The 128638-nt window shown below is 37.2% G+C and overlaps 2 protein-coding genes across 3 annotated transcripts; both read left to right on the top strand.

Moving 5' to 3' along the window:
• The first annotated feature begins 18413 nt into the window (after window positions 1-18413).
• On the top strand, window positions 18414-31318 carry NDUFA5 (NADH:ubiquinone oxidoreductase subunit A5). Of its 2 annotated transcripts, XM_036246855.1 has the most exons (5): window positions 18414-18510; window positions 18787-18831; window positions 22748-22864; window positions 25935-26000; window positions 30406-31318. In XM_036246855.1, the coding sequence occupies exons 1-5, from the start codon at window positions 18490-18492 to the stop codon at window positions 30505-30507; spliced, it is 351 nt and encodes a 116-aa protein (XP_036102748.1). In that variant the 5' UTR covers window positions 18414-18489; the 3' UTR covers window positions 30508-31318. The 2 variants fall into 2 exon arrangements, with proteins under 2 accessions (XP_036102748.1, XP_036102749.1); XM_036246856.1 differs by lacking the exon at window positions 22748-22864.
• Window positions 31319-32945: 1627 nt separating this feature from the next.
• On the top strand, window positions 32946-127276 carry IQUB (IQ motif and ubiquitin domain containing). The gene is made up of 13 exons (XM_036246909.1): window positions 32946-33155; window positions 46843-47219; window positions 49677-49808; window positions 53267-53428; window positions 53513-53685; window positions 53890-54045; window positions 81678-81888; window positions 88561-88736; window positions 99910-100080; window positions 112133-112309; window positions 121402-121650; window positions 122555-122740; window positions 126771-127276. Exons 2-13 carry the CDS (start codon window positions 46847-46849, stop codon window positions 126951-126953), a joined length of 2349 nt encoding a protein of 782 aa, XP_036102802.1. The 5' UTR covers window positions 32946-33155; window positions 46843-46846; the 3' UTR covers window positions 126954-127276.
• The last annotated feature ends 1362 nt before the right edge of the window (window positions 127277-128638 follow it).

The raw sequence follows: 128638 nt of genomic DNA, 5'->3' as shown, positions 1-128638 counted from the left end.
CTTAGCGCTGCTCACTTTCCCATGATATCTCCTCCTATGACCTAAGATTAACAGAAAGAGCTGAGAAACAGTCTCTTGCCTCTTTGAATCTTCTGTTTCTCTGCTGAAATATTGAAATTAGGCCTGGAATTAGATGAGCTCTGATTTACCTTGCAATTTTAAGGATCTATAATGCTATCATTTTGTTTTATGACTTAAACATTTCTTACTTTTAAAGTTTCAGATTCTGCTAAAATATTTGTTTCTAATGCTCTTTACCTTAGATTTTAAAAGAGGCTACTAGATTAATTCTTAAATAAGATTCACATTAATTTTTTTTTTTACAGTGCTAAGTTATTTCTGATGAACCTAAATTAGGTGTACTCCCCTTTGAATAGAACTGTATTCATTTATTGGCCAAGCCTGAATTTATTAGCTGCTGTGTTCCAGGTACAATGATAATATTAAACAAGGTAGTTCTTATTTTTGATGGAGGACATAAAGAGATGACCAAAAGGAGGTGATATTTAGCTTCCAGAGAGTGTGACAAAAAGTGTGCCACAGAGAAGATAAAGCCATGAGCAGAGGAGGATGAGCAGGACTTAAAAAAAAAAAATCTAAAAAGGGACAGGCATTCCAGGCAGAGAAAATGCACACAGCTATGAGGGAAAACAGCATACGTGGGGGGAGTTATGAACACTTACTATAGCTGGTGACAGAATGCACAGGGGAGCCTGCAGGAAATGAACAGGAGAGGTAGGCAGGAGTCAGAATATGGAGGACATTACACACTGAACTAGGAAATTCAGGGTTTTATTTAATTTCTTCCTTTAGGGCAGTGGAGGAGAGAAATAGTTTTATCCCTGGGGTGACCTAGGGTCAGTGGTATCTCTACCTTCAGAATCTCTAAAGGTTATATGGAGAATCTGAACTTTTGAATACATGCTCCCTTGGTAGTTTAATGTAAGCCCACCTCTCACACTCACACATCCTTCCACAAAGATACACTTTTCAAAGACTGTGGAATGAGTCTTGTCCTGCAAGGGTTCTACGTCTGAGACCCCCTGCAGGAGGCAAGAGGAGCCACGAGAGCATTTCAGCAGGAGACATCATGATCCAGTGTCACAATTCCTCCTCTCTCTTCTCCTTTTCCAACTGTTTTAACCTTAAAACTGAGATGTAGGTTTTGTTGCAAATGAATAGAAAGTGTTCTGTCTACAAATGGACGTGGAACAGCAGCATAATTTCTGCCCCAGCACTGCCCAGAATGCATGGCCAGGGAAGTCAAAAGCCTCTTTACAGTGTGTTAATCAGCCCATTTGCTTTACTGAAAAGGTCATTTATATTGTTTTAAATGGTTTGCAGAAATCTTTTGAAAAATTATCCTCGAGATCTCATATTTTCTCCTCAAAGAGTGACACAAAGGGAGAAAATTTGCAAACATATATGGTATATGCACAACTGGACTTAAATAGCAATAAAAGAAATTTTCCATTTTACAAGGAAATTTATTATATAATTTCCTAAATAGCAAGTAATCCTCATGATTTGACGTATACAAGTTTAATTAAAAAGACTTCTCAGAAACCTATCCTTTGTGTAGCAAAGTTCACAAACTCTTTAGAACCAGATAAATACATTTTTAAAAAGATAGAAACAATGAAAATAGAGCCTTAGGACTTAAGATGGACAGAACCCTCTTCCTTTGGCATGAAAACGAAGTATCTGGAAAATAACTTCTTAGAACTACACAGTGGAAATATAATGTCCTGCCTCCACTCTCAGACAGTAACAATGCCCAAAGTGGTCAAACAGTAAAATGATGCTGTTATTTGGTAAATTAATGGTTGATGATATTGTGGCTTTGAATTCCAAGTGTCAGGATGTTTATGGAGTTTCTAGTGAGAATCATTCTTGGAGCAGTGTTTAAGTATACTGTGCAACACTCAGGCTCTGAGAAGGAAGTAGCACCTCCCTCCTCTCCCACGGAGGGCTGAAGGAAGCCTCTAGGTTACAGAAACTACCTGGCTATTGATTGAGTTATTAGTAAATAAAATCCATTTCTAAATGGAGGTCAGTTCTACCAAAACAAGCTGAGGCTGTGCCTACATGAAAGAGCATCACTTAGTGGGAGGAGAGTCACACAGAAATGGACTCCCGTTGGATTTTTTTTTTTTTCCAATTCTGTATTTCAAACTCTGTTCTAAGACTTAGGTGTGCATTGTGAATCCATTGTTCTCTCTTCATAACAAACATAACCAGATATCTCTGACTAAGCCTCAACACTATGTTTTGGAGTGGTTAGCTGCCTAATAATTATAATGATGGCCAATATTTATTGAGTTCTTGTTATAATCACGCATTATGTTAAGCTCTTTCTTCCAGGCTTCTGTGTACAGTTATGCAGATTGAGCCCTGAACAAGGATGCTTGGGTGAAGGGGCCAAGGGACTGAAATTTATTTTCATCTCTGCTCACTGACATGAGTGCCCTGGTGATGAGTTGAACGACCTGGAGAGGGCCAAAATTCTCTACAGTGCACAAAGATGCTGCATAATGCAGTCCTGGTCATGTATATGAATTAATTCACATTTAATCCTCACAACATTTCTGCAAAGTAGATGAGATGTTATCATGGCCTTTTTTTCTGGGAGGAAGTAAGGCTTACAGGGTTAAGTAAATTGCCCAAGGTAAAAAATCTAGTGAGAGACAGAGCTAGAATTTTAACCCAGGCAGTCTTCGCCATATGTTTCAGGCCTCCCAAGTGTGTGTGTGTGTGTGTTTATATGTAGAATCACTGCCCTCTCCATTTCCATGCTGATGTGAGACATGCTGTGCAGTGTCTTTCCACTACAGAGTAGCCCCTGTTCAAATGGCCCAAAGCGGAAGCAAGCCCGGAGCTGCCCTGTGCCTGGTAAATTTGATTGTGATGTCTGCTCTGCTCAATGATTCAGCAACTCAACCAGAAGCCAAACCAAAAACATATCAAGCACTGCATTAGAGAATCAGGGATTGGGCTGCACCTCAAGAGTTCACTTGCTACTGTAACCATGATTTAACTTTAATTTAATAGTACCAATCTAGTAATCAAAGTTATGGATTCTGTGTTTTCTCAAAGTATATAATCAACCCCATGTTTTCTTAAGGTATATAAACCAATTCTGTGCTTTCATCTCTGACCAAGTTCTTGTTACAGTTGAGCAGCCTATTCTGGGTGTAAGGAACCCTGATTCTGGCAGTAAAATGCAGGTGCTCACAGTAAAACCACAGATGGCATTTGACGCAAATTGAGAGACAACATCAGAATGAAGGGCGTGAGCTTGAGTGGGAGCTGCGGTGACTCTCCTTCAGCTCCCTTTCCTTACTCCCATTTCCTTTTCTCAAGAAAAACTGCATGTTCTCACTTCCCATGGGAAGCTTGCCCCTCCCAAATTCTCCCCAACCCTCTATAAGAATCACTGGCTTGACCAGAAATGTTAAAATGGGTTTTTGAGGACAGGAGTCCCCACATCTTCTAGAGACACTAGCATTTAACAAACTACTTTCCTTCTGACAAGCACCCGTCTCATGAGTTTGACTTTCATTGTGGCAGGCAGTAGAACTTGGGGTTTGGTTTCACTACCTTAGCTTAACTTGTTTGCTTTCTGAACAGGCTGTGTACATTCTTCCCTCTGTTCTTGTTCATCGGTCTCCTGTCTAAAATGCCTTCCTTGCCACGCCCAATTCTGCCTGTCAAAGTCCTTCTGCTCCTTTCATACCCTACTAAACCTTCCATCTCCATCTCTGTGAAGTTTTTCTAATCCTGTCAGAGCCCATCTCTTTTTTGCCTTTATTTTCCAAGTACATATTTTCTGTTTGCTTTGTATTACAATTATTCACATACATTTCTAACATCAATTTTTATTTGTCATTTCTGAGGACATGGGGTGTAACCTGTGGGGTGTGCACAATGTGGGCATTCATTAAAAGTGAATTGAAGTGAAGGTCTGGGTACCTAAACAGAGAAACTTGCTGCTTCACTATATGTTTAATGTTCTCACCTAAACTAAATGTCTAAATAGGAATTTCATAACACAAAGAAAATCAAGCTAGGAGTCTAAAGGCAGATTCCAAGTGCATTCTATAACATAATAGATTTGTTTTTAATAAAGGCCTCGAGAATAATTTAATTAGTGTGATTTGCCATAATTAACTCCCAAGAGTTTAACAAGAGAATTATAGATTTGCAAATCTCTTGGTACCAGGCAGGTTGTAAACTGGTTCTGAGTTCATTTTTAACTTTCATTTGGCAACAATTATCCATTAAGCCCACAGGCTAAAGTCAAACAGAGATTAAATAGAAGGAAAAAAAAAATAGAAAAGCCATTCAGGATACTCCTGAGAATATTATAGAGTTTTATTTTGCATAGAAGTGAATTGGTAATAAAAAATAACTCAGAGAACAAACATAACTAACACAGCCTCTGCTGTGAGTATATAAAATGTAGAAATTTAACACTAGTCATTTAAAAAATAAATCTGTGATCTTTATTCTTCAGTCTTAAAAAGATACTTTTATCTAAGATTGTCCAAATTAAACTTTGAAATTATTAGAGGATAACATGTTGTTACTATGAAATCAATGTATTTAAATATAATTAGGAAAATAAATATAATCCACATTTTTATATATTGAGTAACATTTACTATTAATACTGTTACTTAATTTTACCTTTGCATATAAAATGTCATGAATATAATTGTATCGTAAATTTATATTAATTAAGAAAAACAAAACTGGATATTTCAGACAGAAAATAGAAGATATAAGACCATAAAGTTTACAGATGGCAATGATTCAGTTACCTGAATATCTACAACAGGAGAGGATAGGCCATAGGACGTAAAATTCTAACCATGCACACATAGGTTTCACAGAGAAAGAAGAGACTCAGTAAATGAAATCACTGTGGTTCATACATGATTTCATGAGCTCAGATATTATAAAGACACATACAAGATATCACAAAGGTCCCTATAATACGAATATATAGACTATTGATAACAGTATTAGGAAAGCTAACGCCTCAAATTACCTGAGCTTGCAGAAATGAATGAATAAACAAGTAAATACAAAAGATACAGAGAAAATGTTTTAAAGGTCCAGAAAGAGAAGTAGGAGGAGGAAAGGAGGGTATGTTCACAGTTAGGTGAATTGCAAACAGTGTCTAGGTCAAGGTAAATTAAGGTACTGCCTATTTCTGCCAAGCATTTCTGATCACAGAAATACAGCTGGTAGCATTCGAGCAACCCAGAACGAAGGAAGCTTTGGATGGGTAAAAGATGTCATGCTGTTTTCAGCTGAGCCAAACATAAGCAGGTAGTTTGTGAGCAGGACTGTGAATAACTTTTATCATTTGAACCTTATTTTACTATTCATATATCTTTTATTCATTCATTTTTTTAAAGGTGATTTCCATGTGCAAGGTGCTATGCTTGGTATTTTTTTTTCCATAAGGAACACTAGTGTAGTAAGTAGATACCATGATTTCTACAGTGCCTTCAACAGAAACTGTCCGAGCAATCCTAGGGATGAGATAAAAACAAAACCAAAACCAAACAAACAAAAACATGGGTAAAGAACAGTTCAGGGGTTAAGACTGAATAACTATACTCAAAGAAAATCTTAATAAAGGGCAAATATCCATTTGACTCTGTATTGTTCAAGAAGTTCAACATATTTATTAACATTTTAAATCAAATTGCTATGAGCATCAAATTTTAGGGTTTTCAAAACCTGAGAAGGAAGGAACTATTACAGAAAGAATTAAAATTGATCTATGATGATAAAATAGGGCTAAACACAGATTTAAATGAATCTGAATAAAAAAGTATAGCTAACATTAAAGTAGACAACATTGTGATGGGGCCCCCTATCTTATGATGGGACCCCCCAAATAGGGTCTTGTTTTCTAATAGCTATTAAGAAAAGGGAAACAAGGCCATTTGTAGAAATATTTAATGTAAAACAATGCTTGGTTCTAGGAAAGTGACAGTTCTTCTCAGTATCAAAATAATAATGAAAAAAAGTCCCTTAAATAACAGAACACAAGAGCTAATGTTTTATCAAAATACATAACCATGTCAATATGCTAAAAATTCAACAATGGAATCTATCAAAAATATATTAAAGCCTTACGTTTTTCAATATATCAGTCATATCAATATATAAAGATCTGACATAATAGTTAATAATATGAGACAAACAATGATTTCAATTGTTGAATTACATGAGCTAGTTATGCAATAGCTGGTTTTACAATTACAACTACCACCTTATGAAATACTAATAAAAGAATAGTTATCATGTCAAAATAGATAACAGAAAGCATAGATAACAGAAAGCTTTTTGGTTTGAACATGGATATTTCTTTTTTTAAAAAAATTAATTAATTTATTTATTTTTTATCCTCATTTTTGCATTTATCTTCAGATAGAGGGGGAGGGAGACGGGGAGAAAGGGACAGAGAGAAACATCGATGTGAAAAAGACACATTGAGTGGTTGCCACCCACATGACCCCAACCAGGGCCAGGGACAAACTGCAAATGAGGTACGTGCCCTTAGTGAGACTCTCTTGTCGGCGGGCTGACACTCTACCTGCCAAGCCAAACTGGACAGGGCTGAACATGGGTATTTCAGTTCCTATCTTTCTCTTTCTAGAAAATGTGCAAAAGCAACATGGAGAATGACAAAAAAACAAACAAAAAAACAAACAAACAAAAAACCCACCATAAACTCCATTTTCAGCAAAACTAGACTAATATAAGGTTTAGAATCCTTACAAAATATGTAAAGGCTGCTAAAAGCATAAAGATTAGAAATATTTGTAGGAGGATATAAAAAGTACAGAGTGATGAGAAGGCCTGATGGCAGCAGATTTCTAAACTACTAGCTAATACCCAAGGTGGGGCAAAATGTAGGCTTACAGTTGTGAGTATAAGAAATAGAGTTTTTTCTTATATTATTATTTATTAATCATTGTATTCTTTTCCATATAAACAACTAGAATCCTACTTTTGCCCTACCCTGTACACCTTCTAAAGATGAAGAACTCATGTTTGGAATGAGTTCTATAGCAAAAGCTCTTGCATTTGATTGTAGCAATCTGGGCAGAAACTAAGAAGAGCAGGGGTTGCACAAATCCTCTTGGATCTGGGTTGGGTTAGGAAAACAGGAAGGAAGCCACACAGAATCACATAGATGAGTTGTAACTGTAGGAAGCAAACTCTTATCTTCTGGATATAGTTGGCTCAGAAAAATTCAACTTATTTAAAAATGATTAATGCCCTGGCCAATTTGGCTCAGCAGTTGGAGCATTGACGTATGGACTGAAGGGTAACGGGTTCAATTCCAGTCAAGGGCACATACCTGGCTTGCAGTTTGATCCCCGGTGCCAGTTGTGGTCATGTGGGATGCAACCAATTGATGTGTCTCCCTCACACTGATGTCTCTCTCTCCCCTTCCACTCACTCTAAAAGATCAATGGAAAAATATCCTCAGGTAAGGATTAACAACAACAAAAAGATTAATAAACATGGAATTCATATAGCATAAATATAATAGTAAAATGAAAGAAAAGAACAGCAAACATTTTTTATTTATTTTTTAATTTTTTTAATCCTCACCTGAGGACATTTTTGCATTTATCTTAAGATAGAGCAGGAGGGAGGGCGGGCAGGAGAGAGAGAGAGAAACATCGATGTGAGAGAGGCACATCCACTGGTTGCCACCCACACAACCTCAACCAGGGCTGGTGACAAACTGCAACCCACGTACGTGCCCTTAGTGGGAACCGAACCCAGGACTTTTGGTCCACAGGCCAACACTTTAGCCTCTGAGCCAAACCATCCAGGGCAGAACAGCAAACTTTTTAAACAGATGAATTACAGTCCTCAGAAAAATGCTGCCATTGAGCAGAGGAAAATTATGGTCATGTATTTTTGTCATTAAATTAAACAACAACACAAATTCATCTGTGAAGGAAGACTACAAAGTAGAAATGCAAGCATTTAATGAAAAGATGAAAGTAGAAGATGAAATAAAGGTTTTCAGAATTCAGGAAAGAAGTAGAAGAGAAATAAAAAAGCTGTCACAGAAATGAAGATAAAATTTTAAAGACTTCTCAAGAGAGAATAGATCCTAGAGAGGATACAGTAAAAAAAACACTGGAATAGTCCAGCCAGTGTGGCTCAGCGGTTGAGTGTCAACCCATGCCCCAGGAGGTCACCAGTTCAATTCCTGGTCAGGACACATGCCCAGGTTGTGGGCCTGATCCCCAGTGGGGGCATGCAGGAGACAGCCAATCCATGTTCTCACTCATCAATATTTCTCTCTCTCTGCCTTCCTCTCTCTCTCAAATCAATAAAGAAAAAAAAAATAACAACACTGGGATAAAAATGAGAAAAGCAAACAAAATGGAATGAAAATAAAGCATTGAAAAGGATAGTAGAGTATATACCTATATGTCGGTGTATCTTTATCTGTTTATAAAACAGTCAAATAAGTTCCAAAAAATGCAAAGTTGGAGACCCTAATGAACAAAGCTAAAAAATAGAAGCAATTATTGAAAAACATATATTTTATTTAATTTCTAAAATAAAGGAAGATATAAACCTAAATAGATACAGGACACACTATGTACAAGGAAAAAAATTATGTAAACAGTCAATAGAGAAACATAACCTGGTAACATCAGTGGATTTTAAGTACAGAGAAAGAAAACCATGTGCTGCCAGGGTAAAAATAAAATTAAAAAATAAGGAGAATAAGCAATCTGACATAATATTTCTCCAAAGCAACATCTAGAAGATACTCAAGGACAGAAAACACTAAGAAAGGTAACCTTCTTTTCCTAAAAGTGGGTGGGAAAGGAAATGCAGAGAAAGGGAGGAGGAAGAAGGAACATGACAATTTCAATTTTCCTAGTAGGAAACTAACAGGTACCACATAGAGAAATTGGAAACCAAGAAAGTTATGTAATATTATGAATATACAGTTAACCACTAAATAAAAATAAAAGCATTCCTAAATATCTAAAGAACTACACCAATGGTAAGAACAGACTGTGTAGAAAAAGATGTTTTTAAAACTACAAGAACCTGAACATCTGTTATATCATTAAATATAAATAAGCCTAACTAATTAAGAAAAAGGATCAATTTGATATATTCATGGTGGATTCTTACCTTGCTCTCCATATTTTTCTCCTTTGTGTGTCTTACCAAGAGCCCAAAGGAGCTGAAAATCAATAGAAGTAGAATGTATATCCAATAAAGTCTTCAAAACTGAAATAAAAAATTAAAATAAATAAAAAGAGTACTGTGGAGGAAAATGAGACTACTAGTAGTTTAAGCACATTATGAACTATCCGTTACTGAATAAGAAATGAACCTATTCTTTTTTAAAAGAATTTTTATTGTTGAAAGCATTACAGATTTCCTCCTTTTCCCCCCATTGACATCTTCCTCCCCACTCCTGTCCCCCCTTTCTTCAACACAGGGCTGTCTGTGATCATTGGTTATGCATATATGCATATAAATTCTTTGGTATATATCTCCCGCCCACTCCCCTTTCCTCTGAGGTTTGTCAGTCTGTTGCCTACTTTCATGTCTCTGAATCTATTTTGATTGTTAGCTTATTTTGTTCATTATATTCCACAAATGAGATTATGTGATACCTGTCTTTATCTGAATGGCTTGTTTTGCTTAGCAAAATGTTCTCCAGGTCCCTCCATGCCATCTCAAAGGATAAGAGACCCTTCTTTTTTACAGCTGCATAGTATGCCATTGTGTAAATGTACCAAGCTTTTTTATCCACTCAGCTACTGATGGACACTTGGGTTGTTTCCAGATCTTAACTGTTGTAAATAGTGTTGCTGTGAACATAGGGGTACATATATTCTTTCTGATTGGTGTTTCAGGCTTCTTAGGATATATTTCTAGAAGTGGGATCACTGGGTCAAATGGCAATTCCATTTTTAATTTTTTGAGGAAACACCATATTGTTTTCCATAGTGGCTGCCCAGGTCTGCAATTCCACCAGCAGTGTGCTAGAATCACTTTTCTTCACACCCTCGCCAGCACTTGTTCTTTGATGATTTGTTAATGGTGGCCTTTCTGACAGGTGTGAGGTGATACCTCACAGTCATTGTAATTCGCATCTCTCTGATGATTAGTGACATTGAGCATTTTTTCATGTCTCTTGGCCATTTGTATGTCTTTTTTGGAGAAGTGTCTATTCAGTGCCTCTGTCCACTTTTTAATTGGGTTGTTTGTTTTCCTTTTGTTGAGTTGTGTGAGTACTTTATATATTTTAGATATTAATCCCTTATCTGACATATCATTAGCAAATATGTTGTCCCATACAGTGAGTTCCCTTTTCATTTTGATGCTGATTTCTTTTGCTGTGCAGAAACTTTTTAGTTTTATGTAGTCCCATGTATTAATTTTTTCCTTTGTTTCTCTTGCCTAGGCGATGTTATCTGTGAAAATTCTGCTCACGTGATGTTTGTAGTTTTACCTACATTTCTTCTAGGATTTTTATGGTTTCACAACCTACATTTAAGTCTTTTATCCATTTTGAGTTTATTCCTGTGTATGGTGTAAGTTGGTGATCTAGTTTCACTTTCTTAAAAAAAAATATTGATATAAGATTTTTTTGAATGAAGTACAGGGGGTTAAGGAATTAACTGCATAGCTGTGAGAATGAGTTGCTACAGTATGTAGAGGTTACTTAAAAAATTAAATAGTATAGCATCAGGCCATTTGGTTCAAAGATAAGAATATGCATGTGAAGAATAGAGAATAGCTTATGCACATGCCCGATCTCCTGAATACTTCCTCAGTGCCTTCTTGCATCTTTTCTCTAGTGATTTAAAAAAGTTTTTTTTTCTTTATTGATTTTGGAGAGAGAGGAAGGGAGAGGGAGAGATAGAAACATCGATGTGAGAGAACATTGATTGGCCGCCTCCTGCATGTCCCCCACTAGAGATCAGGCCTACAACCCGGGCGTGTGCCCTGACCGGGAATCGAACTGGCGACCTCTTGGTGCAAGGGTCGGCGCTCAATCACTGAGCCACACTGGCTGTGCTCCTCTTGTGATCTTTAAGTCTGAAACACTGACATTGAAAAAAAAATACTGATGGTAAGAAAAAGTTTTATGGTTCTCAAATCGAAGTTTCTCCCATCACTTACAATTTCTGATTATTCCATCAATGCTTTAACAATCTATTGATTAAGATATATTTGTTAGATACACCGACTTTATGACTAGCTCTGTAAAAGTGCTGTGGGAAAGTACAAGAAGTAAAAATCATGTTTTCTGCTCTCCAAATGAGCAAAGAGGAAGTAGAAATTAAACTATTTCTAGGCTGTGTGGTACTATGTTAGAATACAAAGGAAATCAGAGAAACGAAGAATAGATGAGCTAACGTTAGGAGTGTGCTGGTAATGCTTTCTTTTTGTTGTTGTTGTTTGCTTGTTTTATTGAGATATAATTGACAAAATTGTTTATATTTAAAGTGTACAATGTGATTTGATATATTATAAAATGATTACCACCATCAAATTAATTAACACATTTATTACCCCATCACTTCATATAGTTACCGTTTTTGTTTGCTTTTGGTGAGAAAAGCATATACAAATGTTAAATAAACACATGAAAAGATGTTCAACATCAACACTCTATTGGGGAAATGCAAATTATAACTACAAAAAGACATAGCTACTCACTTGTCTGAACGACTGAAATTAAAAAAAAAAAATTAGTAACACCACCAAATGCTGGCAAGGATGAAAACTCCATCCCTCATGCATTGCTGGTGGGAATGTAAAATGATCCAGCCACTTGTGGAAACAGTGTAATAGTTTCTTAAAAACGTAAACATGAAATTACCATACGACCTAGCAATTGCACTCCTAAGTATTAATACCAGGGAAATGAAAACCTATATTCACTCAAAAATCTGAACATGAATGTTCGTAGTAGCTTTGTTGTCATAGCCAAAAACAACCCAGATGTCCTTCGACAGGTGGCTGGTTAAACAAACTGTGGTATATTCAAACCATGGAATAATACTCAGCAATAAAGAGGAATGAACTACTGATACATCCAACAATCTGCATTACTCTCCAGAAACTTTGCTGAGTGAAAAAAGTGAAACTCAACGGTTACATACTGTATAACTGCATTTATAGAACATTCTTGAAATAGAGAGCAGATTAGTGGTTGCCAGGAGTTAACAGGGAAGTGGATGAAGCTTTCTATGTCCAGCTATGATAAACTGCTTCCAATCTCATTTTACCTCCACTAACCACAGTTCGTATTTATACCTGCTGTGCAGTTGGAGGCCCTTGAATAATTTTTTTAAAAGGGAAATTTAAAATAATTTTTATTTATTACTTAAAAATATAAGTCAAAGCAAATATTATTACAATCTGTATTGACCTGACTGCCCTGGAACACAGTCTTGCACAGTTTGGGGTTCTAGAACCACCTGTCAGGCAATGATCACCTAATCCAATCACAGTGAGCTTTACAGATGGAGATATTGGCCAAAATCCAGAGAATTTGAAGGACCTGCTCAAGCCATAAAGCTGGTAAATTGTGAAGCTATATTTCTGTTGGGAGTTCATAATGATGTTGAAGAAAAGGCCATATAGATGGGTATATGTATTAGAAGAAGGAATATATATATTTCAGTGGGAATGAGAAATATAGGGCCAAAGAAGCAAAGACATATATGCCTACTTGACTCTTCCAAATTAGGAATAGGGAGAGAGAAATTTCTCAGTGTGCTATTTGCAACTAATAACTGTTTATCAAAGGACTGTTTAGGGTCAATCCACTCAAGCCATAATATGTCAAGGTCAGTGGGTTCAAGCCTACGGGAAGAGGTGAGCAGGCATAACTGCTGGAATAAGCAAGGACATTGGAAGCCAATTTTTTACTAAATTTGTCTTTCCTTGCTCATGCCAAGAATATCCCAGAAATGCCCTGGCCGGTTTGGCTCAGCGGTTGGAGCATCAGCCTGCGGAACAGAGAGTCCTGGGTTTGGTTCCCGCTAGGGGCATGTACCAAAAAAAAGAATATCCCAGAAATAAAGAGGCCATTCTAGGAGGCATCACATGACTGTTAACATGAGGACTGTCCCAGCAGCAGCCCCTACAGCCCTCTGTGGAAGGGACAATTGGGGAACGTGAGGGAACTGAGGTGGTCTAAAGAAAAATCCTACAGCCCACCACTTAAGAACTATGGCATTAGTTGTAAGTTTTTAGTATTGTTGACAAGGATTTAATAATACCTCATCATAGTGCAGTTTCCTTAGACAAAAACATAATAATAGCAATAATGATTTGCTTCTAATTTCTAATTGTCTAAGTTATAATAAGGCATTTCCGTCACACTCTAGTTCTTTTCTGCATCTTCTTTCTTTGACTGTACCAGAGAAATGAATTATATTTAGTGTGCTTGCCTCTCAGTTTCCTCAAGAGTCTCCCACCATCCCCCTACAACCATCACAGCTACACTGTGCTGTCAGGATATTATGTGAATTTCATTTAGCTTTCCTATTGCACCCTGTTTGCTGGCCCTGAGCTGGTTCTACTTCTTGTTCAGCTGGATTTTTAACTTTATTCACTTTTCTTCAGCACGCTCCTTTTCCCTGCCTACTCTCCTTCTTCCAGGTGCTGGCACTGACACATTGATTCCCCCACCCACTCCTCCTTTTACCGCCCTTTAAGTAAGCCTAACACATCCTTCAGCTATTAAAAATGCATTCAGTAACATTTTAATGTCATATAAGGCCACATAATCAAGGTCTCCATATGCTGCTATTTACTGTTGTTAGTAATTATTTTTAAAAAATATGTTTTTATTGATTTTTTTAGAGAGAGGGGAAAGAGATAGACAGACACATCAATTTAAGAGAGAAACATCAATCGGCTGCCTCCTGCATGCCCCCTTCTGGGGATTGAGCCCACAACCTGGGCATGTGCCCTGATCAGGAATCCAACCAGGACGTCTCAGTCCATGGGATGATGCTCAATACACTGAGCCACACCAGCCAGGCTAGTAATGATTTTTTAAATGGCAAGTTGGCTCTTTTTGGGTCCTAGCCATTCCTGGACTGGATGTCTTCCCCACATTGTGTACATGTATATGAGACATTCTAGCCCAAACTCCTTTATCTTGTACTATTTATTATGTTTTTACCAAATGAGTTCAGCAGAACATCTAAAAGAAATAAAGTTCTTTATCCCCTCAATAGGATATGGTTGTCAACATTACCATTAACATATGTCTCTTTATCACCACCTCCTGGGGAAACTGGCAAAAGCAGTATTCACCTCCTTTAGATTTTCAGGAATGAGCCCCTCATGCCCTGTAAATTGGAATGCTTTCTCCTTTCCAGTTGTTTGGTCTCATGCTCTCTCAGGTCAAGGCTCCTCAGCATAGCTCCAGAGCCATACAATCCAGGGAAATATTTCAACTACCTAACTTTGGTAAGATCCAGCTATCACAAAAGAGTCTTGTGCCATTAAAAAGCAGTATAAGAGGTCCTAACCCTTCCAGTTACTTCATTTTGGAGAAACAAGCTGTTCTTAATTGGATAGGCTTAGAAATCCTGCAGAGCAAATTGTATAAAAGATGAGATCCAGATTGCAGCTCTGAGTCACCTGGCTTGCTAACTTTATTTACCTAACTTCCCCAAGTCTACCTCCTTCCTGATAACTTAAACATTTACCCCTCTGGGAACTTTCTTCCAACTGAAAATATGGTGCATTTGATGCTCCTACTACTCATATTAAGACATTTCCAAATCCCCTTCCAATATCACAGATGTCAAGGTTGATTTCCATTTGTAGCTAATTCTGCCACCAGCCATAGAACACCACTATCCAGCCCCCCTCATACAAAGCCACACACCTCTGTAAAGGAATTGGCTGAGAAAAACTATACATTTTCCCACCACATATAACTGGTTAGCTATGCAGTACCTTAGCCACGGTCAGCTAGGTCTGTTAGCCATGATGTCTTAAGCAAATATAGTACAGCAAAAGCTTAAACTCAAAATTGTACCAAATGAAAACATCTGCATCTTTTATAATCACATGATTCTACATTCTAGAACACCTCCCACAATGACAAAATTCCTGGAATCTGGAGGGACAGGGAACAAGGATTGTGACCTCATAAACTTGCATTCATCTAAATTTCAGTGACGATTTCAGCATTATCTGGTTTGAAAAATAGAATATATCTTTCCAATCCTAATGTGGTTTCCTGTAACCTAATCTAGTGTGTCCAAATAAGTATGTCATCTTTGTTGGAGAAAATGGTATATCAGATGGTTTGTTCTAATTCCATAGTTTCTGTACACTTATATATGTTATATATATATCCATGCATATATGTATCTTTATTTTTTTTTAAATTTATTTTTTTATCCTCACCTGAGGACATTTTTTTGGGTAGAGTGGGAGGGAGAGAGAGAGAGAGAAACATCGAGTGGCTGCCACCCGCACGACCGACCAGGGCCGGGGACAAACTGCAACCAAGGTACATGCCCTTAGCGGGAACCGAACCCGGGTCTCTCTGGACCGCAGGCTGATGCTCTAACCGCTGAGCCAAACCGGCCAGGGCCATATATGTATCTTTAAAATGCCATTAATACATGCACATTTGTTAATGTACATACCCTCTGTTCTGAATCATCATTGTGGATGATTTAATTACTAGGAATTGGAAATTATGATGAAAGTTATGGTAAAGTCTAATTCTTGGGTAATATGAACTGAAAGATTATATCCCATGGCTCACATTTCTAGGGACAGCTATCCTAAATGGAAGAGAGAAGCATACGTCAAACTAATCTATTACCTAGTGTTAGTTTATAGGGTTGCTGTAACAAAATTGAGTGGCTTAAATAAGATAAAAGTGTTAGTTCACCTGTTGAAGGCTAGAAGTTCAAGATTAAGGTGTCAGTAGGGTTGGTTTCTTCTAAGGGCTGAGAGAATCTGTCCTGTGCCTCTCCCCTAATTGCTAGTGATTTTGTGGGCAATCTTTGGTATCCCTTGGCTTGTAGAAGCATCATCGCATTCTCTGTGTCCATGTATCTGTCCAAATCTTCCCTTTTATAAGGACATCGGTCATATTGGACAGGTCCCACTTTAATGACCTTATCTCAACAAATTATATCTGCAATGACCCTCTTTCCATATAATGTCACAGTCTGAAACAAGTGGGGGTTAGGACTTCAACATATGAATTTGAGGGGGGAACATAATTCAACCCATAACACTCAGTTATTGGTTTTACATATCTTCAACTAACATTTGTAAAATTATTCCCCAAAGTGATTATACCAATTCACTCCCACCAGCAGTGTATGAGTGTTCCTACTGCTCTACATCCTTGCTAACACTTGGTATTGTCAGTCTTTAATTTTTGTCCATAACATGGCAGTAAAATTATAATTAATTTCCACTTAATTATTAGGGAGCTTGAGTCCTTTACATGTTTATCAAGTGTTCCTGTTTCCATTTTTGTCAATTGCCTATTATTTTCTTTTGCCTTTTATTCTATCATTTTCACCAAAAACATATATATTGAGTGCCTATTATGTAGCATGTACTATTTTAGGCACTTGAGATATGATAGGTCATAATTTCCATTCACATATGGTTTATAGTCTAGAAAGAATGATACAAAAAATCATAAGATAATTAGATAGCACATTAAAGGGTGATAAGGGCTGAAGAAAACTGAAACAAAGACCTGGCCCAGTATGGCTCAGCTGATTGAGTGTCATCCCATGCACCAGAAGGTTGCTGGTTCAATTCCTGATCAGTGCATATGCTTGCATTTCAGGCTCAATCCCCAGGGTGGGGCATGCAGGATGCAGTCCACTGATGTTCTGATCTTGCATCTGTGTTTCTCTTTCTCTTTTCCTCTCCCTTCCTATCTAAAAAACAATTTTTAAAGAAAATGAAAAGTGAAGGAGAGAAGAAGGCAAGGAGTAGCTCTGTGGGGACTTGCAATTTGAAATCTCAGGGCCAGGGCAGGCCACAATGAGAAGGTAATATTTTCAGATACTTGAAAGAAGTGAGAGAGCCAGCCATGTGCCCAACTGGTGGACAAGTTTTTCAAGAAAAGGGTTAGAAAACCAGCTTCCCTGAGCAGGGGAAGGGGACTGGAGGTTAGGTCTGAGAGGTGAGGGGCAGAGGGGGCAATCTTATAGGTGGGTGTAAGGACTTTGGCTTTTACACTGCAAGTGAAAAATCATAGGAGAATTTCTAAAATAATTATTCTATCTACTAGGTTGAGAATAACGCCAAAACTAAAAATCATGTGTGTGCTGCTTTGTTCCATGTACTGAGCCAGGCACTTTACATATATTAACTCATTTAATATATTCCAGACAGGAAGGCAGGAATGGAAGAAGGGAGACCTGTTCAGGTTATTAGTTCTTTCTTTACTGATTTATAGAAGTTCCTTATATATTTCAGGTACTGCTTATCTTTTGGTGATTATATGTGGTTGCAAATATTTTCTCTCATTTTGTGGGATGTTTTACTATTTAAATTATGACAACTGCAATTCAGAATATCTATATTTCTTTGTACACGTATTCTCTCTTGTGCATTTTTCTCATTAACTTTTTAGTCAATGCCTTCTTTAACACAAGTCACCCATAATTTTTGGTTAGTTATTTCCTCTTCCCTGTAACCATTACACTTGATATAAACCTCTTTTGGAACACTAGAATTACGTATTAAGGCATGTGTTCATCACTGCTCTGTGAATTCCAGGATGTGAGATCGTGTCTTACAAATCATGTCCCAGTCACTAGCACGTGCTCAATAAATGTTTGTAGAAGTGGGGAAAAGTGATCTGGTATCGCTTCACCTGGGAAAATGAGAAAATGGGAGATGTACTCCAGCGAGTGAAATGGAGAAGAAAGGGGTTGCGATGGGAAACGCAACTGCGTACTGAACAGTGCTTTGGCTGCAAATACCTAGAATACTGGTATAGCTGTACGAATTAACCTTTGCAGTAAAGAGATCACCGAGATGATAGCTCCACGGCCACCCTCATTTTACTAGACTACAGTGTGGGAGGGCGTCAAGGAATTCGCCAAAGGTTAAGCTGAGTGCAGATTCCTAGAACGACTGCTCTGAGATTCTGGTAACTCGGAGTATATCCCTGACCTTTGGGCAATCCGTCGCGGTGTAAATTACAGGACCCGAGAGGCAGACACCTAACACAAAACCCTTTCCCCAGTGCCTGGACCAGACGCTGGTGCACTCACTGCGCGTGCGCCAGTTCCCCTTAGGAATGGGCGGGGCAGCGCCGGACCCGAGGAGCTCCTGAGGGGAGGAGCCAGCTGTCTCCTAAGTGACCGCGCGGCGGCCTCGGTGGTGGATTGAGCGCGTCTGAACGGGCGTCCTCGGCGGCGAGGCGCTGTCATGGCGGGCCTGCTGAAGAAGGTGAGGCGGCCGAGGTCACTGGTGGGATTTAGACTGTGGGGTGGCCCGCCGACAGCCCCCCTCGCCGGTGGCCGGCGCGGGCGCGGGCGCGGCGGCGCTTCGGGGCGCTCGGCCCGCTCTGCCCTCCCGGGCAGGTAAAACCCCGAGCGAGCGGCACCGAGAGCGCGGTCGCTGGTTGGGGCCGGTTTTAGCCTGGGGTTGGTGGTTTTGCTTTTTCTCAGCGTGGTGAACGTGCCGAATTTTAAACACCATGAATCGTGCTTTGTTTTTGAACAGACCACTGGCCTCGTGGGGTTGGCGGTGTGTGAGAGTCCGCACGAGGTAGGTGCCCCTTCCGCGCCGCCGCCGGGGAGGCTGGGCCCGGCCGTGCCCGAGGCGACGGGGCCCGAGGCGGACGGAGCCCGAGGCGACGGGGCGCGGCGCCCCCGCCGGTCACACCTCGTCCGAGCGCGGGCGGCCGGGCTCCCCGCTTTCCTGTGCCCGTGCCTCTTTCTTTCTCTCTGTCAGGACCTCTTCAGCCACTTTTCTTGTTGACCATTGTTTGCGGCACTCGCGCGGCTTCACTCCTACCTTCAGGAGCCCTTTGGCCGTCAGTGTCCTCTTCCAGTAGGTCTTTCCCTTCAGTACTCAGACGTACTTGCGTCTTCCCGCCCCCAAAGCCCCCAAATCTCCCGTGCTCGTCCTCCCTCCAGTTACCACACCCTGTCTCTCCTTCCCTGTATAGGTAACTCCTTATGGTTACGCAACATGTCTCCGAGTTCCTTTTTTATTTTACTTAGAAATTTTATTTTTTAAAATTACAGTTTACTTTTGGTATTGTTTTGTATTAGTTTCAGGTGTACAGCATATACTTTGCGAAGTGTTTGCCCCGATGTTTCCTGTAGCCACCTGGCACCATATCTAGTTATCACAATATATTGAGCATAATTCCTATGCTGACTATTTGGTAACTTGTACCAATCTGCACTTCTTGATGCCTTCACCTTTTCACCCAGTTCCAACCCCCTTCCCCTCTGGCAACCACCCTAAATTTAACCAAGGAAGTAAAAGACCTGAACTTGGAAAATTATAAAACAGTGAAGAATACAAATAAATGGAAGCGTATGTAGTGTTCATAGATGGGAAGAATTAACATTGTTAAAATGTCCACACTGTCCAATTTCTCTTTTTACCCTTTGAACATACTCCAGTCAGACTGCTCTTTTTTTTCAAGGTCACCATGACCTCGGTGCTGCTAAATCCAATGGTTTCTGACATTTCTCATTGTAACTGACCCAGTAGCAGCCCTGGCACGTGTGGCACTGTCTCCCTCAAGCACTTCTTTACTGTGCTTCAGGACACCTGTTTCTTAGCCCTGCTCCTTCTGCCTTCTCTCTTTCTGGTTGTTCGTCATATCCCCCTTCTAAATTTTGGAGTTCTAAGACTTACTTTGGACCTTTACTTACATGTGTTCTCTCTTGGTGTCTGGGACCTAGTCTAGTTGTTTTAAATACCACCCTGTACATTGATAACTCTTAAATTTCCATATCGAGCACTTACCTCTCCCTTTATGAGAGTCTTGTATATTTAATTGCTTAGGGGACATCTCCACTTGGATGTCAGGCAGGCTACCCAAACTTAACATGTCCAAAATTGGGTTCCTGTTCTTAAAATCTGCTCCAAAATTGGGTTCCTGTTCTTAAAATCTGCTCCTCTCTTAGGCTTAGTGAATGGCAGTTCCATTCTTCTAAAAGCCTGGAAATCATCTTTCATTTCTATTTTCTCTCACCCCACATTTGGTGCTTCAGTAAATCTTCTGGGGTTTGCCTTAAAAATATATCCCTGTGTTGACTGCTCACCACCCCCTGTCCTCAGCCACCATTACCACTGCTGAGCATAATTGCATTTGCTTCCTAACTTTGTCACTGCCTCAGTTTGGTTATTTTTAATTTTTTTTTTTTTTAATCCTCACCCGAGGACATTTTTCGATATTTTGTTCAGATAGAGTGGGAGGAAGAGAGAGAGAGAGAGACATCGATGTGAAAGGGACACATCGAGTGGTTGCCATCCACATGACCCAACCAGGGCCGGGGACAAACTGCAACCGAGGTACATGCCCTTAGCGGGAACCGAACCCGGTCTCTCTGGACCACAGGCCGATGCTCTAACTGCTGAACCAAACTGCCCTGGCCAGGGCAGTTTGGTTATTTTTAAATCAAACTAGAGTCAGCCTGTTAAAATATAAGTTAAGTAGTATCAGTCCTTTCCTCAAAAGCCTCCTGTGGCTTTTCACTTTAAGTAAAAGAGTCCTTACTGTGACCCTTCAGATCACTAGTCAACAGACTGTATTCTACGAATTTATTGTTTGTTGTCTGTCTCTAGAATGTAGGTTTTCATGAAGGCAGCAATTTTTAAATTTTGTTCACTGCGAGAACTATGACTAGCATATGGTGTGTGCTTAGTAAATGTTTGTTGAGGAAATGCCATGTACTCATGAGTTCATAATGACTTTAGACTCATTACTGTCATAAACTGAATTCGTGGTTTTCCATTTCTCAGTCTGTTTTTTCCCACTGTGGACTCTATTTTCTTGAGAATTATCAGTTTTTTTACTCCCCAGGTTGGGAATGTGGACATCATAGTTGATACTTCTCTTACTCTTGCACCTTCATGTTCATTCCAGTGATGAGTTCTCTTGATCTTTTTCTCTAACACCCCTCCAGTCTGGTATCTATTTCCTTTCCCTACTGATAGTACCACAGTTTAGTCCCTTGCTCTTGTTTAAAGAATTGCAGCAACCTTGTTACTGGCCTTTCTGCTTGTTTCTCCATCCAACCCAGGTTTATTTTCTTGAAGCACAGATGTAATCATACAATATCCCTAAATCTTTTTATTGCCTACAGAATAGAACCCAAATGCATTAACTTAGCATTCCAAACAACTTATAATCTAACTCACTTTTTCTCTAGCCTTATCTTCTAAGCATTCCCTACGTGTCCTATATTCTATCCATATTCTGTCCAATAAAAATAATGCAAGACATAAATGTAAGCCATGTTTATAATTTTCTAGGAGTCACCTTTTTTAATAAAGAAAAAGGTAAAGTTTCCCCAGCCTGTGTGGCTCGGTTGGGCATTGTCCCGTTCTCTGAAGGGGTCACTGGTTGGATTCCTGGTCAGGACACATGCTCGGGTTGTGGGTTCGATACCCCATGGAGGCTCATGGAGGAGGCAGCTGATTGATGTTTCAGCTGTCACGTTGATTCTCTGTCTCTCCCTCTCAATCCCTTCCTCTCACTCCATTCCTCTCTCTAAAAATTAATAAAACATTTAAAGAAAAAGGTAACATTAATACTTTAATAATATATTTCATTTTATCTAACATATTCAAAATATTTCACTATATAATTAATATAAAATTTGATATTCTATAGTCTTTTTTTTTTCATGCTAAATATTCAAAATCCAGTATGTATTACACTTCTAGCACATCTCTGTTCTGACTAGCCACATTGTAGGTGCCTTTTCCAACATCTTTAATTGTCTAAGCCCTACCGTCCCTCCAGATCTGTCTCCACTGCTACCTTTTCTGTAACCCCTTCTTTGATACCTGCTAAAGTGACTACTCCTTCCTATATAGAATAATAATGTTAACATTTATTGAAACCTAATGTGTGCCAGGTACTGTTGTAAGTTATACAACACCCTATGAAGCATATATTATTAATATCCCCATTTTAAAACTCAAGTCTCTTAAGAGGCCATTCTTATTGTCATACCCTTTCTTTAAATTAAAGAAGAAATGTGGCTAAGAAAACCACACATAATTCATTTTATGTTCTTTGTGACAAGTTCTATAGTAGTATCGTAAAATACCCTCTATTATGGAATATCATGTTCAAATATATAAATAATGTCTAAATTTGCAGACTACTTTTTAAATAAAATGATTCTTAGAGGTCCTCAAGGTTGGTTTGTGTATATGTGTGTATGTGTTTATATGCTTATTGATTTTATACAATTAAAACTAAAACAAATTTCAAATCAAATTAAAGAAATAATAAGGAAAGATTATTTTTCTTAAATTATAAAAGGGATAGATAGGGCATAGACATGAAGAAATTACAGCTAAAGGTAAATCATTTTTCTTAAAGAACAGTTGTGAGTCCTTTTTTTTTAAACCTGTGAGACTTTTTAAAGTATCCCATTTAATCTTTGGTGTGTTTTAAAATGAAAATTTGTATGATTTAATTTTTCAGAGGCTAAGAATATTGTACACAAAAATTCTTGATGTTCTTGAGCAAATCCCTAAAAATGCAGCATATAGAAGATATACAGAACAGATTACAAATGAGAAGCTGGATATGGTTAAAGCAGTAAGTAGCTGACTGAATTTTGTTTTCTTGTGTTTATGATATCCAGTGCAGCGTTTAACAAAAAAATTTCAGTTGCTTATTTTTTGTAAATTCTACACACTTTCCTCTTACTTCTGTTCTTTTTCCTTCCATGCATTTCTTCCATCTTTTCTCTCATTCATCAAATGCCTGTTTACTGAGTGCTTTCTATATACAAGGCCCTATTAAATACTGGAGTAAAAGAATACGATCAAGTACATTCCCTAAGTTAATATTGTAGCTATTTCATTTACCTCTTTTTCCTATCCAGTCCTTTATTGATCTTTTATTTTTTGTCTTTAGATACATCCATCTTCATCCCCTTTTTATAGTTTCAGAGTAGAGAAGAATGAAAACAAAACAAAACCAGTATGTTGTATTTGAAGAAAACTGTCAGAAATAACGTTTTTAAAGTGCTTTGTTGCAGCCCAGCTGGTGTGGCTCAGTGATTGAGCATCGACCCATGCACGAAGAAGTTGCTGGTTCGATTCCTAGTCAGGGCACATGCCCAGGTTGTGGACCCAATCCCCAGTGGGGGCATGCAGGAGGTGGCCAATTGATGTTCTCTCTCATTGATGTTTGTCTCTCTCTCCCTTCCTCTGTCTCTGAAAATCAATAAAGAAAAAAAAAAATGTTTTTAAGTGCTTTGTTGCAAAAAGAAGAGGACCAAATTAGTCACTTAACTACAAATTTTTAATGAGCATTGTTAAGGACTGAATGTTTGTGTCCCCTCAGAATGTATATGTTGAAGCCCTAACCCTTGAACTGGAACTTCTATAGCAGTAATAAGGTTAATGAGGTAATGTGAGTGGTACCCTGATCCAGTAGAATTAGTGTCCTTACAAGAAGAGACATCAGAGAGCTCATGCCCTCTATGCCATGTGAGGACACAGTGAGAAGGTGGCCATCTACAAGCTAGAAAGATAGCTTTCAGCCCTGGTGGGTTTGGCTCAGCGGTTAGAGTGTCGGCCTGCGGTCCTGAGAGACCCGGGTTCGGTTCCCGCTAAGGGCATGTACCTCGGTTGCAGTTTGTCCCCGGCCCTGGTCGGTTGTGCGGGTGGCAGCCACTCGATGTGTTCCTTTCACATCGATGTTTCTCTCTCTCTCTCTCTTCCTCTCTCGCCCTCCCACTCTACCTGAACAAAAAATGGAAAAATGTCCTCGGGTGAGGATAAAAAAAAAAAGAGAGAAAAAAGAAAAAAGAAAGATAGCTTTCACGAGAAACCTACCCTGCCGGACCTTGATCTTGGACTTCCAGTCTCCACAACTGTGAGAAAGTAAATTTCTGTTGCTTAAGCCACTTAGTCATGGTATTTTGTTAGGGAGCCCAAGCAGATTAATATAAGCATGTTACAGCTTCTAAATCAAAGGCTCTAGACAGTAGACTACTCTCGATTCTTTTATAACAAACTATATTGTACTGTTGTCAAATTCCCACACTAACATGCACTTCATGGACTTTTATAATTATCCAGAGTTGTGTTCATAAACTCTAAAATTAATTGATGTGTGCAATAAGTAGCCTAATCTGAAGAATTTTCCTTAGGAATACAACAAAACAATGCAGTTTGATTTGGAACTTTTACTCTTAGCTTGGCAATTCTGGAATTTACAGATTGAAGTCTCTAAAGGGGAAATTAACATTTCTTTAGATTTTCCTTAAGGAAAATGGGCTTATTTTTTCCCCCATTAGAGAGTAAGAAATTTCCCTTTTTTTTTTCATAGGTAAATGTCTCCAACTCTTTTATTCTTTCTCTGCTTTCCTTGATCTAGGTACTATACCAGCATTTCATTTTTTTTTTAAATAACCTTTTATTGGAGGATTAATATACACAAAGAAATGTGCAGAAATCATAAATATAAATGTTGATGAATTTTCACAAGATAATCGCACCCATGTTAACACCAAATCAAAAGAGAGGACATTTCCAGAACACCAAAATTCTCTCTTGTTCCCCCTAAGTTACTATCCTCCTAAAGATAACTATCCTTCTTAACTCTGATAACCACATATTTGTTTTGCCTTGGTTGTGAATGGAACCATCAGTATGTACTCTTTTTCGTCTGGTTTCTTCCACTTAAGAGAGAGAATCATGTATGTTATTGTTTATAGTTATAGTTTGTTCATCCTCATGGCTATATAGTATTATATTTAAACACTAGTTTATTCATTCTATCATATGTGGTTTTTTGGGTTGTTTGTAATTTTGAGGCTCTGATTTGTGCTACTTTGAACATTCTTGAACATGTCATATGGTTTGGTTTATACCTAGGAGTGCAATTCCAGCTCATAGATAGCTATTATTTTTTTAAAATACATTGCATTTAATTGTCTTTTTTTTTTTTTTGTGGTACATGCCCCTAGTGGGAACCAAACCCGGGACTCTCAGGTCTGCAGGCTGACGCTCAGCTGCTGAGCCAAACTGGCCAGGGCAGATAGCTATTATTTTTAATGCTAATGGTGTCAGAGGAAATACAGAAAATACTAAGAAAAAATAAAGTGGTATTTTTAAAATCTATATTTTAGAAAGACTGAATTAGGCATCATTTTTCTTACTCTTTTTTTTTATTTTTATCCTCACCCGAGGACATTTTTCCATTTTTTGTTCAGATAGAGCGGGAGGGAGAGAGAGAGAGAAACATCGACGTGAAGGGACACATCGAGTGGCTGCCACCCGCACGACCAACCAGGGCCGGGGACAAACTGCAACCGAGGTACGTGCCCTTAGTGGGAACCGAACCCGGGTCTCTCTGTCCCGCAGGCCGACGCTCCAACCGCTGAGCCAAACCGGCCAGGGCCATTTTTCTTACTCTTGATAAGTATGTCAATACATGTTTAATACTTTTTAATATTAATATAAAAAAATAATAAAATAGATGAAATGGGTTTCCAAGTAATTGATAAAAATTAGTAAAGGTACAGTGAGAGAAAAAATCATGTTGGTTATAACAAGTGCATATTTTGTATAAGTTTTTAAAATAATAGGATATAAAACTTTCAGATATTGTGTTCCTTTGTTTAAATATTTTCCTTTTGTTCCTTAAATTATAGGAACCAGATGTTAAAAAATTAGAAGACCAGCTTCAAGGTGGCCAAATAGAAGAGGTGATTCTTCAGGTAAAGAAAAAGTTGGATGTAGATGTTTGGCTTCAGAAGTTCAGAGGCATAATGTATACAGGCACAAAGCTGACATTCCAGAAAGAAAGGAAAACTAAATTTCCTAATATCAATTGATCAAATATAAGACTAATCACAAGTACATAATACTTCTAATGTGTACATCAGTTACGTATCATTGATTATAACTTCAATTTATGAGGCTTCTATTAGAAGTTTGGAGTTTGATATTTTCTGAATATAATGGGCACATTCTTGTTAGCCTTACCTTAGTTCATATTAGTAACACAGTATTACTGTTATTTGAATAATTTTATGTTTTTTAGATACAAATACTTTTAAGTTTTAATTGCTTAGTAAGAATGCTACAATTTTTATCCTTGCTGGTGTTGCTCAGTTTTTAGAGTGTTGGCCTGCACACCAAAGGGTTGCAGGTTTGATTCTCAGTCAAGGGCATGTACCTGGGTTGCAGGTTTGATCCCTGGCCCTGGTTGGGGTGCGTACAGGAGACAACAAATTGATGTGTGTCTCTTACATCAATGTTTGTCTCTTTCTCCCACTCTAAAAATCAATGGGAAAATATCCTCAGGTGAGGATTAGGAAAAACAAACAAACAAACAAAAATCCCTTTCACCCCCCCCCCCCATATCCTTCTCTTCAACTCTCTAAAATCAGTGGAAAAAATAACAAAAAAGAATGCTACAAATTTTAATTAAATCGGGGGAAATTATACCTTGTTTTTTTTAGTTGTGCATTTTACCCCCCAATTACTAGTAAGGTTAAACTTTAAAAATATATTCTTATATTTTGTGTTTATATTATGAATTATTAGTATTATAAAAATTTCTTTTATTGATTGATATTTTGAGAGAGAGAGAGAGATTGATTTGTTGTTCCACTTATTTATGCATTTATTGGTTGATTTCTTGTATGTGCCCTGATTGGAGGTTGAACCTGCAACCCTGGCTCATTGGGACAATGCTCCAACCAACTGAGTCACCTAGCCAGCACAATTACTTTTCTTCTATAATTTGTTTTTGGTGTTTTTCTTACATATTTCTTTGAGTTTTTTAAAATAAAAGAGATAACCTTAATCTTTTGCCATATTGCCTAAACACTTTTTTCAGTCTGTTCTTTACTTTTTGACTTCAGTTGAATGTTATCTCCCATATGTAGAGGTTTTTAAAATGGTCATTTGGACAAATCCTCCCTCTGTGTACCCCCATGTCTTCCGCTTATGTGAGTCTGATAAATAATCCAGTGCTGTTTCATTTAATTTTTACATTTTTTTGTATTTAAAAAAGTAATCATGTTTTCTTGTTTTGCATCAAAGGACAAATAAAAGGAAATATTAGAAATAACTAGATTAGGGAGGTATTTCACCAGTAGACAGGATATGATATTCAAAAGCATTGAATTAGATGGCTCTCTCTTTTTTTTTGGTACATGCCCCTAGCAGGAACCAAACCTAGGATTCTCTGGTCCGCAGGCTGACGCTTCAACCACTGAGTCAGACTGGCCAGGGCTTAGATGGCTCTCTTAAAAGAGGAGTAGGGCACCCTGGCCGGTTTGGCTCAGCGGTTGGAGCATCGGCCTGTAGACCAGAGTCCCGGGTTCGGTTCCCTCTAAGGGCACATACCTCAGTTGCAGTTCATCCCTGGCCATGGTTGGGTCGTGTGGGCGGCTACCACTCGATGTGTCCCTCTCACATCAATGTTTCTCTCTCTCTCCCTCCCGCTCTATCTGACAATAAATGCAAAAATGTCTTCGGGTGAGGATTAAACAAAAAAAAAAGGAAAACTTCAATTAAAAAAAAAAAAAAGAGGAGTAGGGCGTTCAGACAACTTTTGATGAATGTAGACTGTTTTAATCATTCAGATGGCTGTTTTACTGGTCTTTTTATTCATTTGCCATATGGTCCTAGATGTACTGTTGTGGGAATTTACTGAAAACTCTTACTATTGTCCTCTTTCTCATCCTCTTTCTTTTCTACCTGATTTCACTTTGATTATGACTTTAGTTGATAATTTATCAAGCAGTTGTAGTCTCAGGGTACATAAATATGTTCAAGTCAGCTATACAGTTCTGCACATTTTCATGGGTAATATAAGGTTAATAATGTTTTATATAATTCAGTAGAGCTAAAACATTGAAACATCAGTATAATATTTTACCTTCTTTTTTATATTAAATCTTTAAAATTTGATGTGCATTTTATACTTGCAGCACATCTGAATTTGAACTAGCTACATTTCTCTGTACCGCAGGCCGACACTCCAACCGCTGAGCCAAACCGGCCAGGGCTGAACTAGCTACATTTCAAGTGCTCACTCATTAGTCACATGTAAGATAGTGGCTGCTATATTGGACAACTCATTTCTAGAGTGATAGAGAGGAATGAGGAAAGGATAGTGTGTTAGAAGCTAGAGACAAGGGAAAGAGTGGCCTACAAGAGCTGTGTGCAACTGGGTTCAGCTCCCTGAAATAGGGCTGATGTCAGTAAATTTTAGGGCTAGACAGCCTCCCCACACTGTACAGTGCTTTGGGGGCATAGAGAAAGCATGAATGTTCAAGAGACTCAGATCAAAAGGCAGTCAGGGAGCCCTGGCTTGTTTGGCTTAGTGGTTAGAGTGTTGGCCCGTGGACCAGAGTCCCAGGTTTGGTTCCCGCTAAGGGCAAGTACCTTCGTTGCAGTTTGTCCCCAGCCCTGGTTGGGTTTGTGTGGGTGGCAGTCACTCAATGTGTCTCTCTCTCTCTTCCTCCCTCTCTCCCGCCTGTCTCTCTCTCTCTCCCTCCCTCTCTCCCGCCCGCTCTATCTCAAGATAAATGCAAAAAAAAAAAAAAAAAAGGCAATCAGGGAAACAGCCACCCTAAGGGATATTTTATATCACTGTTTATATGGTTTTCTCAATTCTAACACCTCTACCTCCAGATTTCCTTTAGTCTACTCTTTGACTTGTTGTTTATATACATTTTATTTTATTTTATTATTTTATTTTCCTCCCCTGAGGACACGTCTGCATTTATCTTTAGATAAAGTGGGAGGGAGAGAGGAAGAAAGAGAGAGAGAAACATTGATGTGAGAGAGACACATTGAGTGGCTGCCACCTACCTGACCGCAACCGGGGCCGGGGACAAACTGCAACCGAGTTCTGTGCCCTTAGCGGGAACTGACTCTCCGGTCCACGGGTCAATGCTCCAACTGCTGAGCCAAACTGGCCAGGGCTGTTTATACACATTTTAGACTGTTGCTGCTAAGCACAGATTGGCTGTTGTGGACCACGGGCATAAATGAGATGTTGCCTTTTAACTTTGGAATTCTAGCCTCTGATCGAATGAATCTAAGCATGTATTCCGTGTTTGATTTCCTTCTCTGACATCCTGACCAGCGTTCAACAGTGTTCTAAGTTGGCCAGAGTTGTCATAGGTCTTCTGTTCTAGAAAAAATGTGAAATAACAAGAAACTTAAAATATATTTGTTAAATGTGTTATAAATTGTATTTGAAAGGAAAAAGTAAATGTAACATAATCTGATTAAGGAAACTAATTCAATACATATTTTTTGTGCACCTATTGTATTCTCCTATATTCTATAGATCACTGTTTTACAAACTGGTTTCTAGTGATTATGGGTCATGAAATCAGATAGGTAGGTTGTGACTAGCACTTAAAAAATACAGTAGAATACAGAGTATATTACAGCTTGTAAAGGTAATATATTTTGTTTGAGTTACATGTGTGTACTGTAGATCCCTTAATAAAATTTTTTTACTGTGGGCCATAGTAAAATAAAATGTGAAAGCAATTGACATTGATTAGGAGACATACTTTTTTTTTTATCCTCACCCGAGGACATTTTTCCATTTTTTGTTCAGGTAGAGTGGGAGGGAGAGAGAGGAAGAGAGAGAGAGAGAGAAACATCGATGTGAAAGGAACACATCGAGTGGCTGCCACCCGCACAACCGACCAGGGCCGGGGACAAACTGCAACCGAGGTACATGCCCTTAGCGGGAACCGAACCCGGGTCTCTCAGGACCGCAGGCCAACGCTCTAACCGCTGAGCCAAACCGGCCAGGGCAGGAGACATACTTTTGATCCTCAAAGAATTTGTAGTCTAATGGTGGAATAGACAATTAAGACTGAAAACTCACCAATTAAACTTTTGAAGAATCTGATAGCAAATTTTAACCAAATAGAAGAAATAGAAATCTATCCTTTCTTACTCATAACAATTACATAGCTGTGACAGTTAAGGTAATTTAATTAATATTAAACATTTGATGGTAGAACAACTTATTAGGTATTGATATGAGAATATTAGCTTTAGTAATATTTTAGTTATTAACTATGATAAAGATCTATTAAATAGTATAATCAAATGATTTTTAAAAATTTTTTTTAACAGGCTGAAAATGAACTAAGTCTGGCAAGAAAAATGATACAGTGGAAACCATGGGAGCCTTTAGTGGAAGAGCCTCCTGCCAACCAATGGAAATGGCCAATATAATCATCATCAAATGACTTGTGTGTTGAAGGGAAGCTGATGTAATTAAATGTTCTGTTATATCAAAAATGTTTCCATATTATTGACATCTTATAATCAAGAGAACTGATGATGTAGAACATATTTAAGAGATTTGTTAAAACTGATAATTATAGTAATAGGGACGTGTTGAATCAGTTTTTGTTTTAGCATTCATTCACATTATTTCAAAGATGACATTTTCTTAAAAAATAGAGGTTCTAGAAAGATATGAAAGTTGGAAAAGTTCCTGTTTCAATGCATAGGCCATATATTTGATAAGTGAAATATTTTTAGTAGTATCTTTAACACCTTTAATTTTTATTCTGAAGAAACCAGAAAGGAACTTATTGCTTAAACAAATGTATAGGCCACTGTTTACAGTGAACTAGCAAGAACAAAAACCATTAAATTAGAATTCATTGTACAGTTGAGGAAATTGATTTTGTATTTGAAAGAAAGATTTCTTATAATTGTAGTTGGAAACCTTTTTTGTTTTTATTTTTTGTCCCATTTAAGGAAGTTAGGTTTCTGGTCCTTAATCAAACTACATCAGGATAGAAAGAGACTTTGTGTGAAGGAAGAGATATTAAGAGTTCCTAAAGTTTATCTGGCATATGGATAGGCTTATATTGAAAACATCTTAGTTGTATGGTTATAACTTCCAAGTGGAATCACTAAGTAATGTTTACTAAGTTTCTAATATGAGTATAGCTGAGTATCAAACAAGATAAAGCTATTCAAGGAAAGAAGCAATTGATAAGTTTAAGGTAAAAATAAAATTACTTTTCAGGTGTCCTCATCTTTCTTTCTAGCCCCATATCATTTCTAAAAGCTTAATTAAGTTTAGTATTTCTTACCTTCAAAGATAGGGTTTTTATTTATTTGTTTGTTTATTTTTGTTACAGATGTTTCTCCTTTTTCTCCCACTGATTCCCACCTCCTCCTCCCTCCCCGCCCTCTCCCCAGCTTTGTTGTCCATGTCGTTCATGCACACACACATATAAGTTCTGTGGTTTATCTTTACTCCTCACCCCCTCTTCTGGGGATAGTCAGTCTGTACCTCACTTCCACGTCTCTGGGGCTACCCCATTCCTCAGACTGTTATGTTCATTATATTCCACAAATAAGTGAGATCATATGATACTTGTCTTTCTCTGTTTGGCTTGTTTTGCTTAGGATGACACTTTCCAGGTCCCTCCATGTTGTCTCAAAGGATAAGAGATCTTTCTTACAGCTGCATAGTACTCCATTGTGTATATGTACCAAGCTTTTGTGTCCATTTGTCTACTTATGGACATTTGGGCTGTTTCCAGATCTTAGCTATTATAAATAGTGCTGCTACAAACATGGGGATGCATATATTCTTTCTGATTGGTGTTTCAGGCTTCTTAGGGTATATTCCTAGAAGTGGAATCACTGAGTCAAGTGGAAGTTCAATTTTTAATTTTTTGAGGTACCACCATATTGTTTTCCATAGTGGCTGCACCAGTCTGCATTCCCACCAGCAGTGTACTAGAGTCTCCTTTTCTCTTGTGCTTGTGCGTTTTGTTATCTCCATGCCAAAGCAGAATCTTTCAGAATGAGGAAAAATGTGTTTTTCTTTTTCCCAATAAATTACTTCTCTTATAGAGCTGTAAATTGAATGCTAAATAAATATTAAATGAAGAGGATTGAGTTACTTTTCAGCAGCCAGACTAAAGAGAAAACTGCTGTGAGGGAAGTGGGAAAAAGCATTAGAGGGCGAGTCAGAAGTCCAGGGGTTCTCATTCCCATGATCGTTGTGCCATCATGAACTCTGATGTGGAGGCAAGTTGTAAAGCCCTTAGAAAGGCCTATTTCCTCCGTAAAAGTAGAATTTGTGATTTATAACTTCCTTTTTAATTATAAACATTTGCTTTAATACATTATATTTGTTAAGATATATCATTGATCCTAAGGCATGTTTGCATAGATGCTTTCAGGATAATTTTTTTAACCGTAAAAACAGGTGGCTTGATGTGCCTTTGTCATATTTCAGCCCCACTTCTTCCATGATCCTTGGGCACCTTATATATTTCACCAACAGATCTCTATTGACTATTGATGAACAGGGACCTTATTGATGTTTGCATTAGAAATGTCGTATGCCCTGGCTGGTTTAGCTTAGTGGTTAGAGCATCAGCCTGCAGACCAAGGAGTTCCAGGTTCAGTTCCAGTCAAGGGCATGTACCTTGGTTGCGGTTTGGTCCTTGGCCCTGGTCAGGATCATGTGGGAGGCAACAAATTGATGTGTCTCTCTGATGCTGTTTCTCTGTTCCCCCTACTCTATCTGAATATAAATGGGAAAGAAGTATACTCGGGTGAGATTAAAAAAAAAAAAAAAGATGTTGTAGTATAGTAGTAGTCATAGTATTAATATAATAATAGATTATATTTGTTAATATTTGCCAGGTACTAAGTACTTGACTGATTTCACTTAGTAAATCTGCATAACAACTTTAAGAGTGAGATCCTGAAAATTACCTCCATTTTCTAGGTAAGGAAACCAGAATCCAATGTGAGTAGTGTTCCCTGCAGTTGTGCAACATGGGGATCCTGGAGAAATTGAGGCAAAGAGATGCTATAATGACATACCCAAGATCACATAGCTAGTAAGATATGGGGCTACATTTTGAACCTATACAATCTTGTTCAGAACTCTTGCTCCTAACCATTATATTATTCCTTATGAATGCTTGAGATGTTACTCCTGCCTATACTACATGGGCTGTACCAAAAGAACCTAGATCCTGGTTTCTTGACTTTTTCTGTCCAAGTACATATAAAGAATAAATGTGAACAGAAGTAGTAAACTGGATTTTATTTTGTGCAGAAATCTTCACATGGATCACAGGCTGATCATTGGTAGGTATCTAAAAGGTATTGCACTGTGGTCCATCATTCTTTTACATTTCATAACTGCCATTCCAATTGCTCATCTTACATTTGCTTGTTTTTACTCTGAAATGTTTTCCAGTTGTGTCCTATAAACTTCCAGATTAAGCTTTCCTGACCAATTGGAGATGGTTCTTTTTGTTAAAGATATTCAGTGTTGCTGAGTGGCGTCTAGACTAATTTGAGTAATTTTCAGATTGGCCCATTTCAATTCTCCTTAGGTTCCTCATATTTTATTCAATTACCATACTCCAGACACTTCAAAAGAAAAAGAAACTAATCAATTCGAGTTTTGTAAACAAGAAAATGGCAGCAAAATTGATATCTTTTTCCTACCTGTGGGCTGAAGGCAGAATATTCAAAATTATGGTATGCTTTCCTTTGGGTGAAAATGGCTTATATTTGTATTACTGTGATTTTTTACTGAACCTGTAATGATTTTGAGAGTAAAAGGAAGAATTCATTTTATAAGGTTAACAGGTATAAATCATGACTACCTGGGGCAAACAGGATATGTGGCACCCACTTGAAGTACGGATCAACTCTGAGGGTCGCCATCTCTTCTACACCAGGAGAAGTTGGTGTAGTCTGTCATCTGAATGGAAAGAATATGATGCCATTAGTGGCAGCCATCATATGCCACCAGGCTTCACTCTCCATTATTCTCCCCCTCTCCCACCTCAGAATTGGGGGACGGAAGGAGTTTATTTTGATTGTAGTATTTCCTTTTCTAATTCTAAAGTGTAGTTACAGAGGTGAAGCTAATTGAGTTTATTGTTGTTATCATGCAAAGCAGGTTTATTTGCATGGGCAGCAATGAGGATTAAGATAACTAAATAGCCCTGGCTAGTTTGGCTCAGCGCTTAGAGCTTCGGCTCTCGGACCAGAGAGTCCTGAGTTCGGTTCCCACTAAGGGCACGTACCTGGGTTGCAGTTTGTCCCCGGTCCCGGTTGGGGTTGTGTGGGTGGCAGCCACTCCATGTGTCTCTCACATCAATGTTTCTCTCTCTTCCCCACTCCCTCCTGAAGATAAATGCAAAAATGTCCTCGGGTGAGGATTACAAAAAAATACTAGATAAAAAGGAAAGAAAGTCTGTCAAATGGAGATCAAGATTATTAAATAGCTGACTTTGGGACTTAACTACCACTGGAAGACTTGCTGTATTGCCTTTATGATTTCACTTATAGTGCAATTTAATGAACAAAATAAAATAGAAACAGATACAGGAAACAGACTAAAAGCTGTCAGAGGGGAAAGGGGTTGGAGCTGGGTGAAAACAAAGGGATTAAGCAAAAAATAATCACCTCAGATAGACAACAGTATGTTGATTACAAGAGGGAAGTGGATTGGGGGCATGTGGATGAAGGTAAAGGGATAAATGGTGAAGTAAAGAGACAACTTTCAGTGGTGAACACACAAAACAATATGCAGATGGTGTATTATGGAATTGTATACTCAAAACCTATATAATTTTATTAACCAATGTCACCCTGATATATATATATATATATATATATTTTTTTTTTTTTTCTTAAAAGTTGTCTCTTCACCTGATGTTCAGCAGGCTTTTTACACAGGCCTTTCTGCCGGGCCAGTTCTTACTCCTTTTGACAGCCAAGATGATATTCCAGATAGTCTGTGTTCTTTGTTTATCCAGGAACTCTCCCAAGAAATCTGAGTTCAGTTTCACGATTCTTACAAGCCAAGAGTTCAGGTCTTACAAGGCATTGTTTAACATGTTATCCAACCGTAGAGCGGACTTTCCATCTCCTGTGCCATTTCCCCATTTATCTATATAAGGCCTCAGGTTTTCTTTTTGAAAGAGAGAAAATCGATAATGTTCTGTATAAGAAAATTCTCACATATTCGCTAATATTAGCTTTTTCTTTTTCTTCCAGCCTCTATAGTTACATAGAGAAACAGAAGTCAAAGAACCGTCCTATGTGAGGGTATTCTGGGATGTAGGATGAAGTACCAAGTCATTGAACATACCATGAGTATTTTGCATCTGGGCAAAATTTCCTTTAAAACTCAGTACTCAATGGGATGGCAGCCTATGCTACAATAATAGCAATGCTTTGAGAAAAAAAGTAAATGAGGAGATAGGAGTTTGGTTTAGAGGAGTATGAATAGGTTGATTTTAAATAGAATTTTCAAGAATCAAAGTGGGAATGTGATATAAGATTTGAATTATTAAACCACAGAACTTATATGCATGTATGCATAACCAATGGACATGGACAACAAAGCTGGGGAAAGGGTGGAGGAGATGGGGAGGGGGGTATCAATGAGGTAAAAAAGGAGAAACATCTGTAACAAAAATAAAATTCAATAAAAAAATAATAGATTAATTAAAAAAAACAAACTCAGAGTTCTGATGGAAAGGTTTGAAGAAATGACAAGACTTTTTGAAGTACCTGGATGAAAATTATTCTGTAGGTTAGTGGCTACTGGGTTTGTAGTACTACAGAATATATACAGGGGTGGGCAAAAGTAGGTATATGAATAAATAATACAGTGATTAATAAATAATAATACCAGAATTGTGTTTTGTATACTCACAACTATAGACCTACTTTTGCCCACCACTGTATGCCTCATTCTCAGATACTGTTACCTTGAAAACATGAGAATATTTAAATAAAATCAAAGTATCTTACTTAAATGGTGAAAGGGACATTGTGTGTGTTACTTATGATTTGTGATTTTTATTTTAATAAAATAAGTTAGGCAATTAAAAAAAAGATTTGAATTATTGATGGGAACTGGAGAAATTTATTCAAACATCTTTATGTAGAGTTAATAAGCCAAAACTTTAGTTAATGAAAGAAAGTAGTGAGAAAAGTAGTTGTTAGCACAGGCTACCCTTAAATCCGAAAGTCTTCACACAACAAAAGTTTGTTCCTTATTATTATATGTCTAATGAGGATTGACAGTGCTCAAAGAGTCACATAAGGGATCTTGGCTGAGGATGGCACCATTTCAAGACATGCTTCCATAAACATGGACAGGGGAGAGGGAACATGGCACATCACACATAGAAACAAAAAAGAAACAGAACCAGGTGTAAAACATTTTTTGGCCTTGCCAGTGTGGCTCACAGGTTGAGAATCAACTCATGCACCAAGAGGTTGCCGGTTTGATTCCTGGTCAGGGCACATGCCCAGGTTGTGGGCCAAATCCCTACTGGGGGGCATGCAGGAGGCAGCCAATTGATGTTCTTTCTCATCGATATTTCTATCTCTTCCTCTCCATTCCTCTCTCTCTACATTCAATAAAGAAAAAAAACACGTTAAAAAAAAAGAAAAAAATTTTCTTTAAATGTGCTCTAGAACTGAATTTATCTGGTCATGTATCGCTAATAATTTTCAAAGCTATCTTTAGGTTTATGGTAGCAGTTAATTTTGCACTGTGCCTAAATATAATTTATGGTGGGTTAGCCTCTTTCTGTAAATGACTGTGTAAATGAAAGCATTCAGAGATTCTTTTTGGGGGGATTTCTCATGATCACAAATATGGGTGTTTTGTTTTTGTTCAGGTGAACCTTTTAGGCATTTCTACATGTAAACATTACTATTTTATAATACAATATTTCATTTTACTCTTTTTTTCTGTGATAGGTGAGCTGATTCTTTTTCTTAGGTTCAAAATTTCCTATGTAAATTGCAAACTCCAAAAATGTTTGAAAACAGAAATTTTTTTCACAACTCATTGGAAGCAGATTCTGACTGGAGTTAACATAAGGCTATTTGTAGTTTTTATCCCACTTTAATGTGAGTATGAATATATTTTGCTAAGAAGTATTAATGTATTTGATTCTGCTTCTATGATTCTATTTCTTCAGACCCATTGAATGTGTACCAGAATTTATACTATATGCTCATATTACCTTCCAAAAATGAGAAAAATTCTGAATTTCAAACACATCGTCCCTTATGAGTATAGAAAAGGGACTATGGAAATACTATTTGTATTTCCAGTCTCTTAACTAGCTCACAGAGTTATTATGATTCAAATTGAATCCATATACATGATTTCCAAAGCATAATTTTAAGTCCTTGTTTTTCTAAATTATTCTTTTCTTTTTCCCCAATTCATTCATTTATATCAAAATATATTTTATCCTGAAGTAACAATGGGAAATACTTTAAACTGCTTGATTTTATAAGGCCACTAGGTGGCATGTTTGTAAAAATAAAGCACATTAAAAATATTTATTGCATAATACATGCTGAGATAAATAAAGGCAGGTGTTTAATAAGAAATAAAGATAAATCATTTTGGGCAATAAGTTCTAAGCAAATGTATAGGTTTATTGTGAAAAGTAAGTAGGAAATGATGTAAAATTACTTTTCCACTTTTAGAATTGACTCTTTCCCATTGGTTGTTTTCACCTTGCATTTACATTTATTTTATACAACCAAATAACTACGGTGTGTGTATGAGTGTGATTTTGATGTGCTAATAAACTTTCCAACCTGCATAGAATGGAGTACCTGGGAAGCCGACCAATAAAATTAGGCTCACATGGTTATATAAGATCATCTCCACAGTAAATTATAAATAAAATGTGGCCCTGGCTGGTTTGGCTCAGTGGTTAGAGCATTGACCTGAGGACTGAAGGGTTCTGGATTCCATTCCAGTCAAGGGCTTGTATCTGGGTTGCAGGTTATATCCCCTGCCCCGGTCGGGGTCGTGCAGGAGCCACCAATCGTGTGTCTCTCACACATCAATGTTTCTGTCCCCCCTGCCCTCTTCCCTCTGTCCTTTCCACTGTATCTGAAAAAATGGAAAAATATCCTCGGTGAGGATTAACAAAAAAAATAACTAAAAATAAAAAATATATAAATAAATAAAAAATGAACATGTAGTGGGTATCCAGCCACATTTAACACTGTGAAGTACTTGATGTTCTCTACCACCAGGTTTTCTTCCCTCTATCTCCTGCCTCTATGCCTAAACCTAGTATTTTTTGTATATGGACGGCAGTGGATGATACATTTTAAAGAGGAAAGCCAGAAAGGTGTGTTTAAAACCAATGGAATTCTCATTACTAGTAAAATTAAGATATACTATGATTTTGGAGATGGGAGTGGGGGAGTATTTGGGAGCACTATCTGGACACCTTTAATCACACCTGATTTACTAGTAAAAACCACTAACCCTAGTGGTTACCTGAATGCTCGTTACCCACTTTGCTCTTTGTGAGTATGTGGATTCATGCAGTGTTTTAAATGCATTTGTGTTTATTTAAAACCATTATTAAAGCCAGTTTTATCTGGGAATATAATACATATTTTATATTGTACTAGTAATACATATTTTAAAATAGGATGAAGGCTGAAAAAGGACATTGAATAGTAAATTATTGGGAGATGAGAATACAGTTTTAGTAAAATGATATAAAGGAATGAAAACATTGAACATTATGAAGGAGGAATGAACCTGTACTATATATAACAATTTTAATTTTATGACTTATTCCTATATCCTTTTAAAACAGTAGAGTTAAATCAAACATGATAGCATAGATTAGTGATTTAAACTAGAGGCTCTGAAGTCATATTGCTGGGTTTAATCCTGGCTCCCTCACTAAATCTCTCTGAACCTTAGTTTCTTCATTAGTAAAATGGGGCTAATCACAGTTCTTCCGTAATAAAATCATTGTGATGGTTAAATTAGAAGTATAAAGTACTTATATACTTAAAAAATAGTAATAAATGTTAGCTATTATTTCAAGGCAGCCACATTAAATTTGTTATTACATTTGCAATAGGAATATAAATGATCCTTTCCTCCAATTCTTTATAAAACTCAATTTAAAGAACTTATGATGATAGGGAAAAAAAAAAACCCTTATAATTTAGTGACTTATGATGATAGGGAAAAAAAAAAACCCTTATAATTTAGTGATTAACAAAAGCTTTGCTTCTCCTAACTTAAAAGGGGGAATTATTTAATACCTCCTGACTCGCTTTTCTCTTTGCCACAAAGCCAAGAGCCAAGTTCTAAATTTAACAGAAGCAAGTAGGCACCTGCTGTTGTACATGAGTTCTCCTTTGTCAAGGTCTTCATTCTCATTTCATATTTAAATTTTCCATAATATCGATTTCTTATAAGTGTAAATTGCTTTCAATGTTTGCTTCGGAGAAATGCCCTTTCACATGTGAAAAGGGGACCTGGGAGAGTGAGTGGTTCGAGTCTGATTCACTGTCAGATCTAACCAGCAGGTAACAACAGTCCTCGCCCCTCGCCCCCCCCCCCCCCCCCCTCGCCCCGCCCGCCCCTCGCCCCGCCCGCCCCTCGCCCCGCCCGCCCCTCGCCCCGCCCGCCCCTCGCCCCGCCCCTCGTCATTTGCCCCGCCCACTCCCCCCCTCCTGCCTTTTCACCTCCCGGCGCGGCTCCTTCCTCCCGCGGCTGTCCTTTCCAGCGCGAGAAACTTCTCTTCTCGCGAGGCTGGAGGGAGTGGTGCCCGGGTCGTTGCTAGGATACTGCGGGTAACAGAGAATCCAGCCAACGCGGGCTGTGCTGTTAGGAGTCTGAGAAACCTCTTCCACCGGCGTCGTCTTTTCCCAGTCCGGTAGGAGGACAGGTTCTAGCTGCACTCTCCTGACCCAATCCTTAGGCCGGCCTTGCCCCGGGGATCAACCGGCGCAGGACTCGGACGACTGTGCTGGGCGTTTATGCCTCCTAGGCTCCGGGGACTGATTGGCTGGTTGGGAACGTGTCACCTTCGCTTTAAAAATCGTGCAAAGCATCCTTTCTTTCTTGATTCCTTTTACTGGCTCCGCATCTTTGATTTGGGATTCGATAGGAGCAGCATCTAGCTAGGAGCTGTACCTCACCTCCCACCCCTAGTTTTTTGTTGTTGTTGCTTTTTTTTTTTTATCCTCACCTCCATTTTTTGTTCAGGTAGAGTGGGAGGGAGAGAGAGGAAGGGAGAGAGAGAGAAACATCGATGTGAAAGAGACATATTGAGTGGCTGCCACCCGCAGGACCAGCCAGGGCCGGGGACAAACTGCAACCGAGGTATGTGCCCTTAGCGGGAACCAAACCCGGGTTTGGACCGCAGGCCGTTGCTCTAACTGCTGAGCCAAACCGTCCAGGGCCCACCTCTGGTTTTTTTCAGGGTAATAGCATAGAAACATCTGGCATTAGAAAACGTTTAGCCACCAGTGGTTTTTTTATGTAATCATAATATATACTGCTTTTTACTTTTTAAGCTGTTTTTAAGATTAAATATTTACTTTGAATAGATAATATATATAAATGATAAAACGTTTAAACAGTAAAACGAATGAACAGTGAAAATCTGCTTTCCATCCATTCCCATCCTCCAGTTCACCTTCTAAAGGTACTCACTGCATATACAAATATGTAGTTGTACCTGTAGAATTGTACATACTGGTCCGTGCTTTTGTTGACAGTCATCAAGAGGACGTGACTGTGGGTTGACCCTTGAACTGGACAGAGCAATGGGAGGTTCCTTACCCTCTCCACTGACCTTGGAGGTTCTGCCCATTGGTCCCTTACTATACTAGGAACTACTTCTAGGAGGAAGCCTTTAGACCTTTGGGGGTCGAATGGCCCTATTACAGGGGTCGCCTAAGACATAACAGTAGAAAAATTACAGTTATGAAATAGCAATGAAAATAATTTTATGGTTGGGGGTCACCACAACATGAAGAATTGTATTAAAGGGTCATGGCATTAGGAAGGTTGAGAACCAGTGCTAGAGAGTAATGTGTTAGTGAGACCATCTGGTCTGTATACATGTCTCAGTAGGATTAAGATCTTTATAGAAATTCTGGTGGGTGATTACAGAGATCTACTCCTCTTTGCAGCTGCCCAAGACACGCCTCCTATGTAAATCCTCTTGTTTATTAAAATTGCCATCTATGCCCTGGCCGGTTTGGCTCAGCAGTTAGAGCATCAGCCTGCAGACCAGAGAGTCCTGGGTTCGGTTCCGCTAAGGGCATGTACCTCAGTTGTATTTGTCCCGTCCCCGGTAGGGGTTGTGTGGGTTGCAACCATTCTATGTGTCTCTCTCATATTGATGTTTCTCTCTCTCTCTTCCTCCCTTTTTCCCTCCTGTTCTATCTGAAGATAAATGCAAAAATGTCCTCAGGTGAGGATTAAAAAAATTAATTAATTAATTAATTAAAATAAAATTGCCATCTACTACCCTGGCTGGGTAGGTCAGTTGGGTAGAACATGCAGATACAACAAGGTTGTGGGTTCAATCTCCAGTCAGGGCTGATGCAAGATGCAACCAATGAGTGCATAAATAAATGGAACAATAAATCGATGTCTCTCTCTCTTTCTCTCTCTCTCTTTCTCTCTCTGAACACAAATACAAAAAAACCCCTGCCCTTTGCAGTTTTTTATTTCACCTAGGGAACTCTTGAGGTTGTGAACCAACAGCTTTGCTTTTTCACTTAAGTGAATTATACAGTATGTATGTAGCCTTTCAAATTTGCTTCTTGTTTAGCATAATTCAAGATTCATCTATGTTGTGCATATCTAGTTTATTTCTTTTTATTGATGAGTAGTGTTCCATTTATGAGTGTATCACAGTTTATGAATCCCTTCATCAGGTAAGGACCATTTTTGTTGTTTCCACTCTTTGGTGATTAAGTTTAAAGCCTATATAAACTTTTGTGTATAGATTTTGTGTGGATGTAGGTTTTTATTCCACCTCGGTAAGGGACACAGATTGTTGAGTCATATAATTATAAGTATGTGTTTAATTTTATAAGAAAATGGACAAAATTAACTAGAATGAGATAATTGAGGCAACTAGGTCCAAAATTTTAGAAGGCATTTATTCTCAAGCTCAAGTGCAAGTGTAGAGCAGTCCAGGCACCGAATTTACCTCAGCCACTCCTGGCCCTGCTTATTTTCCTTCTGTATATATTCTTTGGTGACATGTCTATTGAATCTTTCACTTTTTTTTCTTTCTTATTGAGTATTAAGAGGTGTGTGTGTATTTATATTTAAACAGCCCTGGCCGGTTTGGCCCAGCGGTAGAGCATCAGCTCACGGACCGAAGAGTGGTGGGTTTGATTCTGGTCAAGGGCATGTACCTTGGTTATGTTCAGTCCCGGGCCCTGATCGGGACTGTGCAGGAGGCAACCAATCGATGTGTCTCTCTCACGTCGATGTTTCTCTCTCTCTCTCCCACTCTGTCTGAAGATGGAAATGGAAGAAGTATCCTTGGGTGAGGATTTAAAAAAAATTATCTTTATTGTTGACAGTATTACAGATGTCCCCCCTCTTTTCTCCCACTGACCATCTCCACCCTGCTCCCAACCCCTCCCCCCACAGACCTTCAACACAATATTGTCTGTGGCTATTGATTATGCATATATGCAAATAAGTTCTTTGGTTAATCTCTTCCAGCCCCTCTCCCCACTCTGTCTGAGGTTTGTCAGTCTATTCCCTGCTTCCATGTCTCTTGATCTTTTTTTCCCCAATTATTTTGGGTATATATCATATGATCCAGCAATCACATGGTAATTGTGTTTTTAATTTTTTGAAGAACCACCATACTATTTTCCATAGTGGCTATATACTTTTACATTCCTACCAACAGTGAACAAGAATTCCAATTTCTCCACATTGTCAGCAATAGTTTTTTAAAAAATATGTATTTATTCATCATATTGTTGAAAGTACTACAGATGTTCCCACTTTTTTCCCTTCATTGATCCCCTCCTTTCTTTTTTTTCTTTTTTTTTAAATGTGCCTCTTTTATTTTATTTTATTTTATTTTATTTTTTTATTTTATTTTATTTTTTTATCCTCACCCGAGGATATTTTCCATTTTTTTTGTACAGATAGAGTGGGAGGGAGAGAGAGAGGAAGGGACAGAGAGAGAGAAACATCGACGTGAAGGGACACATCGAGTGGCTGCCACCCGCATGACCAACCAGGGCCGGGGACAAACTGCAACCAAAGTATGTGCCCTTAGCGGGAACCGAACCTGGGTCTCTCGGGACCGCAGGCCGACACTCTAACCGCTGAGCCAAACCGGCCAAGGCTGATCCCCTCCTTTCTACTCCCACCCCTTTCTTGCTTTCCCCAAACTATTGTCTGTGTCACTGGGTTGTGCATATATGCATATAAGTTCTTCATTTTATATCTTCTCAACTCCTCCCATCCCCCTTCCCTCTGAGGTTTATCAGTCTGTTCCCTACTTTCATGTCTCTGGATCTGTTTTGTTCGTCAGTTTATTTTGTTCATTGGATTCCCCATATAAGTGAGATCATGTGATATTTGTCTTTGGTTGGTTTATTTTGCTTAGCATAATACTCTCAGGTAACCTCCATGCTGTCTCAAAGGATAAGAGAGCCTTCTTTTTCACAGTTGCATAGTATTCTATTGTGTAAATGTACCACAGCTTTTTTATCCACTCATCTACTGGTGGGCATTTGGGCTGTTTCCAGATCTTAGCTATTGTAAATAGTGCTGTTCTGAACATAGGGGTGCATATATTCTTTCTGATTGGTGTTTTCTAAGGATATATTCCTAGAAGTGGAATCATTGGGTCAAATGGCAGTTCCACTTTTAATTTTTTGAGGAAACTCCATTCTGTTTTCCACAGTGGTTATACCAGTCTGCATTTCTACCAGCAGGGTACAAGGGTTCCTTTTTCTCTACATCCTAGCCAACACTGATACAGGTCCTTTATCAGATGTGAGTTTTGCAAAAAAAGAAAAATTATCTCCCAGTCTATGGTTTATCTTTTTTTTTTCCTTTCAGTTGTGTTTTTTGAAGAGCCTAAGTTCTTAATTTTGTTGCTGTTGCTAATTTAGAAGATGCCATCTTGGCCAGTTTAGGGGGAGAATGACCCCCCAGATAGAAACAAGAGCTTTACTTTAAACTCTCCAAAAGGAGCAAATGAGTATGTTGCTAGGAGTTAGGTTTGTTTAGATATTCTCTTTCTAATCAGGCCATTAAGCTCTGTTATAGCATAAAATAACCCAAAAGAAGATACCTTTTTTTAATGGGTGAGAACCTAAAGAGGTTTCTCAAATTTTTTAAAAGTTGAGGTTTTGTTCAGTTTTATCTCATTTCACTCCTCCCCTTTGTTTTTATAGAATTTTAAAACTTTATTTCAGTTATTTTATTTGTTATACTTGAAATATAATTATACATATTTTATTTAACAATGTGTAGGATTAATATCATATCCCTCTATTTTTTAAACAATATGAGGATTCAAGAACAGTTTGTCATATTTCCCTTCCCAATTACATATATATTGTTTTAATCCTCACTTGAGGATATTTTTCCATTTTTGTTCAGATAGAGTGGGAGGGAGAGAGGACGAGAGAGAGAGAGAGAGAGAGAGAGAGAGAGAGAGGGAGAGAGAGAGAGAGAAACATCGACTTGAGAGGGACACATCTACTGGTTGCCTCCCACACGACCCCAATCAGGGCTGGGGACAAACCGCAACCAAGGTATGTGCCCCTGACCAGAATCGAACCTGCGACTCATTGGTCCACAGGCGATGTTCTAACCTGTGAGCCAAACTGGGCCCCAATTACATATTTTATCCTATAATATTTCAATTATTTTGTTTTGATAATATTTGTTTGGATATACCCATATGTAAGATTTATTTGCTCAGCTTTCCTTTTTGAACTTCATACTTCCATTGGGCCTATTTTCCTTCTTCTTTAAGTGTATCCTTTAGAAGTTCCTTTAGAGCAGATATCTTGGAGGTAACTTATTTATACATGTATCTATTTTCTTTCTTCAAAGATTATTTTGCTGGGTGCACAATTCTAGATTGATAGCTATCTTATTTTAATTAGTACATTGTTGCCTTGGCTTCTATTTTTCTGGTGAGCAATCTTCAGTGATTTACTTTTCTTTCCTTTTTATTAATGTCAGAAAATTAATATGATTCAAAACAGTAGATGATATGTCCTTTATCACTGCTTTCCAGATCTTCTCTTTGTCCTTGTTATTCTGTAATTACAATGTGGGTGGCTATGAATTATTTTTATTTATTCTGTTAGGTATATATTTATGTTGTGCTTCTTGGATCTGTGGATCCATAGATTATATCAGTTTTAAAAAATTCTCAGCCACTATGTTTAAAGATAGTTCTATCTTTCTGTTTCCTTCTGGGACTCCAGTTTGACATATGCTAGATCAGGGCCTGGCAAACTTTCTGCAGAGGGCTTCGCAAGCCACACACAGTCTCTTCGCATATTCTTTGTTGTTGTTTTATTTAAGCAATACAAGCCCATTCTTAGCTCACAAAAGGATACATGCTTAGCAGAAAAATATACCAGATTTTCTTTTTCTCTTTTCCATGGCTCTTAAACACTCATATTTTTCATATCCTTATCTCTTTGCAGCACTCAGTGTAAAATCTCTTTATTTAATCTTCCAGTTGACTAATTCTCTCTACAATTCGAATGCTGTATTCTGGATTCAACAACTATATATTTTTATTCCAAATATTTGATTTAAAAAAAATTGTCATCTACTAGCCAGACAGTTTTATCGACTAAGGTTAATTGTTTTTCTCCATAAGGATTTGTGCTTAAAGTGGAAGCCTCCATCACAGCTTTCCCATCTTACTACTGTTCCAAATTTTTATCTTCCCTCTGCTGGTTGCCACAGAAATCAGCCTCAAGTTCACTTCCTCTATCTCTCCTTCCTGATTGCAAGCTTCTTATAGGTAGGCTCACTGCTGACTGGCTCCTCACTACTCTGAACCAGCTCCTGCCTCTGCAGCTTGGCTCTGGGCTGTCCTGTGCACCCTGACCCAAGCTCCTGGATGCTGCCATACTGTTTTCCAAGCCAAAGCTACTAGTTGCAGTAGCTCAGGCCCTAGTTAGCTCCAGGATCAGCCCATATTTGTTTGTTGATATATTTGTTTTGGGAGGGGATAGAGGTCATTGGAGACTTCTGCTATGACTTGTAAGAACAAAGCTACTACAAAAAGTGTGTATTATCTAGGATATAGTTTCTGTGTGAGCTGGTAGGTTAATTGGACCATCCAATCAATTATAATGCTAGAGCATAAATCCTATGTTAGTTTTCTATTTTGAAAAAACTTTATTCAAAAAGTCCTTCTTTCACAAACATTGATTATTGAATACGGAAGAGATGACAATATATTTTAGAATCTATTCTTAAAAGAAGATTTATTTTTAATTAATTGTACTTGGAGGCTCCTTTTTTGTATACATTTTTACTTTCTGTAGTGTTTTTATTAAAAATTCACTGGCATTTTACCTGATGCCATTACTAAGATAATCATTATTTCTGTAAAAGTAATGAGTAACATTATAGTATATTATGAACATTACTGTATCCCAGCAATGAATTTGATATATACATTTTTATGTATAATAAATGTATTAATTTTCTCAATTCAGGAAAATGTCTGAACAGAAGGAGGAAGAAGAAGTTGATACTCAGGATACTCTTGATCCCGATGCCGCAGAAGAAAGTGATGGCGTTCATGAGAGTGTCAATATTCCAGTTACCTCAGAAGAGCTTCCAGAGTCAGATCAAAGTGAAGACAATGACTCTGCACTAGATCCGCCGGGCGATGACCCCGAAACAGGAGCTAAGGGGCAGAGTGACCGGAGCTCTTCAAGCCTGGATTCGAACGAAGAACAACCCATGGAATTTGATAATGTAACACAGTTAACCAAACAGTATTCAGATGATTATAATCTGACATTTCTGGATAAAATAAAGTCTATAAAGGAATCTCTGAAATCATCAATGATACATCCGTCAGCAACAGGTATTACCTTGGGAAGATAAGATAGTTCTTATCCTCATTTGAAGACCAGTTGCTTTTTCTTGTTTGTTTTTGCTTAAATATTTGTTTTATATTTGATGTTACTTTCCCTTTTCCTATCCACCAAATTTCTCCAACTGCACCACTTGAATCTCTTAACTGGGTGTGGAGCTTCTCCACTCTACAGTATCTACTCTTCCTAAATGAACCAACACCTTTACATTTTAAATGGAGATTTATCTGTTTTTCCCAATAAAGTAGCTTTTAAGAATGTTTAGGGATCTTGAAAAATGGTAGGTAAATTTTTTAGTATAATTTAAATTTTTTTTGTATGCCGATTTGGAATTAATGTACATAGCCCGCACTGGGATGGGAACTGGACTCCAGGTTTCCTAATTTCATATCCACTGCTCACATATCATGTTGCTTTTACATATGTCCAAATTTCTGTGTAGTGTTACCTTATATTTAGCTTCAGAAAAATCATTGTCTTTCCTTATAGTTTAATGTTAAAGCTATAACATTGGAGGCATGAAGGAGTTATTACTGCATTGTTGGTAACAAAGCAGAGGAGAGTAGCAAGAAGGTATTTATACAGAGAACCTTCCTATTTGCATGATTAACTACTACTTCTCCCCTTTGTCCCTAAGTTTTATTTTTTGTTTTTATCCTTACCTGAGGACATTTTTCCATTTTTTGTTCAGATAGAGTGGAAGGGAGAGAGTAGAAGAGAGAGAGAGAGAAACATTGATGTGAAAGGGACACATCGAGTGACTGCCTCCCACACGACCCAACCAGGGCTGGGGACAAACTGCAACCAAGGTATGTGTGTTTCCTTAGCGGGAACTGAACCTGGGTCTCTCTGGACCACAAGCCAATGCTCTAACCGCTGAGCCAAACCAGGGCTGTCCCTAACTTTAGAGAGAGTTTTCATCCATAGAGTGGGAACGTGAGCCCTCAACAACAATAACAGCTTATTTTGGCTGGTAAAACATAGCTTTTGAATCCAGTGGAGTGGTTTACCCTTGTGAGGTATAAAATGAAAAGGAAGAAGAAATCAATCAAGCCCAATTACACCTAGCTGAAGGTGTTATTCTTCAATTTCATATTCAGTGAAAATTTGGGATTCATTTTTTATTTCTGTGATTCCCTGATATTATTGCTTAAGTTGTCTTGGTTCTGAGGCTTAACATACCTCCCTTCCCAAAGCTTAGGAAGTCACTGCTAAGCAAATGTTAAATATATATCATTGAATTTTGAATCCATAAAACAATCAAAATAGCCTTCTGAAAACTGAACATCTGTGAAAGCGTTCTCTATGTTGACAGAGAACTGTGAAAAGAAGTTTTAACAAGCTCGAAGAACCTTCATATTAGCAATGCCTAGCTGAATTTCATCCTGGGATTACTGATGTCTCATTTAGCTTATGAAAACTGTCATGTCAGGTGTCAAGAAATATGTGACTTTTTTGGCTTACGGTGTGTACTCTACATTTTATTTTACTTTTTCCATATTTTTCATTAAAATGTAAAGTACGTAGGATGAAAAAGAAAAAAATTACCCCCTAACAGTTTTTAAACACTGTATTTCCTTCCTATAATTTATGAACAGATAGTCATTTTATAATGACAGTTTTTCCTTATTTTCAACGTGTTTTGATTCCATTTATAAAGTGGGGAATGAGCCACATAATGTCCATTTCTGTGAAAAGTATGTTTGTGCAGTTATTCCAGATATTTGTGTCTAGTTATTTCAGATATTTGCAAAACTGATTTTTCTGCTTTGCATTTTGACAATTATAGACATAAATAAATTCTGGGAAGAATAATGGACTTAGTATGAGATACCTTTTGTAGTTGCAAAGTCAAAGAAAAGTTTCTTTGAAGATTTATTAGTTTTTCTTAATTTCATAAATATGCACTGATTTTGTGATGTATGATATCAATATGTAATCAAAGCACTGGGTCACCCTCTAAGTCTCAGGGTCTCTTTTTAATACTACACAAAGTGCTTAATTTTCTGAGATGTTTTCTATGTCTATATCTGAGTAATATATAGCAGATATTTGTAATTTTTCAAAGCAGTTTAGTTTTATTTTCTATTTTTTTGTGGTATTCTGAGCAAGGAGGTAATCTTGAATGTGCACTGATCTTCATACCAGGGAACAGAAGAGAGATCTGAACTTTGAGCTGACATTGGGGAGCAGGTGTTCATCACTGATGCTAATTTTTGAGATTCTAAATTGGTTTTCAAAGCAAAAGGTTGTAACTGAATGTCACTTCTCCTCATAGAAAATGAAAAATAACTCTTATTATGGAGGTGCGGTGGGGGAATATGGGAGAAGCAACTGCATTTTGTGTGATTAAAAATTGTTCCATATTTTCTATCTGCTTGTGGACTGTAGGTTAACCATGATTTCTTTTGACCATGATTCTTTATTTACTTTTTTAAAATTTACAGTAAAAGTTGTACTTCCTGTGGGCCAGGAAATTATAATGCCTTTCCAAATTGACAGCATTTTAAAACACCTGAAAGATCACTTTTCATACTTATTAAATGTGCCATCTGATGTACTGCAGTTAACATGTGCAGGTAAGTTTGGAAGCTAATAAAATTTATCAAGACATCTTTAGTTTTAATAATTTAATTTACATGTAAATAATCAAGCTCTTTGATTTGTTAAATTGACTATCTTGATATTTACTGTTTGAACATTATATTGTGGTATGCATTGATTCAGCACATTTTTATTGAGGACATACTTTGTTCTTAATACTTTGCTAAGAACTGAAGATATAAAGAAATGTGAAACAAAATCCCTGTTCTCAAGTTGTTTATGGACTAGTAAGGAAGGAGTTGCATGCAGCAGTTACCACATAATGTGTAAGCGTTTTAATGGAGATATGCACAAAAAGCTGTGAGTACAGGGAAGATAGAAACTGGGAAATTCTAGAAAGCTTCTTTTAATAAAAATGATAATACTTGTGCTAAGTCCCAAAGAGGTGGGAAAAATTGGGACTTTTAGGAAGTGATAAGGAGTTTAGTGTGGCTGGAAGAAGACTATTTACGGGGAGTGAGAAAAAATGAGGTTGAAAAAAATAGAGGATGAATTGGCATGTATAGAATAAGAAGAGGGCTGAAAATGGTTTATCTATTAGTCTTCTATACATTAAGGTTAATTCACCTTCTCTTGATGTTCAATTTTATTTATATTTTGTGAGTAATATTGAGTAGCTCCTTTGATATTAGCTTGTGACATGAGAGGGTGTCTTTGTGATGGAGTTAACCAGACTAACATAGCTAAATAAATATTTCTATAGATTGTTTGCACAAATCCTAATATTTTAACTTAGAAATTTCTGGTATTTACTTATAAAGATGCCACAATAACATTTGGGAAAATCCTAAGCACTATAAAGTAGTAAACCATACCTATCAAGTTCCTTCTTGCCAAATCATAGAAAAACAATCAATTCAATTTCAAAATTGTTTTCTCAAACTATTATAATCAATATATTCTAATAGTGTAATATTTGTTTACTCAAACAACTGATCATTAAAGCTTGGTTGGGGAAACAAAGCTGAAAGTTAAATTGTGATAATGATACTGATGATGATCATGTTGATGATGATGGTTACTTTATTGAGCATTTATTATGTGATAGTCCTACAGAATTTTCCACCTACAATCACATTATCGTTCAATTCATACAACACTTTAGTATGAAATTTTTTTTTTTTAAAGAAGAAAACTAAAACTCAGGGAACTTGTACAAATTCACATAGCTAATAAGCAGCAGAGTCTAAACTTAAATATAGGTACAACTCCAGAAAGAGAACTTGAAACTCTGTGGTATAAACTATAAGGTGAAATTCAAATCTGGAGGAGAGCACTTTGAGACTGGAGTAGTTGGCCATTGGTACCCAAGAATCTCTTTCTTTGCACTCATGATCTTTTTTCTTTATGTGTAAGGACTCAACATCACCACTGGGTAACAGGCTTATGTCAGTAGCAATAATAATGAAAGAGTTGGATTCTATGTCAACCAACCACCCTCTAAGATAGGTGCTTTCTTCTGGTGTTAGAACTGGAATTCAAGTTTGGTGGGACTAAGCCTACAATAGAAACAAGGAGAGTAATGAAGGAGTCTCTGGGAATCTGTATTAGGTTCCTATGACTGTTGTAACAATTAACCTCAAATTTAGTAGCTTGGCAACACATTATTTCTCTTACAGCTCTGGAGGCCAGAAATCCTATCGGTTTCACTCAAAGTCAAGGTGTCAGCAGGGCTGTTCTAAAGGTTCTGCAAAGAATCTGCTTCCTTGTCTTTTCCAGCTTCTAAGTTGCATTCATTAGTTCATGGCCCATTCCTCCATCATCAAAGCCAGCAGCATAGCCTCTTCATATCTTTCTGCTCTGTGAAATCATCTTCACCTCTGTAATCAAATCTCCCTTTTGCTTTCTCTCATAAAACCACTTGTGATTATAGTTAGGGCCCACCCAGATAATCCAGGATAATCTCTCCATCACAAATTTCTTTGAAACATCTGCAGTCACTTTTTCCATATAAGGTAGCATTCCTAGGTTCTGGGGAAGGACATGAATATATTTTGGGACCATTATTTCAACCTATCACAAAACCCATAATATTCATGTTAATTTTTTAAATTAAGAATTTAGGGTGACATATTGAAACTCAAAGACTTTTGTGCTTTTTGGGACTATGTATGGTGCCAGGCGGGTACTGGAAATATCAGGGGGAATATTTTGTAAAGCATTTCATTGTCTAACCATTATGTTGTACACATGAAACTACTACAAAATAATATTGAATGTAAACTATAATTTAAAATAAATTAAAATTATGCATTGATAATTATAAAACATTTTTTAAAAGTCTAGTGGCATTTAATGCATTTCTAAGACCGAATATACCAAAACCTCATATACTCAACTTATTAATTATAATTAGCAAGACCATACACTGGAAAATTGGTATGGGTTCTATCAATAAAGTTTCCATGATACAAAACAGCAGCCAATAACATTATACATATCTTTGTATGCCTTAAAATAGAGAAATAAAATTAGAGTCAATTTATAGAATTAACCAATGGGGAAAAGGTAGAAGTTGAAGTAATACGACATAAAAATAAAGTGGTGTACACTTTTTCAAGCACAAAACTGAGGCGTAGCTCCACCTTGGCATGAATTAATTTATATGAGCCTCTGATTATAGAAACAGAGAAAGGGAGGGATTTATTTTCTGCTGGAGAGAGGGGTGAGTATTAAAGTAATCAAATTTTCCCTAACGAGATATGCCCTGTGCTTACATATAACACACTGTCATTTTTTAGAGAGTTTTTAGAATATAATTTTGCTCATATTATAGAATAGGTTACTTTAATTTTTAAATGTTTACAGAGTTGTATGGTTATTATTAATTTGCATTTCTGATGAGTTAAGAGTTGTAGCTTTACTTATAATGCTGAATTTTTACTCAGGAGTACCACCTAAACTTTTCCCATTGTGGAGTTTTCTGTACTAACATTATAGTAAGAGGTGGACACCATTAATACTTGGTACTTGATACCAATCAATATCTATCTATCTATCTATCTATCTATCTATCTATCTATCTATCTATCTATCTATCATCTATCTATCTATCATCTATCTATCATCTCCCAAGGACATTTTTACATTTATCTTCAGATAGAGCTGAAGGGAGAGAGGGAGGAAGAGAGAGAGAGAAACATCAATTTGAGAGAGACACATGGAGTGGTTGCCACCCACATGACCCCAGCCAGGGCCAAGGACAAACTGCATCCAAGGTATGTGCCCTTAGCGGGAACCGAACCCCTGCCACTCTGGTCCGCGGGCCGAGGCTCTGACCACTGAGCCAAACCGGCCATGGTGCAAACAGTATTTTGATAATTAATCAACGTGTGTCTATATAAGCACCTCTGATGTTCTCTATCCCATTAAAATGAGTACATATAGTCATTTCTTTGTCATAACACTTCTTGTAATTTTATCTCATTTTTAGGAATGATTCTTAAAAATAATGAGACTCTGCTACAACATGGCGTGAAGGCTCAGGATATTGTACAGGTGGAAATCTTTTCTACTCTTCCAGATCTATATCCAATCAAAAGAATAAATAGATTAAGTGATAACTATCAATTAATACCTGTCAGAGTACAAACAGGTTAGTTATTTATGTCTTTTCGTAAAGTATTTTAGAGTTGTTTTGTAGCTGAACTTTCATTCAGTCTTGGTTTTATCTTCTCAGGCATTGGTCAGTACCAGCAGGTAGCTGTTGAGGTGATAAAATCTGACTTTCACAAACCATTTCTTGGTGGATTCAGAAATAAACTAACAGGAATAGAATATCACAATGCTGGAACACAAACTGTACCTAGAAAGATTTCTGAAAAAGCCAATGTATTTTGTAGGGATACCCAGGTAATATTTTTATTTTTCCTTATAGGTTTCTGAAGCTACAGAATCAGCAATGTTATACTGTATACCTCTCTAAACTAAAAATGTTCTAAGGAATATGTAGCTATTAAAATAATGAAAGGAAATTAAATATGTAGGAAAATATACTCTACTCATTTATGTGTATATAGAGTAGATATTTATTTAAAATTTTTGTTTTTATTTTAGACAGTTTTTCAGAGAAAAAAGCTCCTACAAACTGTGAATACTACATCCACACAGATGACTAAAATTGGTGTGTATGTATCAAATATGACTGATAAACTGATAACACCAGGAAAGTATTTTACAGCAGCAGAGTATCATGCTCAAAGGTTAGAGGCGGTAAGATAACTTTTATTATGGGTGAATACTAAAAATTAAATATGTGAGTCAGTTGTTCTGTGTATATCTATCTTGCTTTGCCTAAACCATACTAACTTGCAGAAGAACCCATATGAGTGTTGTTAAAGAAAAAATTGCAATACGTATTAAAGATGGTAAGGTAGACTTGATTCCAGAGGGGCTACTGCAATGGAGTTTTGTAGTAGGGAAGAGATTAGGTTTAACTCTGAATACTACAGAAAAAGTGGGAATTTATAGCCAAGGAGCAGGGTAGTGGGCAGTGAATAGAAAATTACTAAGACAAAACATCAGGAATACAGGGAATTCTGGCTAAAGCAACCTAACAGAACTTTTGCCAGAGTGATTAGGCATCACCTAGGGGATGGTGGAAGAGGAGGTACCTGATCAAATATCAAGGGTGATCAGATATTGAGGGTGGGGCTTCTGATTTAACTGAGTTAGCAGGATTCTTAATAAAACTGAACAATACAAAGATGAACACAGAAACCCAAAGGTCAAGACATACTTAAAAAAGAGCTCAGAGGAGCCTGATTAGAATTTGGTTAAGGAGAAAATCTTTGTCAGTGTGAGTCATGTTTTATTGATAGTAAAAGCACTTTTTATCATTAATCTGTCCCCATTATAAAGAACCAGAATCCTGAATACTCCTAATCCTCCCCTTTTCCTTAGGGAATCCCTGGGACTTGGTATGTTACCTTTGGCCATTTATTAGCTTTGTACCCTGTATCCCTTGACCTTAATCCCTGTGACAGTAGAATCACCTAGGAAGGGTTCCAGACTGATTGAAACCAAATGATATTAAAGTCTTTTTTTCTCTAATATTATTATAGCCACTCCAACTCTTTTATGTATGTTGCATCGTCTTTCTTCATCCTGTTATTTTTAACCTATTTGAGAGTTTAAATGTAGAGTATATCTCTTGTAGACAGCATATAATTGGATCTTATCTTTTTATCCAATCTAGCAATCTTTGCCTTTTGACTGGAGTGTTTAATACATTCATATTTAGTGTAATTATTGATAAGGTTGAATTGTACCAGCGATTTTGCTATTGTTTTCTGTAGTTATGTGTCTTTCTGGTTCCTTTGTCTTCCTTTACTGCTTTTTATGTTAACTATTTTCTAGTGTGCCATTTTTATTATTTAATTGTTTTTTTTTAATTTAAAAACTTTATTTACAGTAAAATATTATCAGTAAATTATTTTTGGTATCCTTTATCAAAAAAGTGTACAGTTAAAAGATTTTGCATATATAAACAGAGTTATTCAACCATTATCACAATATTAGAACAGTCTCATCATCCCAGAAGAAATTCTGCACCCAATAGCAATCCTATTTCTCTCCAACTGTTTCTGCCCTAGGCAACCACTAATCTACTTTATGCCTCTATTGAGTTGCCTATTCTGGATATTTCATACACATGCAATTATATAATATGTAGTCTCTGTGACTAACTTTTTGTTGTTGTTAATCCTCACGTGAGGATATTTTTTCCACTGAGTTTTAGAGAGTGGAAGGAGGGAGGTAGGGAGGAGAAGAGGAAGAGGAAGAGGGGTGGGGGGAGAGAGACAGAGAGAGACAGAGAGAGAGAGAGATATGAGATACATTGATTGGTTGCCTCCCGCATGCGCCCCAACCAAGGCCAAGGAATGAACTCGCAACCCTTTGGTACAGGGGCTGATGCTCTAACCACTGACCCACACCAGCCAGGGCATGACTAAGTTTTTAAAATTAGAACAACATTTTCAAGGCTCATTCACATTGTAACATGTATTAGTACTTTATTTCTTTATATTGCAGAATAATATTACACTGCATATACCCAATTGTATGTGTCTATTATATATATTGAAATGCATATATCATGTTTTATTTGTTCATTTATCAGTTGATGGTCATTTGGGCTATTTATTAGGAATAAAGCTGCTATAGAATTCCTGTACATTTTTTTATGTGGACATATGTTTTTATTTCTCTTCTGTATGTGCCCAGGAGTATGATTACTAGATTATATGGTAAGTCTATGATTAAACTCTTTGAGGAACTGCCAAACTGTTTTCCAAAGCAACTACCATTTTGTGTCCTCCCAGGAGTGTATGAGGATTCCAATTTCTCCACATCCTTATAACATTTGTTACTGTTTTTTGATTATAGCCATCCTAATTAGTGTGAAGTAGTATCTTATTGTGCTTTTGATTTGTATACCCTGATGGCAAATTATATTGAATGTCTTTCCACGCTCTTCTTAGCAACTTGCATATAGTCTTAGGAGAAATGTATACACAGATCCTTTACCCATTTTAATTTTTTTTATTATTGCTTTACTGTTTTTTGAAATTATTTTTGAGTTATTTTCTAAGTGGTTGATTTAAGTGTAATCTAGGCATTATAATGTACATCTCTATTTATAACAATATACTTCACATTAAAACTAGTTGAGATCCAACAAAATACTGAAATCTTGCTTCAATAAAACTCCAATTTCATCCTTTTTTTCTGTGCTATCATTGTACAAATTTGTACATTCTTTTTATATTCTAAGTTTTATAATTTTTAAATAATTATTGTTTTATAGAGTTGTATATTAAATAAGTTAAGAGTGGAAAAGAAGATAATATATTTATGCAGTCTTTTATATTTAACTACAAAATTACCTTTTCTGGTGCTATTTATATCTTCATTTGGGTTAAAATTAACATCTAGCATCACTTTCTTTCAGTTTGAAGAACTCTCTTAAGAGTGTCTTCATGGTGTCATGAAGGCCTTGGAGTGTCTGTTCATTTACTTTTTTCCTTCTTTTTCACAGTACATAATTTCTAATGTTCTATCATCAAGTTCATTTTTTCTATTTCTTTGCAAAGCTTTATTTATTACTTAATAAATTTTAAAATTATAGTTGATATACAATATTATATTGCTTTCAGGCATACAACATAGTGATTAGACACTTACATAACTTAAGAAGTGATAGCTCTGATAAGTGTAGTACCCATCTGACACCATACATAGTTATTACAATTTTATTGACTATATTACCTATGCTGTACTTTACAACTCCATGACTTCTGTTTTTCATCATCACTTGAGGGTATGTTTTCACTGATTTTAGAGAGAGAAGAAGGGGGGGGGGGACATTAATGTGAAAGAAAAACATCAACTGGTGCTTCCTGTATGTACCCCAACTAGGGAGAAAACCCACAACCTGGGTACGTGCCTTGATGAGAATCAAACTTGCAACCTTTGATGCATGAGACAATGCTCTAACCAACTGAGCCACCCAGTCAGGGCCATAACTATTTATAACTGACAATTTTCACATTTTAATCCCTCTCCATTTTTCACCCATCCTCCCAACCTCCCCTCCCTTCTGGCAACCATCAATTTGTCTTCTGTATCTGTGAATTTGTTTTGGTTTTATTTGTTTGTTTCTTTTTTAGAATCTACATATCAGTGAAATCATATGCCATTTGTCTTTCTATATCTGACTTATTTCACTCAGCACAATATCCTCTAGGTCCATCCATGTTGTTGCAAATGGTAAGATTTCATTCTTTTTTTGGCTGAGTAATATTCCATTATAAATATATACCACCTCTTTTTTATCCATTTGTCTGTTGATGGATACTTAGGTTGCTTCCATATCTTGGATATTATAAATAATAATGCAGTAAATATAGGGTGCATATACCTTTTTGAATTAGTGTTTTGGATTTCTTTGGATAAATACCCAGCAGTGGAATTGTTGGGTCATGTGGTAGTTTTATTTTTAATATTTTGAGGATCTTCCTTATGGATTTCCTTAGTGGCTGTTCCATTTTACAATCCCCCAGTAGTGCATGAGGGTTTCCTGTTCACCACATCCTTGCTGGTATTACTTGTTTGTTGATTTATTGATGATAACCACTCTGACTGGTTTGTTGTGAGGTGATATCTCATTGTGTTTTTAACTTACATTTCTATGATAATTAGTGACATTGAGCCTATTTTCTTATGTCTATTGCCCATCTGTATGTCCTCTTTGGAGAAATGTCTGTTCAGTTCCTCAGGTTTTTTTTAAATCAGACTGTGTGTGTGTTTTGTTTGTTTTTTTTGGTGTTAAGTTGTATGAGTTTCTTATATATTTTGGATATTAACCCCTTATTGGATGTAATGTCTTCTCCTATTCAGTAGGTTGTATTTCTGTTTTGTTGTAGATTTTCTTCACTGTGCAAGGACTCTTTAGTTTAGTCCCATTTGTTTATTTTTTCTTTTTTTTCCATTGCCTAAGGAGACCATATACATAATATGGTCTAGGATTTTTATGGTTTTGGATCTTACATATAAGTCTTTAATCTATTTTGAGTTTATTCTTTCTTTAAATTAATTAATTAATTAATTAATTAATTTTTGTTACAGATGTTTGTACTCCCCCCCCACTAATTCCCCCCTTCCCCTCCCTCCCTGCCCTGACCCCAGCTTTGTTGTCCATGTCCATTATTCATGCATACATGCATATAAGTTCTGTGTTTTATCTCTCCCCCATCACCCCCTCTTCTGGGGATTGTCAGTCTATACCCCACTTCCACGTCTCTGGTACTATCCCATTCCTCAGACTGTTATGTTCATTATATTCCACAAATAAGTGAGTTCATGATACTTGTTTTTCTGTGTTTGGCTTGTTTCGCTTAGGATAATACTTTCCAGGTCCCTCCATGTAGTCTAAAAGGATAACAGATCTTTCTTTCTTACAGCTGCATAGTACTCCATTGTGTATATGTACCAAAGCTTTTTTATCCATTCGTCTACTGATAGACACTTGGGCTGTTTCCAGATCTTAGCGATTGTAAATAGTGCTGCTACAAACATGGGGGTACATATATTCTTTCTGATTGGTGTTTCAGGCTTCTTAGGATATATTCCTAGAAGTGGGATCACTGGGTCAAATGGAAGTTCAATTTTTAATTTTTTGAGGTAACACCATATTGTTTTCCATAGTGGCTGCACCAGTCTGCATTCCCACCAGCAGTGTACTAGAGTCCCCTTTTCTCCACACTCTCGCCAACCCTTGTTGTTTGATGATTTGTTGATGGTGGCCATTCTGACAGGTGTGAGGTAATACCTCATTGTTGTTTTAATTTGCATGTCTCTGATGATTAGTGATGTAGAGCATTTCTTCATATGTCTCTTAGCCATTTGTATGTCCTGTTTGGAGAGGTGTCTATTTAGTTCCTCTGCCCATTTTTTAATTGGATTCTTTGTCTTCCTTTTCTTGAGTTGTATGAGCACTCTATATGTATTGGAAATTAACCTCTTATCTGATATATCATTGGCAATTATGCTCTCCCATACAGTGGCTAGCCTTTCTGTTTTGATGATTGTATATTTCGCTGTGCAGAAGCTTTTGAGTTTGATGTAGACCCATGTGTTCATTTTCTACTTTGTTTCTATTGCCTTAGGTGATGTATCAGTGAAAATTCTGCTGCATATGATGTCTGAAATTTTGTTGCCTACAGTTTCTTCTAGGATTTTTATGGATTAATGAGTCACATTTAAGTCTTTCATCCATATTGAGTTTATTCTTATGCTGGGTGTAAGTTGATGGTCTAGTTTCATTTTTCTGCATGTAGCTGTCCAGTTTTCCCAACACCATTTATTAAAGAGGCTGTCCTTACTCCAATGTATGCTCTTGCCACCTTTGTCAAATATTAATTGAGCATATTGCCTTGGGTTCATTTCTGGGTTCTCTGTCCTGTTCTACTGGTCTATATGCCTGTTCTTGTGCCAGTATCAGGCTGTTTTGATATCAGTGACTTTGTAGTATAACCTGAAATCTGGTAATGTGATCCCTCCAAATTTGTTCTTCTTCTTCAAGATTGCTGTGGCTATTCGGGGTCTCTTTTGGTTCCATATGAACTTTTGAAGTACTTGTTCTATTCTGTGAAGTATGCTGTTGGTATTTTGATGGGGATTGCACTGAATCCGTAGACTGCTTTGGGTAGTATGGACATTTTAATGATGTTAATTCTTCCAATCCATGAACAGGCTATGTTTATCCACTTTTTTATATCTTCCTCTATTTCTTTTTTGAATGACCTGTAGTTTTCTGCAAATAGGTCCTTTATTTCTTTGGTTAAGTTTATTCCTAGGTATCTTAATTTTTTTGCCACAATGGTAAATGGGATTGTTTTCTTAGTTTCTCTTTCTGTGAGTTCATCATTGGTGTATAAGAATGTCATCGATTTCTTGACGTTAATTTTGTATCCTGCTACTTTGCCAAATTCATTTATTAAGTCCAGTAAATTTTTTATGGGTTTTCTACGTATTATATCATGTCATCTGTGAAAAATGACAGTTTCACTTCCTCCTTTCCAATTTGGATTCCTTTTATTTTTAGTTCTTGTCTGATTGCTGTGGCTAAGACTTCCGGTACTATGTTAAATAAGAGTGGTGAAAGTGGGCATCCTTGCCTTGTTCCTGTTCTTAAGGGAAATGCTTTTAGTTTTTGCCCATTGAGTATGATGTTGGCTGTAGGTCTTTCATATATGGCCTTTATTATATCTAGATATGATCCCTCTATTCCCACATTGCTGAGTGTTTTTATCAGAAATGGATTCTGGAGTTATTGAAGGCTTTTTCGGCATCTATTGATATGATTATGTGGTTTTTATTCTTCATTTCATTTATGTGGTGTATCATGTTTATTGATTTGCTAATATTGTACCAGCCTTGCATCCCTGGGATGAATCCCACTTGGTCATGGTGGATAATTTTTTTGGTGTATTGCTGGATTTGATTTGCTAGTATTTTGTTCAGGATTTTGGCATCTATGTTCATCAGGCATATTGGCCTGTAGTTTTCTTTCTTTGTTGTGTCTTTTTCTGGTTTTCGAATTAGAATTATTCTGGCTTCATAAAACGAGTTTGGAAGTCTTCCATCTTCTTGAATTTTTTGAAATAGTTTGAGGAGAATGGGTATTAGTTCTTCTTTGAATGTTCGGTAAAACTCCGCCGTGAAGCCATCCGGGTCTAGGCTTTTGTTTGCTGGGAGAGTCTTAATTACATCTTCAATTTCTTCTGTTGTTATTGGCCTGTTCAAGTTTTCTATCTCTTTCTTGTCCAGTTTTGGGAGACTATGTGTTTCTAGAAATTTGTCCATTTCGCTTAGATTGTCGAATTTGTTGCCGTATAATTGTTCGTAGTAGTTGTTAATGATCTTTTGTATTTCTGTGGTGTCAGTTGTTACTTCTCTTTCATTTCTGATTTTGGGTATTTGGGTTCTCTCTCTTTGTGTCTTGGTGAATCTAGCTAAGGGTCCATCAATCTTGTTTATCTTTTTGAAAAACCAGCTCTTTGTTTCATTGATCCTTTGAATTGGTTTTTTTTTTTTGGTCTCTATGTCGTTTATTTCTGCTCTGATCTTTACTATTTACTTCCTTCTACTTGCTCTGGGGTTTTTGTTTGTTTGTTTGCTCTCTAGATCTTTAAGTTGACAGGTTAGATAGTCTATTAGAGATTTTTCTTGGTTTTTTGAGGTAGGCCTAAAGTGCTATGAACTCTCTTAGAACTGCTTTTGCTGCATCCCATAGATTTTGTGTTGTTGTGTCTTCATTTTCATTGGTTTCCAGGAAGTTTTTAATTTCTTCCTTGATCTCCTTGGTAACCCACTCATTGTTTAATAACATTCCATTTAGCTTCCATGTGTTAAAATGTTTTTGCATATTCTTGTTGCAGTTGATTTCTAGTTTCATGCCATTGTGATCTGAGAAGATGCTTGATATGATTTCAGTTTTCTTGAACTTGTAGAGACTTAGTTTGTATCCTAACATGTGGTCTATCTTTGAGAATGTCCCATGTGCACTTGAGAAGAATGTGAATTTTATAGTTTTGGGGTGTAATTCTCTGTAGATATCTATTAAATCCATTTGGTCTAGTGCTTTATTTAGAGTCTCTGTTTCCTTGCTAATTTTTTGTTTAGAGGATATATCCAGTGATGTCAGCGGGGTGTTGAAGTCCCCTGCTATGAGTGTATTGCTGTTGATTTCTCCTTTGAAGTCCTCCAAAATATTTTTAGTGTATATTGGTGCTCCTATACTGGGTGCATATATGTTTATCAAGGTTATATCTTCCTGTTGGAGAGATCCTTTAAGTATTATGTAGTGGCCTTCTTTGTCTCTAGTTATGGCCTTCATTTTGAAATCTATTTGATCAGATATGAGTATTGCTACCCTAGCTGTCTTTTCCTTTCCGTTTGCTTGGAAGATTTTTTTCCATCCCTTTACTATCAACCTATGTGAGTCTTTTGTTGTGAGGTGGGTCTCTTTTAAATAACATATAGATGAGTCATGCTTTCTTATCCAATCATCTACTCTGTGTTTTTTTATGGGAACATTCAATCTATTTACATTTAAAGTTATCATTGATATGTACTTATTTACTGCCATTTTTGTTTAGTGTGGTTATATTTTTCTTCCTATTTCTCCTGCTAATTTCAGTTGTCCTCTAAACATTTCTTGCAGTGCTGGTTTGGTGCTAATGTATTCCCTTAGCCTTTTTTCTTGTCTGAGAAGCTCTTTATTTGACTTTCTATTTTGAATGATAGCCTTGCTGGATAGAGTGGTTGGATTCAGATCCTTGTTTTTCATGACCTTGATTAACTCATGCCATTTCCTTCTGGCCTGTAGTGTTTCTGTTGAGAAATCAGCTGAGAGCCTTATGGGGTTTCCTTTGTAGGTAATCTGTTGCTTCTCTCTTGCTGGTTTTAGGATTCTCTCTTTGTCTTGAATTTTTGGCACTTTGATTACTATGTGTCTTGGTGAGGGCCTGTTTGGGTTCTTCTTACTTGGGGCTCTCTGTGCTTCTTGAACTTGAAAGCCTTCTTTCCTCACCAAATAAGGGAAATTTTCTGTCACTATTTATTCAAATATATTCTCTAACCCTTGCTCATTTTATTCTTCTTCGGGGACTCCTATGATGTGCATATTATTACGTTTCCAGTTGTCCCATAGTTCTCTTAAGTTGCTTTCCTGTTTTTTAATCATTTTTTTCCTTTTGGTTTTCTGCTTGATTGATTTGTTCTACCCTATCTTCTAATTGACTGATCCGGTCCTCAGCTTCCTCTACTCTGCTATTTAGACTTTCCAATGTGTTTTTTATTTCTGATATGTCATTCTTAATTTCTTCTTGGTGGTGTTTAATCTCCAACTGGTTGATTTTCAACATTTCTATGTCTTTACTCATTGTGCTCATGTCCTTACATATGCTGTTGAGCTTCCTCAAGATCATGGCTCTGAATTCTAGTTCTGTTAACTTGCTTAACTGCATCTTACTTATCTCCTCTTCAGTAGAGGTCTCTTATTCTTTCATTTGGCTTTGTTTCTGTGTTTCACCACTTTGGCTATCACAGTGGGCTTTGGCGTCTGCCAAGTTTTCCCTGTGGGTGTTGGTGTTCTGTTGTTGTGGCTCCCTCTCCTGGGTTTGGATGAGGCAGGGAGGACCCACTTTAAACACCACTGTCAAGTCTTACTTTCCTGGTTGGAGTTGCTAGCCCAGGGAATGGTAGTTATCCTCTAGCTTTTTTTGCCGGGAGGCTATTAGTAGCGGTCACCTGAAGAACCTTTGTTTCTGAGTTGACTGAAAAACTCCCTCAGGTGGTCAGTGTAAGAGGATTTCCTGAGGGTGGGGCAGATGCTGGTTGTTAATTGGCCTCAATTAGCATTTCAATGGCCACCCCAGTGGGGTTGAATCTCTGAGGGAGGTGCCGCTGCCTCTCCCCAGGACCCTGGGAAGGAGTGCACGATGACCACAGTCCTGCGTGGCTGCACTCAGCAAAAGCTCTGAGCACCCTCCAAATCTCGAGTGTCCCCACACAGTTCCAGTCCAGTCTGTCCTCCCTCTGCTGGAGTCCAAGGTGACTGGCTGCTGCCAATTTAGCCTCTGTCTGGGCTCTGCACTGTGGAGCTGCCTGGGACTTTAACCTGAGGGCACTGCTCCCAGCTAAGGGTGGCCGAGGCTGCGGCAGCTCCCAGCCGAGGTCACAGGACCCAGCCGAGGCTGCAAGTCCCAGCTGAGGGCACAGGTTCCAGCTGAGGGCACAGCTTCCAGCCAAGGCTGCTCATCCCAGCCGAGGCCACAGTAGGTCCCAGCCGGGGCGGCTGCAGGTCCCAGCCTGGGCCGCTACGGACCGTGGGCTCCCGGCCCCCTCTCGCGTCCTCGCAAGCCTACCAGGATTGAGTCAGTGTCCCTGGTTATGTGGTCCTCCAAGCTGCCTTTCGGTTGCCCCTTCCTGACGATTTGTCTTTATTTTTGTTGTCATTCCAGTTTGCTCCTGGGAGATGGTCTGTGTAGCTTCCATTCACTCCACCGCCATTTTTTCCCCCTATTTTGAGTTTATTCTTGTATATGGTGTAAGAAAGTGGTCCAGTTTCATTCTTTAGTAGGTGTTGTCAAGTTTTCTTAACACCATTTATTGAATACACTGTCTTTACCCATTGTATATTTTTACTTCCTTTGGCATAGATCAATTGACCATATAAATGTGCGTTTATTTCTGGTTTCTCTATTCTGTTGCATTGATCTATGTACCTGTTTTTATGCCAGTCCCATGCTCTTTTGATTACTGTAGTCTTTTGGTATAGTATGATATATAGCATGATACCTCCAACTTTGTTCTTTATCAAGATTGCTTTGGCTATTCCATTTGTGTGTGTGTGTGTGTGTGTGTGTGGTTCCATATAAATGTTAGGATAAATTGTTCTAGTTTTATGGAAAAATACCATTAGTATTTTTTTTTATCCTCATCTGAGGACATTTTTGCATTTATCTTCAGATAGAGTGGGAGAGAGGGAAAGAGAGAGAGAGAAACATCGACGTGGCAGGAGAGAGACACATTGAGTAGCTGCCACCCACACGATCCCAACCAGGGCCTGGGACAAACTGCAACTGAAGTACGTGCTTTTAACAGGAACCAAACCCGGGTCTTTCTAGTCTGCAGGCCGTTGCTCTAATTGCCTAGCCAAACCAGCCAGGGCACTGTTAATATTTTGATAGGGACTAGATTGAATCTGTAGATTGCTTTGAGTAGTATGGATATTTTAACTATATTAATTTTTCCTATCCATGAGCCAAGAATATACTTTCATTTGTTTGTATTTTCTTCAATTTACTTCTTCAGTGTCTTATAATTTTCTGAGTATAGGTCTTTTCCTCCTTGGTAAAATGTATTCCTAGGAATTTCATTCTTTTTCATGCAATTGTAAATGGGATTGTTTTCTTTCTCTTTCTGATAGTTTGTTTTTTATGTGTAAAAATGCAACCAATTTCCAAATATTAATTTTGTATCCTGTTATTTACTGAATTCATTGATCAGTTCCAGTAATTTTTTTTTGGATTCTTCAGTCTTCTCTCTTTATATTATCATGTCATCTGCAAATAATGGCAATTTTACTTCTTTCTTTCCATTTCAAGTGTTTTTTATTTCTTTTTCTTTTATTGTTGTGGCTAGGACTTCCAATACTATATTGAATAAAAGTGGTGAAAGTGGACATCTTTGTCTTGTTCCTGATCTTAAAGAAAAGACTTTTTAGCTTTTTACTGTTGAGTATGATGGTAACTGTGGGTTTGTCATATATAGCCTTTATTATGTTGAGATATATTCTCGCTATTCTCACTTTGCACAGTTTTTATCATAAATGGATGCTGAATTTTGTCAAATGCTTTTTCTATGTCTACAGATATAGTCATATGACTTTTTATATTCATTTTGCTCATGTAGTGTATGATGTTAATTGATTTGTGGATATTGTACCAACTTTGCATCCCAGGAATAAGTCCTACTTGGTCATGGTGTATAATCTTTTTAATGTAGTGCTAAATTTGGATTGCTAATATTTTGTCGAGGATTTTTGCATCTATGTTTATCATGAATATTGGCCTATAATTTTCTTTTTTTGAAATGTTTTTGTCTCTTTTGGAATCAGGGTAATGCTGGCCTCATAAAATGAGCTTGGGAGCCTTCTGTCTTCTTGATTTTTTAAAATAGTTTGAGAAAGATAGGTGTTAATTTTTTGATTGTTGGGTAAAATTCATCTATGATGCCATTTAGTCCAGGACTCTTGTTTGTTGCTAGTTTTGTTTACTGATTTGGTTTAGTTAGTAGTAATTGGTCTGTTCAGATTTTCTGTTTCTTCTTGATTCAGTCTTGGAAGATCATATGTTTCTAGGAATTTATCCATTTCTTCCAGATTGTCCAATTTTTTGGCATATAATTGTTTGTAGTATTTTCTTAAACCTTTGTATTGCTACGGTGTCAGTTGTCACTTCTTTTTGATTTATATGGGTTCTCTTCTCCCTTTCTCTCTCTCTCTCCCTCTCCCTCTCCTCTCTCTTAATGAGTCTGGTTAAAGGTTTATCAGTATTGATTTTATTTATCTTTTCAAAGAACCAGTTCTTGGTTTCATTGATTTTTTGAAATGTTTTTTAGACTCTATATTTTTTTATTTATACTCTGATCTTTATTATTTCATTGCATGTACTCCCTTGGGACTTTGTTTGGTTCTTCTACTTCCTTTAGGTGTAAGGTTAGATTGTTGAAAACTTTTCTTGATTTTTGGGAGAGGCTTGTATTGCTATGAATTTCCCTCTTATGACTGCTTTCTCTGTGTCACATGGATTTTGGGTTGCTGTGTTTCCATTTTCATTTGTCTCAAGGTGCCTTTGATTTCTTCCTTGATCTCTTTGTTAATCCATTCATTTAGTATTCATTTAGTAGTTTAGTAGCATGTTATTTAGCATCCATGTGTTGGTGTGTTTTTCATATTTAGCATCCATGTGTTGGTGTGTTTTTCAGTTTTTTCTTGTAATTGTTTTCTAGTTTTATACCTTTGTGGTTGGAGAAGATGCTTGATATGATTTCAATCTTCTTAAATGTATTGAGACTTCTTTTGTGTTCTAACATGTGGTCTATCCTGAAAAATGTCCACGTGCACTTGAAAAGAATGTATATTCTACTGCTTTGGGGTGAAATGCTCTGAAAATATCAATTAAATTCATCTGGTCTAATGTGTCATTTAAGGTCACTGTTTCCTTGTTGATTTTCTGTCTGGAAGATCTATCCATTGAAGACAATGGGATATTAAAGTCCTCTACTCCGACTGTATTACCACTGATCTCTCCCTTTCTGTGTGTCAATATTTGGTTTATATATTCAGGTGCTCCTGTGTGGGAACATAAATGTTTATATCCTCTTATTGGATTGATCCCTTTATAATTATGAAGTATCCTTCCTTATTTCTTATTATAGCCTTTGTTGTAAAGTCTATTTTGTCTGGTATTAGTATTGCTACTCTAGGTTTTGTTGTGTTTTTTTCCATTTGCATGAAATATCTTTTTTCATCCCTTTGCTTTCAATATGTGTGTGTCTTTCATCTGAAGTGGGTCTCCTGCAGATAGCATATATATGGGTCTTGTTTTCTTTCTTTACATCTTTTTTTATTTTAAAATTTTATTTATTAATTTTTAGAGAGAGAGAGAGGAAGGGAGAGAGAGATAAGGAAACATTGATTTGTTTTTTTTGTTTATTTATGCATTTATTGGTTGATTCTTGTATGTGCCCTGATCAGGGATTGGACCCACAACCTTGGCATATTGGGACTATACTCTAACCAATTGAGCTACTCAGCTATGGCTTTGTTTTCTTACTCATTCAGCTACCCAAATCTTTTTAGTAGAGCATTTTATCTATTTACATTTAAAGTGGCTATTGATAGGTATGCAGTTATTTTCATTTTATTATTCATCTATATATGTACATTTTTTCTCATCTTCTTCTTAAAGCCCCTTTAACATTTCTTTAATTTCTACTTGCTGGTGATGAACTCCTTTAGCTTTTTCTTGACTTGAAAGCTCTTCATTGCTCTTTCAATTTGACTGATAGCCTTGCTGGATAGAGTATTCTTGGTTGTAGTCCTTGCTTTTTTTTTTCCCCCTTCTTTTATTAATAATTTATTTTTGTTACAGATGTTTCTCCTTTTCCCCCCACTGATTCCCCCCACCCCCTCCTTCCTCACCCTGTCTCCAGCTTTGTTGTCCATGTCCATTGTTCATGCACACATGCATATAAGTTCTGTGGTTTATCTCTCCTCCTAGTCCTTGCTTTTCATCACTTTAAATATTTTGGGCCAATTTCTTCTGGCCTGAAAAATTTCTGTTGAGAAATCGGTTGACAGTCTTATGGAAGCTTCCCTTGTAGGTAACTAACTGCCTTTCTCTTGATGCTTTTAAGATTATCTCTTTGTTTTTAACCTTTGGCATTTTAATTTTGATGTGTCTTGGTGTGGGCCTGTTTGGATTCATCTTGTTTTGAACTCTTTATACTTCCTGGACTTGTATATCTATTTCCTTTGCCAGGTTAAGGACATTTTCTGTCACTATTTCTTCAAATAGGTTCTTAATCTCTTGCTTTCTCTTTTCTCCTTTTGCTACCCCTATGATTTGATTGTTGGTACCCTTAATGTTGTTCTACAGATTTCTTAAATTATCCTCATTTAAAAATTATTTTCTCTTTGCTCTTTTCATTGCATATTTTCTACAATCTTGTCTTCCAGACTGTTGATTTGATCCTCTTTATCTAATCTACTGTTGTTTTCCTGTATTGTCTTCATTGTATTTATTGTATTCTTCATTTCTGACTGTCTCTGCTTTATGTGTTCTATCTCCATTTTTGTTTCCTATCTCTTTGATAAACTTCTCACTGAGTTTGTTAATTCTTCCCCTAAGTTCATTAAGCATCCTTATAACCAGTGTTTTGAACTCTGCATCTGGGAGATTGCATGTGTTCATTTAATTTAGTTCTTTTTCTGTAGTTTTATTCATTTGAGACATGTTTGCCTCCTCATTTCACTAACTTCCTGTGTTTGTTTCTATTTATTATTTAGATCTGCTATATCTCCTGGTCTTGGCAGAGTTGCCTTATGTAGTAGGTATACTGTAGGGCCAGCGGTACAGTCTCCCTGATCACCTGATCTTGTGTGGGTTGTGTATTTCCTCCTGTTATAGTTGAGCCTTGATTGCCATAGGGACATCAGCAGGTGGGATTGACCTGCAGGTTGATTAGCTGTGAGGAATGGCCATAATGACAGAAGATGAGCTGTAGGAGCCCAATGCAAGGGGTAGAATTCACTTAAAAGTGGCTCTGGTGTCTTTCTAGTCTGCTGCTTTGGTGTGTTCTTTGTGAAGCTGGCTAAGTGGTGATCTGGTGTGCTCCGACGCTGGCCACTGGATACATTGGTTCTGGGGCATTTGGGAATGAGCTCTGGTGCTCGTCAAGATCAATCACTACTTGTGCCCAGCCCAGAGTGACCTGGTAGTAGGTACAAAGTGATCTGCAGTTTATTGTTGCCTATTGTGGGTTTGGAGGTTCCTGGAAGAGGTTAGGCTGCAAACTGAGTCTGGCTGCCATTAGACCTGGGCTTGGGGATGCTTTGCAACTGGTACAGGGTATGCCAATGTCAGCCACTGCTTGTTTGGGGATTGTGGATCTTTGAGAGATTTTAGGAAGGTCAGCGGCACAATCTGAGGAACATGCCTGTGTTGAGGATCTGATGGAAAAAGTTTGGTGGGGTGTGTGAGCTTGCTCTGGCAGGTTCTCAGGGAATCAGCAGGGTGGGTGAACAGTGTTAGCCATATTAATGGAGATCTCTAATTTGGCAACTACACTTGCTGGCTGGATAGGACAGGCTCAACAAAGGAATAATGGAATCTTCCAGCACTTTTATCCCTGGAGAGAGGTGCCTTAACCCCTGTCTGTCCAGCCCTTGTACTGAAGCTCGTCAATTTAATTCCTTCAGATATGGCCCTGGTGCTTTTAAAGCTGCTGCTCCAGTGCTGGAGCTCAGAGCAAATGAATTTACTTAGAGAGAGGGGCTGTGCACCCTCCCTTTAAGACCTGCAGTACCTAGGTCTCAAGCAGACCTCCATCTTACTCAATTGCAATCCCCACTGATTTTCTCAGCCAGATGTTATAGGGACTTCTTTTCTTGGTGCTGGAGCCCTGGGTTGGAAAGTCTGGTGTGGGGCTAGAAACTCTTGACTGGTGTGTGTGAGGGAACCTCTGCAGCTGAGGTATTCTCCCAATTCTTAACCACCATCATGTGTGTGTGGGACCTATGTATTCCACGTCTCTGGCACTCCTACTAGTCTGGACATGGTTTCTTCTTTATGTCCTTAGTTATAGTAATTCTGTTCATCTGGTGTCAGGTAGTTTGCAGTGATGGTTTTTTGTAATATAGTTGTAATTTTTTTTTTTTTTATCCTCACCCGAGGACATTTTTCCATTTTTTGTTCAGGTAGAGTGGGAGGGGGAGAGAGGAACAGAGAGAGAGAGAGAGAGAGAGAGAGAGAGAGAGAGAGAGAGAGAGAGAAACATCGACATGAAAGGAACACATCAAGTGGCTGCCACCCGCACAACCGACCAGGGCCGGGGACAAACTGCAACCAAGGTACGTGCCCCCAGCGGGAACTGAACCCGCGTCTCTCAGGACCGCAGGCCCACGCTCTAACCGCTGAACCAAACCGGCCAGGGCTATAGTTGTAATTTTGATGAAGACTTGGGTGGAGGTGAGTGCAGCTTTTATCTGCTCTGCTATCTGAATCAGAAGTCCGTCATTATTTTTCTTTTTGCCAGTTCAGATCTGCTATTGAACCTATCCTAGTGAGTTTTCATTTCAGTTTTTATATTATTAAACCCCCACATTTCCATTTGGTTCTCTTTTAATTATTTCTGTCTCTTTATTGATATTCTCTATTTGATGAATCATTGTCATTTTCCTTTCTTTTAACCCTTACACATGTTTTTCTTTAGTTTTTTGAGGTCTTTATTTGGTAATTCCAGTATCTGGGACCCCTTGGAGGCAGTTTCTATTGACTGTCGTTTTTCCCCCCATATTGGTCATATTGTCTTCTTCCTTTGTATGTTTGATAATTTTTTTGTTGTTGAAAACTGGACATTCTATATAATATATTGTAGCAACTCTTTATCCTGTCCCTTTTCACTCCAAGGATCATGGTTATATCTGTTTTATGTTTATTTGTTTAGTTGCTTGATTGGATTAATTAATTAGAGCAGTGGTTCTCAACTGTGAGTTATTTTGCCCTCAGCAGACATTTGCATTGTCCAGAGACATTCTGATTATGTCAACTTAGGGGTGGTGCAACTGTCATCTCGTGGCTAGAGGATAGGGATGCTGTGCTGTACCTCCTACAACACATGGGAACCCTCACTCCCCCCACATCAAATAATTATTTAGTCCAAAATGTCAATAGTGCCATTGCTGCGAAACCATTCTTTTTTTTTTTTTATCCTCACCCGAGGACATTTTTCCATTTTTTGCTCAGATAGAGTGGGAGGGAGAGAGAGGAAGAGAGAGAGAAACATTGATGTGAAAGGGACACATCGAGTGGCTGCCACCCGCACGACCCAACCAGGGCCAGGGACAAACTGCAACCGAGGTACGTGCCCTTAGCGGGAACCGAACCCGGGTCTCTCTGGACCGCAGGCTGACACTCCAACCACTGAGCCAAACCGGCCAGGGCTGAGAAACCATTCTTTAGAGTCTGTCTTTCTCACAGTATATAGCCATTTAGGTCTCTGCTCATTTAAAACAATTTTTAAATTTATAAATCTGTCTTCTTAAGGGTTGCCCCTAATTTAACATAACTTACTGGTCAGGCAATGATTGATCAAAAGTTGTGTTCAAATTCCCGTGATTGGTACAGCTTCCACTCTTTGCTAAAGGATCCACATGTGGATTGACATATGTTTTTAAAGTTCATGTAAGTTCAGTTTCTTTCCTGTTAACTTTTTTTTTAAAGATTTACTTTTCAATTATAGTTTACATTAAGTATTATTTTGTATGTTTCAGGTGTATAGCATAGTGGTTAGACAATCATATACTTTACAAAGTGATCCCCAGATATTTCAAGTATGTACCTGGCACCATATATAGTTATTGGAATATTATTGACTGTATTCCTCATGCTGTACTTTAAATTTCCATAACTATTTTGTAACTACCAATCTGTACTTCTTTTTTATGTTAAATATCTCCTGAGGATAGTGTTTCCATTGATTTATTTTTTTAGAGAAAGTGGAATGGAGGGACAGCAGGGGAAAGAGAGGAGGGGCGCATGCCCTTGACCAGGAATCGAACCTGTGACCCTTTGGTGTGCAGGCTGATGCTCTAACCATTGAGCAACACTGGCCAGGACCAATTTGTATTCTTAATCCTGTCACCTTTTTCACCTTGCCCCCAAATGCCCTCCTCTTTGGCAACCATTAGTGTGTTCTCTGTATCTATGAATCTGTTTCAATTTTGTTTGTTTGTTTTGTGCTTTAGATTCCACATATAAGTGAAATCACATGGTATTTGTCTTCCTCTGTCTGACTTATTTCACTTATCACAATAATCTCTAGATTTATTCATGTTGTCACAAATGGTAAAATTTTATTCTTTTTTATGGTTGAGTAATATTCCATTGTATATGTGTACCACCACTTTTTTATTCACTCATCTATTGATGGTCACTTGGGTTGCTTCCATATCTTGGCTATCATAAATAATGCTGCAGTGAGCACAGGGGTGTATATGTCCTTCTGAATTAGTGTTTTGGATTCCTTTGGATATATGCCCAGAAGTGGAGTCACTGGTTCATAAGGCTGTTCCATTTTTAATATTTTTAGGAACTTCCATACTGTTTTCCATAGTGCACCAATCTGCATTCCTACCACCAGTGCTTGAGGGCTCCCTTTTCTCCATATCTTCATTAGCACATGTTGTTTGTTGATTTATTGAACATAGCCATTCTGACAGGTATGAGGTGATATCACATTGTGGTTTTAATTTGCATTTTTCTGATGGTTAGTGGCATTGAGCATCTTTTCATATGTCTATTGGCCATCTGTATGTCCTCTTTGAAGAAGTATTTATTCAGGTCCTCTGCTGTATTTTTTAATTGGATTGTTTGTTTCTTTGGTTTTGAGTTGTATGAGTTCTTTATAAATTTAGGAAATTAACCCCTTATTGGATGTATCATTCGCAAATATTTTCTTCCACTCAGTAGTTTGTCTTTTCATTTTGTTGATTTTTTGTTGTTGTTGTGCAAAACATTTTCAGTTTGATGTAGTCCCATTTATATTTTTTAATTTTGTTTTTCTTGGCCAATGAGATATGTCAGAAAAAACTATTGCCAAGGGAAATATCAGAAATTTTACTGCCTATGTTTTCTTCTAGGAGCTTTATGGTTTTGAGCCTTACATTTAAGTCTTTAATCTTTTTTGAGTTTATTCTCATATATGGTGTAAGAAGGTGGTCTAGTTTCAGTTTATTGCACATATATGTCCAATTTTTGCAACACCATTTATTGAATACACTGTCTTTACCCCTTTGAAAGTTCTTGCCTCATTTCTCATACATTAATTGACCATATAAGCATGGGTTTATTTCTGGTCTCTATTTTGTTCCATTGACCTGTGTGTCTTTTTTTTTTTATGTCAGTACCATGCTGTTTTGATTACTATAGCCTTGGTAGTATAGTTTTATATCAGGCAGCATGATACCTGCAGCTTGGTTTTTCTTTCTCAAGATTGCTGGCTTATTCTGGGTATTTTATGTTTTCAAATATATTTTTGGGTTATTTTTTGCAGATCTGTTAAAAACACCATTGGTGTTTTGATAGGAATTGTGTTGAATCTATAGATTGCTTTTGGTAATAAGGACATTTAAAAAAAAGATATGTTTTTATTGGGGACTTCCGGTCAAGATGGCAGTGTAGGTAAATGCTGTATCACGTCCTCCCACAACCACATCAAAGTTACAACTAAACAACAGAGCAACCATCATTCAAAGCTGCCTGAAAACAAGCTGAATGGAAGTCCTACAACTACAAAATTAAAGAAGCCGCATCAAAACTGGTAGGAGGGGCAGAGGCACAATGGACTGGTCCCACACTCACGTGTAGCGAATAAAAATTAGGAGGATACCTCTGCTGGGAAGGTCCTCCCTCAGGACTGAGGGCATCCTCGTCCCATACCAGATGCCCTGCTTAGGGTTCCAGTGCCAGGAAGAGAAGTCCCCATAACTTCTGGCTGGAGAAACCAGTGGGAACTGAAGCTCAGGGAGGCTGAGGTGGCTGGAGCCCCAGGCAGCTCCTGTTAAAGGGCCTGCACATGCACTTACTCGGACTTGCTCTCTCTAAGCTCAGAGGGTAAGCAGCTTGAGGGGTGCCAGAGACATATAGGGAAGAACTGAGCTGTTTGGCATTGGAGTGAGGGCTGGAGCTGGGGCTTTCTCCTAGACAGACTTACTGTCAGAGGCCTTTGTTCCTTTGTTGAGCCCTTTCCTGGGATGGCAGATAGCCACCATATCTGGGACTCCAGCAACTTGGCTCACACTGTTGGCCCCGCCCTGGTGATTCCCTGAGGCCCTGCCCCACCCAACATTCAGGCCCACCCAATCTGTTGCCAGTTGCTTTACCATGGGATTGGCCTGTCTTGGATCTGCTTCAGGTTTTTCTAAATTCTTTCAAACAAGCAGCATCTCATCTCAGCTAGCCCCATCCCTCCCATTAAGTAACACATAGAAACAAACACAGGGAGGAAGCCAAAATGAGGAGACAAAGAAACAGGTCCCAAATGAAAGAACAGAACAGAACTCCAGGAAAAGAATTAAGCGAAATGGAGGTAAGCAACCTAACAGATGCTGAGTTCAAAACACTGCTTATAAGGATGCTCAATGAACTTAGTGAGAACCTCAGCAAACTTAGTGAGGGCCTCAAGAACATAAAAAAGGATCAGTCATAAATGAAGGTTGCACAGTCAGAAATGAAGGAGGCACTAACTGAAATAAAGAATAATTTACACAGATTCAATAATAGAGTATGTAAATCCAAGAAGCAAACCATTGATTTGGAATATAAGGAAGCAAAATATACCCAATCAGAACAGCAAAAAGAAAAAAGAATCCAAAAAATTGAGGATAGTGTAAGGACCCTCTGGGACAACTTTAAGCGTGCCAACATTCGCATCTTGGGGGTGCCAGAAGGAGAATAGAGAGAACAAGAAATCGAAAACCGCCCTGATTAGTTTGGCTCAGCAGTTAGAGCGTCGGCCTGTAGTCCAGAGACCCGGGTTCGGTTCCTGCTAAGAGCACATACCTCGGTTGCAGTTTGTCCCCAGCCCTGGTTTGGTTGTGTGGGTGGCAAGCACTTGATGTGTCCCTTTCACATAGATCTTTCTCTCTCTCTCTCTCTCTCTCTCTCTCCCTCCCACTCTATCTGAACGAAAAATGTCCTGGGGAGAGGATAAAAAAAAAAAAAGGAAAACCTATCTGAAACAATAATGGCAGAAAACTTCCCTACCTTGGTGAAGGAAACAGACATACAAGTCCAGGAAGCACAGAGAGTCCCAAACAAGATGAACCCCAAGAGGCCCACACTAAGACACATCATCGTCAAAATGCAAAAGGTTCAAGACAAAGAGAGAATCTTAAAAGCAGCAAGAGAAAAGCAGTTAGTTACCTTCAAGGGAGTTCCCATAAGACTGTCTGCTGATTTCTCAAAAGAAACTGCAGGCCAGAAGGGAGAGGCAAGAAATATTCAGAGTGATGAAAAGCAAGAACCTATAACCAAGATTACTCTATCCTGCAAAGCTGTCATTTAGAATCGATGGCCATATAAAGAGTTTCCCAGACAAGGAAAAGCTAAAGGAGTTTATCACCACCAAACCATTATTATATGAAATGTTGAAGGGTCTTCTTGAAGAAAAAGATAAAAAATATAAACAAACAAAATGGCAATGAATACATAGCTATCAACAATTGAATCTACAAACAAAATGAACAGCAGAACAAAAACATTCCCATAGATACAGAGAACATTTTATTGGTTGCCAAATGAGAGGGGTGTTGGGGGAATGGGTGAAAAAGGTGAAGGGATTAAGAAGTACAAATTGGTTGCTAGACTGACAAACCTCAAAGGGAAGGTGGGTTGGGGGTGGAAAGTAATAAACCAAAGAACTTATATGCATATATGCGTAACCAATGGACATAGAAAACAGTGTGGGGAAAGGCAGGAGGGGGGCAGGAGTGGGGAGGAGGCGGTCAATGGGGGAAAAATGAGGAACATCTGTAATACATTCAACAATAAAGATAAGTTTTAAAAAAATAAAAGAAGTTTTTATTGATTTTAGAGAGAGAGGAAGGGAGAGGGAAAGAGAGAGCAATATTTATGATAATAGAAACATTGATCAGCTGCCTCCTGCGTGTCCCCTACTGGGGATTGAGCCTGCAACCCCGGCATGTTCTCTGACCTGGAATCAAACCAGTGACCTTTTGCTGCATGGGAAGATGTCAACCAACTGAGCCATACCGGCCAGGGCAGTAATATGGACATTTTTACAATGTTAATTCTTCCTATCCATGAGCATAGTATATGCTTCTCTTTATTAGTATCTTCTTCAAATTTTCCTTAATTGTCTGTTTCCTGTTTACTTTGTAGCTAACTTTATTTGTGCCTTCTATTTCAGCCTGATAGATTTCTATTTTCTCAGTCCAAACGAATTCTTACTTTTTTATTGTACAGGTCTTTGATGGTGGCTGTATAATGTCATCAGGAATCTGAATTTTTAAAAATCTTTCCACTCCATAAATCTTATCATGACGTTGTTACCATTTAATGATAAAATGGTTAATGAACTTTCAGCATTTTGTCTGCTTCCTATGCAGAAAGAAAAGAGCAGTGAAGGAAGGATGTCCCATGTATGCCACCTTCAAGAGTTTTCCCTGGAAGCCCTACTGAGTAATTTTTACTATGTCTCATTGACTGACCTTTGTCACGTGACACTCCCTGCTTTGAGTGTGTGATAAATACTTTAAAAATTTTTCATATTGTTGCTCCTCAATAAGATGGAGGTTTTCCTAGTAAGGAAGTAGAAGAGAATAGATGTTAGGGTGTGGAAAATCACCACAATATTTTCCAAGCTCCAATAAAATGATATTAAAGGCATAAAAATAGTATAAACATACAGGATCAAAGAACACATGAGAAGAGAGAAAAGTAAATGTCAGCTGATTTTTTTTTTAGGTTGTAAAGCAGATGGAGTAGTATTAACTGAGTTCCTTGAGCAGAGGAAGTGAAAATCTAAATGCCTGCCAAGGGGGAAGGAAACAAGAATGAAATCAATGTACCCCATAAAATCTTGGAATGTGAATTGGAGGTTTTGTGGGGGGATGGAAGTGAGATGTGAGCTATAAACAGAGCGATTGGTTAAAAGCCCGTATAAGGAGTAAATTTCCATTTAATCATTTTTATTTTTGTTAATTATTTTCTACTTAGGTTTATTTTATTCTTGAGTTTTATTTTTAGTTCAATGCTTCATATTTGTTTTAAAACTTTCTTGCTTTAGGCAAGATTATGTATAACTATTGATATTTTTGTACTCATTACTGCCATCTCATTTTGTGTTTTACTTATTATTCATTCATGTTGTTTATTCATTTACTAACTTTCCATTCTTTTAGTTGATTTGACTAAACTTTTCATTTTTGTGTTCTTTTATAGTTCAGTAATAGATACTTTATTTCTATTTTCCTGGTGGTTACTCATAAAAATTTTAATGCACCTAATTTTTTAATGTCAAATGCATATTTAGGCTCTATATCTTGTCCATGAACAAATCAAGGTCCTCCGTAGGATTTTCTTTTCCTTATTTCCTTTTTCTCTTTCCTCATTTGTCCTATCCAGTGAGGATTTGATCTAGAATTACAATTTTACATAAATATATGTATAAATTATTATACAATTATAATTTACTATGTAATTATAACTTCAGATTGTTTTTTGTTTTTTTTATCCTCACCCGAGGACATTTTTTGATATTTTGCTCAGATAGAGTGGGAGGGAGAGAGAGAGAGAGAGAGAGAGAGAAACATCGATGTGAAAGGGGCACATAGAGTGGCTGCCACCCACACAACCCAATCAGGGCCGGGGACAAACTGCAACCGAGGCACGTGCCCTTAGTGGGAACCGAACCCGGGTCTCTCCAGACCACAGGCCAACGCTCCAACCACTGAGCCAAACCGGCCAGGGCTCAGATTGTTTTTATATATTCACATTGCTATAATATATATGGATTTTTTAAATAAGATGTATTTAATTTAATAACTTTTTTTGAAGTTTTTGCTCACTTCTTTCATCCTCCCCACCCCTTTATTCTTTTTGCTAGAACACATTCTATAGTAATTCTTTCAAATTATGTATGGGAGGTAAACCATCTAAGTCCTATTGAATGACTCACATTCTTGGGTTTTAGTTTGAATGGGTGTAGAGAGTAGAGTTACACTTATTTTCAAAATTATTTTTATTTACAACTTTGAAGTTCTGTTTGATTGAAAGTCTGATGTCAATTGGATTCTCAGTTCTTTATTTCCTCTTTCTGGAAGCTTTTAGGGCTTTCACTTTATCTTTAGTAATCTTATTGTGATGTTTTTGAGAATTGATTATGGACTCTGTCTCTCTGAGAGTTCCTGTCTTTCTTTAGTTCTCAGAAATGTTTTTTATTAAAGCATAGTTGACATTCAATATTATATTAGTTGCAGGTGTACAACATAGTGATTCCACATTTATATACCTTACAAAGTGATAAGTCTAGTAACCATCTGTTACTTTACAAAGTCATTATGATATTGTTGACTACATTCCCTGTGCTGTATACTACATCTCTATGGCTTATTTATTTTATAACTGGAACTTTGTACCTCTATTCCCTTTTCACCTTTTATACCCAGCTGTCCACACCCTCCCCTCTGGAAACTATCTGTTTTGTTTGTTTGGTTTTTTTAGATTCCACCTATAATTGAAATCATACAGTATTTGTATTTCTCTGTCTGACTTGTTTCACTCAGCACAATACCCTCTAAGTCCATCTATCTTCTATATTTTGAGTAATTCCTTTATTCATGTTCTTTATTTTGTCTAGAACTTGTATCATTTATCTTATATGTCTCTTAATTATTGCATTTCTCTTACATATCTCTTAATATTTCTTCATTCTTTCTAATTTTTATGGTCATTTACCATGCATCCTAAAAGATTTTCTTGCCTAAGTTTCTTACTTACTAATTCCCTCTTAGGTTCTGTGCATACTGCAGATCAGCTTATAAAACTACTGGTTCTTGGCCAATATCTATTCTTCCTATTGTAGTAAGGCTTTGATGGGTTCATGGCTGTACCATTGAAGACCACATTTCACTACCTCTTTTATGTATAGGTGAGCCCAGTAACTAAGGCCTGGGAAATGAAATGTGAGGGAAAATAACATGTGGCATTTCTGGATATTGCTCTTAAAGTAACTGGGTTGGCCCTGGCCAGTTTGGCTCAGAGATTGGAGCGTTGGCCCACGGACTAAAAGGTCAGGGGTTAAATTCCAAGTCCAAGGGCATGTACCTTGGTTGCAGGTTCCATCCTCAGCCCTGGTTGGGGTTGTGTAGGATGCATCCAGTCGATGTGTTTCTCTCTCATTGATGTTTCTTTCCCCCTCTCTCTCCCTCCTTCCTTTCCACTAAATAAATAAATAAATGAATAAATAAAGTGACTGGGTTGCAATTCTTTTTTTTTACCCCCTCTTCTACTTGCTTGAAGACGATGAGCAGTGCACCAGCCACCCAGGACAGACAGTGGGAAGCCATTTGTTCAATAAGGCAGAGTTTCCTTCCAGACTAAAGTGTTTGCAAATTCCTGGATTGTGATGTGAGAAGGGAAAAACATCCATGTTGTTTAAACAACTGTATTTTAGTGTCTTTAATAAGTTTAACAAATTTAATAGCACGCAAGCTAAACATGTTCTACTGATTTTTTATATTTCAAAAATAAAAATTTTGTCATCTTTCTTGATTCTTTTATATTGATTTAGTAGACTTTTCTTCTTCTCTGAAAATGTTTATCTAGTCTGGTCTTGTTTTTTGCTTTGTTGTGTTTTACTCTAGCAGAGTGGTTCTAAAACTTCAACATTCATCAGAAATACCTGGAGAACTTGTAAATATATAGCATCTGTGCCCGACCCCAGAATTTCTGATTAGTAGCTGGGGTGGGATTGGATGGGGTGGCTGAGAATTTGCATTTCTAACAATTTTCCAGATGCTGCTGATGTTGCTGTTTGAGACCCATGTTCTAGTAATTCTGTTTTCTATAAATGTAAATTCTTCTTTGTTGAATGAGGAACTTTTTATTTTGTTGGCTTTTCTCAAATGTTTGTTTTTTTTCTTGGGTGTGTCCTCAGAGTATTTGAGATTTCTGATGTCCATTGTGTTACAGCATATTTGTTTACCACAGCCTTATACAGTGGTTTTAGGGGATGGGCACAGCTTTATTCTGGGAGAGAGCCACTTTTCTGGAGAAAGGGCTTTTATTCATCCTGGGTGTCACTAGCCTTCTGGGACACTAACTTCTCCTGCCCAGAGGCAAACATTGCTGTTGCTCTCGAACTAATTGTTTTAGAGGAGCCTGTCTCTTTTGCATTTTTCAAGCAATCACCTTGTTAGTTATACTAAGGACCCTCTTCTGCTCACATAATCAACCAGTTCTGGGCTTGAAGCAGTATTAGAATCACTTCTATATTTTGTAGCTTGCCTGTCCAGTCTATGATTAGACTCTTTCTTCAGCTAATTCCACCTGTTTCCTTTCTTGAAGGGATTTTTCAAAATGTCTCTTCCTTTGGAAGACTCCTTCAGTATGACCTAATGTCTTTACTTATTTCCGCGTATATAATTATCTTTAATCATCAGGGTTAGGTTGAGGGAAAGGTATGTATCAATATATTCTCTGTCTTCAATCCTGATTCAACCTCTCCACATTTTATTTTTATTTATGAGTTTAGTAAATAAAACTAGACACTCTGTCAACTATATTCCAAGTTTTTTGAAGACCCAGTACTGCAGCAGACCCTCAGACATATATATATTTCTCACAATTTAATAAACACTTGTTTGCTTAAAATCTCCCTTTTATCTAACCTGCCTTTGATGATTTCCACCACATAACTTACCTGCTATATGTTTAGGAAATACAATTTTGTTTTAAATATGATCTTATGCTAATGACCAAAAGGTAAACTAGAGATAATTAATAGTCAATAATTATAGAGATAATTAATATAACAATAATGGTATTTATTGATGACTTCAGATGTACCAGGCTTAAGCTAACTAAGCATTTTATATGCATACTGTTACTGTTACTGTTTTACAGATGAGGGTACCAAAGCACAGAGATGACAAGTAGCTTATCCAAAATCAAACTGCTAGTGAGTAGCAGAGGGGAGATTTTAACTAAGTTTTACTCTAGAGCCTGTGCTCTGAAGTATTGAACTATCTGCCTCCAATGAAGGTGCATTTGCTAGATTTCAAAGTCAAATAGCTGATATACACTCTCTGTGCTATAATGTACTTGAGAATATCAGTCACTAAACTAAAACTAGACTCAGAATTTTTTAGTATTTATTGAATTGCAATAAAAATAATCGTTGCCTTTTGTTTTTGACTGATAAAGTTGATGGTTGGTACTTTTTATTTCCTTCTAATTTAACTACAGGTAATAGTGTTACAGACTTACTATAGACAATGGCATGCTAAAAAACGGGTAGAGAACTTAAGAAGACAAAAAATGTTAAGGCTTAAGTGGGAAGAAGAGGAAGAACTAAGAAAAATAAGAGAAAAAGAAGAATGGATTAAATTGGACTATTACCGGAGGCATAATCCTCAAACAAAAGAAGATTTTGAACTTCTTTATAATGCACTGGAACGTAAGTTTGAAATAAGCTTTGCATAAAATATTAATTTAAAATTTTTTCATTAGTAGGAAAAACCGGTCTGCTATAGACAAAGGAAAATATTTCATAATCTTAGGAAAATGTCTTGGGAATCTGGATTTGACAATGGAAAATGATGACTAGTGTTTTACATTTGGGACAGGAATTAAGGGTGAAATGAAATTGGAAATGCGTTTATATTAACAATGGGTAAAGTACACAGTTTTAGTATATTATCTCATTTGATCCTCAACCCTCTGAGGTAAAGAAAATATTGTCCAATATGATTCTTTGATGGTCTTGGGAATTTTTGAACTCAGAGTTAAACTGACTTCAATTCCTCATCCAGCATCCTGTCTCTGATTCTGCTCTTTAGATGGGGGGCTTGGCAATACCTTTTAATCCCTTCCATTAATGATAACATATAAGTATATATTTTCTACATATTTGACTTTTTTGCCTAATTTCTTTCATTTGATGTGTGCTAGTCACTGGTGCCATGAGAAGCTTCAGTTACTTGGACAAGCAGTTAGGCACACTATTCCTGAAGCCTGCTCCTTCGCTCACCTTCCAGCCTCAGCTTCAATGTCATCTACTCACAGCTTTGTGACTGGCAACACAACTCGTATATCCCACTGCCATCCTACGTTCTCATTGCACTCCAGATTTTTCACTCATATCACCATCATTTGTAGCAAGACATCTTTTGCTTAATATTAATTTTCACCACTGAGTTGTAAGCTTCAGGAGAGAGTAACTGATTTTTCTTAATGCTCTTATCCCTACAAATATTGGTTGAATGACTGAATAAATGAACGAAGGGGAAACATAGGAATGCAGTAATGCAGCTATTTCTAGTTTCTGCTTTCCCAGGAATACCTGCTAAAGTGGGAGTAACTGGAACAGAAGAGTTTTTCTATTATCTTAGATGCCAGCAAGTGGAAGAGTTGGGCTCTTATGATCACAGAAGAATTTTAGAAATTAAAATTTTTTGTTGTTGTTAAACAGAGTTTTTGTTTTTTTAATCCAAAGAAACAGTCTTTGACTTCTATGATGATTCATAACATTAACTTTTAGCAAATTTTTTTTACTATAACTTTATTTATATATTATTTGTGGATGTTATTCTATGTTCTGTTACTCAAGTCACTGTTTCCTCTATAATTGAATACAGCTTTAGGTGTCACATATTGTGTTTATTTAAACAGCTATATGGTAACACACTATTTACTGAAATACAATTCAACACTAGGTCCAACCAGCAAAGTTAATAAATGTATCTCACATGCAAAGTTGAGTGGCTTTAGGAATGTAGCAGTGTGTAAAATTACACTTGCTCCCTAGATTTGTACATCTGCCTCCTTTTTCTCCTAATTGTTGACCTGTGCAAATACTTTGTTTTACTTTAAATTTTACTTCTACTTCTATCTGCTTTGTCTGATGAAAACAAAGTTATTTCTTAGTGTTAGTAGTTAAACAGTAGGCACCCTTAGCAAGGTATCTGGGAAAGATCTTACTGATAATTATAAAACTAAAGTTCTGTTAGAGCAGAACTCTATTCAAATAACATTCCAAATTCAGATGTGAATAAATCAAAGGATAACATTGTCATTTTGTTTGGTCAACAGGTAACTGCAATAATAGGAAACATGCTAAATGAGGTTCTACTTTTTCTATTTACTAGTGGTATTAACTTATACAAGTTACTTACTTTTCTTAAGCATCAGTTTCTTCATCTATAAAAGAACTTAATTTCTGATACATCTACTTCAGAGCACTTTATAAAGTGAAACATATCAAATATACATTTATGAAAATACTTTATAAAATACAAAAACCTATGCATGTCTAAGCTTCTGTTATATGGTAAATAATTTTATATAGATTTTCTGTATTAAAGTAGAGTAAATATATTTTAAATATCTACACATGATTTATATGGAAGAAAATGAAATTTCTTACATAAAAGAGACACCTCTCAGTTATTTTCTAGTCCTAAAATTCTAAATGTGAGCTCTCATATTAACAATTTTTAAGTCTATTTTGTTCTGGTTAAAATTTCTTGTTCATACGTGCAATAATTTATATTGCTTTTCTATTTAATAATATAGTTTTCAGTCCATATTCTTAACTCCAGTATTTGAAACTGCTGTCCTCTTGTGGCTTATAGTGGCAATTGCATTGTTTGAATTAGAATGCCTAATACCGAGTTTAACTCTTCCTCCAGGTAATCTGTCCCTCAGTAATAAAAGTAAAATGATATCAATTTATGAAAATGAACTTAACTATATAAGATAATATAATGTGTCAAAGACAAGACTATATCCATACAACATTGTTTGATTTTTATGCCTTTAAAAAAATTTATTTATTTATTTATTTATTTATTTATTTATTTATTTATTTTTCCATTGATCTGAATTGTCACTCTTATCTCAGACTCAGCATAGGATCAACATCGTTAGGAAACCTCTCTCAACAGCATGGATAGAGCTCAGAGCCTCTTTTCCTTGCCCCATTATCCTCTGCACACACCACTCTCTTAATTGTTCACATTTGTACCTATGGCATCTGATAGGACCTTGCTCAGTAGGTCTAGTAAGTATGTGTTGAATTGCATCTTCTAATGCTTTGCTTTGTTTTGACTTTTGTTAACTGTATTGTTTTACTCTAATCATTACCTCTTGATCTCAAGGTATGTCGACTTCTGGCTTCTGGAGACTCCCTGGGCCCAATCCATTTATATGTCTGCCTTGGGCTTTCAGTCTGAATCTTGGTTCTCCCCATTCAGGCTTCCAGTCTGTGATGAGAATTTTATTTATTTACTTATTGATTTATTTACTTATTTATTTATTTTGTGAGGAGAATTTTTAAAAGAAGATACATATCAACTTCCAGTGGTAGAAAAAATATTGTATGGTCTATTATTTTATTTTTACTTTTTAGGAAATTGCAATTTAGATCTCAGAAATTTTAGAATGTGTGTGGACTTTAGATCTTAGTCCCATACTTTCATTTTATAGTTGAACTTCAGACTCTGGAAATTAGGTCATTTGTCAGAGAATCAGTTAAGGAGATAAATGTATTTTTTCAAATGAATCAGTTTCTTTAATATCATTTTCTTTAACAATGTTGAGGGTTATTGACATTTGTTATGGGCTGAATTGGTTCCCCTAAAAGTCATATGTTGAAATCCTAACCCCACTATCTCAGAATGTGAGTGTAAATGGAGATAGGGCCTTTAAAGAAGTAATTAATAAGGAGTGAGGTCCTATGAATGGGACGTCAACCAATATGACTGGTGTTCTTATAAGAAGAGATTAGGAAACAGACACGTACAGAGAGAAGATAATATAAGGACACCAGAGGAAGATGGCCATTTACAAGCCTAGGAGGATAAATGCAAAAAGTGTCCTTGGGTGAGGATAAAAAAAAAAAAATCCTCACTGGAGGATATTTGTCTTTTTATTTTCAGACAGAGTGGGAGAAAGGGAGGGAGGGAGAGAGAAAGAGAGAAACATCGATGTGAGAGAGACAGGGCCAGGGATTGAACTGCAACAAAGGTACGTGCCTTTGACCAGAATAGGACCCAAGACTCTTTGGCCCGTGAACCCATATTCTAACTGCTGAGCCAAACTGGCCAGGGCTGATTCCTGTGTTTTTCTATTTCTTATTAGTAGCTGGGACATGGTATACTTCTGATGCTATATTCTATACCTTATTATAGATTTACAGGGAGGTTGTTCATCTAATGGAGAATTTTATAGGAATTAAGGCCCATAATTTTCATTTCTAATTAGCTTCACTGGGTTATTTCCTTTTTAAAAGTCATATTAATAGTTAAAGCAAAATTTAAAATCTGAATACATATGAATTTATGTATTTGAAAGCATAATATCTCCAGATTTACCCAGGACTTGAATATTAATCTAGGAGAGCAGTATCTTGCTCCTTGAAGTTGGCAGAATACCTTAAATAATACCTTAGTAGCCCAAATTTATTATTGGTCTGAAAGGTTTCTAATGTAAAACTAAAAACCTTTACTAATATCATTCAATTTTTATTTGCTTTCTGGGAATATCCATGTAATACCATGAGATAAATATTTTCAGTTATTTCCACAAGCAAACTATTTTTCCTTTTATTTATAAACTACTTTTTTGTATATGGAGTTTGCTCAATTTTTAAAAGTTCTTTTTGGTTGCTACTCTTAAATGATAAACTCATCTGTCATGGATTTTCTGGACTTTGATAATATAATTTAGCTCTTATATTTATAAATTCTCCTTTTGGACAAACCAAGCCATACAGTATCTGAACAATATATTTGTGGTAAGGGACAGAGTAGATTCATTTTTTCCCCTAAGATTTTTAATTGATTTTAGAAAGGAAGGGAGAGGGGGAGGAGAGAAGCATCGATATGAGAGAGAAACATTGATCTGCTGCCTCCTACATGTGCCTTGACCGAACAGGCAACCTTTTGGTGTATGGGACAATGACCAACCAACTGGACTACACCGGCTAGGACCAGAGTAGATTCTTATAAAAAAAATGACTGGAAAGTTTTTGACCTGATCAAGATGGTTCCAGATTGAAATTTGAGAAGAAGAAGAGATAGTCTGATAAAACTGTAAAACTAGATGTCATGAAAGGCAGTGGTTTTAACAGAAGAGAGCCAGAAACAACACTATGGCTTCAGATATTTACCTTTTCAATGTGGACACTGGTGTTAAAGTAACCTTACATTTTAATAGAAGGAAAATATAGTTTCTAATTATATTAATTATATATAAATGTAATATATTCTACAGTATTTCTGTAACACAATGAGAAAGGAGTCATGCCTGGAATATAACAAAGGAAGAGTATATTTTACTTGATTGAATCATCTGTAATAGAAGATAAGGGGAAGTAATCTTATATGTCAAGAAGAGATGTACCTAAAGGAAGTCTTTGAAAAGGGCAGGAATTTGGTCCTGGCTGGTGTGCTCAGTGGTTAAAGCACTGACATGCACACCAAAGGGTCTTGAGTTTGGATTCCCTGTCAAAGGCACATACCTGGATTGCATGTTTGATCCCTGACCTGGTTGGGGTGTGTGTGGGGCAACCAACCAATGTTTCTCTCTCACATCAATGTCTCTCTCTCTCTCTCTCTCCCTCCTTCCCTCCTTCCATCCCTTCCACTCTGTCTAAAAATCAATGGGAAAAAAATATCCTCGGGTGAGGACTAACAAAGAAATAATAATAATAATGGCAGGCTTTTGGGTAAAGCTAAATGGAAAAAGAAGTAGAAATTCTGTCCTTGTGGAAGGATTTTACAGTCTATGCAACCAGGGAGAAGCAAGGAAACATATTAGTTCCTTCAAGAAGACATATATATGTCTTTCTCACTTTTGTATGCACCATCAAACCTTACAGTGTTCTTTTTACATAATAATTGCTCAAAAATGGCTGTTGAGTATTTTGATCTGGCAAAGAAGTGATAGAGTTTTGGCAGGTATAGTAACCAGATAAGTAAAATAGGTTTTTTAAAGTTCAGAAAAGAAATGTTTGATTTAATGGCCAGAATAAGAATATAGTTCATGAGATTCTGAAACTTCATTTTTGTGACAATGTAATAATAAATTATCTTTATGTAAAAGAAAAATTAGATGTCTAATTAAGTAGAGGTGGCTCTCCAGAGTAAACCAACTAATAAGTTCACATTGAGAAGGATGGTAGAATTGAAAGGCTGATGTGTTTTTGAGAGGCAGAGAGCAGTCAAGGCTGTGGACCATGGAGCTAGACTGCCAGTTTTAGTCCTGGCTCCACTAGGACTGTTTTTTGTTTTTTTTCCTATAAAATAGGGGATAATAGTAGCACCTAATCATTGGGTTGTAAGGAGAGTAAATGAATTCATATATATAAGAAGCATTTGGGACAAAGCCTGGAACATAGTAATCAGCTGTCCTTTTTATGGTCTTGTTTAATTAGAAAGAGGGGACTAGGAATTGTGGGAGGGGGACAAGATATGAAGTAAATATATGGTTAAAAGAAAATATAAATATTTTTTTCAGTGCAGCCATAAGAAAGGAAGTTAAGGCAAAAAACACATATTATTGCTTCCCGGTTTGCCATATAAGTGATGTATCTATGTCTCCCAATGGAAGCAATTATTTGGGTCTTTTTTTCCCAGAAGTTCACACAAAGTAGCTTTCCTTTCAGCCCATGAAAGATCAGAAGGGAAGAGACTGAGACATCTGTAAGAAAAGGCTGATGTAGTGGGGCTGGAGCATTTAACATATTCTGATGTGTTCAGCGGCAAGGGTATCTTGAGTGAAGCTAAAGTTATGTAAACCTGCATGGCTGGAAGACAGACCTGCTGCCTCTGGGGAGGAATCCATGAGCATGCTCACCTAGACTCCTAGAGGCATAAGTTGACATTATCTGTATTGATTTCCTTTGGCTTCTGTTTGTTTGACTACTTTTATTGCTTTAAGTCTCTCAGCTTCTATTTCATCCTATTTGTTCATATGTCAGATGTACTTTATGAGTGATTCTACTCCTGTGTAATTTTATTTAAATTGATAGAAAAATAAAATACAGCTTGTCAGGATGTGTTGGTAAAAATGCTCTGTAAAGATGTGGAATTTTAAAAACTCATGATCTTTCATGTTATTCCTCTAGTCTGGCAGCAAGAAGAACTGCTACGCATTAACCAATCTTTCACTGGGGCTGAACGGAAATCTGCTTTGTGTGAACTTCTGGAGAAAGAGACCCAGATAATTACTTGCATTGGGAGACATAGGCGCGTGGCTTCTATGGCAAACCAGGAAGCGATGATACAAGCTTTTTTGAATAAGGTCAGTGAAGTAACACTCATTTTTAATATCAGTGTATCCTTAGTTTAAAAATGTAAAATAACTAAAAGAGATTTACATTTTAAGAATTTGCGTGAATTTTGTTTAGCATTTTGGTGACATATTTCTTTAAATTACCTCTATATTTTTTCTTCTTCTGATACATATTTACATTTTAACTGCAGCTTAGAATAATGATTGACTAGTAACATGAAATTAATGTGTTCTCAACAAAAGGGATTCAACCATAAAGGAAAGAAATGGAGATTCTTTCCTGTGACTGTTCATTTAGATTTAGGCTGGCTATAAAAATTAAATGCATTGCACACCCTGATAAAATGGAGTAGTAAATTCACAAAATGTCTGGGGTGCCCCTATAGTAAGCAACCTGGGGATATAGCTATCGACTAGTGTGTTTTCTCCTGCTCACCAGGTCATTAACTGATTGGAAATGTCTGACCAAAAGGATGTATGATTATTGAAAAAATACAATTAAGGGAAAAACTAAAGTAATTACCCTTTAGGTGGGAAATTGCCTGTTTGATATTGAATAGCCTGTTTCCATAGTGACCAATTGTCTTTATAAACCTGATCTTTCCAAGCAATGAAAGGCCAACCAGCTACAAAAAAAAGAAAAAGAAAAAAAAAAAAAATGAATGCAGTTCTTTAAGATATTCGCCTGTAGTGATTCTAGTTGTGTGATTCTTGTTTGAAAGTATTTTGTTCTCAAAAACCATATTTTTGATACTATAAATGCCCTCCTCTTATTGTACCTGTACACTCTCCTGTTTGATCTCAGTTTTTCTTGTGGCTTTAACTACTACCTGAATCCTGGAATTCCCTACGGTTCCAGGCCAGATCTCTATTAGTAGCTTCCAAAATCACATAGCCAGTTGCCTACAGTCATTGCTCTTTGGATGTCCCAAGGTTCCACCTCAGGTCAACCCTTAAGTCATATCATCTCACTGTTCCTTCACCCCTCACCTCCAAACTTACCCCATTCTGTAGTACTCACATAATTCATCTCTGAATGTTTCACCGTCTACTCAGTTGCTTCCGGCAGAAACCTGGGCATTAGTCTTCCCATCCCATTCAGCCACCAACCTGTTTGTTATTTTACTTTAATAATACCCTCAGTTCTTTACTTCTTCATTTCAAACCCACTACCATGTAGGCAAAGACTTGTGATCCTACTGGAACACGAAAGGATGGGAGGCTTCTAAGAACATGTGGTGGGCAGCTCCTTCTCCTGTGCCCTTTCACCCCTGGGAAGCCGTCATGAGACACTTGTCTTGTGTGTATGAGCTTCACACTGATTTGAATAATTCTGATGTTCTTCTTGCCTGGATTACTTTGTGTTTCCAAAGTAGGCCCTTGGCCTTCAGTCTCACTTCGCAATTCCCTCCTCCATCATCCACCCTGCTGTCACTGCCATAGTGACCTCATTAAATACCACTCTGCCCATGCCCCCTCACTGCCCTCAGGGAACAAGGATTCTCGTAAGTGATTCTCACACACCTCGCCCACCCACTGCTGTCTCCCTGTCATCTCTCCTTGCACACCACAGCCACACTACTCCAGCCATGTTCAGTCGCTTGTTCGTCCTTTGGAAGGTCTCGTGCTCTTGGTGCTTTTGCATCTATTGTTGCTTCCACTTGGAATCTCCTTTCCTTCCTGCTTCAGCAGTCAGCTGCCCATTCTTCAAAATAAGCTCAGACACCCTTGTTCTAGAAAGGATCCACGGATCCTCCTCCGTTAGCCTGTCGGTATGCTTTCATATGACTCTGTTTCACTTCTTTCTTAGTACATTGTGGTTAATTTTTATTATATGTATTTACATGTCTAAATCCACCCTAGATTCTCAGCTTCTGAAAGCAAGAGCTATCTTTATCTCTGTATCCTCATATCTTAGCACAGAGTTTATCACAGAGTATCAATAAATGCTTGTGGAGGAAGGCAGGGAGGAAAAATGAGGGACAGAAATAATTGTATAATTTTATATTTCAGATATTATCAAGAAATTACATAGTATAGATACTATCATTTCAAATTTCTGAATATCTTCATGTTAGAAAAGATAAGTCTGCCTTATGGAAGTGATAATATTCATACTTCTCCAGATTCATATTTCAAACAAATGTGTTCCTTTAGCAAGTTCCTTTATGTTGAATCTTGTTTCACCAGCGGGATCTGTGTTCCTTATGTATCTGATAATTAACCTGACCAAGGAGGACAGCGTGGGTCCAGGGCACAAGAGTGTGTGAAGGTGCCAGTGGGCAGGGAAGATGGGCTGTGCCTTCTGTAGGGTTTCCCACCCGGGCTTGCTCTGCTGCTTTGTTTCCTACAAACCATTTTAAATTCTTGGAAATACTTTTACAATGTCTTTTCTTCTATATGCCTTTTTACCCTGCCCTCTACCCCTACCTCAGGCCTCATGTCTACTATCATCTCTACACATTTTTTGACTTATATAGAGTCCAAAAGTAGATCAAATGTCAACATATAATAGGAATTCGGGAGCCAACTGAAGACCGTAACTGTTTCTCATGAAGTATATCACCCTAAGAAAAGGTCTTTAAATCTCACCAAAAATAAGATGCGATTGGGAAATTTTGTTCATAAGAATTCCCTTTTGGAAGAAAACTTGTTCTTTGTTTTTGTTTCTTATAAATACTTTGATAAGCCGGGGTTGAATCTGAGACCCTGAAGGATCCTGAGTGTAGGAAGCATTGTTTTGTGCCAGTAAATGGAGGTTTTTTAGTATTGCTCGGAGAAAAAGAGAGCAAGGAGGCAGCCGGAAGGCAGTGGGGTACAGTGTGGCTTCTTGTGACTTCTTTAGTTGAATGAAATATTAAGTGTAAGATGTTATTCCTTGTTTTGTTTTGTTTGTTTGTTTTGTTTTTTGTAAGAGGGGAGGGAATGAGAGAAATGACTGGGCTAATCCAGGACAGCACACAAAGATGCAAGGCCAGAAGGCTGAAGGAAGGGCAGAAAAGGTGGCCAGGCGAACTTCTAGATATCAAGGGAAAGGCTGTATGTGGGTCATGGGTTTTAGAACTGGAGTTCTAAATCTCTAGTCACCCCAGCTGAGACACCAGTTAATCTCACCAATCCCCAGGCTAAGATTTATAGGAAATGGACATTTTGTCTGATACAAGGGAATTTAACCTGTTTTGACCAAAATGTCGTATAGGGCAAGAAAAACACATCTACAGAATGGAACAACTGTATTGCATAACTTAATGAGTCCAGTCTTCAAAAATATTGACTAATAGTGACTTTGGACCTGCTTTTAACCTGTTATAGTAAATTATAAAATCTTTGTTATTTGAATACAAAATCATTTTAATCACCTTTTTGTGTATGAAGGTGCCTGAGGCCCCTCAGGTGCCAGTGGGCAGGAAAGATGGGCCGTCCACTAAACATCAGGGAACAACCATGGGAAACAACCATCAATGAAAACATCATAGAAAACAATTAATATAGATTTTATAGTAAGTCTTTTGTTGCAAATACTTATATGTCTACTCCTTTTTATGCCTGTCTACCTTCCCACCTCAACACCATGCCTAATATTATTTCTGATATTCAGGAAGAGGCAGTGTTCAGTTCATAAAACTAAATAACTTAATAATCTCCAGTTTTTTTATTGCTAAGAAGAAATATCTTATAATTAATTCCTAGACAAAGTTAGAGTTTTTCAAATGTCAAAACTAGCAGTCAGAGCAATAATGCAGATTTTAAGATCCACATTTGACACCATAATATATAGATATGTAAAGAGAACAGTTACTTTGTAGTTTGGAAATAATATTGGAGAATAAAATTATAATTTTGGTTTTAGTTTAACTTCATTGAATCTAAATATGTGGATTACTGAACTATGTTATAGTTTTTAATCTTTTTACCCTGAACATAGAATTTCTCTGAGTAATAAATGATATGATTTTAAATTAGTCTAATCAAGGCATTGAACCAGTCAGCTATTATGAATTCTATACTAAGGTTTCATTCTCCTTAAAAGGTTTAATCTGGTCTGGCAGACGTGGCTCAGCGGTTGAGCGTTGACCCATGCACCAGGAGGTCACAGTTTGATTCCCGGTCAGACACATGCCCAGGTTGTGGGCCAGATCTCTAGGAGAAGCATGCAGGAGGCGGCCAATCGATGTTCTCTCTCATCAATGTTTCTATCTCTCCCTCTCACTTCCTCTGTCTCCAAAATCAATAAAGGAAAAAAAAAAAAGCTTAATCTGAAGATTTTTTGAAGCATTAATTAAATAATATATACTTTTAACACATCAAACATTGACCTCCACAGGTTATCAAATGTTAAAAACTCACAAGTTGACAGAGGTGAAGAAATTTGGGTCAAGAAATTTGAACAAAATATCATCAACTAGTTTTGAATATATCTTGGGTGTGCTTTACCCAAACTGTGTGAAGAGACCATTTGCATTTTTGTAAGAGGTTTTCTCTAGAGTCAAGGCCATTCATTTCTTTGATTCTCTTTGATTTACACACCACTTCTCATAATCACAAACTAAAAAACTGCAACCTATATTAACTGTGTCATTTAAATGTTTTTTCTCATTACTTAGGCGTCCAACAGCTAATGGGACAGAAAACTGCAGCTGATTCTTGCCTCTGAGCACCACAGTACACAGGGGTGTCCTCTGTGGGTGAACAAAACCCCTTTGCTGCGTAAAAGAAAAGTTGCTCACTACCCAGTAGCTTTTGAGGGGTTAGGGTTATTCTTAATTAGTGCCCTTAGGGATGTGAGTGTAAACTTAGGAGGAAGAAAGACCCCCTCTCACAGCACAGCCATTTCTTCTCTGTTGTGGACGCCTGCTGCTCTCCAGGCTTTGTTTCTCCACCTCCCTTCCCTGAAACGCGCTTCCTGCTGCTCTTCTGCGGGCAGCTAAGTGGGATTTATCACACTCCTGTTTTCTGAATCAATTTAAGACCATGATTGTTGTACATCTCTTAGTACAGCCGAAGCATTCAAAGAAAAAAGGAAAGAGGAAAGAGAAATCCGCAAAGTTGACATTTTCCTACATCAGAGTAAAAAAATACATCTTAAGGCCTGAAATCAAAGAAGCCTAGATGTGAAGACCAAATTGTCAGTGTTGGCAGAAATAAATCTGAGTATAAAAAAGCTTTGCCAAACAGATTTTTAATATCTTCACAGTGCCAACACTAGGGAACTTGAACTTCAAATCTGGGATTCTTTGTATCTGTCACTCAGTTCCTTTTACTCTGGCTAACTCCAGTTTTCCCTCAGGTTTAATCTTAGTTACTGGATTTTTTTGTGTTTTTTTTTGTGTGTGTGTGTTTTTTTTTTTTGTTGTTGTTATTTCACCAGTTAGTTGTCTATTTAGCTGCAATCATCAATCATAATCACCCTTCTTTTAGTTAATTTATCTTTACATCCCACTAGCTTGGAAAGTTATTGAAGTCAGGATAGTATTTATCTACTAGGTAGGTACCTAAGTATACTACTGATATATAGTAAACACAAAAAATATTAGTATCAAACTCAAAAGCTTCTGCACAGCGAAAGATACAATCATCAAAATGGAAAGGCTACCCACTGTATGGGAGAGCATAATTGCCATTGATATATCATATAAGGGGTTAATTTCCAATATACATAGAGTGCTCATACAACTCAACAAAAGGAAGACAAAGAACCCAATTAAAAAATGGGCAGAGAAACTAAATAGACACCTCTCCAAACAGGACATACAAATGGCTAAGAGACATATGAAGAAATGCTCAACATCACTAATCATCAGAGAGATGCAAATTAAAACAAAAATGAGGTATCACCTCACACCTGTCAGAATGGCCGCCATCAACAAATCATCAAACAACAAGTGTTGGCAAGGGTGTGGAGAAAAGGGGACTCTAGTACACTGCTGGTGGGAATGCAGACTGGTGCAGCCACTATGGAAAACAATATGGTGTTACCTCAAAAAATTAAAAATCGAACTTCCATTTGACCCAGTGATCCCACTTCTAGGAATATACCCTAAGAAGCCTGAAACACCAATCAGAAAGAATAGATATACCCCCATGTTTGTAGCAGCGCTATTTATAATAGCTAAGATCTGGAAACAGCCCAAGTGTCCATCAGTAGACGAATGGATACAAAAGCAGTGGTACATATACACAATGGAGTACTACACAGCTGTAAGAAAGAAAGATCTCTTATCCTTTGAGACGACATGGAGTGACCTGGAAAGTATCATCCTAAGTGAAACAAGCCAAACAGAAAGACAAGTATCATATGATCTCACTTATTTGTAGAATATAATGAACATAACAGTCTGAGGAATGGGGTAGTACCACAGACGTGGAAGTGGGGTACAGACTGACAATCCCCAGAAGAGGGGGTGGTGGGGAAGAGATAAACCACAGAACTGATATGCATGTATGCATGAACAATGGACATGGACAACAAAGCTGGGGACAGGGCAGGGAAGGAGGGGGAGGGGGGAATCAGTGGGAGGAAAAGGAGAAACATCTATAACAAAAATTAATTAATAAAAAAAATATTAGTTGGCTGAATGGATGAGTACTGTTAGCCCTGTGAGATACACAGAAATGAAAACGTATTCTTATAATGTTTTGGGAAATATAGAATAAACAAACAAAATAATTATAGAACAATTTGGACCAAAATTGTATTGTTCTGAGCAATTGAAATAGAAACACTGCATACGCACACGTGTGTGTGTGTTTATAAGTACAAAAGTATTTCAGGTACTAGTGATTTTATTGGTTCAGACCATAGAAATTAGCAATCTTTATGGAAAGGGAAGAATTTGAGTTAAAATGAAAGGATAGGAAGGTTTGAGATCTTGAATATATTTGGAAAAATCCAAGATATTACTATATACTAGATGGGACTAAAAATTTGGAGGGAAGGTAGAGTTAAATCAATTGACCAGCTGAAAAACATATACAGTGCAGTAAATAAACTAGGTATTTCAGTAAATGATTAATCTACTTGGATTATTACAAATGAAATAAGTTACCAGCCTGCAGAGCAAAGGGTATCATCCACATTACTTGAAGATTACACTTAACAGAACCACCCTGAGGAAAATTGCATGTTAAATTAGTTAGACTGGTAGAACATTGCAATACAAAACTTATCTTAAGATTGTTATTCCTTAAATCTTAAAAAAAAATCTTTTAAACAAGAATTGAACTTCAGTAACACTCAGGCCTACCCTAAACAAGGCTGTATTCAATTTTAAACATTTTTTTTATTTCTAAGTGATAATAATTAAATGATAAAACACTTTATTTTGAGCTATTTCCCTTTTATAATTCTTAATAAATTTTACTTAATTCTATCAGCCCACTAATTAACAATACATTCTTTAATATTAGATTTATGCTCTAAAATATAAATTAATTATAGAGCTGAAGCTTCACACTTACTAAATTAAAACTAAAATTGAGAATCTAAAGTTTCTGATTCATTTTGGTTTTAATCAGAAAATTATGCCATTACTTTGAAAACATATCAACAAACATATAGTTGTTTTATTTAAATTTTAATTTTTTTAATATGTTTTTATTGATCTTAGAGAGGGGGGAGAGAGAGAGAAAGAGAGAGAGAGAGAGAGAAGCATCGATAAGAGACAGAAACATCAGTTGCTGCCTCCTTCCATGCCCCCATGCTCAACCAACTAAGCCAGGGCTCAAAAATAGTTGTTTTTATTATTTTTTATATTTTTTGGTGGTATGTGCCCCTAGTGGGAACCGAACCTGGACCTCTCTGGTCCACAGGCCAACACTCAACCGCTGAGCCAAACAGCCCAGGGCTATAGTTGTTTTTAAAGGTTTCTTTGTAGTTCACAATATAATTTAGCTAAAATGAAATGTAAAATAATTAAAGGTAAATTGATGCTATAACTATAAAGTCCTCATAATACTGTCATACCAAATACATCTTTATATTATTTTTTTTATTTTAATTTTTTAAATTAATTAATTAATTAATTTTTGTTACAGAGGTTTCTCCTTTTCCCCCCACTGATTCCTCCTTCCCTCTCCCTCCTCACCCTGTCTCCAGCTTTGTTGTCCATGTCCATTGTTCATGCATACATGCATAATAAGTTCTGTGGTTTATCTCTCCCCCACCACCCCCTCTGCTGGGGATTGACAGTCTGTACCCCACTTCCATGTCTCTGGGACTACCCCATTCCTCAGATTGTTGTTCATTATATTCCACAAATAAGATCATATGATACTTGTCTTTCTGTTTGGCTTGTTTCACTTAGGATGATACTTTCCAGGTCCCTCCATTTTGTCTCAAAGGATAAAAGATCCTTCTTACAGCTGCATAGTACTCCAATGTGTATATGTACCACAGCTTTTGTATCCATTCGTTTACTGATGGGCATTTGGGCTGTTTCCAGATCTTAGCTATTGTAAATAGTGCTGCTATGAACATGGGGGTACATCTATTCTTTCTGATTGGTGTTTCAGGCTTCTTAGGGTATATTCCTAGAACTATATATAAAAACCCCAAGACTCCATCAAAAATTTACTAGACTTAATAAACGAATTTGGCAAAGCAGCAGGATACAAAATTAATGTCAAGAAATCAATGGCATTCTTATACACCAATGATGAACTCACAGAAAGAGAAACTTAAAAAATAATCCCATTTACCATTGCGGCAAAAAATTCAGATACTTAAGAATAAACTTAACCAAAGAAATAAAGGACCTATTTGCAGAAAACTACATGTCATTGAAAAAAGAAATAGAGGAAGATATTAAAAAGTGGAAGCATATACCTTGTTCATGGATTGGAAGAATTAACATCATTAAAATGTCTGTATTACCCAAAGCAATCTATAGATTCAATGAAATCCCCATCAAAATACCAACGACATACTTCATAGAACTAAAACAAATATTTCAAAAGTTCCTATGGAACCAAAAAAAGACTTTGAATAGCCAAAGCTATCTTGAAAAAGAACAATGTTGGAGGGATCACACTGCCAGATTTCAGGTTATACTACAAAGCCACTGTAATTGAAACAGCCTGGTACTGGCACAAGAAGGCATATAGACCAGTGGAACAGAATAGAGAACCCAGAAATGGACCCAAGGCAATATGCTCAATTAATATTTGACAAAGGTGGCAAGAGCATACAGTGGAGTAAAGACAGCCTCTTGAATAAATGGTTTTGGGAAAATTGGACAGCTACATGCAGAAAAATGAAACTAAATCATCAACTTACACCATACACAAGAATAAACTCAAGCCCTAGCCAGTTTGGCTCAGCGGTTAGAGCGTTGGCTTGCGGTCCAGAGAGACCCAGGTTCAGTTCCCGCTAAGGGCATGTACCTCGCCCTGGCCGGTTTGGCTCAGCGGTTAGAGCGTCCGCCTGCAGTCCAGAGAAGCCCGGGTTCGGTTCCCGCTAAGGGCATGTACCTCGGTTGCAGTTTGCCCCCGGCCCTGGCTGGTCGTGTGGGTGGCAGCCACTCGATGTGTCCCTTTCACATCAATGTTTTCCTTTCTCTCTCTTCCTCTCTCTCCCTCCCACTCTGTCTGTACAAAAAAATGGAAAAGTGTCGTCGGATGAGGATAAAAAATAAAAATAAAAATAAGAGCATGTACCTCGGTTGCAGTTTGTCCCCGGCCCTGTTTGGGTCGTGTGGATGGCGACCGCTCGATGTGTCCCTTTCGCATCGATGTTTCTCTCTCTTTCCCCCTCCCACTCTATCTGAACAAAATACCAAAAAATGTCCTCGGGTGAGGACTAAAAAAAGAATAAACTCAAAATGGATAAAAGACTTAAATGTGACTCATGAATCCATAAAAATCCTAGAAGAAAATGTAGGCATCAAAATTTCAGACATCATACGGAGCAGAATTTCCACTGATACATCACCTAAGGCAACAGAAACAAAGGAAAAGATGAACACATGGGACTTCATCAAATTCAAAAGCTTCTGCACAGCAAAAGGTACAATCAAAAGGAAAGGCAACTGACTGTATGGGAGAGAATAATTGCCAATGATATATTATTTCTTTATTTGACTAGTCTGCATTTCTGATGATTTGTCCCTATACATGGGCTTGTATTTAAACTTTAAATGATATCAAATCTAAGATTAAATAGTTGCAAGTATTGCAATTGGACTACAGCTCTCCAAAGCAATTACCAATCAGCTTCCAACATCTGAACCGTTAATAGTCATGATACATGGCCTTGTTTCTCATAGAGTATATTCAGGGAAAGAAACTGAGCAGCTTTATACCATAAAGTGGAAGAGCAAATAGACTGTGAGTTTTCATGAGGAAATTTCCAGGTGAATGTGTCTTACAGGAGGGAACAAAAGCATTGGCAAACACAAACAATACTCGTCATTAAAGATTGTGCTGGTGTCCCAAGTCTGCAGAGGACTTTCTCCACTTCCTGTCTCTGGTCTCTGAATTCTTAGCCTGGAATTACTCAGGAGCTTCAGAGCAAGTGAACTCTATTTTGAACTCTATTTTGAACTCTCATTTCAGGACATGGGCTATGTTGGGAGGTATCATGCCAGATTTGGAAATAGAAAGTGAGAATCTTAGCCATCCACAGCACGGCTGAGATAGCCAAATAAAGTTGTTACACTATGGACATCTGCCATGTGAAGAACTGTGAACTTTATATAGATTTATTTATCTAGGAAACAAAACTATAAGTCACAGAGTTCTTTTGTGTTAGGTTTAACACATCAAGGAGTGTAACAATTGCTCCACAAAGGTTGTCTTCAGTTGGCAAGGCACGATCAAGACACATTTATGCAACTCAGTATAATTGAACCAAGCAGATAATCTTTAAAATCATTCTAAATGGGGGTAATGAGTTATTTCATGTACCCTTTAAGCTATTCATCATAATAGCCAGTACACATTAGTAGCAAATTCTGGGTCCTGTAGAAGTGTTTATAATTTATTCACTAAACAGCTCTCTCATATTTTTTTCCTAAAATGTTTTACTGTCCTATGGTCTACAAATTCTTCAATTAATTTTCTTACATTTTGGTGATACTTTTATTCATAAAGTACGTGATATGAAGGTAAACTTTTAGTAGAAAGAACAAAATTATTTTTTAGCCTCTAGCTAACTGATAATTATAAACATAATATTATTTTTAAGTGTTCAGCTCCAAAGACATGGAGAAGACTTGATGGCAAAATAATTGAGATGGATACACAGTTCACTATCAGAGCCAGAGAGCTGCAAAACATCTATAAGTGCATTATGCTGAAAAATATCTCTCAAGATGAGAGACTGGATGTACTCTTAACACTTAAACATACTGTGAAGGTACGTTAATTTTCTCTTAGTTTTGGGATATCCCTTCCACTATTAATAAAAAAAATTTGAATACTAAAATAAGTAACATGCTTGTATTAAGTAATTATAAAGATGATTAATAGATGTTTATATAAATTTTATTTGTTAACAGCTATGTTGTTTTGGTATAATTTTGGGAGGATATAGTTTATGCATTAATATTTAAAAGTTCTCAAACTAGCCCTGGCCAGTTTGACTCAGCAGTTGAGTGTCGGCCTGCAGACCAGAGAGTCCTGGGTTTGGTTCTTGCTAGGGGCACATACCACCCAAAAAATAAATAAAAATAAATAAATAAATAAATAAATAAATAAATAAATAAATAAATTTAGGTAGGCTATTTGGAAGAAGTGTGAGAATATCAAATAAAATTTATAAAAAAATTAAAATAAATATAAGTTCTCAAACTATATATTATGACACATAAATATAAATATAGAACAAAAACATTCTAAATGTAAATATATATATGCAATAAAGCAAATATATTGCATGAGATTAGTACTCAACTCAGTTCAGTAAAACAGCAGTTATTATCTATTTTGACTGTCGTCAATGAAAATTTTAGTTTTAGCAGTTTTTAAGTAGCATCAGTGTAAGTATTTTTGTCTTTTTTCCTTATCAATTATTGATACTGTGTGTTTTAGTCCTGTTTTCAATGTCACAGGTCAAGTTCCCGAGAAATATGAGGATTTGTATGCAGGAAGTTGATTGGAGAGTGCTCTCAGGAGTAACACTTGGGAGGAAACTGAGAAAGCAGGATTGGTCAGATGGAGAAATTACATGCTGGTGGAGTCTCAGCAAGGACTTCAGCCAGTCTCATGGGGAACTCAGAAACAGCGAAGCCTTCTGAGTTGTCCTGAATTGAGGCAGCTGGGAGTTTTTGCTCCCACATTGACCATTTACTAGGTGTGGGTTGCCCCCAGTTGCTCCCAGGAAGGAGGTGTGACTTAGTTTTTGGTTTGTGTTCACTTTAATTTTTTTTTTTTTAACTGACTTTTTTTAGAGAAGTAGAAAGGGAGAGAGAGAAACATCGATGTGAGAGTGAAACATGGATTGGTTACCTAAAGAATGTGCCCAGCCCTGGCTCATTTGGCTCAGCGGTTAGAGTGTCGGCCTGCAGACCAGAGAGTCCTGGGTTTGGTTCCCAATAAGGGCACGTGCCTCGGCTGCAGTTTGTCCCTGGCCCCGGTTGGGGTCGTGTGGGTGGTGGCCACTCAGTGTGTCTCTCTCACGTTGATGCTTCTCTCTCACTTGCTCCCTCTCTCCCTCCTGCTCTATCTGAAGATAAATACAAAAATGTCCTCAGGTGAGGATAAAAAAAAAAAAGAATGTGCCCAACTGGGGATTGAACCTGCAACCTGGGCATGTGCCCTGACTAGAATCAAACCTGCAACCTTCTGGTGCATGGGACAGCACTCAATCAACTTAGCCACATGGGCCAGGGCTTCACTTTAATCTTATATTTGTAATTTCGGGTACTTTTCCTGAACAGTTAAAAAAATAAAATACTGTATTATCATGATTCTAGGTTGGGAACATATTGGTACATTAACTACATATCACTAAAACATAATCACAAGTCAAAACAGTCAGTATATAAGAATCTAGAGAACAAAGGGCTGAACCAACCAAAAGCTCTCAGGGAAGCACACATTTTTTGTCAGACCTGCTCCATGGTTTGAGTCCAGTGAACATCCCTCAGAACAATCTGGGTTGGGCTAGAGTGATCAGTGATTTGGGAAGGTGTTAGTTTCCTTGCTACCCAGAGGTCTAACCTTCCTCGCTGGTCTTTTCCTTCAGTGCCCAAGAAGGGAAAGGAATGGAGGGGAGGTGACACTTTATAATGTTATTTGTTGCACTCATCCTTAAATGTGACTTTGAGGCATTACTCTTTACCAGAAGGCTGTTCTCAGAAAGACACTCAGTTGAGAGTGTCAGCCATCAGTGTACCAGGAGTGGGAGATTGATTACTTCTGTCTGGACACAGCATACACTACACATGCTGCAGCTGGGACCCACTGGCTCCATGTTATACGTTTTGGGAGCAGCTCTATTGGATTTAGATAGGTCCCTTTTCCCTTGGGAAAATTATAAGAGCAAGGTTGATTGGGTGACTAAAGCTCTTATTGTGTTCAAGGCCACAGCAGATACTCTTGTACCTTTCTTCTATTACCCATTTTAGATTTCCTCACCCTCAGGTAGCACCTTACTGATCTAGGTGGCCTACCTGTTGGAGTGACTCACATCTTGAGAGGTCTAGACCACAGATCATCATGCTTTTCTCAGGCTGAGGCTACTAGACTTCCATTTATTGTCAAAATTAGGCAAGGGTATATCAAGAAATGCCCATTACCTGTACCTAAAATATCCTTCCTTTTCCTCATTGGGTAATAACAGCCATACTGCCTTTGAAAGATCAAGGTCAGTTACCTTTAGGCATGTGACACTTTTCTTGTCCCAGGTCATTTGGCCTAAGGACCCCAGGGATTAGTTGTAGCTTCAAGTTTAATAGGACTCTTTCTGTATCCACTGCTAGAAGCATTTTTCCTGCAGGCAGTAGGACTTCTAAATCTGAAGAGCACACAGTTGAAGGGACAGGAAGCAGAAATTCCCCAAATAGTAAGTGGGATCATTTCTACTTCTACCTCCTTAGTTTCCAGGATAGAGCAGTTTCAGGAGCTTCTACTTAGGCTTCCCCATCATATTAGCTCAAGAAGACAAAGGGGGGCCTGTGCCAACCACAAAATATTCCATTCCAATGATATATTTAAGGATCAGAGAAATGAACAGTGGATGGGTCTCACCCATTGTGGGCTGGACCTGGGTCAGGATTGCATTTATTTATTGTTTTGTTCCTATATCTACCTTCACTCAGGGTCCTGGGCCTTTATGCCCCCACGTTGATTAGTCATTTGATTCAGGGTGTTCCAGGGGGAAAAGCATCATCTTGAATGAGGAAGATCTTTTAAATTGATGGCAACTATTTTCAGCCAATATGGCTTTCTTCAGCTGAAGGCAATCTAGAGAAAGGCTCATCTGAGAGTGGCCAGCTGCCAACCCTATCCGCAGCTGGAAGACCAAGTACTTTGGTTCTGAAGTGGGGTAATGTGGCAGCACATCACAGCATTCACTATGATGAATATGTTTTTTATATTACTAATTAAAGGGGAAAACCCCAAGTATCTTCAGGACCACCTCTTATGTTTTATAGTTCAAATTGAAGGCAATATTGGTCATATGTTTTTGTCAATATAGGTAAATTAAATGGGAAATTCAGCTAAAAATACTTGGCTTCTGAAAAATGATTTTGAGTTCACTAAATTTATGACATTTGCCAGATGCCACACTTGGAGTGGGGAACATCTGGCCCGTAGGCCATATAAGGCCTGTGAAATCAATACCAGCTAACATCACACGCCTCATCAAATTAGTCTGACCAAATTAAGCAGGCTATTTTTTTTCTAAGTTTTATTAATTTATTTTTGTTACAGATGTTTCTCCTTTTTGCCCTGTGGACACCCTCCTCCACATCCTGCCCCCCCCCCCCCAGCATTGTTGTCTATGTCCATTGGTTATGCATACATGCATATAAGTTCTTTGGTTCATCTCTCCCATCCCCCCCACCCCCCTACTCTGAGGTTTGTCAGTCTGGACCATACTCCTTTCTATGTCTCTGGGTCTATTTCATTTATCAGCTCACCTTGTTCATGATATTCCATAAATAAGTGAGATCATGTGGTATTTGTCTTTCTCTGATTGCCTTATTTCGCTTAGCATAATACTTTCAAGGTCCCTCCATGTTGTCTCAAAGGATAAGAGATCTTTCTTTCTTATGGCTGCATAGTATTCCATTGTATATATGAACCACAGCTTTTTTATCCACTCATTTACTGATGGACACTAGGGCTGTTTCCACATCTTAGCAATTGTAAATAGTGCTGCTATGAACATCGGGGTACATATATTCTTTGTGATTGGTGTTTCAGGCTTCTTAGCATATAGTCCTAGAAGGGGGATCACTGGGTCAAATGGCAGTTCCGTATTTCATTTTTTGAGGAAACCTCATACTGTTTTCCACAGTAACTGCACCAGTCTGCATTCCCACCAGCAGTGTACTAAAGTCCCCTTTTCTCCACATCCTCACCAGCTCTTGTCATTTGTTGATTTGTTGGTGGTAGCCATTCTGGCAGGTGTGAGGTGATACCTCATAGTCATTTTAATTTTCACCTCTCTGATGATTAGTGATGTTTTTTATATGTTTCTTGGCCATTTGTATGTCCTTTTTGGAGAGATATCTATTTAAGTCCTCTGCCAATTTTTTAATTGGGTTCTTTGTCTTCTTTTTGTTGAGTTGTATGAGCACTCTATATATTTTGGAAATTAACCTCTTATCTGATGCATCATTGGCGATTATGCTCTCCCATACAGTAGGTTCCCTTTCCATTTTAATGGTTGTTTCTTTTGCTGTGCAGAAGCTTTATAGTTTGATGTAGTCTCATGTGTTCATCTTTTCCCTTGTTTCTGTTGCCTTAGGTGATGTATAAGTGAAAATTCTGCTGATTATGTCTGAAATTTTGTTGCCTACATTTTCTTGGAGGATTTTTATGGATTGATGAGTCACATTTAAGTCTTTTATCTATTTTGAGTTTATTCTTGTGCATGGTATAAGTTGAGGGTCATTTCATTTTTTTGCATGTAGCTGTCCAATTTTCCCAACACCATTTATTAAAGAGGCTGTTGTTACTCCATTGTAAGCTCTTGTCAACTTTGTCCAATATTAATTGAGCATAATGTCTTGGGTCAATTTCTGGGTTCTCTGTTCTGTTCCACTGGTGTATATGCCTGTTTTTGTGGCATTACCAGGCTGTTTCAATTACAGTAGCTTTGTAGTATAACGTGATATCAGGTATTGTGATCCCACCTACTTTGTTCATCTTTTTCAAGATTGCTGTGGCTATTCGCGGTCTTTTTTGGTTCCATAGGAACTTTTGAAGTATTTTTTCTAGTTCTGTGAAATATGTCATTGGTATTTTGATGGGGATTGCATTGAATCTATAGATTGCTTTGGGTAGTATGGACATTTTAATGATGTTAATTCTTCCAATCCATGAACAAGGTATATGCTTCCACTTTTTAATATCTTCCTCTATTTCTTTTTTCAATGTCTTTTAGTTTTCTGCAAATAGGTCCTTTAATTCTTTGGTTAAGTATATTCCTAGGTATCTTAATTTTTCTGCCACGATGGTAAATGGGATTGTGTTTTAAGTTTCTCTTTCTGTGAGTTCATCATTGGTGTATAAGAATGCCATCGATTTCTTGACATTAATTTTATATCCTGCTACTTTGCCCAATTCATTTATTAAGTCTAATAGATATTTGATGGAGTCTTTTGGGTTTTCTATGTACAATATCATGTCATTTGTAAATAATGACAGTTTAACTTCCTCCTTTCCAATTTGGATCCCTTTTATTTTTTCTTCCTGACTGACTGCTATGGCTAACTAAGACTTCCAGTAGTATGTTAAATAAGGGTGGCGAAAGTGGGCATCCCTGTCTTTTTTCTGTTTTAAGGGAAATGCTTTTAGTTTTTGCCCATTGAGTATGATGTTGGCTATAGGTTTTTCATATATGGCCTTTATTATGTCAAGATATGATCCCTTTATTCCCATATTGCTGATCATTTTTATCAGAAATGGGTGCTGGAATTTGTTGAATGCTTACTCAGCATCTGTTGATATGATCTTTCATTTGTGTATGTGGTGTGTCACATTTATTGATTTGCGAATATTGCACCAACCTTGTATCCCTGGGATGAATCCCACTTCGTCGTGGTGAATAATTCTTTTAATATATTACAGGATTCGATTTGCTAGTATTTTGTTCAGGATTTTGACATCTATGTTCATAAGGAATATTGGCTTGTGGTTTTCTTTCTTTGTAGTGTTTTTATCTGGTATTGAAATTAAAATTAAAATCATAAAAACGAATTTGGAAGTCTTCTTTCTTCTTGAATTTTTTGGAATAGTTTGAGGAGAATGGGTGTTAGTTCTTCTTTGAATGTTCAGTAAAACTCCTCCGTGAAGCTCTCAGGGTCTGGGCTTTTGTTTGCTGGGAGAGTCCTGATTACATGTTCAAGTTCCTTAGTTGTTATTGGTTTTCTGTCTCTTCCCAGTTCAGTTTTGGGAGACTGTGGTTTCTAGAAATGTGTCCATTTTACTTAGATTGTCCAATTTGTTGGTGTATAATTGTTCATAGTATTTGTTAATAATCCTTTGTATTTCTGTGGTGTTAGTTGTTACTTTTCCTCTCTTATTTCTGATTTTGTGTATTTGGGTTCTCTCTCTTTGTTTCTTGGTGAGTCTAGCTGAGGGTCCATCAATCTTGTTTATCTTTTCAAAGAACCAGCTCTTTTTTTCATTGATCCTTTGAATTGTTTTTTTTCCCCTTTGGAAAATGTCATTATGTCATTTGTCATTATGTCAAATGTCAAAATGTCTCTATGTCATTTATTTCTGCTCCGATCTTTACCATTTCCTTCCTTCTACTTGCTCTGGGGTTTTCTTTTTGTTTGCTTTCTAGTTCTTTAAGTTGTGAGGTTACATAGTCAATTAGACATTTTTCTTATTTCTTGAGGTAAGCCTATAGTGGTTATGAACTTCCCTCTCAGAACTGCTTTTGCTACATCCCATAGATTCTGTTTTGTTGTGTGCTCATTTTCATTGGTTTCCAGGAAGTTTTTAATTTCATCCTTGTTCTCCTTGGTAACCCACTCATTATTTAATAACATGCTATTTAGCCTCCATGTGTTTAAATGTCTTTGCATGTTCTTGTTGCAATTGATTTATAGTTTCATGCCATTGTGATCTGAGAAGATGCTTGATATGATTTCAATCTTCTTGAACTTGTAGAGACTTAGTTTGTGCCCTAACATGTAGTCTATCTTTGAGGATGTTCCATGTGCACTTGAGAAGAATGTGAATTTTGTAGTTTTGGGGTGTAATTTTCTATAGAAATCTATTAAATTCATTTGCTCTAGTGCTTCATTTATAGTCTCTGTTTCCTTGCTAATTTTTTGTGTAGAGGATCTATCCAGTGATGTCAGCAGGGTGTTGAAGTTTCTTGCTATGATCATATTGCTGTCGATTTCTCCTTTGAAGTCCTCCAGAAAATCTTTAATATATTTTGGTGCTTTTACCAAGGTCATATCTTCTTGTTGAATAGATCCTTTCAATGTTACGTAGTAGCTTTCTTTGTTTCTAGTTATGGCCTTCATTTTGAAATCTACTTGATCAGATATGAGTATTGCTACCCCAGCTCTTTTTTTCTTTCCACTTGCTTGGAAGATATTTTTTCTTCCCTTCACTTTCAACCTATGTGAGTCGTTTTTTGTGAACAACATATATATGAGTCTTGCTTTCCTATCCCATCAGCTACTCTGTGTCTTTTGATTGGGGCATTCAGTTTATTTGCATTTAAGGTTATTATTAATATGTAAGCATGTACTTACTTATTGTCATTTTTGTTTATTGTGGTTACATTTTTCTTCCTATTTCTTCTACAAATTACAGCAGTCCTTTTAACCTTTATTGCTGTTCTGGTTTGGTGCTAATATATTCCTTTAGCCTTTTTTTTTTGGTCTGGGAAGCTCCTTATTTGACCTTCTATTTTGAATGCTGACCTTGCTGGATAGAGTAGTCTTGAATTCAGATCCTTGTTTCTCATGACCTGGATTTCTTCATGCCATTCCCTTCTGTCCTATTGTGTTTCTGTTGAGAAGTCAGCTGTTAGTCTTATGGGAGTTCCTTTGTAGGTAACCTGTTGCTTATCTCTTGCTGCCTTTAAGATTCTCTCTTTGTCTTTACTTTTTGGCATTTTAATTATTATGTGTCTTGGTGTGGGTCTGTTAGGGTTCTTCTTACTTGGGGCTCTCTGTGTTTCTTGAACTTGAATGCCTTCTTTCTTCACCAAGTTTGGAAAGTTTTCTCTTACTATTTCTTTAAATATATTCTCTAACCCTTGCTCATTTTCTTCTTCTGGAACTCCTATGATGCAAATGTTGTTATGTAGCCAGTTGTCCCACAGTTCTCTTAAGCTATTTTCCTCTTTTTTAATAGCTTTTTTTTTTTTTGGTTTTCTGATTGGTGGATTATTTTCTACCCTGTCTTCTAATTCACTGATCCAGTCCTCAGCTTCCTCTACTGTGCTGGTGATTCCTTCCAGTGTGTTTTTTATTTCTGCTACGTCATTCTTCATTTCCAGGTGGTTGGTTTTCAGTGTATCTATGTCTTGACTCATGGTGTTGATGTCCTTACTCATGCTGTTGAGCTTCCTCAAGATCATGGCTCTGAACTCTTCCTCTGATAACTTGCTTAACTGCATTTCATTGATCTCATCTTCAGTAGTGTTCTCTTGTTCTTTCATTTGGGATTTGTTTCTTTGATTCACTATTTTGACTATCTCAGTGGGTTTTGAAGCCTGTCAAATTTCCCTGTGGGTGTTGGTGTTCTGCTGTTTGTGGCTCCCTCTACTGGGTTTGGATGATTGTGGAAGGGGCCATAACACCACTGTCAAGTCTTACTTTCCTGGGTAGATTTGCAAGCCCAGCAAAAGTTCAGTTATCCTCTAGAATTTTGCCTGAAGGCTATTAATTAGTTTTGGTTACTTGAAGAGCCTTGGGTTGGTAGCCCTCAGTGGAATGAAAAACTCCCTCAGGTTTTCAGTGTAAGAGGATTTCCAGAGGGTGGAGCAGATACTGGTTGTTACTGAGCCTCAATTTGCATTTCTCTGGCCCAGCTGGGTGGGGTTAAATACCTGAGGGAGTTGCTGGTGCTTCTCCCCAGAGCTCTGGGGAGGGGCTCCTTGAGCAAGATGGCCACTGTCCTGTGTGGCCGTGACTCAGCAAAAACTCTGAGTGCCCTCCAAATCCAGGGTGTCCTCACACAGTTTCAGTTCAGTTCGCTCTCCTTCTGCCAGAGCCCAAGGTGAGTGGCTGTAGCTAATATTCAGTTCTCTGTCCCAGCCCTCTGGGCTGTAGAGCTGGCTTGGGATTTTAACCCCCGACCTGCTCACAACTAAATCAGATGCTGTCTGTGGGCTCCCAGCCTGCCCTCTTGTGCCTCTGCAGACCTCCCAGGTTCAATTGAATGTTCTTTTTTCCTGTCCCTGGTTATATGGATCCTCTCCAGCTGCTTTTCCCTTGTTTTCTTGACAATCTGTCTTTATTTTAGTTGTAAATCCAGTTTGGTCCTGGGAGATGGTCTGTGTAACTTTCATTCACACTGCCGCAATTTTGGAATCTCCTAGCAGGCTAATTTTTAAGTTGATAATTTTGTATAGCCCTCAAATGATGTTGTAAATATCCAAATGGTCCTTGGCAGAAAAATGGTTCCCCACCTCTAGGTGAATCATGTGATTATAATCTAAAAATGTCATGAGTAAAACTCTTAGATACCTCGTGTGGGTTCTTTGCTTCCTAACTGCAAAGAAGTCTTATTCTGTTGAGAAGAAAAAGACCAAAACACATAAAATTCTTATGACACATTAAATAGTTGAGTAAGTGGTTCTTGTTGGGAGATAAGTTTTCATAGGTCTCTCACATTTCTGCCCATCATGAGGGAAGAGGCATTAAGTGCCTTTGTTCTAGACTACCCTTTCAAAGATGCTTGTGCAGTGTCTAGCCTTGGACTACAGAGATAGTTATGAAGAGAGGGAGAAGCAGTAGATCCAGAGGTAGGACATAAGCATGATATCCATAGTAGTCACTAAAAAGACCAAATTGTTAAAAAGGGAGTGCAGGGGGGAATATAGTAGAAATTCTCTTATCTGACATAATTAGGGCCATTTTCTGTTTAATTAAGAAAGCCAAAGTGTGGCTCATAAAAGATAAATTGTGCATCTATTAAACAGTATGTTTAAGCTATTATCCACATTTACTTTTATTTAACAATATTATGGAGGATTGAGGCCTTTAAGCATGACTCAAATTCTGGCTCTATTCATTTATGGCTCTGCAACCTTAGGTAAGTTATTTAATATTTTTGAAAATCAGTTTCAGTTAATTTATAAAATGAGTTGCTTTGAGAATATGTGTGTGTGTACATTTTATATGTATATATAAAATGAAAAATATCTGTATGTCTCAGTACTTACAAATAGGGAGTCTTCAATAAAGAATAGGTATCATTTTGATGACAATTACTAATACAGACCAGTGTATCTTAAATCTGAGTATGCACTAGAACCATCTGGAGAGCTTAAAGAGAGAGAAGGAGACACACACACACAGTGGATATGAGATTAAGTGATTAGAAATAATATCTGGGCTCTGTTTCAGAGCAGTTAAATTAAATCCTCAAGTGTGAGATCAATGTTAAAAATCTTTTAAACTCTCCCACAGGTCCTTCTAATGTGCCTTCAGGGTCAAGGACCACTGATGCAGACTCATGTATTAGCTAAGCCAAGGATGTATAAAAAAGTACAAAAGAGTATTATTTTACAGTTACTGATTTTACCTTCTGATTCAGTCATTCAAACTATGTTTCTCATGGTCCTCTGTTGGGCAGTTGGAGCAACTTACTTCTATTTGACTACTTATAAATTCGTCTACCTTCATCACTTAACTATTGCCTGGGGTTTTCTTATTCAACCACACTCATTTCTATTACTTTATTAAAGTTATAGTGAATTAGCACTGGCCGGTTTGGCTCAGCAGTTGGAGCGTTGGCCCGCGGACCAGAGAGTCCTGGGTTCGGTTCCCGCTAGGGGCACGTACAAAAAAAAAAGTTATTGTGAATTATATTAACATGCAGATAACACATATAAATATATATGTGCAGTTTAGCAAGTATAAAGCCATCAATCCTGCAACCACTCTCTGGATGCAGAACAGGATAGTACTAACATTGCCAGTGTCCCAGCTTCTCTTCATAATGGCAGTTCAACTGTTATCCCCTATAAGTAACTACCATATGGACTTTCATAGTAGTAATTTCTTTGATTGATTTTTTAATTTAAGTTTTACCACTTCTGTATATATTTCTGAAAAATATGGTTAGTGTTGCTTATTTTTGGATTTTATTTAAATGGAATGATACTATATGTATTATTTTGTGCCTCAGTTCTTTTGCTCAACATTAACTGGTAAGATTGAAAGTTAAAATTATTGTATATAGCTGTAGTTCATTTATTGCCTTACATTAGATCATATTCTGGTATATGAATAAGCCATCACTTATTTATGTAATCAATTTATTAATTTAAAAAAATGTTTTTTAACCTCACCCGAGGACATTTTTGCATTTTTTGTTCAGATAGAGTGGGAGGGAGAGAGAGGAAGAGAGAGAGAGAAACATCGGTATGAAAGGGACACATCGAAGGCTGCCTCTTGCACATATGACCCAACTAGGGCCGAGGACAAATTGCAACCAAGGTACATGCCCTTAGTGGGAACCAAACCTGGGTCTCTCTGGACCGCAGGTCGACGCTCTAACTGCTAAGCCAAACTGGCCAGGGCTATGTAATCAATTTATTAATAGTTATTTGCTTGTTTCTAATTTGGGGCTGCTGTGAACAAGCACTTCACAAGCACATTCCTCTAAAGCACTTAAGAGTAGAATTGCTGGGTGGTACATTATGCACATTTAAACTCTACTAGATAGCCCAGCTGGTGTGGCGCAGTGGTTGAGCATCGATCCATGTATTAAGAGGTCGCCAATTCTATTCCTATTCAGGGCACATGCCCAGGTTGTGGGCATGCAGGAGGGGGCCAGTTGATGTTCTTTCTCATTGATGTTTCTATCTCTCTCTCCCTCTCCCTTCCCCTTTCTAAAATCAATAAAGAAAAATTATTTAAACTCTACTAGATAATGTCATTTTCCCCCCAAAATTAGTCATGCCAGTTTATACTTCTATCAGTGATGTTTCATTTCTTCTGGAATCTAGTTTCAGTTTCTTTGGGTGGTAATTTCAAAAACTAACAGTGATTTAAAAAATTCTATACTGAATATTTTTGTGTCTTACATAGGAACATGAATGTAAATTGACTCATGAAATTCTAGAATTGATTGACAGAGAGGTTGACCTGATGATGAGAGGAGTCAAGAATGATAACCTTGAAGGGCTCAGAAAAAGAATTGCAACACTGTTTTTACATTATATCAAAACACCTCTGTTTAATCCAGAAGTTGCAAGACACCTTAAGGTACTCAATTTTTTTTCTGTATTTCTTTCTCAAAATTCTAAGATGTGCTATAGTAAATGGAAGTGTGTTCAAAGTTTGCTTTAACACTTCACTTGGGATCCATGTGGAAGACCATCTTATTGTGAAATTGCTTTAGAATAATTATTTCTTGTGTTGATGAATTAAACGTATTAATTTAACTTCTTCAGTGTCTGTATTTCCAACCTGGAGCTCTTCCCTAATCTCTGAACCAAATTGCCAATTAAATTTTGCACTGTGTTGAATGTATCAGTGTCTCTCACACTTCATGCTTTTGTACGAACTGTTGCTTCCCCCTGGAATGCCATCTCCCTCCTTCACCCAGCCAACTCTTACTCATTTTTAAGACTCAATTCACCTGTTCCCTCCTTCATGAGGCCTCAGAGATCCTGTATCTTGAGATTCTACATGCACCTGGTTTGTGTTTCCTTAGAATACTTATCATGTAGTTATAATTATTACTGGATATATCATGTAGCTATCCTGAGAGAACTTCAAATGTAACATGTATTCGAATTAAACAGCTTTCTCCAACTCCAACATGTTTAGGCTTCAATAAGGCTCTTGCTCTCTGAAGCTAAGATATGTGCCTTATTGCCTTCTCACTGTACCAAACTATTTAAAATACTTTTAGTAAAGTCTGGAGGGGTTGTTTACTAAAGAATTCTGATAGTGTTTATGCCAGTCATTATGTTTAGAGTTATAATTTACTTAAGAAGCTGATTGAACATCTGTTGTGTTTTTTGACAAGAAAAAGTCTTAATATTAGGTCAAAACTTTTATAAAAATGAAAATTGTTTAATGTTTTTGAGTTTTTAATGAATTTTTAAAACTTTCTTATATTGGAAGAGACTATTAAAATATAACAAAAGTCCAAGAGAAAAGTTTCCCATTTTATTATTTTTTATTCAATGTTTCATTTGTCCATGCTAACCTCTAGCCTTTTCTGTAGACTTATTCAGTTTTTACATGTTTGTGGTAATATAATAGAATTTTATATTCTACACATTCATATAACTTTATACCATTTCGTTCACTTTGTAAGCTACTTTTGGTAAAATTCAGTCTTCTTGGTGAGTTTTGACAAACTCAGAGAATCATGTAATCAATAGCACAGTCAAGATTTTAAAAGTCTTATTATCTTCCCAAATTCCCTAACACTGCTACCTTGTAGTCACCCTTTCCTCGGCCCTCTAACCTTTAGTAAACACTGATCTGCATTTTATATATATATAGTTTTACCTAACCCAGAATGTCATATAAGTGCAATCATTCTATATATAGTCTTTTGAGATTGACTTTCTTTATTTAGCATGATACATTTGAGATTCACCAATGTTTCTGAGTATATCAGTAGTTTGTATATATTTTTTTAATCCTCACTCCAGGATATTTTTCCATTTATCTTCAGATAAAGTGGGAGGGAGGAAGGGACGAAGGAGAGAGAGAGAGAGAGAGAGAGAGAGAGAGAGAGAGAGAGAGAGAGAGAGAGAGAGAAACATTGATGTGAAAGAGACACATTGACTGGCTGCCTCCCACACAACCCTGACCAGGGCAGGGGACCACAGCAACAAAGGTACATGCCTTTGATTGGAATCAAACCTGTGACTCATTGGTCTGTAGGCTGATGCTCTAACCGCTGAACCAAACCTGCCAGGGCAGTAGTTTGTATTTTTATTGTCTGGATGTGCCAGAGTTTATCCATTCACAGTTGTAGAACGTTGAGTTGTTTAGAATTTTGTAGTTTTGTGAATAAAGTCACTACAAAGACTTAATTGAGTTTTTGTGTATATTGATTGTTTGGGGTTAAATACCTAGGAAGTGGGATTTTTGAATCATGTTAAATGAATATTTACCTTTATAAGACACTACCAAACTTTTTTCCTAAGCTGGCTGTATCATATTGTATTCCCATCTGTAATGTATGAGAGTTCCAGTTGCTCTGCCTCCTGTTACTACTTCGTATTTTCAGGTTTTATTTTAATTTTGCAATTCTAATAGGATACTATTATATTTTACTCTCCATTTTTCTAATGACTAATAAACATATTCGCACTCACTTTCCTGCCATGCATATATCTTTTTGGTGAACTCTTTGCATTTATCCTGTGCTACCACCCCCACCTTTTTTTTTTTTAGTTGGGCTATTTATTTACTCATTATTCAATTTTTGAGAATACTTTATATATTTCACATACAAGCCCTTTGTAAGATACATGATTTGCAAATAGTTCCTCGTAGTTTGTGGTTTGGTTTTCATTATCTTTTATTTAATTTTTGCAATTTTTATTAATTTATTTTTGTTACAGATGTTTCTCCCTTTTCCCCCCTAGGCACCCTCCTCTCCATCCCACACCCCCACCCACATTGTCTATGTCCATTGGTTACACATACGTCATATAAATTCTTTGGTTTATCTCATCCTTCCCTCTCAACCCCCTCCTCTGAGGTTTGTCAGTCTGAACCATACTCCTTTCTATGTCTCCAAGTCTATTTTGTTCATCAGCTTATTTTGTTCATTATATTCCACAGATAAGTAAAATCATATGGTATTTGTCTTTCTCTGATTGGCTTATTTTGTTTAACATAATACACTCCAGGTCCCCCCATGTCATCTCAAAGGATACGAGATCTTTCTTTCTCACAGCTGCATAGTACTCCATTGTGTATATGTACCACAGCTTTTCAATCCACTCATCTATTGATGGACACTTGGGCTGTTTCCAGATCTTAGCAATTGTAAATAGTGCTGCTATGAACATAGGGGTACACATATTCTTTCTGATTGGTGTTTCAGGCTTCTTAGGATATATTTCTAGAAGTGGGATCATTGGATCAAATGTCAGTTCAATTCTTAATTTTTTGAGGAAACACCATATTGTTTTCCATAGTGGCTGCACCGGTCTGCATTCCCACCAGCAGTGTACTAGAGTCCCCCTTTCTCCACACCCTCTCCAGCACTTGTTATTTGATGATTTGTTGATGGCAGCCATTCTAGCAGGTTTATTTTAATTTGCATCTCTCTGATGATTAGTGATGTTGAGCATTTTTTCATATATCTCTTGGCCACTTGTATGTCCTTTCTGGAGAGGTGTCTATTTAGGTCCTCTGCCTATTTTTTAATTGGGTTCTTTATGTTCCTTTTGTTGAGTTGTATGAGTACTCTATATATTTTGGAAATTAACCCCTTATCTGATGTATCATTGGCAATTATGTTCTCCCATAGAGTGGGTTGCCCTTCCATTTTGATGCTTGTTTATTTTTTACTGTGCAGAACTTTTTAGTTTGATGTAGTCCCATGTGTTTATTTTTTTTCCTTTTTTCTCTTACCTTAGGCGTTGTATCACTGAAAATTCTGCTGTGTGTTATGTCTGAAATTTTGTTACCTGCATTTCCTTCTAGAATTTTTATGGATTCACGAGTCACATTTAAGTCTTTTATCCATTTTGAGTTTATCTTGTGTATGGTGTAAGTTGGTGGTCTAGTTTCATTTTTCTGCATGTAGCTGTCCAATTTTTCCAACACCATTTATTAAGGAGGCTGTCGTTACTCTATTGTATTCTCGTGCCAACCTTGTCAAATATTAATTGAGCATAATGTCTTGGATCAATTTCCGGGTTCTCTGGCTTTTTCTTGTGCCAGTACCAGGATGTTTTGATTACAGTGGCTTTGTAGTAAAACCTGATATCTGGTATTGTGATTCCTCCTACTTTGTTCTTCTTTTTCAAGATTGCTGTGGTTATTTGGGGTTCTTTTTGGTCCCAGATAAACTCTTGAAGTATTTATTCTAGTTCTGTGAAATATATCATTGGTATTTTGATGGGGATTGCATTGAATCTATAGATTGCTTTGGGTAGTATGGACATTTTAATGATATTAATTCTTCCAATCCATAAACAAGGTTTATGCTTCCACTTTTTAATATCTTCCTCTATTTCTTTTTTCAATATCCTGTAGTTTTCTGCAAACAGGTCTTTTACTTCTTTGGGTAAGTTTATTCCTAGGTATCTTAATTTTTTTGCCACCATGGTAAATGGGATTTTTTTTTAGTTTTTCTTTCTGTGAGATCATTACTGGTTTATAAGAATGCCATTGATTTCTTGATTTTAATTTTGTATCCTGCTGCCTTGCCCAATTCATTTATTAAGTCTGGTAGATTTTTGATGGAGTCTTTGGGGTTTTCTATGTATAGTATCATGTCATCTGCGAATAATGACAGTTTCACTTTCTCCTTTCCAGTATGGATCCCTTTTATTTTTTCTTCCTGTCTGATGGCTGTGGCTAAGACTTCCAGTACTATGTTAAATAAGAGTGGCGAAAGTGGGCATCCCTGTCTTGTTCCTATTCTTAAGGGAAATGCTTTTAATTTTTGCCCATTGAGTATGATGTTGGCTGTAGGTTTTTCATATATGACCTTTATTATGTCAAAATATGATGCCTCTATTTCCACATTGCTGAGCATTTTCATCAGAAATGGGTGCTGGATTTTGTTGAATGCTTTGTCAGCATCTATTGATATGATCACATGGTTTTTATCTTTCATTTTGTTTATGTGGTGTATCACATTTATTGATTTGCGAATATTGTACCAGCCTTGCATCCCTGGGGTGAATCCCACTTGGTCATGGTGAATAATTTTTTAATATATTGCTGGATCTTATTTGCTAATATTTTGTTCAGGATTTTGGCATCTATGTTTATCACGGTTATTGGCCTGTACTTTTCTTTCTTTGTAGTGTCTTTATCTAGTTTTGGAATTAGAATTATGCTGGCCTCACAAAACGAGTTTGGAAGTCTTCCTTTTTGAATGTTTAGGAATAGTTTGAAGAGAATGGGTGTTAGTTCTTCTTCGATGTTTGGTAAAACTCCCCAGTGAAGCTGTCCAGGCTCAGGCTTTTGTTTGCTGGGAGAGTCTTGATTACATCTTCAGTTTTTTTAGTTGTCATTGGTCTGTTCAAGTTTTCTGTCTCTTCCCTTTTCAGTTTTGGGTGACTGTGTGTTTCTAGAAATTTGTCCATTTTGCCTAGATTGTCGAATTTGTTGCCATATAATTGTTGATAGTAGTTGTTAACGATCTTTTGTATTTCTGTGGTGTCAGTTGTTACTTCTGTATCGTTTCTGATTTTGATTATTTGGATCATCTCTCTCTGTTTCTTGGTGAGTCTGACTCAGGGTTCATCAATCTTGTTTATCTTTTCAAAGATCCAGCTCTTTGTTTAATTGATCTTTGAATTGTTTTTTAGTCTCTATGTCATTTATTTCTGCTCTGATCTTTACTATTTCTTTTCTTCTACTTGCTCTGGGTTTTTCTTTCTTTCTTTCTTTCTTTTTTTCTTTTTTTTTGGTATATTATGTGATTAATTTTTATTTATTTATTTATTTATTTTTTTAAATCTTTATTGTTGGATGTAAAATGTGTTACAGATGTTCCACATTTTTCCCCCATTGACCCCCTCCTCCCCACTCCCGCCCCCCTCCCACCTTTTCCCACACTATTGTCTGTGTCCATTGGTTATGCAAATAAGTTCTTTGGTTTATTTCTTCCCACCCCCCCAACCCCTTTCCCTTTGAGGTTTGTCAGTCTAGCAATGAATTTGTGCTTCTTAATCCCTTCACCTTTTTCACCCATTCCCCAAACCCCCTTCCCAACTGGCAACCAACAAAGTGTTCTCTGTATCTATGAGAATGTTTCTGTTCTTCCTGTTCATTTTGTTTGTAGATTCCATTGTTGATAGATATGTACTCATTGCCATTTGTTTGTTCATACATTTTATCTTTTTCTTCAAAAAGACCCTTCATCATTTCATATAATAACGGTTTGGTAGTGATGAACTCCTTTAACTTTTTCTTGTCTGGGAAAGTTTTTATATGTCCATCGATTCTAAATGACAGCTTTGCAGGATAGAGTAATTTTGGATGTAGGTTCTTGGTTTTCATCACTCTGAATATTTCTTGCCACTCCCTTCTGGCCTGCAAAGTTTCTTTTGAGAAATCAGCTGACAGCCTAATGGGTACTCCCTTGTAGGTAACTAGCTGCCTTTCTCTTGCTGCTTTTAGGATTCTCTCTTTGTCTTGAACCTTTTACATTTTGATGATGATGTGTCTTGGTGTGGGCCTCTTGGGATTCATCTTATTTGGAACTCTCTGTGCTTCCTGGACTTGTATGTCTGTTTCCTTCACCAAGTTAGGAAAGTTTTCTGCCATTATTGCTTCAAACAGGTTTTCAATTTCTTGTTCTCGCTCTTCTCCTTCTGGCACCCCCAAGATGCGAATGTTGGCATGCTTGAAGTTGTCCCAGGGGCTCCTTACACTATCCTCATTTTTTTGGATTCTTTTTTCTTTTTGCTGTTCTGATTGGGGATTTTTTGCTTCCTTATATTCCAAATCGATGGTTTGCTCCTTGGATTTACATACTCTATTATTGAAGCTGTGTAAATTATTCTTTATTTCAGTTAATGCCTCCTTCAATTCTAACTGTGTATCCATGATTTCTAACTGGTCCTTTTTTATGCTCTTGAGGCCCTCCCTAAGTTCACTGAAGTTCTCACTAAGTTCATTGAGCATCCTTATAAGCAGTATTTTGAACTCAGTGTCTGTTAGGTTGCTTATCTCCCTTTCGCTTAGTTCTTTTATTGGGGTGTTGTTCTGTTCTTTCATTTGGGACCTGTTTCTTTGTATCCTCATTTTGGCTGCCTTCCTGTGTTTGTTTCTGTGTATTACTTAATGAGAGGTATGGGGCTCGCTGAGACCAGATGCTGCTCGTTTGAAAGAATGTAGGAAAAACCTGAAGCAGGATCCAGGACAGGCCAATCCTATGGTTAAGCAAGTGGCAACAGCTTGGGTGGGCTTGAAAGTTGTGTGGGGCAGGGCGGGGCCTCAGGGAGTCAGCAGGGCGGGGCTACCAGTGTGAGCCAGGTTGCTGGAGTCCCAGATATAGCTTTTGTCTGCCACTCCTGGGAAGGGCTCACCAAAGGAACAAAGGCCTCTTACAGCACGTTTGTCCCCGAGGAAGCCCCCTCTTCAGCCCTCGCTCCAGTGCCAAACAGCTCAGTTCTTCCCTGTATGGCTCTGGTGCCCCTCGAGCTGCCTCCCCTCCGAGCTCAGAGGGAGAGAGTTCGATAAGTCCGTGTGCAGGCTCTTTAGGGAGCTGCCTGGGGCTCCAGCCGCCTCTCTGAGCCTCAGTTTCTGCTGGTTTTTCCAGCCAGAAGTTATGGGGACTTCTCTTCCTGGCACTGGAACCCTGAGCGGGGCACCTGGTGTGGGACGGGGACCCCTCAGTCCTCAGGAAGGACCTTCCCAGCCGCGGGAGCCTCCTGATTTTTATCCGCCACACGTGGGTGTGGGACCAAGCCGCCGCGCCGCCGCCCCTCCTACCAGTCTGGATGTGGCTGCTGATTTAATTTCGTAGTTGTAGGACTTCCATTCAGCTTGATTTCAGGCGGTTTTGAATGATGGTTGTTCTGTAGTTTAGTTGTCACTTTGATGTGGTTGTGGGAGGACGCGATACTGCGTTTACCTACCCGCCATCTTGACCGGAAGTCTGAATTTATACATTTTTAAAATGGATCATACTTTTTGTGTTTGTTTTTTCCTTAATAAATATTTTTAGATGAATTAATATTGTGGAAATGTCCATAACACCCAAATTTACCTACAGATTTAGTGCAATCCCTATCTAAATTTCAAAGGCATTTTTTCACAGAAAAGATCCTTAGCCCAAACAATCTTGAGAAAAAAAAACAATGTTGGAGGCATCATGCTTTCTGAATTCAAACTGTATTTCAAAGCTATGATGATTCAAGTAGTATGGTGTTGCCTTAAAAAGAGACATATGTATCAATGGAACAGACTAGAGAGCCTGGAATAAACCCACACATATAAAGTCACCTAATATTTCACAAAGTAGCCAATAACACACAATGGAGAAAGGATAGTGTCTTTAATAAATGATGATGAGACAACTAGGTAATCACATGCTTAAAAAAAATGAAATTAGACCCTTATCTCACACCACATACAAAAATCAACTCACAATGGATTAATAACTTAAATATAGGACCTGAAACTGTAAATCTACCAAAAGGAAACAGGGAAGATGTTTTTTTGACAAAAGTTTGACAATGATTTTTTAGTCGTGGCACCAAAAGCAAGGGCAACAAAAGCAAAATTAGATAAATGAGATTGCATCATACTAAAAAGCATAGCAAAAGAAACAATCAAAATGAAAGGCATCCTACAAAATGGGAAAAAATATTTGCAAATCATTAATACCCTGCCCCCCCCCCCCCCCGCCCTGGAAGGGATATCTTACAACTCAATAGCAAAACAACTTTAACCCACTTTAAAAATGAGCAAAGGATTTTAAAATAAATTTTCCCAAAGAATAGAGAAATGGCCAATATGCACGTGAAAAGTGCTCAATCATCAGGGAAATGCAAATCAAAACTGCAGAGAGATAAAAACAAAAGATAAGTGATGACAAGGTTGTAGAGAAAAGGGAATTATTGTGTACTGTTGGTGGACATGTAAATTGGTACAGCCATATGGAAAACAGTATGGAGTTTCCTCAAATAAAATTATTACTAACATATGATACAGAGTTTCAAATTTTGAAAATTGAGCATTTAGCCAATCCAAATTTATTGTTAAGATAAATTAGTAAGAACACTTGGTTTAGTGGACTTTTATTTATGTTAATCTATCTGTTGCCTCTAAGATTAATTAATGTAACATGACACCAAAAATCTAAATTCTTCTTAAAATAAGTGCCACAGCACTTGGATGGTTTTCTTACTATTTTGAAACAAAAAATCTTTACCTACTGATTTTTATTTTCAGTCAATTAATTTTCTATGTGATTTTACTGCATATATCTAAGGGTTAATGAATGATACAGATTTTTAATATTTTGTCAGGGTAAATGAATACTGCTTGAAGTTTAAATTTTGTATAGAACAGGGTTAAAGGGAATGTATGACTTTAAAAATTAACCAACTTTTTATCTCATTCTAAGATGTTAGCCCTCAATGCTTCTGTTGGATAAAATTTGGCCTGTATATATTTTTACTATTTAGGTTCCTCAAGACCCATTGAAATTTTATAAGAAGATTTACTTTTGCCACTGTTGCCAGCTCTATTTGCCATCTACAGAGTTTGCTATATCATCCACCTCACACCGCATATACCGATGTCGTAACTGCATTAACCTTGACAACGAGACTCGACAACGAGAATCATTTTTGAAGTACAAATGTTTACTTCAGCGGCTCTACTATTCAGAAGCTGATTATGAAGATGACTCTACAATTGCTTTCCTGATGCAGGTATTATCAGTGGGAGTTGCCAATCATGGATGAAATTTTACAGAAAAGATTCCTGCTTTCGCATCCACACTTTTTAAAAAAAATGGATTTCTCCCCTATGCCTATACTTAGTGAAGCTTGCTCTTCTGGCAATTCTAAGTTTACATATGCAGACTTTTTTGTTTGTTTGTTTAATTTTTTTTCCTTTATTGATTTTAGAGGGAGAGGAAGTGAGAAGGAGAGAGAGAAACATCGATGAGAGAGAACATCAATTGGCTGCCTCCTGCATGCCCCCCACTGGGGACTGGGCCCATAACCTGGGCATGTGCCCTGACCAGGAATCGAACGCGTGACCTCTTGGTGCATGGGTTGATGCTCAATCACTGAGCTACACTGGTCGGACTATATGTAGACTTTTTGTTTCAAGAGTTTTAGCTAATATGGTTTAAATAAAAAATGTTTTTAAACAGTTATTTCATTTCCCCTTCCTCTTTTTTTAAATTAAAATAAAAAGTCTTTTTTAATAACACTAAACATATTGCTTTTTAAAAAATTAATTTTATCATTTGTAAAATTGGAATAAAATGAGGTAACCCTGAGGATAAGAAGGTATTTTTTAATACATTTTGAAAAGTACTTAATACTATATAAATGTAAGGTATAATGAGCATACTGGAAGAAGAATATAAGCTTACTCTGGGTCAAAGATGCAGTCATGAATGTGAGGCTGATAACATAATTTGTTCAGAATGCACAGATACTTGGTGAAAAATAAGGAGCAACGTGCCACTGACAACCTCACCAATAGTATTTCTCTTTGAAAAAATATATTCAATATAACAATTATTTTCTTAAGTAATATAATAATCTTAAATAACTTTTATGTTTATCAGAAAACATTTTTCAAACTTATTTTGACATGCAGCTGCAAGATATTCAGTACCTGACGGAGAACATCTGGGCGTCCCAGTCAGCACTCAGTGCCTGTAATGACCTCAATGATCTGGTCATGGTCAGGTGGGACAAGTCCTTGGAGTGGTCCCCCTGGAACTGCATTCTTCTTACCAAAAATGAAGGCGCTGCTCATCTCAAGCTAACAAGTATTGAAGAGGTAAGAAATGGGGGATATTAATGTAACCATTGGAGTTATTAGAGATAACTTGACTGCAGTAAAACATTCCATGCATGATTTAAATATTTCCATTGAATTAAGAAACAGAGAACCCATGGATAACAGTAACAAAATGTGTGGATGGTACGTATGACAGATTAAAATTGAAAAGAAACTAAGGCACATAAAAGGTGAGAATAAAAGATCTATCTGAAGGTCTGTGCAAGTACTCAAACATGATACTGCTCCCATCTAATAATAGCACGTTCAAGCATATTAGTTCTATAGTAAGTTCCACAAGGACAGAGATTTTGTTTAGCTGATTTGTGTCTATATTCTCTAATACCTGCAGTAGTGCCTGTCATAGATTAGGAGTTTAATAAGTATTTGTTGAATGAATAAATGAATATTACCACTAGATAGGTATTATAGAATTTTAAATCTGTCCTTTGATTAATCATCCCAAGTCTACCTAAAAGCACACTAAATTCTCAAGTAAGTGTTGTTTATTATTTGTGCTCTAAATGGAAATCATACTCATGGGGTATAGTGTTAAGGATCCATTTTTTGTTTGTTTGTTTGTTTGTTTGCTTCGAACTAACTAGGAGTGGGGAAAGCACTTTATAAATTAAATATCATTTAATTTCAGTAACTTACAAGATGTGTCTCTAAAGCATTTTGATGAATGCAGTTGAGGAGTCCCTGATGAATTCCAGGAAGCTCCATTTACACTAAGCAAGCCTAGGATTCCTACTGCTGATGCTGACTCTCTGCCTTCTGTTGATTAAACTGATGTATTTAATTCTATGTAAGATATCAGCTAAGAGAAAATAAAGGAATGACTTCAAATATAACAGTCACTTGAATAGTGCTACTCCATGCCTGTATTTTTATTAGGGAGAGGGAAGGTATAAAGAGAAACTAGTTATATTTTTAGCTTTTTTGGAGTAATTCTCCAGTAGAAGCCAGGCTAAAATAAATTTTACTTTAGGTATTGAAAGAAAGAGCAGCAAGAAATTGAAACTGTGTTATATATTATATTTAGTAAAGTAAGCTGCCTCATAAATATTTAATCACTGCAAGTAGTATTTTGCCAATACTAGCAAAAACATTTAATCTAGCACCCATAGTGGAATTGAAGTTCATTTCTAATGCTGATATTCCATTGCTTCTTCAATTAATCCATACAACTCCCTTTGTGTATTTAATCAAATTATTACAGTATCAGAGTAAATGTTTTATCCACATTCAGGATGCTGAGCTTATTGAATTTCTGTAAATAGAACTAAGGTTCTCAACCAGACAAAATTGGAAAAAAAATTGCCTTCTTTATGGTTTTGGGCTGGTGTAATCTTTTAAGGTATTAATATTCAGCCTGATTTAATCTTTTAAGTTTTAATATTCAACCTAGTTAAAGAATAATTTATCTTGCAGCAGGTTAAAGCATTTCCAGAATTTCCTTAATGCACTGATATTTGCTTTCTCAGTAAATTAAAAAATACTCATAAATTAAAATAATCTTGACTCCCTGTAATCATGACACAAGGTTTAGGAAAAGCATGGAAAAAGACTTCCGTTCTCTCAACTGTAAAGGACTCAGCTCTATTTCTCACGGTATGCACAGTGGCCAAAGCAGGAACAGCAGTGGTTTTAAAGTCAGCAGACCTGACCCAGTATTTCCCTGTTCCCATCACTACCAACATGAATGCTTTTAAGGCCTCCCCCCTTTGCTTCATATATTTTTATAAAGATTACCTAGAAACACGGAATCAGTACAGAGGATCAGAGCAGCCCTGGCTTTGAATTCTGGCTCTGTCACTAACGAGCTGGGAGTTGTGCAAGGTTGTTCATGTTTTGGTGCTCTGGCTTTCTCATGATGAAAAGGGAATGATATACAAGGGTAATGGCAGATATTGGCTTTCTTTTTATATTACTCTTTAAGAGTTGCTTATTATTTCTTTAATTCTATGTCCCATAATATGATTATTTCATCTTTAAGGATTACTTTTTGGGTCTATAAAGGCACCTTGAAAACCTATTAATCCTGTATATGTATAATTTCATGCTGCATAACAAAAATTTCTTAATTTTTCTTGAATAAATATGGACTAAGAAGTGATGGGACAAAGTTAGATTAATGTAAAGGATGACTGTTTTGACCTCTTAAATTAGTCTGTGGAGAGGAAACTTTAAAACAAGCCCAGGAAACTCCTACCTAGTACTTCCTGCAAGAATATCATATTCTTTGGCTCCTGTTCTCCAGGGCTTTCTTTATTTTTGATTGACACTGTGGAGGGACCTTTAGTGAGGGGATGTCTTACTCTCAGAAAACCAGTTTTAGGAGAAGGTACAGGTACTAGTCATTGTTTGGTTGAAAAGAAACAGTTAATTAATATTAATTAAAAGAATAGTGGTGTCTATTACTTCAATCAGAATTTAGTTTTGAATTTTTAGATACTGTGCTAAATGCTTAGAGAAACACAATTCTTCATTGTTTGAGTTGCATTTCAGTTCAGCTGCCAATAATAGACTAAGCAGTTATAATGGTGTAATCAGATGTGGGATTAGTTTTCTTATGTAACAGGAAGTACAGAAGTTGGCAGTCTGGGGCTGGTTTGGTGGTTCTGCTATGCTCTCACAAACCCAGGTCCTCCAGGTTTTCCTCAGCCACTGTAACCTGTAGCTTTCATTTTCATGCCTGTGAACTCTTAGAGATAAAATAGCTACTTCATCTCCTGCATTATATCTACTTCCCAGTTATGGCAAAAGCCTAAAATGTGCTTGACAAATGAACCTTTCTACTCTTAAAAAGCTTTCCTGTAAGCACTATCCAATGGCTTTCATTATATGTATTTGTATAATGGCCAGAAACTTGTCACATGGCCACCTAGCAAGAATAAATGCTAGGAAAGCTGAGCATGTCACAAAATCAGGTCACTGTACAAAACCAGGCCTCTAAATACAAATGGAACAGAGATGCCATTCCTTGTTCTGGAGCCTGTAGTCTGCCACTCTCATTAGGAAACAGGCCATCCGCCCTGGCTGGTTTGGCTCAGGACTTAAGAGTGTTGGCCCGTGGACCAGAGAGTCGCAGGTTTGATGCCAGTCAAGGGCATGTGCCTCGGTTGCTGTTGGGTCCCCAGCCCTGATTGGGGTTATGAGGGAGGCAGCCAATCGACGTGTCTCTCTAATATCGATGTTTTTCTCTTTCTCTCCTACTCTATCTGAAGATAAATGGAAGTGTTTTAGGGTGCAGATCAAAAAGAACAAAAATAGATCATCTTACAGTCATGTGGCAATGCTACATAACAGAGAAAGTTTGAAGTGCTATTGTAGCTCTGGAGAGATAAGAAGCCTAATGATTAAGAACAAATAAAAAAGGAAAAGCTCAAAGATTTGATAGGGCAGAACGCTGTTTTCTGTTTAGAAGCCAGGAGAGCGCAGGGATTCAAAGGGGGGAATCTGAGGCAGAAAAAGGGGTGACCAAAGAGAAGTTCACATTGTCATAACACCAGTGTGACCTTTATTTTGAACTCTGGAGATATGGGAAGGACCAAGCTTAGGAAAAAAAATCCAAGTAGGTAATTGTATCAATGTTGAAAGCAACCTAAGGTGAGAACGAAGGTGACATAAGTGCATTTATTAAAAATATCTGTTAAGTGTTTGCCTTCGGGAGCTGAGAGACACAGCTAGGAAAAAGACCCAGTCTGGGCCTTCACATTTCTTTATCATGGAGAGACTCTCAAGAAAACAGTGAAATTCAAGGCAAAATGATCTGCATATTGCAATTAGAATACATAAAAGTGTTTGCAAGTAGAGGCAGGAGGGATATGTTTGGACTCAGAGATCAGGAGGCATGTGGGTTAAAGCATCAAAGGAGCTGAGCCCTGAAAGATGATAGACACAGTGGGGAAAAGTGTATCCTGGGCTGAAAGAACTGATAAGCAAAGGCACTGAGGCATGAAAGTGTTTTTACTTGGAAAAATGTATCTGTGACATTTAATATAATTTGTTTTTTTTTTCTTTTCAGGGATATGAACACCTGTTTATTCACAAGATCAAACACAAACATATCCTGGCTAAGAACTATTTTTCTCAAATTCCAGTCCTGGCTTCATTTATATATGATGATGCTGAAATAGATGAGATTAGAAAGAAATATGAACCAGAAACAGGACCTAAGATTATAGAATCCCAGAGTCCGAATCCTTAGAAGACCCAGGAGTATTTGTTTGATGATCAGCGTTTTTGTTCATTGCTAATCAAGTAAAACAGAGGTCACACAATATGAAAACAGAATTTGTTAAATTGATCTTACTGGGTTTTCATAGTATCATAAATTGTATAAAGAGAAAACATTGCTATATACATGTTTTATTGTTAGACAATTAATGTTGAATTGGAATATAATTTTGTTACTAAAATTAATATTTTAAAGTAAAGAGAACATTTTACATATTTTTGCATTAAAAGTTTCAAAAATTTCAGGTGCATTATAGTTAAAAGGAATAGAGAAAAGCTAGGCTTAACTTTCAACCCATTTATTTTAGATAATATGTAGTTATAGAAGAATAATCAGTATTTGGGTGGGAGAAAACATTATAGAATTGCCTTTCTTGAAAATCTTTATAGGTAATATAAAATACACTATATTTTAATATAGGGATTTTAATTTTCACTTTTTATCTTTACTTTTACCTTCCATCTTTCTTAAAATTCCAATAAAACAAATGAAACTATTTATAAACTAACACGCAAAAGGTGCATTCCGTTTTGGAAAACAGGGTAAACAGTGGAGCTGTCTTTATCATATGGGAGAAAAACTCCTTGTGGGGCAATAATGCAAACTCTGTAGGAAGAATAAACTTGATTTAAAAAACGAAACAAAACTATAACAATCCCTTTCTCCAATAAACCAAAGGAATAACCTTGACCATATACATGCCAAGGACCTACGATGATGAACAAGGGTTTATGAGTTAGTCATAACAGGAAATAGATGGCACATTCAAAATTCAAGGAGAGTTTATTTACAAAGGTACTTACAAAGTGGGGCAGTGTGTAGGGAAACTAAAGGAATAGAGTAGGAACCCAGGGCCAATATCAGATAAGGTTCTCCTACTCCTTGTCCCAGATGAACCTGAGGAGGGAGAGTTCTGGAAACCCAGAAAGAGAATGTAAAGAAGATAATTGAAAAGATCAGTGACAAAAATTCAAGGGAAGAGTTAGCCCTAGGTCATCTCATGAACTAGAGAAATAAATACTCTGATTTCACACTTCTCTCTTCCTCCAGTTTTCTGCTTGAGTTTTCCATTGACAGAAACCCCACCCCACCACAAAAAAAAGCAGAAGGAATAGAAGTCTTTTGACGTAATGTATACAGCTTCGGGATAAAGAGCAGAGTATGTAGTGGGGAGAATGGATTCGGATGGCTAAACAGAAGATAATTGAGCTAGAGAGAAAAATAAAACGTGAAGATCTATAATTCCAGTAGTAATATTTCACACACATGCACCATAATTATGTATGTGTGTATTTAAGGTTAACAGCAAGGAATTACATATAAGAGAAAAACAAGATTTAAAATATCATAGTGCATAATTTAAATAGGTTACAATTCTCTAGCAAAGGATAGTTATTCTATATTGTATCAAAACAGTGGAATATGTACTGTGTACCTGATATATACCCCAAATAAATGACATATAAAGGTTAAAAAATATCAGTTATATGCAAACAGACAACAGAAAAATAATGGCAATAATATCAAGGATGAAACTGGGAAGAAAAATAGCAGAGCAAAGGGAATTACTTTATCTTGATAAATTATAATTCACAATAAAATGAATAATCTATGTTAGGTACAAAAGCTGGTAAAAAAAAATCAGTTATGTTTCT

This window comes from Molossus molossus, unplaced genomic scaffold (genome assembly GCF_014108415.1).
Source record: "Molossus molossus isolate mMolMol1 unplaced genomic scaffold, mMolMol1.p scaffold_m16_p_7, whole genome shotgun sequence".
Taxonomy (NCBI): Eukaryota; Metazoa; Chordata; class Mammalia; order Chiroptera; family Molossidae; genus Molossus; species Molossus molossus.
Note: the sequence above shows the minus strand (reverse complement) of the source record. Positions and strands in the feature narration are given on the sequence as shown.

Bases quoted from the DNA above. Each gene is read 5' to 3' on its own strand.
- NDUFA5 (XM_036246855.1), top strand. From the start codon at position 18,490: ATGGCGGGCCTGCTGAAGAAG. The intron at 18,511-18,786 runs GTGAGGCGGCCG...GTTTTTGAACAG, and splicing joins TGGCGGGCCTGCTGAAGAAG to ACCACTGGCCTCGTGGGGTT. The intron at 18,832-22,747 runs GTAGGTGCCCCT...TTAATTTTTCAG, and splicing joins TGTGTGAGAGTCCGCACGAG to AGGCTAAGAATATTGTACAC.
- IQUB (XM_036246909.1), top strand. From the start codon at position 46,847: ATGTCTGAACAGAAGGAGGAAGAAGAAGTTGATACTCAGGATACTCTT. The intron at 49,809-53,266 runs GTAAGTTTGGAA...TCTCATTTTTAG, and splicing joins ACTGCAGTTAACATGTGCAG to GAATGATTCTTAAAAATAAT. The intron at 54,046-81,677 runs GTAAGATAACTT...ATTTAACTACAG, and splicing joins ATGCTCAAAGGTTAGAGGCG to GTAATAGTGTTACAGACTTA.